Raw genomic sequence first — 137,806 nt, forward strand, 5'->3', positions numbered from 1 at the left:
GACACAGAACCGGGGCTCCAGCATGCCAGAAACGTGATCTATTGTGTAAGCGGATATTTCCTGCTCCTTTTCTGCCCACAGCAGGTGTTTGGTGGGGTGCGTTCACAGTGTTTTCTCTGCTTTCTCCAGGGTTGCTCAGAGGCAGAGCCGAGAAGGGGCTCGGAATGCTACTGGCCTCAACATCCCCTCGGTACACCGGCATCTGCCATCGTGTCCCCTCTGCCGTCCGTCCTGTCCTTTCTTCCCGCTCTATACCATCTACCCACACAGTCGTGCTCTTGCTGTGTTCTGGGCCACTTCCCACAGCCCCTGGGTCACAGCCAGCTGCGGGGTTATGTCTGGGGCCTGTTCACCGCTGGAAAAGGGGGCACTTCCCCTCCCTTCCTCAGATCGCTCTCTCCACACTATTCAGAGCAAACATGGCCTGGACTCCGTTCTAACTTCGCCTTGTTTCCTTTTCAAAGCGCTCTCTTCCTTCCTTGACTTGGGGAGTGCTTTGAAGTCTTCCCCACGCCACCCACCCTGTTCTCACCATCCTCCCCACAATTCTCCCGTGCCTTTCAGTCTCCTACCACTGCCGAACTAAAAACGAAACGGCATCGACATCCCTCCACCGTAGAAATGACAGCCACGAGGCCCTCGCTGATTTAGCAGGAATGGGATGAGCGTAAAAGGGAATATGGGGAAACTCCGCCCGGGTTTGAATATGAAAACTGGGAACGGATGGTAACCAGGCTTCCGGCGGTGATGGCTTTGCAGGGCATACCAGCGTCGAATGATAACATGACCCTCGAAGCTTACATGGTATATACCAATCTGACTTCACATAAAACAAAGTGTGAAAATATTATTCAGCCTCAGCAATTATTATGATTATCACACTGAATATTTGCCAGAGCTCCCTGTGGGAGGGCAAAGGGCTGGGCCACGGGTTCACTGCCGGTCATAGGCTGAGCGGGGAGTGGACCAGCTGTGCAGACAGCCACGTCTGTTCATAGGGTTCTAGAGAGCTCTGTGGCCTTCAGGAAGCCGGGGGTGGGGGTGGGAGGGGCAGGGAGAAAGCAAAGAAGGGAGAACAACCCATTTGCATTGTTCCTGTGTGAGCAGCCGGCCCCAGACAGAGGACACCTCTTCCCTGGGGCTGGATAGAGCACGGCAGGTCTCTGTTAACTAGAAACCTTCCTTTTCTCTGTAAAACAAGGTGTTCTTTGCTTTTCTGATTACAAAAGCAGTTAATGCCGGGGAATCAGAAGATAACCACCTACCTCTGGGTTCAGGCCTCTGGACTGACTGATCACATCCTCCTTCCAACTTCTTTTTGCTTACCCCCGACTTTCCCCCGCCCCCCCTCCTTTCAGCTTTCATCTTACATCAGCTCTGTGCAACCTTATCCTGTTCTCTCTTTTCTGGAGAACTGGTTTGGAGAGTTGTTGTTGTTGTTTTTAAAGATTTTATTTATTTGACAGAGAGAGACACAGTGAGAGAGGGAAAGAACAGAAGCAGGGGGAGTGGGAGAGGGAGAAGCAGGCTTCCTGCTGAGCAGAGTTCCTGATGCGGGGGCTCCATCCCAGGACCCTGGGATCATGACCTGAGCCGAAAGCAGGCGCTTAACCAACTGAGCCACCCAGGCACCGCTGTTGTTTTAACTGTTTGAGGACTAATCATTTATTCGTGTGACAGATATTTATTGAGCTGGGGAATATTCTAGAAGCTATGAATACAGCAGAGCTTACATGCTAGTGGGGACAGGTAAACGATGATAAATGAGCGACCAAACGCAGGAATTTCAGCAGGGCTTGTGCAGTTTAAAATGCTTTGGTTAGGGACGCCTGGGTGGCTCAGTTAGTTAAGCAGCTGCCTTCGGCTCAGGTCATGATCCCAGCATCCTGGGATCGAGTCCCACATCGGGCTCCTTGCTCGACAGGGAGCCTGCTTCTCCCTCTGCCTCCGTCTGTCAGTGCTCACTCACTCTCTCTCTCTCTGACAAATAAATAAATAAAATCTTAAAAAAAAATAAAATGCCTTGGTTAGGGAAAGCTTCAGTGAGAAGGCAGGGACTTTAAAAAGTAAAGGCCAGAAGGAAGTTAGGGAGTGCTTTGTGCTGAAATTCCTCTTTATTTCCTTAAGAGCACATAGTACAGTACCATCTAATATACTATGTATTTTACTTATTAAGTAAAGTCTGGGGTTCGGGGAGGTGACCGCTGGCAGCCAAGACAACACGGGCAAGAAAGGCTGGAGGCTCAGTGACCAGAGGCCGAGAGCAGGGGCCGGGGAGGGCGGCCGAAGAGTCTTCTCCTCCACTTACGAGGATCCCTCCGTCCCTCTCCCCCTCCCTCAGGTGCTGCAGTACCTCCCCCCTGACCCGCTCATGTGCTTGCACGCACTCTCTCTCTCTCAAAAACGTTCATGAATGAGTGAGTGTGTCAGAACTGGTCTGGCTTCATACCGCCCCTTTTGCTGCACACATTTCTCCTCTTATCCCTACCTGTCAGAACCCTATTAATTCCCAATAACCCTTTACACCTTGCCTCCACTTTTCAGAGGTTCCCCTTCGCGGTCATCCAACAGATCTGACCCTCCCAACATCATCAGGCAAGGTTGGTCCTCACCCCTATTATGCAGATAAGAAACTTGAGGCTGAAAAGAAACCTGACTTGCTGGGTCTGGATCAGAGACTCTCTCTGGCAGGAAGCTTCCTCCCCTCACCCTGAACCCGGAGCCCTCCCCATGTCTTTTGGCAGTCTGTCTGTATTGATGGCTGACCCCCCCACAAGTAAGAAACGAAGCTGGAGGCGGGGAGGGGCTAGGGGCTATCCAGGGTGTCAGTGTAACTTTGCTGCTTCTATGTGAGTGGTCTGGGCCCACTCTGCTTTCCTCCTCTGGTACCAGGTGGACGGATGGACCCAGTGGCTCAAACCGGAAAGGATAGCGGTGAGGACAAGCTGGGCAAGAGGGTCCTATGAGCGGGGCCAGTTTACCCACAAGACCTATCACCTGTGGAGGAAAGCGTGCGCCAGGGTGGGGGTCAAGGAGGTGGAGAGAGGGAGATCTGACCGAGCTCTGACCTCTGAGCTCTACCCCAGCTTCCTCTCTGGCTGCAAGGGCCCTGTCTTTGCACTTTTGCTCCTGAGGACTTTCTGGGATTTACAGAACGCTTAGAATGCATATTCCTACTCCTGGACAGGCCAGCAGGTCTGGACTCTGGGAGATCCCTGGTGGAGGAATGGGAGGTACCCCCAGGGGCCGGGAGCCTCCCCAGGTCCCACACTCATTTGCCCTTCTCCTCTGCCCTCACCAGGTGTCTCTGCTCCCTTCAATCTGACTCGGGCTGCTCGTCTGCTCATCGCAGTCTCCCTGGCAAGATCCCCAGTTCCAAGGAACATGGAGAGGACCCCAGGTCGGGGCCGGCCAGGTAGGGTCCTCCCACTCTCTGCGAAGGCAGGAGGGATCATCCTGTACCAACACTGTTTGGACCCGAGGCCTCCATGTTAGGCCTCCAGCTGTCTTTCGTTTCTGGGTAGAGTTTCTGTTTCCCCGACCTTCTTCCTTCCCTTTTCATTCAGGAGTGGCGGTTAGCGCTGGAATGTGGAGTACCCATGGTCAAGGCTATAGTTGATTACACCATCCTATGTAATTGACATTTGCTAAGACAGTACCCTTTCAATATTCTCACAAAAAAAAAAAAGTATATGAGATGATGGAATGTATCCATTAACCCAAGGTGGGTGGGGGGTAACTTTCACAGTGTACACACGTATCAGACCATCACCTTTTCATTTTATTTGTCAATTACACCTCCATAAACATGGGGGAGAAAACAGTGTGGCCTCTCACTTGAAGTTCTGGTTCAAATTTCAGTCCTGCTACCACTGTGTTATTAAGCTCAGTTTCCTGGTCTGTAGAATGGATCGTTTTGAGGAACACATGCGTGTGTGTGTGTGTGTGTGTGTGTGTGCGCGCGCAAACACATTTGAGCCATGTCTGGCATAGAGAGAGGCTTATAAACGCTACGCTATACCAGCCGGTATAGTATAAGTGGTTAAGAAAACCAGAGGTCCTGGGTTCAAATCCCAGAGCTGTCACTTACTAGCTAGGTAACCTCGGACACAAAGCCTTGATGGTCCTCAGTTTCCTTTTCATATAAGGAACGTGAATAATAATACCTACCAGACAGGGTTAGCGTGAAGATTACATGTGCCAGTAGTTAAAAAATGCCTGGTACAGGGGCACCTGGGTAGATCAGTGGGTTAAGCCTCTGCCTTCGGCTCAGGTCATGATCTCAAGGTCCTGGGATCGAGCCCCACCTCAGGCTCTCTGCTCCGCAGGGAGCCTGCTTCCCCCTCTCTCTGCGCCTGCCTCTCTGCCTACTTGTGATCTCTCTCTCTGTGTGTCAAATAAATAAATAAAATCTTTTTTTAAAAATGCCTGGTACATATAAGCATTTGGTAAAATGATATTATAATTTTATAATTATAATATAATCTTATAAAATTATAATGTAATTTTAACTTTTCCATTCTGTGTAAGCTCCATGAAGGCGAGCTTTCTGCCGGCCCCATTCACTGCTGAACTCCAGCACCTAGAGCAATGCCTGGGACATACTGGGTTCGCACTTGGGAAATATTGACCAAGCTTCTGCTTTGTTTTCACATTATCCTTTCTACCTGAAATGCTCTCTCCAGTGGCTTCTGATAGAGTGCTCTTTCTACTACATGATATATTCACCTTTATCATCTAAAGAAAAAATCTGGTCTGTGATTTTTTTTTTTTCTGACATTGGAAATCTATCATGAAGGCAGATCAAAGAGAGGGAGGGGACCCATGCTACAAATGGCAGAAACACAGCTCCAAGTGGCTTCAGCAAAAAAGAAGATTGGCTCATGAAACTAAACACTTCAGGATGGCTGCTTCAGGAATAGTTGGATCCAGGAGCCCCAAGTCGATCACAAGATTCTTGTCTTCTGCTCCAGCTCTCAGCTCTACTTTCCCATGTGTTGGCTCCAGCCTGAGGCAGGGTCTTCCCTCACAGCGGCTAACAGCAGATCCTACCTCTTTAGAGTCATATCTGCAGAGAGAAAGTTTCTTTCCTGAGGGCAAGTACAGGGACTGACTCTCAGTGTGTCTCATACCCCACCTTGAACTGTCCACTCTAGCGACTGGCTGGGTCTGTCAGATGCTCATCATGAAGGGCAGGGGGACGCAAGGAAAGTCAGCCTCTGTAAGAGGATGGACAAATTTCCCAAAGGAAAATCCAGATGCTTTTTTTTTTTTTTAAAGGAAGAACGGGCAGGCAGGTAGAAATGACAGATGGCAATGACATCCCGAGGGATACTCTTCTCTTCCTCATCCTCTTACTTGCAGGCCAGTTGGCAAGCTTTGCTTTTATGTGCTCTCAAGAGTATTAACACTTGCCCGTTTCCAGAGCACACGTTCACTTCCTTTCTCTGTGAGGAAAGCCCTGCTCTGTCCATGCTCCCGGTGAAGTCAGTTACAAACCGCCCTGATGTGATGTGTTCCCTCTGGTTTCACATGTTTGTCCAGTCTTCTTGGCTAGGTGGCCACCTCTGTGGGCAAGGACCGTGGTTGCCACACCTTGGTACTTGACCCCTGCTTCTCTCTTCCCCTCTCCTACCCAGGGGCACCACTTCAATTCTGAATCATGAAAAGAGTAGAAGAGGTTCATATCAATCTTGCCCATAGGACTCAGAAGTCTGAGGAGGTGGGTGGACACTCGAGGTCTGGAGAAGACCCTAGGGCTCTGGGAAGGGCCCAGAACGTGTAGAAAAATTGACAAGCTAAGAGATGAACATTTGGATCTTAGGGCTACACACAGGGTCTTAGTGTAGTTGGGAATGGGGTGGGACGGACCTGAGAGCCAAAGAGGGAAGAAGGCATTTATGGAAAGGTGAGACCTGCTGGAGGGACAAGGAGCTAATTATCTGAAGAGCTGAGGGGCGCCTGGATGGCTCAGTTGTTAAGCATCGGCCTTCGGCTCGGGTCATGATCCATCCCAGGGTCCTGGGATCAAGCCCCACATCGGGCTCCCTGCTCGGCAGGAAGCCTGCTTTCTCCCTTTCCCACTCCCCCTCCTTGTGTTCCCTCTCTCGCTATGTCTCTGTCAAATAAATAAATAAATGAAATTTTAAAAAATTATTTGAAGAGCTGAAGAAAGAGTGTTCTAGGCAGAAGGAAGAGTAGGTACAAAGGCCCTGAGGTAGAAGTGCGGCTGGTGTGTTTGTGGGGCAGCCAGAAGGTGTGAGAGGGAATAAAGGAGGCCTGTGGGAAAGATCATGAGGGCTTTATCAGCCACTGGGAGGGTTTTTGCTTTTGCTCAGAGTGACGCGAGGAGCCATGGGAATCAGCGAACCCAGGACCAAAACCGAGGCAAGAGCAGGGAAATGCAGGTGGGCAGAAACATATATGCTATATATATTCTTTTGCATGAATCCGATATTGTGGATTCAACCGGGTGGCTCAGTTGGTTAAGCAACTGACTCTTGATATCAGGTCAGGTCATGATCTCAAGGTCGTGAGATCAAGCCCTGGGTTAGGTTCCGTGCTGGGATTGGAGCCTGCTTAAGATTCTCTCTCCTCCCTCTGTAACCCCTGCCCATGCACTCCCTCTCTAAAAAAAAAATAAATATAAATATAAGCAGTGAGTGTGTTCCTTTCCTGGGGAGTGAGCTGTCCGCTCAGCTTGGGGTGTCACATGCAGTGGGCCAGACAAGTGAGGAACATGGCGGCAAGGGGTGGCCAAGACCCCGTGGAGGCCACAAGGGGAGGGGCTGGGGAATGGCGTGGGGCCCGGTATCAGCCTCAGCACTCAGGGCCTGCCCGCCTCCCTCAGACACCTGTCAGGGCCTGTCCTGGGGCTCAGCCCAGGGTCTGTCTGCACTCTAATTGTTCTTCATAGAGAGTTTTGATGAAGCCGCAGCTGGTCCCTGGGGGGTGGGGTACGGGCAGGTGAGCAGGGGTGAGTCCCATCACTGGTTCTCAGATTTGAGGCTATCCTCATCCTGGCCTGGAGGTTTCTGCTTCTGGCCTGAATTTTGTTCTTTTTTTTTTTTTTAATTTATTTATTTGTCAGAGAGAGAGCGAGAGAGAGCACATAGGCAGGCAGAGTGGCAGGCAGAGGCAGAGGGAGCCTGGTGCGGGACTCGATCCCAGGACGCTGGGATCATGACCTGAGTCGAAGGTAGCTGCTTAACCAACTAAGCCACCCAGGTGTCCCTTGAATTCTGTTCTGATGCGTGTTTCTGGGTCAGTCACTAGGCCCCCTGTGCCTGTGCCCCCCCCACCTGCTCCCCCAACCATCCCTACTTCCTGAGGTAGCCTCTTCTGTTTCTTACTTTCCTCCTCCCACTCTCCTTCAGCCTTTGTCCATTGATGAGAACCGTCCCTCATCTTTATTAACAACAACTAACATTTCTTTCCTCGTGAGTCTTACACTACTACCAATAGCTAAAACCTATAGTTTTACCATATGCCAGGCCCTGTTTCAATCGCTTTATAAATAATAGCTCGTTGAATCTTCTAAACTATCTTTCGAGTTTGTATTATTTTCCCCACGTTATTGATGACAGAGTAGGCACAGAGAGGTTAAGTAACTCGCCCAGGATCACACAGCTACTCAGCGGCAGCCATTTTCGTGCGTCATCATCACGGCATCCTATCCACCTGGTGGAAGCAGCCACCCCACTCCGGAGATGAGCCAAGAACGGGGAGATTTCAGGCCTCGACCAAAGCAAGTGTTGGCGCCGTGAAAGCGAAGGTCTGTCTCCCTTCCCAGTAGGGCCCTGACCCATTCCAAGTTCACCTTCATGTCTGAGCTGAGAGCTGGGCAGGGTTGGGATAATAAGCCTCATCTTGTAGACGAGGAAACTGAAGCACAGAATGTCTGGGCCTCTCTCTCAAGAGGGCACATACACTTGGGGAAGGGCCAGTAGGGCCGGGACTCGAACCGGGACTTTCTATCTCCAGGCTGGTATTTTTCCTCTGCAGCCCTGCTTCCTGGGCTTCAAATTCTTCCTTCCCTGACAAAGCAGGCAGCCCACCCTCTCCTCTCTTAACACAGAACACCCAGTGATAAACATCTCATCAGTAGTTAGCCTGCCACCCCCCCCAGCCCTTTCTCTCAGACCCTCCCAAGGTAATCCCAAAAGAGACTCCCCATTTAGAGGCAGCACCCCAGGTCTGGGGGAGGGGGCGTGGTGAATGCATGAGGCAGAATGAATCCTGTAGACCCCCGGGGTGTGGGTGAGGTGGGGTGCCCAGGATGGGGGTCGGGTGCTGTGACTCAGAGCTTGGGGGGGCTCTCACCATCCGTGATTGGGAGGCTCAGAGGTGGCCCCAGATCCAGCCTGGCCTCACCTACCCCCAGCCTTCCTGCCTGCACCTTGGTTTCATGGAGGGGTTAGTTCCAAGCCTTGGAGCTGACATCAGAGGACCCAGGGATTCCCCTCACCAGCCCAAGCTGAAAGCAGGGGACTTGAATTCCAGTCTTCATTCTGTCACTGATCTGTTGCGTGGCCCCGAGGAAGACTTCCCCTCCCTAATTCCATCCTGATGTCACATCTGAAGCTTCTAACTTCTACTTCCCGGGCTCAGGATTCCCATGCAACCCCGTGGAGTGCCCCACGGGGTCCAAGCCATAACGGGGTACTCGGAAAATGATCATAAAATTGGTGGATGGTTCTTTTCCCTCTTTTTAAAATCATCTAGGTTTTAATTTCCCCACGTAATAGCACCATTTGAAAACTGTTACTACTTTTAAATGAGGAACCTGAGGTCCAGGACTGGCCAGTGACTCACCTGAGGTCACCAGAAGTATTAGCTACATACTAGAGTCCAGAGCTCGGCGCCCTTGGCTTCCTTCCCAGCCCTTCCCAGCCTTCACCACATCCCTTCCATTTCCTGCTGGGAGCCCAGCCCAAGCTTCAGCTCACCAGCCAAGATCCACATCTGGAAACAGAGGCCCAGGTAGACAGAAAGGGGCCCAGTCCCATCCTCCAGGGATGGGGACAGAAGCTGGAGCCGCCCCCCTTGGCTCTCTGGTTTCTTGGTGAAGATCTGCTAAGATTGTCGGCTGAGGACCGTACCCAGCTGCCCAGCTTCCCACTTGATATCATCAGTACCACTTGCCAGTTATTGAGGATATCCGTGCATATAACTGGCATAAATGCCCACCCTTGTGGGTCTCAGACTCTAGCACATGGAGACAGACCAAAAAAGGGGAGAGAGAAAGTGTTAGATGTTTTTAAATGTTATGTAGAAAAATAATGCAGGGAAAGGGATAGAAAGTGGGAAGGGAGGGATGCCTGGGTGGTTCAGTCGGTTAAGCATCTGCCTTCGTCTCAGGTCATGATCTCAGGGGCCTGGGATGGAGGCCCAAGAAGCAGGCTCCCTGCTTCTCCCTCTCACTCTGCCTGCCACTCCCCCTGCTTGTGCTTGCTGTCTCTCTCTCTGTCAAATAGGTAAACAAAATATATATTTTTTTTAAAGTGCTGGGGGGGGGGACTTAATAGATACAGGCAAATAATTTCAATGAAGTGAACATTTATTAAAGATAATGTCCACAAACTACGATTACATGGGATTTCTGGAATCTAATGAAGGGAATCTATAAAAAGCTAAGAAAAAAATACTTAATACAGTTTAAAGCTTACTTGCTGAAATGAAGAAAAAAATACAGATATTCCCTATCACATCTAATTAACATGCTGAAGTACAGGGCTAGAAGAACAAAGCAAACAATGTGCATTTTTTTAAAAGATTTTTATTTATTTTTTGACAGAGAGACAGTGAGAGAGGGAACACAAGCAAGGGGAGTGGGAGAGAGAGAAGCAGGCTTCCCACTGAGCAGGGAGCCCAATGCTTGGCTGGATCCCAGGACCCTGGGATCATGACCTGAGCCGAAGGCAAATGCTTAACAACTGAGCCACCCAGGCGCCCACTCCGCAATGTGCATTTTTTAAAGGTACAAAATCTATAAAATCTCTTTAAAGGTGTAAAGCCTACCTTTTACAACCAGAAACGAAGAAGGACAAAGTACAAATTAATAATCTTTCTTGAACTCATCAAGGAACTGAGGTGACAAAGCATGAAACTGACCTCACCTTCAGAACAGGACAGATATCTTCAGTTAGAAAATAGAATATTTATTTACTTACAGCAGACACTGATAAATACCTCTAAACTGACAAAAATATTAATCTGGAATTTTGTTTTAACAAAACTCACTGCAAATGAAAAACATAGGTTAAAAATGAAAGTATGTTAAAAAAAAAAAAGATAAACCATGTAACCGCTAATCAAAAAGAGCAGGACTTGCCGAGTTAATTTCAGACAGAGTAAACTTCAGGGGGAAAAAAGCGCAATATTATCATGGGTAAAGAGAGAGAGACATCACACTCTGATAAAAGGACAGTTCTTCGAAAAGACGTAACAATCTTAATTGTGTCTCTACCTATGAGACACAAAACACATCAAAACACATGAGAGAAATTGATAGATCTAAAAGGAAAAAAAATATATATCCACAGTTATGGTTGGAAATTGCAACATTTCTTTCTAGAAAATAGAAAAGAGAAAGTGGCAAGGGCAGGGTTGAGTCTTTTAATCAGGTCAGTGAGGACTCTGAGAAGGTGACATTGGAGCAGGGATCATAAGAAGAGAGTGGGCTTTGCAGATAACCAAAAGAAGAGTGTTCCAGGCAGAAGGGACAGCAGGTGCAAAGGCCCTGAGGCAGCAGCATGCCTGGCATGTTCTAGGAGCAATGAGGGAGTCAGTATGGCCGGAGTGGTATGAGTGAAGATAGAGTAAGCAAGATAAACGAATATACAATGTCCATTGCAGACAGGACTTATGGCAGGAAGGAATGAGCTATTCAGGGGAGGAAGTCTGTGACAAGGGGTAGGCTGAGAAGGGGGGACTACCGAGAAGACAGTGAGGGCTTTCTAGGCAAAGAGAAGAGCTTGTGGAAAGGCAAGCTGGTATGAGATGGTGGATCGTATTCAAGCACAAATCTCCAGTTGCTGGAACAGAACAGGGCATCGGGCAGGGATGAGGCTGCAGGGATCAGCCTCAGCCAGATAGGGAGGCGCAGAGAATCAACAAGAGACAGAAGGCCTTGGGGAACCCTCAGGGAAGGTCGGGAGGATTGGGCGGTTGTGGTGATAGAGCGGGAGATGGAATTCAAGGTTTGAGAGGCACAGCAGTTCTGAGCAGTTCTGGGTAAAGGATGGGGAGTGGTTGTGGTTAGAGGGTAAGTGGGCTGGCTTGCCTCCAGGATGTATGGCAGGACTTGGGGGTGAGAAAGACAACCAGACCTGGGTCTGTCCTAACCATCAGTCTCGGGAAGTTTGGGGACCCCCCCAAGTGGGGAGCCTCAAGGGCATGGGGTGGGGGGATGAGCTGTCACCACTAGGGGACACTGCAAGGGAAACTATTTCGGGCTAGGGAGGTGCCAGCTGCTCGCTCTTCCTTTTCCTTCTCCTCCAGGCAACCCTCTGGGATTGCTCCCCCAAATGTACTGGTACTTCCCAAGCAGTTGGTTCCAGGCGGCCCTACTGGGCAGGGCCAATATAGGGCTGAGGAGGCAGAGTATAGAAAGGGAAAGCCCCCTTGGTTTCTGTCTCACTGCAGGGACCCAACAGGGAAACCCCACATGATCCCAAAAGGAAAGTGGGCCTTGGGGAAGACCGAGAAACCCCCATCTTGTCCCTGAAGATGGAAAATCCAGGGTGGGGCTAAGGGTGGAGCCGTGCTGGAAGGGAGACTGGTGGTTGGTACAGCCCAGCCCTGACAGCCATCCGCAGAGCAGAAACACACAGAGCTGGATTATTCTGGGACCTGACTGAGCCCCATCCTGACCTCACACAACCCCAGCCTGGCAAGCCCTGACCCTAGACATCAACAGAGCTCTTATCCCAGCCCAAGCCTGGGCACTGACCTGAGTCACGGGCTCTGTCAGAACCACAGCCCAAGCTCTGCACCCAATCTGGACAAGAGCTCGAAGCCCATCCCCAAATGGTCCCAAGCAGACCCTCCAGGTCATTGATAGCTCTGACCCCAAGTGCCGACAGAGGCGGGATGTTGACCCCAGACAAAGCTCTAGACCAAGTCCAGCTCTAGACCATGTCCTGATCCTGGTTATAGACTGAGCGCTAATCTTAGATCTTACTCTGGTCAAAGACTGAGCTGTTGGCTCTGAAGGGAGACATTCTCATCCTCCCTGACCTTGGCCGTAGACTGAGCCTTGATCTTGCGCAGCTTGGGACCCCACTGCTCCACATCAAGTCCTATCCCAGCTCCACAAGGAGCTCCCCACTTCCTTCACAGTCCCTCCCTCAGCCATCTGGTAAACCAGAAAAGAGTGGGATGACTCAAACCCCCAAGTCCTCTCTGGTGGGCAATCCCCTTACCTGGCCATCTGTCTTCTACAGGACAGCGAGCTGGTGATGGAAATAGGATGACAATGACAGAGCAGTGAAATAGAACGGTTTGAGTCTCCGGACCCACTGGTCCCTAGAACTCACCCAGGAGAGGGGACATGAGTGTAGAGGCAGTCCTGGAAGCTCAGCAGGGGGTCTGGAGCTTAGCTTGACCGAAACCCCAGCTTCCCACCACCCCCCTCTGCACATCCCGCCCCCTCTGGGAAGGGAAATGACATTTCCCCATTTCAGCAAGGGGTGGTGAGGAGAGAAGACTGAGCGCAAAGCCGAAAGTACAAGCAGGACGGAAAGTGAAACCGGCGCAGCCCCCAGTATAAGACCCCTGCCCGGGAGATGGCTGGCCACACAGGCTGGGCCCCGCTATGGGCCAGATGGCAGGCGACCTTGGCTGGCGTGAGTCTGAGGCCAGGGCTGGGGGTGGAGGGTGGGCAAGCTTGGCTGACGCTGGGCAGGGAATGGGAGGGCTTGATGGGTGTGGATGGGGGCAGCTGCTTGGCCAAGACTAAGAATACAGGATACGGTCGACCGGAGAATGGGAATGAGTCTGGCAGGAATGCGGGGTGGAGCAGAGACAGAGGGGTGATCGGTCGGCCAGGGCTGGCCAGAGGACAGGATGAGAAAGAGGTGGGCAGGCAGTTTGGCCAGGTCCAGGACCAAGCAGGCAAATGAAGAGTTTGGTTTGAGTGAATGAGCAGGGACAAGACAGTCTGGCTGACAGCTGGGGCTGATAGAGAAAGAACAGCAGGAGGAGTTGGCTGGAGTGTGGGGCTGGGGCCAAGGAGTCAGCAGCCTAAGTGGGTCAAGGGTCTGTAGCTTGGAAGGAGATCTGATCCTCTGTGGGTGACTCAAGGAGTCAGAGCCTAAACCAGAGCCACAGGAAGAGGAGCAGATGGTAGGGCCACGGTAAGGACCAAGGGCTCGAGGATGGAAATAGAGCCAAGGCCAAGGACCCAGGATTGGGAACAGAGGGTAGGGAGAAGCCATGGGAAAGGTCTGGAGCTCCAGAGCTCAGACAGGATGCAGAGGGTCAGTAGGAAATGGCACAGCTCAGGGCTGGGTGGGCAATAGCCACCAGAGCCTGGGGGCACGCACTTTCCCTCAAAATAGAGCTAAGAGGACCCCCACGCCATCGGAAGTCTCTGGGATGACAGAGGGGTTCTTAAGCCAGGGGATCCTGAACACGGGGGTCGCAGGCACTGCCCCCCACCTCTGGAAGTACATTGGTGAATGGAAGTACCCAGAAACTCCCCTTGGTCTTTATTTATAGGACAATTCGGGGAGCGGAGCCCAGGGGTTAGAGATCAAGATCGGACAGGGGAGAGGCATGGAGAGGAGGGTGATCAGGAACAGACTTAGACTTACAGCCTAGTTTTGGTTTGTGTTTCGAGAATTGTGTAACTCCAGTGATTGCTAGATTTCCTCTCCCTGATGGAGAAACCGCCAAACACTGCCTTCTTCCCATGGCTCCCACCCTAGGGCCGCCCCCCACTCTTCTTTCCAGGAAACATAGAGCAGGAAGTACTTTCAGAAATCAGCTGGTCTCACTCCCCCATTTTATAGATGGGAACCTGAGGCACAGAAATAGATGACTTGCTCAAGGGAAGAACGTGGATGAGAAATCGAGGTCTGCCTCCCATTCTGGGCTCTCCTCCTCTTCCTGGCACCCCTGTTCTTCCAACACTGCAGAGTGACCCACCTGCCTTGGCAGCGGCTGGACCAAGCCGTCCTTCTGACTCCCTGGGATAGAGCCTCCGGCACTGCCCGCCCACCCCTGGGGCTCTAGTTCAGGCCATCAGAGCTGCCTGGCTAAGCTCAAGGAATCCTCCGGCAGAACACAGCATGCCCATTGCAGGGGAGGTGGCTGCCTCCTCTAAGTTCCCTGGGGGAAGCACCCAGGCTCTGCATTTGGGCAGATCTGGAATCTGGTCCTGGTTCCCTCACCCTCTAGCTATTTGAACTTGGGCTGGTCAACTTCACTGAGCCTCATTTTCCTCATCTGCAAAATATAGTAATATGATAGCCCCAGGGTACCACATACAGTTGAGCAGGTTGTTCACTGAAAAAGACATTTAGCCGAGGGAGTTAGTGGGGATCAAGATCCAGCCTGACATCTGCTTGCAAAGGTGAGTACTCTGTGCAAGGTTGTGTCTGTCTTGGAGAAGGGGTAACTTCTTTCCATTCACACAGAGATGCCATATGGTATCCTCAAAAGCTTCCATCTTATTGATGGCTGTGCGGGGTCAGCGAGATGGTGCACAGGACTTGCCTAGAGCGCAGGCTAGAAAGGGCACGTGAGTTCTCAAGCTTTGCCCTCATCTGGCCCACCATCTCCCCCTCTCTCCAGGGCTCGGCCTTTTGCTGCTCTCCTTGCTCCTGGCTCGAGCTGGTGTCTGGGGATTCCCGAGACTGCCAGGGAGGTCCCCCCTGAGCCTTCAGGAGTTGCGGAAGGAGTTCAAGGTCAGCCTGCAGCTCGCCAGGAAGCTGCTCTCTGAGGTTCGGACCCAGGCCCACCACTTTGTGAGTCTCCCTAATGCAACCGGTTTCAAGGGTGGGCAAATCCCCACTCCCTCTGGCCCTCACTAACAGACCTTGCCCCACAGGCTGAATCCCACCTGCCAGGAGTGAGCCTGGACCTCCTGCCCCTGGGGGATCAGCTCCCCAACGTCTCCCTGACCTTCCAGGCCTGGCACAGCCTCTCTGTGAGTTGGTGGATGGTGGATTGGGGCAGGAAAGCTGGCAGTAAGGCTGGGCTGGGTGGATGGAGATGGAGGTCGGGGATCGAACAGAAAATGGATTTGGGGAGGAATCAGATCTGGGCGAAGCTGCGTATATGTCATTGGATATAAAGATTCAGCTGGGGGACGCCTGGGTGGCTCAGTTGGTTAAGCGGCTGCCTTCGGCTCAGGTCATGATCCCAGCGTCCTGGGATCGAGTCCCACATCGGGCTCCTTGCTCAGTGGGGAGCCTGCTTCTCCCTCTGCCTCCGTCTGCCAGTGCACGCTCTCTCTCTCTCTCTCTCTCTCTCTCTCTCTCTCTGACAAATAAATAAATAAAATCTTAAAAAAAAAAGATTCAGCTGGAATAAAGGATGGTGTGAGAATGAGGTTGTACATTCAGAGGAGAGATAGGTTTGGGACGAGGAGTGGGGCTAGGGTTGGAAGGAGGATAGAGACAAGATAAAAACACAAGTGAGGGGGTGGATGGGGAAAGGGGATGGCAAAGAAGGGGTCAGAGTGGGGCTGCGGACAGAGAGTGACAGGATGGTGGAGATGGGGTTGGGTTTGATCCTCAGCCTGTGAGCCTTGTCCGACCCCTTCCCTTCCTTCCCACAGGACCCAGACCGGCTCTGCTTTCTCTCCATGATGCTTCGCCCCTTCCATGCCCTCTTGGGAGGCCTGGGGAGCCAGGGGGGCTGGACCAGCTCCGAGAAGATGCAGCTGTGGACCATGAGGCTGGATCTCCGGGATCTGCAGCGGCATCTACGCTTCCAGGTAGCATGTCTGTCCCACCACCCCGCCTCCTCAACACCCAGAGACCAACACAAAAAATTGAAGGTCTTTGGCTCCCCTTTAAAAACACGGGTTTGGGTAAGTGTGGAGGGAGATGCTCTAGACCCTCTTTTGGCGGGGGCTTGCTCTGTCCCCTGAATCTCTGCCCTCTCTTGGGGTCTTGGTCTGCACAGCCTTGAAGCTCCCAGAATAGCTGTTGGCATCAGCGGGCTGTGCAACCAACCTGGCTCCCTTCTCCCTCAGCCTCTCACATCACCAGGCTTTCCTGAACATTCCCAAGGGAAACTGGCATTTTACTCGTAACAAAAGGAAAATAGGGTCTCCTGGGTGGCTCAGTCAGTGAAGCCTCTGCCTTCGGCTCAGGTCATGGTCCCAGGGTCCTGCGATCGAGCCCCGCATCGAGCTGTCTGCTCAGCGGGGAGCCCGCAGCTCCCCCTGCTTGTGCTCTCTCTCTCTCCCTCTGAGAAATAAATAAAATCTTAAAAAAAAAAAGGAAAATAGAAAATGCAAGCAGCCTAAAAGCTAGCTATCCCACCTCTCTGCCCATTTCCAATCCTAAGATGACCCTTAAGAGAAGAACTTCTGGAATCCCAAGTGCCCAGGGCAATCCCGGATGAATGTGGCAGCTCCATGAGCAGCAGCAGCAACTCACTCTATGACTTCCGTTTTTTTTTAAGATTTTATTTATTTATTTGACAGACAGAGATCACAAGTAGGCAGAGAGGCAGGCAGAGAGAGAGGAGGAAGCAGGCTCCCCGCTGAGCAGAGAGACGGATGCGGGGCTCGATCCCAGGATCCTGGGATCATGACCTGAGCCAAAGGCAGAGGCTTTAACCCACTGAGCCACCCAGGCACCCCTGACTTCCGTTTTCTTGAACCAAAAAAATCAGGCAGGACGCGGGAGATGGTGACATAATGGGAGCTCTAAAGGAGGGGCTGTCCGGGGATATCATGCCCCTTGTGGTCTCTGATGTCATTCTGTACCAGCGGGCACATAAAGGAACAGGGATGCGCTCCGGGGCGCAGCTGGGCCGCTGTCTGACCCGTGGGCGTCTCCTCGCAGGTGCTGGCAGCAGGACTCAAGCTCCCCGAGGAGGAGGAAAGTGAGGAGCAGAAGGGGAAGCTCGAACGGGCTCCGGGGAGTCCCTCGCAGGTGTCAGCACAGCCCTCATGGGCCCGGCTCCTCTACACTTACCAGCTGCTGCACTCCTTGGAGCTCGTCTTGGCTCGGGCCGTGAGGGACTTGGTCTTGCTCTCCCAAGCCGGACACACAGCCCCAGCCTTGGGATGCTCGGCGTCCGACTCCCGGCCCTGATGGGGTGACTTCTTAGCCCCTTCCCTTCACCCTTCAGGACCTGAGGACTGGAGTCTGGGCAACGGGACAGCTTCCGGCTCATGGGCCTTAAATGAGGCAGGACTCCACCGGCTTCCCGCCCCAACCCCTCCCCAATAACTTAAGGCCCCTCCGGTCCCTGGCAGATATTTATTTGTTGGATATTTATTTATTGTTTAGGGAAATGATGGTTTATTTATTGTTTCAGAGCCTGCTTGCTGTCCTTGGGTCAGGCCACCATGTGGGGTGCCGAATAAAGCACTCTCATCCTCCCTTGGCCTCTTCTTTTCAAAGAATGGGTACCTGACCCCCAAAGGACAGGAGTCAGTAGCCTCTGGCCACCCTGGGCCTCTTTCTGCTCCTAAATTCTGGGGGCTCCCTCCCCTATTCTGGCTTGCTAGACTGGTGGTTTCCATGGTAACTAGCAGAGTTGCGAGATTTTTGAAAGCTAGAGGTCTCTGGTGCCCCTCTGTTTCCCATTGCAAATGGAGCTCATAGGCGCCACTGACCTCCTTCTTCTGGGCCAGTTCCCACCCCTGAGGTTGGCGTGACTGTTCCACAGCTCCCCCAAAGGCCCCCGGTGGGGACTGGGAGCAATCGGAGAGGGAAGGCTGCGGGGAGAGTTGTCCCGCCCCCTCGGTCCTCCAGACAGCCAAGACAGATGGGAGAGGTGGTCCTGGCGGGCCAGGAAGTCTGTGGGCCTCATCACCGAGTCGCGCTCCTCAAGTTCATGGTTCTCACAGGCTGCTCCATGAATAACACACGGAAAAACTGAGGCCCAGAGGCAGAAAAGGTGTGTCCAGAGTGGCAGATGGAGAGAGGAGATGCAGGGTTTGGCGGTCCTTCTGACCCTCACTCGGGGCCAGGTTCCTGGGGGGCTCAGGGGCCCCTCACTGCGGCTTTGGCTGGCCCAGGCGGGCTTGCAATTCCTGCATCATACCCATGTGTGCAAGGCCAAACCTGCGGACGGAGACAGGTGATGGGAGCTGGCCTCCAGGTGGCCACAGCCTCCTCCGCACCCCAGCCCAGCCACCTCACCCCCTGGGCTTACCCACGTCCCAGGGGCCTTCTCCTGGCTGGCAGTGGGGTCCCTTCAGGCTTTGGGGGGCTGGGTTCTGGGGGCTCCTCTACTTGGAGAAGTCTCTGCTCCGGGGCTGACAGCTGTTCCTCTGGTGGGGGGCTGGGAGGCACCTCTTGTCGCTCAGGCGCGCAGGTGCGTCGAGAAGAGGGCCGGGAGCGGCGCAGCGAGGAGTTGCGAGACAGGAGGACCCGGCTCCGGGGGGCAGAGACGTCCAGGAGAGCCCCAGGGAGCAGGGCCTGTGGGGAAAGGGGCACAGGGTACCACGGGGCCAGATTCGAGATTCTGCTCTATCCAGCCCCAGACCCCAGCTGGAGCTCTCACCTCACTCCAGAGGCCGCGAGCACCCCCTCCAGCACTTCCTGCCGTCTCCCCCGTCTCCCTGTGGGGCCCACGCTCGGCCTCTGCAGGCTCCTGGCTTGTTGACTGGTCCTCCTGGCCCTGGACGTCCTCCAGGCCTTCTGGAACAATCTCCTCGGCCTCTGCTCTCCGGTCTTCAGTCTCCTCAGCATCCTCCACATCAAGGGGTCTTCCTGCCTCTTCCTCGGGTCGGTGGTCCCCACATCCCCCCTCACCGTCTTGCCCCTGCTCCTTCATTTGCCATCCCACAGCCTCTTCTTTCAACAGCATCTGTCCTCCCGGGAGCCCCTCGGCTTCCCTTGTGGCCACGGTCCCCTCTGCCCTCACCACCTGGGAGCCCGAGGTAAAGCCATCCATGCCACAGCTTCCTTCCTCCACTGCAGGCTCCCTGACCTCCACCCACTCTCCCCTGGGCTCGCCCTCTCTGGCCTCCAAAGCCTCTGCCTGGGCCCCTCTGCCAGCCACCTCCTCGTCTGCTGAGCCCTCTGGGCCAAATCCCGGCCGGCCTCGGTTTTCTCCCCGTGTAACCTCCATCAGCTCCACGCCTCCCCGAAGCTCCTGCCTCCCTTCTGAGTCCCGAGCTTCCCCAGCGTCTCTTGCGGGCCCTCCCTCAGCCCCACCTGCCCTTCCGCCCAGAGCTACATCATCCCTCGCTATCCCAGCCCCCGAAGAACTGGCCCCTGGGTCCTCGCTGTCCTGGAGGCTCAGAGTGGCCTCCTCTAGCCTCCCATCTCCGCTGGGTGTTGGGTCTGCCCCGCAGGGCACCGTGGCCTCCACCTCCTCATCCTTGGTTTCTCCGGCATCTGACTTTCCAAGGGACTGACCTGTCCCTGCGTCTGCCCCATGTCTTCCACCCAGTTCCTGGGTCTCTGCTCCAAGGGTCTCTCCCTCCTCTGCTCCTATTTCTTGGGCTTTCTTCCACTCCCCGCCTGCCTCCGGGACATCTGGGAGCACAGACTCTCGGCCTCCCTCGGCCTCCTCCGGTGCCCGGCCTCCTGCAACCTCCCCCTCTTCCGCATCTGCTTTTTCTTCCCGGGTATCCCCTCTTTCTACATCCCTTCTCTGGTTCTCCCAGGCCTCTGCCCCAACCAGGTCTCCCATGTTCCTGGGGTATTCCTCCGGGCTCCCTCCCGTCTCCTCTTTGCTCAGGGCTGAAGCGCCCCAGAGCTCTTCCTCGGGCTGCTCCGTCGGGGGCTGGGGGCCTGCCCCCGGCTCAGGTTCCTGGCCTTCCGTGACTTCATGTTCAAGGTCACCCCACCCCACCCCACTCCACCCCTGTGCTTCTCCACCTGTCTGAGCCTCCCTATCACTCCTCTCCCGGCTGGACTCCTTCTCAGGACTGCTGGCCTCTGGGCTCACTTCGAGGTCAGCATCCTCTTCGGGCTCATTTGCCAAGTGGTCCTTGGGCAACTCAGCCTCCGAGGCCCGGCACCCCTCTTCCACCTCTTTGGCCTTCTCTGCCGCCACCACCTCCTCCAGACGGGCTGGAACAGTCCTGATCGCTGAGGTTTGCGTCCCCTCAGCCTCTTTCCCTCCCTGATCTTCCTGGACCTCAAAGCCCTCCCTTACCTCCCCCTCTGACCCCTGGCCTTCTTCAGCCTCCGCCCCTGCTCTCTGCTCCTTAGCTGGTTCTTCCGCACTCTCAGTTCCCAGCACCCGGGTCTGTTTGGGGGAAAAGCTCATCTCAGCCTCTCTATTCTCATCCACCTCCTCCTCCTGCTCTCCCCTGGAGGCCTCCTCAAATGCCCAGGTCTTCCCAGTGCCCTCTGAGGTCTTTTCTCCTGAGACTTCCTCATAGTCTGTTGTCCTGGCTCCTGAGAGGTCACCCTCCTTTCCAGCTGAGGTTGTCCTGGCCTCTACCCTGCCTAAAGTTATCCCAGCCTCCTCCCTGCCTGAGGCTGTTCTATTCTCCTCCTCCCTACCTGAGGTTGTCCCGTCCTCCTCCCTGCCTGTGGTTGTCCTGGTTTCCTCCCTTTCTAAGGTTGTGCTTTCTTCTTCCCTGCCTGAAGCTGTTCTGTCCTCCCCACTGTCTGAGGCTGGGCCATCCTCCTCCCTGCCTGAGGCTGTCCAGTCCTCCTCTCTGCCTGAGGCTGTCCCGTCCTCCTCCCTGCCTGAGATTGTTCCGTCCTCCTCCCTGCCTGAGTTTGTCCCGTCCTCCTCCCTGCCTAAAGCTGTTCTGTCCTCCCCACTGTCTGAGGCTGGGCCATCCTCCTCCCTGCTTGAGGCTGTCCAGTCCTCCTCCCTGTCTGTGGCTGTCCCAGCTTCCTCCCTGCCTGAGGTTGTCCCATCCTCCTCCCTTTCTAAGACTGTGCTGTCCTCCTCCCTGCCTGAAGCTGTTCTGTCCTCCCCACTGCCTGACATTGTCCCATCCTCCTCCCTGCCTGAGGCTGTCCAGTCTTCCTCCCTTCCTAAGACTGTGCTGTCCTCCTCCCTGCCTGAGGTTGTCCTGTCCTCCTCCCTTTCTAAGACTGTGCTGTCCTCTTCCTTGCCTGAAGCTGTTCCGTCCTCTCCACGGTCTGAGGCTGGGCCATCCTCCTCCCTGCTTGAGGCTGTCCAGTCCTCCTCCCTGTCTGTGGCTGTCCCAGCTTCCTCCCTGCCTGAGGTTGTCCCATCCTCCTCCCTGTCTGTGGCTGTCCCAGCTTCCTCCCTGCCTGAGGTTGTCCCGTCCTCCTCCCTGCCTGAGGTTGTCCCGTCCTCCGCCCTGCCTGAGGTTGTCCCATCCTCCTCCCTGCCTGAGGTTGTCCCATCCTCCTCCCTTCCTAAGACTGTGCTGTCCTCCTCCCTGCCTGAGGTTGTCCCGTCCTCCTCCCTGCCTGAGGTTGTCCCATCCTCCTCCCTTTCTAAGACTGTGCTGTCCTCCTCCCTGCCTGAAGCTGTTCTGTCCTCCCCACTGTCTGAGGCTGGGCCATCCTCCTCCCTGCCTGATGCTGTCCCATCCTCCTCCCTGCCTGAGTCTGTCCAGTCCTCCTCTCTGCCTGAAGTTGTCCAGTCCTCCTCCCCGACTGAGGTTGTCCTGTCCTCACATTCTGTTCCCAACTCCTGTGCTTCCTGTGCCCCTGTGCCTTCACTACCCCTTAGGACCACCATCAGCTCTTCTTCCTGCCCGTCCTGTTTGGCTGCAGACCCGTGGATCTCCTCTGCAATTGCCTCCTTGACTGGCTCTAGTGACTCCCTACTGTCCCCTGCTTCCTTTTGCCCATCGGCACCTACCACCCCCTCAGGCTCCCTGTGCCAGGTCCACTCTGACTCCGCCTTCCTGGCCACCTCTGGTTTTCTTTCCCTGACCTCTTCCGCCTCCTCCTCCTGTTCCCAGGTTCTTAGTGTCTCCTCTCTCTTCACTTCCTGCTCACTGGGCCCTTGACTCTCCTGGGCTTGGCTGCTGTTCTCTCGACCAGACTCAGACCCTGCTTCGGACTCCTTTCTGGCCTCTAAGTGGGCCCTTGGCTCCTGGCACCTGGCGGCCTTGGCTGCCTCCTGGACCCCAGTGTCTTGCCTCTCTGCCTGAGACCTGTGGGAGCTGCCTTCTTCCCAAGCCCAGGTCTGTTCTGTAGCTGAACTTCCCTCCTGGCATCTTCCAGCTTCTCTGGGCCCTCTCAGCCCTCCATCCTCCTGGCTTTGGCTGCCTCCAAGGCCCTCCAGGGCCTCCTGGACTTCCTTCTCTTCAGGTTTCCCTTGCCTTCCCACAGCCACCTCCCCCAGTTCCTCGGCTGCCCTCTCCTCTTTCTTGTCTGCAGTAGGGACTTCATCTCCCATAAGGTAGGAGACAAAGGAGCTGAGGGAATCCTAGAAGGGAAGGGGGAGGGGACAAGGCGTTAAGGGGAGGCCCAGCTCTCTCCCTTGGGACCCTGGCCCAGAGGAACTCAGGCCACAGAAGAGGGGGTCTGAGCTCTAGGAGGGGAAAGAGAACTGGATTTGCAGAAGGAAGAGGAAAGGGTTTAGATTTGGGGTAGGTGGATGTGTCTATAGAGGTGGGGGGATTGAAATCCAGAAACGATCAGGCTAGGAGGCTACCTGGTCCTGGGAAAGGGATCATGAGTCTGAGGAGAGTCTCGAAGAGAGGAGGGAAGGCGAGGCCCCAGGGAGCAGGGTGAAACTCTCTGGCATCTCTTTGCCCCTCTCACCAGCGCTCCCCGCAAGGCCTGATGCAGCCCAGGGAGATGTAGCCGGAGGAAATCCATCCTGTCTGTCTCCGTCTGTGTGTCCAGAAAGCTGACAAATGACCGCCCCCACCTACTGAGACAAGGCAGTCTTCCCCAGGACCCAAGACACTTCCTCTTCCCCTGTGTCTCCCTGACGCACCCCCTATCCAGGCCCTGCCCACCCTCTGCAATGCCCACGGCAGCTCCCAGCCTGGGCTGGGCAATGGGTGTGCATCGCACGGGGGACTCAGGTGCATATTTGGAGCTGAAGAGCAAGGGGGGAGGCCATAAAGAAAAACCTGGGAGCAGCAGACCTCAAATTTGGGGAGGGGAGGGGGGGAGGGGGCGTGTGGCAAGAGCAGCTCAAGTGACTCAGGTCTTGTATTCACACCTCAGCCATTTCCTGCTCCCCGCCAAGCCACAGCCACTCTGTGAGAGGAAGCTGGGGTTTGTGGTTCCTGTTTTGCCTAGGGACAAGGAGTGGGAGTGAAGAGGGGCTGGTAAGAGCTTTGGCTTCTCATTTTAGGGTCATTAATGCTTCCTTAAGGGGAAGAAGGGGCTGGATTGGTGGCTCCAGTGCCCATTCCCTCATCTGTAGTCATTCTTGTGAAACAAAACTTGGCTAAGCTTTGTATTGTGGTTATTTGTGTCTACCTTCCACCCTCCTGTGAGTTCCTTGAAGGCAGAGGCCCTGTATGACATGTTGCTGAGTTTGTAGGGTCCCGCATGCGTAGTAGGACCGCATTTTTCACTGGTTGAGTAACCTGGGAAGCAGACCAAAGGGGGCACATTTCAAACAGCAGTCTGAGGACTTGGTGGTGAGAAAGAGCTGGTAGAGGTGAGCACCAGCTGGTGGAAGCCCATAGAAGAGATTAGCAGGGGAAGGACTCAATGAAGAAAATTCAGGATGCTGCTTTACCACCTAGAGGAAGGTAAGAGAATAATCACTTCTTATTTTGGACTATGTGAAGCGACTTTGATCTACACCTCTTCCCGCAATCCCCTGCCTGATCCCCACTTTCCAAATTTCCAATTAGACAAACTAGATGAGATCACAGAATCAGAATCTTGGGCCTTAGAATCCTCTGGTCTATGCATTCTTGATGCAGGCAGGAATTCCACTGCAGCCTGCTGAGCCAAGCACGTCTGCCTCTGGTACTCTATTTCCTATTGTTAAAAGAGTCTGTACGGTCAGCTTTAGGTCTAACCTTGTATCGTCACCAGCAACTTTCCTTTTTTGGTTTTCTCATGTGTAAAACCAAGGGGGGGGGGGTAATATTTCTGTGATATTCTTTGGTTCTGGGATAATTTGGGGAAAGGGATCTCTTTAATGTTTTGGATATTGCCAATAGACAGAAATTCTCTTGAGAGTTATCTTGATTTTCAGTTCTTGAAGCAGTCTAAGGGCAACAGAGAGAAATAATCCCCTGAAGCTGGCTGTCTTTGTTACCCGCCAGAAACCGAGACTAGAGCAGCCCGGTGGCCATATTTATTTCTGGCACTTGAGGGCCGGAAAAGGAGCTGAAGCCGCTCACTGCCATGACTAGTGCTGGCACGGAAGGCCAAGACCTTGCGCCCCGCTAGTCTAACGTCACGGCTCTTTTTGCTGATCCTACCCGCTCCAGTTTTAAACCAGCGGTTCCAGAGTTCTCCCGGCCTCTCTCTGGCCCCCGCCCGGAGGCTGGGAAAGCCTGAAGCCGAGACAGAGAGAGGACCCGGAAGTTGGGGGGGGGTGACCTCCAAGCACGTGATGAGGGGGCCCGCGGGCGCTGTCACGTGACCCGCCAACCTGCGGTACCTCGAAGCCGAACTTGCAGCTGCTCTTAAAGGTACAGACCGCGGAGGCCCCTGCTTTAAAGGGGGCTGGGGGAGAGTCCCATGGGTGGGGCATAGTGAGTGTGCGAGGGCGCGAGATGGACCCCCGGGGTAACGTGGTGGGTCGCCCCGCGCGAGTGCAGCGGAGAAGCCGGAGCTGGGACCTTCAGTGGGGCGTTGATCCTTCTCATCTGTCGCAGACCCTCACCCGCCTGGTTGGAGCCAATCCTAGACTCTCGCTGACTTTGAACCCTTCGCGGGACCTGAACTTGATGCCATGGGAGGCTGTGCCGGCTCGCGGCGGCGCCTTTTGGATTCCGAGGGTGCGTATTCTCACCCACCCTCCTGAGAGTGACAGCCTCTGCCCCGCGACCCACCTGACTTGGGGGTTGGGCGCTGGCTCGGCCCCAGGGAGGACACCCGTGGGGCCTTCGTGCACCTGCGAGTGGGGTGGGGGTCATGCTGTCGTCTTCTCGCCCTCACAGGGGAGGAGACCGCCCCGGAACCTCGTCCCCCTCTACTGGACCGTCAGGGCGCCCTTTGGAGGAACGTGATGGGTTTCTGGTGAGTGGCCCAAGGAGTTCAGCAGAAGTAAAAATGGGGTGGGAAGAGTTGGGAAGCAATAGGAGGAAAGGGGGAAGAAAGAGTTGAGCTGCGAAAAAGGAGCTGAATTCACAAATATTTACTGAAGCCATTGGTTTGCCCTGAGGCAGCGTGTAAACTTCCAAGACTTGACTCAATTTACTTCCCACCTTCAGGCTTGGACCAGGTCCTCCTATCAGCTGTAGGACTACTTACTTCATGTTTTTGCTCCAAGGAATTCAGACTTTAAATTTGTAAATACGTGTATTTTTCAGAAGAAAACTTTAAATCACTACTCTGGACAGGAAGCCAGTGTTTTTCCTAATGCACGTTTTAATAAACACATCTACACTTTTTGAAAGGCCATCCATCTACCTCCTGAAATCATTCCAATTTTGAGCCTTGGGAAATCCTTCTAGTGCTAACCTGAACCTTGAGGGCTTAAGTGGTGCACTGGGTTGGAAGTTGGACTTCACGTGTGATTCCGAAAGAGTCCCATCACCTCTCTGAGCCTCTCTTCTTGACAGCAGCAAAATGGGAAGAACGGTGGGACCACTTCGTGGGCTTGTGAAAAGAGCCCATGAAATCTCTGGCACTGGGCCCAGTTCCTTTCCCATCACTGAGTGCAGCTCTGGAAAATGAGAGTAAGCAAGAAAAGATCCTTTATGGGTCATGAAGGGCTTTGGTAGGACCATCTTTTAATCCCCACAGCACCCTGTGAGGTAGTGAGAAGGAAAACCTGTGTCCGCATTTACACGTGGGTAGCCCAGGGCCACTCAGGTAGGAAGCAGCAGGTGTGGAACCTAAACACAGTCCTTTGGGCTTCAAGCCCCAGGATTTTTCTACTGTTCCACAACACATCAGAGAGAGTGGATCAGTGCGTGAGAAACGCCCCAGGAACTGAACCATGATGGGAGCTTGGAGGGAGAGTCATCAAGGATGACTCTCTTCTCTTCCTGGGAGAGATAAGATGTGAACCCAAGTCTGTCATCCCAAAGCCTGTATTTCTAGCCCTAACACCGAAATGGAAATGGGGTCTGGTGAGAGAGAAGAACAGGGGAGCTGATGGAAGTTTGGTGGTAGGACTGTGAGTAGATTGTTAAGCCTGGAAGGAGGGTAAGATCTGTTCTTATATGTCAGTTATATCTCAATAAAATTGATGGGGGAAAAAAAAAGTCTATCCTGCTCACTCCAGGCTCCTGGGCCTTTGTAACAACTTCTCTTACGTGGTGATGCTCAGCGCTGCCCATGACATCCTTAGCCACCAGAGGGCATCTGGGAACCAGAGCCATGTAAGTGACCCTCTCTAATGCCACCATCATGTTTAGTCCTTATGGGAAGATGGCGGACACCCCCTAGAGCAGGAACCCCCTCTGAAAAACTAATGGAATGGGGGTGGCCCAAGGGGACTAAAGTTCCCAGCTTCCCAGACCACAGAGCAAGGAAGGGTTTTTAAGCATCAATTGGTGCCACGTATATAAACTCAAAGGTTGGCTGGGTGGGGCCATGGTCTATGAAAGCGTTCCTTAACTGCAGCGCTGTTAATTTTAGGCTGGAGAATTCTTTGTTGTGGGGCTTTCCTGGGCATTGTACAGTGCTTAACAGCACCCCTGTCCTCTACCAGTAACATACCCCCTGTTCAGTAGTTGAGACAAGAATGTCTCCAGGCATTGCCAGATGTTCCCTGGGGGGTATAATCACCTCCAGTTAAGAACCTCTTGTCTATGATGAGCTGGAGGCGGGGTGGGGGGATGGCGGGAGTGTAAGTGCCAAAGGAGTACAGCCCACCACCTTGCAAGTCCAAGTCCAACAGGGAATTTGGTCCAAGATCAGCTTTTCTGGAAAGCCATTTTTCCCCTTGGCTGAGTAGCTACAAAGACTTCATAGAATTATTTAAAACGTTGGCATTTACGTATTTGCATGTCTACCTAAAATAGTTACTTGAAATCCTCAAGTTGGGGTGCTCAGGTGGTCTACAACATGAGCCCAGCAGGGAAACACATGAGACCAGGCTTAGAGCCCCAGGGCTTTAAAAAAACTGGACATCCTCCTAGGGGCCTAAGGGAAGTAGGGCAAAGAGGAAAGGGTCACCACGGGGATGTGGTTTAAGCCCACCCTCATGGATCTCTAAGTGAATCTCCTTTCTCATTCTCAGGAGAGAGGGACGCATTTCCAGACTGGGCATAGAGAGGCTCACTCCCTGAAACCGATGTGGCAACCACACCCAGGCCTCCATCGGAAGAGGTCCTTATAAATATATTTAGATCAGAGGAAATAAGGTGCTTAGGGAGGATTATGGCCACTCTCCTACCTGTGCCTTGTTCTAGAACGACAGTAAAAATATGGAAGCCTCAATTTTTGAAAAACGAAAGCTTCTGAGTGTGTTACCCAACTAGAGCCCACGTACGGGGCCATCTTAGGCCTTTGGGTCCTTAGTTTGAGCTTTGTGCGGTAAGCTTCCCCGCCCCCATTGTGCACATAGAGAAACTGAGGTCCCAAGAGGCCAGTGTTGACCCAAGGCCATCCCTCAAGTCAGGGCTGAGCTGGGACTGGAGCCAGTCCCCTCTTTTTGTGTCACCTCTTGCCTCCCTGGGTGAAAGGCCTTCCTCTGTCGCCAGGTGGACCCAGACCCACCCCTCACCCCCCACAATAGCTCCTCTCGATTTGACTGCAACGCCGTCTCCACGGCCGTGAGTACCCATCTGGTCCTCCCCTGACCCCCGCCCCCTCCCTCAGCACCCAACTGCGGCCATCATGATTATCATAATTAAGACATTTCCTGAGCCTTTTCTGTGTGTGGAACGTCCATTGGCTCATGTAATCCCCCAGTGGTCCTACGAGCCAAGCGCTGTAACCAGCCTCCATTTTCCAGACGAGGGAACTGAGGCTCTTGATGCAAAGCTAAGGAGCCGCAGAGCTGGGACTTGAACCCAGACCTGTCTGACCTCAGAGCCTGTGTCTGTAGCAGGTGTCTGTCTTCCCTTGGTCACTTGGTTGGGAGGCTTGTCCCTGGGACCATCGGGGGTCTCATTCCATTCTTCTGTTCCAGGCAGTGCTCCTGGCAGATATCCTCCCCACCCTCGTCATCAAATTGCTGGCTCCCCTTGGTCTGCACCTGCTGCCCTACAGGTCTGAGAGGGGGTGGCGGGCAAACGACGGGCAGGCAGGACCCGAAGAGCGGGGCGGCCGTGAGGGGTCAGGAAGGGGTGGGAGGGTTAGGGGGTTGCAGGCAGAGACTGACCTCCCTCTTCCCTCCCTGCCTCTCGCCCTCAGCCCCCGGGTTCTCGTCAGTGGGATTTGTGCTGCCGGAAGCTTCCTCCTGGTTGCCTTTTCTCATTCAGTGGGGACCAGCCTGTGCGGTGAGTGTGAGGTTTCGTGTCAGGTGGGGAACCCAGAGGAGCTGAAACAGCATTGTGGGGTAGTCTCCCCAACTTCTGAGAGGAAAGGGATTGTTTTTGTAACCCTCAGAAGCCTGCTGGAACTGTTATGAGGAGGAGATGGGAGACGAGGTCATTTTGGAGGGGGGGGTTGGGGTCGGGGGTTGGGGGGGCAGAGATAGGAGGAAAGGGGTGGAGTACACGGAGCTCGGGATGAGCAGAGTCACCAGGCCTCCGTGACGGGGAGAGGGGGGTGGCGGCTGAGGCGTCGAGGATGAGTTCTTGCTCCAGTGTCCATAACTGGGTAGATAGGGGGTCCCATTCCCTGTGAGAGGCGTGTGGAGGGGGCGGGTAAGTTCTCCTTCAGATCTGAAGCCGCCCTGTCCAGGGGATCTGAGCTGATGCAGAGGAGGCCATGGCCAGACCCCTCAGGGGATTGGGGGTATGGCGGAGGCCAGGTGTGGCCATTGCCATGCTTGTCCTCCCCCCCAGGTGTGGTCTTGGCTAGCATCTCGTCCGGTCTGGGGGAGGTCACCTTCCTCTCGCTCACCGCCTTCTACCCCAGGTAAGCAGGCGGGGCTGGGAGTTGCGGAGGGGACCCCCTGGTGCTGGCTTGGGTCCTTCCTCATCTCTCGTTTTCTTCTCAGGGCTGTGATCTCCTGGTGGTCCTCAGGCACTGGGGGAGCAGGGCTGCTGGGAGCACTGTCCTATCTGGGCCTCACCCAGGCCGGCCTCTCCCCACAGCACACCCTGCTGTCCATGCTGGGTGTCCCTGCTTTGCTGCTGGCCAGGTAGGCTGCCTGGGCTGGGCGGACGAGGGATCCGAGGGGAGAACTAGATCTCCAGATCCCAGAAGCCTTGTGAAGAGGGCATGTGGGTTCCAGACTGGGAGAGGACTGGTTTGAGTTCTGGAGCTGCTGCGTGTTGGCTGTATAGCGTGGGATAGGGTGCCTCACCTCTCCAGCCCTCCTTGCTTCCCCGTGGGGAGACGTGCGCACGGCATCCAGTATGGAGTGGATCCTGAGATGATTGGGCAGGGCGGGGGGGATGGGGTGGACTTTCTTTTACTGATTTTGAGGCTATTGGGAAAAAATGTTAACTAGCCGGTCAAACCTGTGATTTCACTGATGATTGCTTGGGACGAGGCTGTGTAGAAAAAGTGAATCGATTTCAAAGAAAGTCATAAGCAAAAAAAAAAAAAAAGGTATATTGGAGGAGTCTAGACAGGGCCCAGTGTAGACACGGTCTCTATTGGAAGAGACTGAAATTGGAGAAGTTCGGGCCCAGCACAGAATGAACACGGAGTGATCATTAGAATGATCGTTAGAATAACAATGACAAGAAAACAGAGTGGACCTGCTCCGTGTGAGCCGGCAGGCTGAGTGGGTAGCCTTTGGCCCACGGGTAGCAACAGCAAGGAGACAAATTTCAGCTCTAAGGAAGGAAGCACCTTTCCGCAGTCGGAGCTTTTTGGCACAGGATGGGGGTGGGGCTCACAAGGAGTGAGGAAATGAGGGGGGGCTCCCCTGGCAGGGAGCGGCCCCTCCAGCCCGACAGAGGACCTTCGTTCTCATCTTCCTCCCACCCATTCTAGCTATTTCTGTTTGCTCACACCTCCTGAGCCCCAGGACCCTGGAGGGGAAGAGGAGGCAGAGACCTCCGCACGGCAGCCTCTGATAGGCAGCGAGGCTCCAGAGTCAAAGCCAGGTAGGAGACCCAGGAGTCCCTCGGAGCCATCACTCTCTCCCCGGAGGGGCATTAGCCTTTCCTCTCTGGTGGATGGCAGGGAGGGCAGGTGGACAGCAGTGCTGGTTGTGGTAAGAGCCAGTCGCATTCATCTATTAAAGAGCTACACACTGGGGCACCTGAGTGGCTCAGTCGGTTAAGCGTCTGGTCCTAGATTGCATCTCAGGCCATCCTCTCAGGTTTGTGGGATCGAGCCCCGCCTTGGGCTCCACACTGAGTGTGGAGTCTGCTTGAGATTCTCTCTCTCCTTTTGCCCCTCCCCCCATTCACATTTTCTCTCTCTCTCTCTCTCTCTCTCAAAAATAAATAAGTCTTGGGGCGCTTGGGTGGCTCAGTGGATTAAAGCCTCTGCCTTCGGCTCAGGTCATGATCCCAGAGTCCTGGGATCGAGCCCCGCATAGGGCTCTCTGCTCCGTGGAGAGCCTGCTTTCTCCTCTCTCTCTGCCTGCCTCTCTGCCTACTTGTGATCTCTGTCTGTCAAATAAATAAAATCTTTAAAAAAAAAAAAAGTCTTAAAAAAAGAAAAAAAACTGCTCAGTGAGTACTTACCATGTGCTGATTTTTTTTTTAAAGATTTTATTTATTTATTTGACAGAGATCACAAGTAGACAGAGAGGCAGGCAGAGAGAGAGGGGGAAACAGGCTCCCTGCCGAGCAGAGAGCACGATGCAGGGCTCGATCCCAGGACCCTGGGATCATGACCTGAGCCGAAGGCAGAGGCTTTAACCCACTGAGCCACCCAGGCGCCCCACCATGTGCTGATTGATGAGCCCTGCCGGTACCGGGTGACTGAGATGAGGAAAGGGGGCCCATTCATAAACAAGTAGATGAATCAGAAAGATGTTATTTTTTAAGCTTTGGTAAGTGCTGGCCGGACAGAAAGCAGGGATTGCTGCTAGGAACGTGGGCGTGGGGGATAGAGAAGGGTCCCACCTAGAGGCCATGGTCTGTGAAGGCCTTTTTGAGGAGGGGTCATTGGGCTGAATTTTGAATGACAAGGAGTCAGGTCGCAGGCCAGGGGAACAGCATGTGCTAAGATCCTGAGGTGGGGAGGAGCTTGAATGTTCAAGAAGCAGAAGGAAGGGGCCAATGTGGCTGGGTTGGAGATGTATGGCTATCAGACAGTACAAGAGCCATGGAGAGGTCCCACCTGTTAATTCCTCCTCTTTTTTTAAATCGTCGTAAAGTTTTACCAATTTAACCATTTTGGGGGGCAGAGGGAGAAAAAAAAATTTTAAGCGCAGAGCCCGACGGGGGCTTGATCTCAAGACCCTGAGAGCATGATCTGAGTTGAAATCAAGAGTAGGACGCTCAAGGGACTGAACCACCCAGGCGCCCCTTAACTATTTTTGGTTGTACAGTCCATTGGCATTTAAATGCATTCACACTGAGAGTGTGAATGTGGTTGGTCCTTGCCCACCAGCACCCCTCTGCCGAGTCCGTGTGCCAGCCTCACCTGTCCTTCCCTCCCTCCCTGCAGACTCCAAGTCAACCCTCTCCCTTCTGGAAAGGTGGACCGTGTTCAAGGTATGGCTGGGTGGCTCTGGCGCCCCCCTGTGGCCGGTGCCTGCCTGCCCGCCTTCCACTTAAAATGTCTTCTGACTCTTCCAGGGCCTGCTGCCATACATCGTCCCCTTGGTGGTGGTTTACTTCGCGGAGTATTTCATCAATCAGGGGCTGGTGAGTGAGGGCTGCTGGGGGTGGGGGTGGAAGTAACCGTCGAGGCGGGGCCCCGCATGTCTCCGACCACCTGCCCTGTCCGCTCTTTGCTGCAGTTTGAGCTCCTGTTCTTCCGGAACACGTCCCTGAGTCACGCTCAGCAGTATCGCTGGTAAGAAGGGTGGGGGGGGGTGGTGGGACGGGCAGGGGCCTGAAGGGGAGCCCTTGATGCTAGGGCCTGGGGGTGGCCACGGCCACCCTGCTGAGGGGCTTCTTCCTCCTCCCTGCCCGCATCGAAGGTACCAGATGCTCTACCAGGCCGGCGTCTTTGTTTCCCGCTCTTCTCTCCGCTGCTGTCGCATCCGTTTCACATGGGTCCTGGCCCTGCTGCAGGTACTGAGCCCAGCCCTCCCTCCGTTCCCACCTTGGCTCCCAGCTTCCCAGACCCCAGGCTTCCTTCCCACTTCTCCAGGAAGTGTGTTGCTCGCCGTCAGGTTCTGAGCGCAGGGAACAGAAGGCCGGCAGGGCTCTGGCTCTGTGTAAAATGTGTGGCCTTGGGAGCCCGGCAAAACCCGGGCGCAAATCCCAGCTTCTGTTCTCTGTAGCTTTGTGACGTCAGGCAGGTCCCTGAACCTGCCTGAGCTGAGATGGCCTCGTCTGTGAACCGGGCCGTGGCCAACATCTGCTTCTCAGGGTGGTTGTGACACACAGAGACGGGAAGTGTTTTAATCCACTGGAAGCACGCACTTAATCCTTATTTCCACGAGCCTCGTGCAGAGGCACAGGCTTTCAAATAATGTTTCCGTGGGTTAAAAACAAACAAACAAAAAGTACCGTTCTTTTATTCTGGGTAGTTCGTTACAACAAAATCAACGATGTCACAGCCAACAGGTCATTTACCACAAGGCTGGTGAGCAAATTTAACTCCCTGTGGTGGAAGTAGTACAGTGTTAAGCGAACACACACCTTTCTTGGCCATGGTCCAACCAAAGTAGCTTCACGGAACCAGCCTTCAAGGTCACAAGTCTATAGCCCCTGGAAGTTACGATCAAAATTAACCTCCCTTTAGTCCAGGAAAGCCCTTTTCAATAAACTGAGCCCAATTCTAGGATAAAAAGGTAGAAACCAAAAAAAAAAAATTAAAAAAAAAAAAAAGGTAGAAACCAAGTATAGTTTGCCCTTGACTATTATGGCAGGACCCTGTGACTGTCCTTCGGCTTTCTCCCTTCTTGATCTGAGTAGGGATGCCAGCCCAGGGCCTTGTACCCCGAAGGCCCCGAATCATGTCAACAATTCTGAACTCGGGGGCTCTTCGTTAGACGCCACTGAAATGCATAGCTTAGGATTTTCCGTAGAATTAGAGGCTTATAATCATTGAATTCCATTACAGAAAGTGCCTGGCCACGTACTACAGACAGACGCATTAGCGGCGTGTCGCCAGTCACATTAGCATCGCCGGGATGTGTTCTTTTTTCTTTTTTTATTTTAAGATTTTTTTTTATTTATCTGACGCAGAGAGAGACCACAAGTAAGCAGAGCAGCAGGCAGAGATAGAGGGGGAAGCAAGCTCCCCGCCGAGCAGAGAGCCCGACGCGGGGCTCGATCCCAGGACCCCGAGACCACCACCCGAGCTGAAGGCAGAGGCCCAACCCACTGAGCCCCCCAGGCGCCCTGGGGATGTGTTCTTTTAAAGGCAGATCTCTGAGCTCACCTCAGACTTAATGAATTAGAACCTTCGAGGGCAAGGCCTATGTGGGTCACGTGATTCCCAGTGATCTGTCTGTGCAGTCAAGTATGTGCGCCGCCACGGCTCAGGCCTGGGACACTGGGGTCCTCTGGAGGACTAGGGCACAGAGGGGAGACCTACTCCCTTGGGTGGGGTCAGAGAGTCCTCCTTAAAGACGTGAGAACGTCGTAGCCAGAGTTTCTCAACCTCAGGGCTGTTGACCTTTGGGGTTGGATCGTTCTTTGTTGTGGGGCTGTCCCATGCACTGCAGAACTGAGCAGCATCCGTGGCCTCTACCCATTCCCTCCCTACTCACGACAGCCCAGGAACATCTTTAACCATTGCCAAGTGTCCCCTGAGTGGCAAAAATCACACCCAGTTGAGAACTGCTCGTCCGACACCCATAGTCTCAGTCTGGTAAAATGGCGGGGGAGGGGCGGGCCTCTCTCTTAGGGAACCCTTGGGAGGAGGCATGAGAGCCCAGGAGTGGGAGGGGTCCTGCTCCAAGCGAGCCGTGAACAGTGGTAACCAGGAGATCCCAAGTGAGGGAAGGAGATTAGTGTTCCCAGGAATGACATGAACCAAGGCGCGGTTGGGAGAGTGACCTATGACATCTAGGGTGCCAGGACAGGATCGGGAGAAGGCCTGCCCCAGATCCCAGGGTCTGGTAGGCCAGTGGGGTGCTGGGATTTGATCTGGGTCTGTCAGCCCTCTCCTCAGCATCTCCCAGAACCAGGGGCCACTGGATGGGACCGCAGCCTCTGGTCCCAGACTCAGCCCTCCCCTCCACCTGCCTCCCCAGTGCCTCAACCTGGCCTTCCTGCTGGTGGACGTGTGGTTGAGCTTCCTGCCCAGCATCTACCTCGTCTTCCTGGTTGTTCTGTATGAGGGGCTTCTCGGAGGTGCCGCCTACGTGAACACCTTCCACCAGATTGCCCTGGAGGTCAGCACGGGCTGGGTGAGGGCTGCGGGGGCTGCTTGAGGGGGACCTCTCTGGGGAAGGCCTGGGCCAGGGCAGCTAGGACCAAAGCCTTACCCCTGCTTCCTGCCCTCCGCAGACGAGTGATGAGCACCGGGAATTTGCCATGGCAGCTGCCTGTATCTCTGACACTTTTGGAATCTCCCTGTCGGGGCTCCTGGCCCTGCCCCTGCACGACTTCCTTTGTCACCTGTCTTGACACTCCGGCTTCTCAGGACATGGGACACACTAATCTGGGCCTGCACCGACAGGCGGGCAAGTCAGACCGCAGGCGCACAGCCCAGAACTCACCCATGAGCCCTGCCCCAGGCTTGCCTGAGCGGCTGGAGTGGAGAGACACGCGGAGGTCCCATTCTCCTTTGAGCAAGCCGGCAGTGTTCGCCCTCTCCCAGGCTGGCCTTGGGGACTTTCTTCGTGGTGTTACATCCTCAGAATAAATGCCTATTTTATTAATTGACTCCTGTGCCATTTTTCTGATTGGAAACAAAATATTCTTTCGTTATATGAGTAATACAAACCCACTTTGAAATACATGCAGGAGAGTATAAAGAAAGCATTTCAGCAGATTTCTACCTGGTCTTTGAGGCTTTACTTATTCATTCATTCACTCATTCATTCATTCACTGTATGATGCAATCTTCATATATTTTCCCCCAACATGTAAGTTTGCAAACAAAGAGGTTGAAAGAATTCCTACAATAAGCACAGGTGTATACACCTCCTGGGTTCTGCAGGGAACATTTTGCTACAGTTACTTTATGACATGTAACACTCTGTCCAAATGAGTCTCTGATTTTCATAGTGTATTTCAAAGTAGGAAGTGGAGTTTAATACACTTCCCTCTTTTTTTAAGATTTTTTAAAAAAGATTTTATTTATTTATTTGACAGACAGAGATCACAAGTAGGCAGAGAGACAGGCAGAGAGAGGCGGGGGGGGGGGGGGAAGCAGGCTCCCTGCAGAGCAGAGAGCCCGAGGCCAGGCTTGATTCCAGGACCCGGGATCGGGTTAGGCAGATGCCTAGCAGACCGAGCCACCCAGGTGCCTCTTATTGAATAACTTTGAATATAAATCTTTTAAGGGACCCTTGGAATCATGGTTTTGAAATGCTAGTTACATATGTTTTTCCTAAGAAACATTAAAATAAATGCAGACGGTCCCTGGCTTACGATGGTCTGACTTAGATTTTTCAACTTTACCGTGGTGTGAAAGCAACGGCCTATTGAGCAGAAGCTGTACTTCGAGTTTTAAATTTTGATCTTTTCCCGGTTGGCGATATGTGCTATCCTCACTTGTGATGCTAGGCAGGGGCAGCCGACCACAGCTCCCAGCAAGCCTTGCCATCGTGAGAGTCAACAATGGACACACAACCCTTCCCTAGGCATGCAATCATTGGTTTGCCACTTTCGGTTCAGTATTCAATCAATTACACGAGATACTCCACACTCTTGTAAAATAGACTCTATTGTAAAATTTATTTGTTGTAAAATAAATCTCTGACTTTGCCCAAGTGCAGGTGAATGTTAAGTGTTCTGAGCACACTGAAGGTAAGCCAGGCTAAGCAACGATGTTCAGTAGGTTAGATGTATTACATGCATTTTCGACTTAAGATAGTTTCAACTTTCGATGGATTTATCAGGACATAACCCTTTCGTAAGTTGGGGGAGATCAGTACCTAACCTTTGGAGCTCAAAGTGAGCATCCATGTACGCTCTGAGACTATCCTATTCCGTCCCATCCCTACCAGTGATGTTTGTAGCCCACGCTCAGGGAAATGCTGACATGGTGGTTAATAGCGTGCGTGGGCTTTGCAGGCAGAGAAGCCTGGCCTTCAGGTCCCAGCTCTGCCATTCATGAATTCAGGATCTTCACTTCTTTGCACCTCAGTTTGCTGGTTGGTCAAATGGAGTAACAGTAGTACCAACAAGTCACAAGGTGGTTGTGAAAATTCCATGAGCTCTTGGGTAGGCATGGTCAGCCCCCAGTAGATGCTAACTTTGTCCATGCTATGGCTGGAATCCTGCCTTTCTTTTTATACTGCATTATGCCAATAATGCACTCTCAAACTTGAGTGTGCTCCAGAGGGCTTGTGAAACTACAGATTTCTGGGCCCAAGACCAGGGCTCTGATTGAGGAAGTGTGGGGTGGGGACCAAGGATATGCTTTCCTATGGTACACCCAGGTGATGCTGCTGCTGTTACTCTAGGGACCACACTTTGAGAACCACAGAATTATGTTTTTCCTTTTTAGAACATTCTTTATAGGGACTTATATCTAGAATACATAAAGAACTCATAAACTAAAAAAAAAAAAAAAAAAAGAATCTTGGGGACCCCCAACAGTGGGCCCAATTTCAATCTTTTGTGTGTGGATATCCACTTGTCCCAGCACCATCTGTTGAAAAGACTCCCTCTAGATACGTTTTAGAAAATCAGCTGTTAAGGGGTGCCTGGATGTCTCGGTGGGTTAAGCCTCTGCCTTTGGCTCAGGTCATGATCAGGGTCCTGGGATCGATCTCACGGTCCTGAGATTGATCTCAGGGACCTGGGATTGATCTCTGGTCCTGAGATTGAGCCCCACATTGGGCTCTCTGCTCAGCAGGGGGCCTGCTTCCTCCTCCCCCTCTGCCTGCCTCTCTGTCTACTTGTGATCTCTTTCTGTCAAAACAAAACAACAAAATCAATTAATTTAAAAGTTTTAAAAAAAGAACCAGCTGTTGAAAATCACTTGACTACAAATGTGTGGATTTATTTCTGGACTCTTAATTCAGCTCCATTGATCTACATGTTAATTCTTCTTTTTTTAAGATTTTTTTTTTTTTTAATTTGACAGACAGAGATCACAAGTGGGCAGAGAGGCAGGTAGAGACAGAGAGTGGGGGAAGCAGGCTCCCCGTCGAGCAGAGAGCCTGGCTCAATCCCAGGACGGAGCCGAAGGCAGAGGCTTTAACCCACTGAGCCACCCAGGCGCCCCCTATATGTTAATTCTTATGCTAGTACAACACCATCTTAATTACTGTGGTTTTGTAGTGACTTTTCGAAATTGAGAAGTGTGAATCCTCTTTGTTCTTCTTCAAGAATGTTTTATGAATTTTAGGGTGAACTTGTCAATTTTTCTACAGAGACCAGTTGTAATTTTGATAGAGATTGCATTGAACCTATAGATCAGTTTTGGAAGTATTGCCAACTTAACAACATTATCTCTTTTGATCCATGAACATGGGATGACTTTCCTCTTATTTCAATCTTTATTTTCTTCCAAGAATGTTTCCTAGTTTCATAGTATACATTTTGTACTTCTTGTGTTAAATTTATTTCTAAGCATTTTGTTCTTTTTTGGTGCTTTCGTAAGTGGAATTGTTTTCTTTTGTTTTTTAGAGGGGGGTAGGGGCAGAGGGAGAAGGAGAAAGAGAATCTTAAGCTGGCTCCATGTCCAACATGGAGTCTGATGTGAGGCTTGATCTCATGACCGTGAGATCATGACTTGAGCCAAAATCAAGAGTCTTACGAACTGACTAAGCAGTCCAGGCACCCCAGTGGAATTGTTTTCTTAATTTCCTTTTTGGATTGGTCTTTATAATGTATAAAAATACAATTGCTTTTCATCTATTGATCTTTTACCCTACAACCTTGCCAAACTCATTCTTATTTCTGATAGGTTCTTCATAAATTCCACAGGATTTTCTATACACAAGGTCTGTCCTCTGCAGGACTAGATGTCTTTTATTTAACTTTTGCTGAAATTGCCTGGCTAGAAACTCTAGTACAACCCTGAATAGAAGTTGTGAGAGTAAACTTCCTTGTCTTGTTCCTGATTTTAGGGGAAAAGCTTTCAATCTTTCATCATTAAGTATGATGTTAGCTGTGGATTTTTTGTAGATGTCCTATATATCATATTGAGGAAGTTCCCTTCTGTTCCTAGTTTGTAGTGTGTTTTTATCGTCAAGATGTTTTGCATGTTGCCAAATCCTTTTTTTTTTTTTTTTGCATCTATTGAGATGATCATGTGGTTTTGTCTTTTACTTTATTGGCATGGTGTCTTACATTAATTCATTTTCATATGTTAACCCAACTTTGCATTCCTCATAAATCTCACTTGGTCATGGTTTGTGTATCATATTTTCTAGTATTTTGTTGAGGATCTTTTTGTCTTTATTCATTAGAGATACTGGTCTGAAGTTTTCTCATGTAACTTTTTGTCTGGTTTTGGTATCAGAGTAATGCTGACCTCATAGAATGAGTCGGGAAGTAGTCCCTCTTCTCTTTTTTGGAAGAATTTGTGGAAAACTGGTATTAATTCTTTAAGTAGTTGCAGTATTATTAACCAGTGGAACGAACTGGAACTGGGCTTTTCTCTGTGGGTAGTTTTTGGTTCATGTGGTTTTTAAGCATTTGAAATGGGGTTAGTATGACTGAGAAACTGGACTTTTAATTTCATTTAATATATGACAAGTTACAGATGACTATTGTTGACCGTATTGGACAGAACAGGTCTTGGACAGTGGTTCTTAACGGGGAGGCACTGCCCCCTCTGGTCATTTTGGAAGTTTGTGGGAGTTTTGAATCTCACTATGAATGGAGGCATCACCCTTACAGGCTAGGGCCAATTTCCTACGCCCGAATGGTTTCTCAGCGTCCCCACGAGACATCTAACAATACGTGCCAAGAATCGAACTTCATTTTACACGTGAACTCGAAATGTATCTTGATTTCTTTTACTTTTTAAGATTTTATTTATTTGTCAGAGAGAGAGAACACAAGGAGGGGGAGCAGCAGGCAGAGGGAGAAGCAGGCTCCCTGTTGAGCAAGGAGCCTGATGCAGGGCTCCATCCCAGGACACTGGGTTCGTGACCTGAGCCGAAGGCAGACACTTAATCGACTGAGCCACGCAGGCATCCCTCTCACTTGCTTTTAATATACATTGAATTTTCCAGGAATTCAACTATTATGTACATTGAAAGAAGATTGTGTTTTATTTTGTTTGGATCTTAACCAAGAGCTGTTCACTATGTTTGGAAAATCCCTTCACTGAAGGCAACACTCATAGTAAAACCCATTGTTTTTTGGCTGCCATTGTAGCTGACTCGTTTACTGTGATTCTGAATACATGTAAAAAGTCTCAGTATATATACACATATCTCTTTCAAAATATCAAATATAGGGGTGCCTGGGTGGCTCAGTGGGTTAAAGCCTCTGCCTTCGGCTCAGGTCATGATCCCAGGGTCCTGGGATGGAGCCCCACATTGGGCTCTCTGCTCAGCAGGGAGCCTGCTTCCCCCCCATCCACCTCTCTGCTACTTGTGATATCTGTCTGCCAAAGAAATAAATAAACTCTTTTTAAAAGTATCAAATGTAAAGAAAAAAGTTCAACATCTGTTCATATGACGATTGTCTTCTCATAAATCCAAACTATGTCATTGCAAGTAGGTGCAAATCTCTGACTACTTCTTTATACCTTCTAGGGAAATCACACATTAACATTTATGTATTTAAGTATATGGGGGTTTTTTTAAAGATTTTATTTATTTGAGAGAGAGAAAGAGAGAGAACATGATCGGGGAGAGGGGCAGAAGGAGAGGGAGAAGTGGACTCCCCACTAACCAGGGCACCCAATGTGGGACTTGAACCCAGGACCCTGGGATCATGACCTGAGCTGAAGGCAGACGCTTAACCAACTGAGCCACCCAGGTGCCCAGTACATTTATTTTATTTTTTTAAAGATTTTATTTATTTATTTGACAGACAGAGATCACAAGCAGGCAGAGAGGTAGGCAGAGAGAGAGAGGGAAGTAGGCTCCTTGCCTAGCAGAGAGCCCGATGCGGGGCTTGATCGGGACCATGACCCGAGCCAAAGGCAGAGGCCCCAACCCACTGAGCCACCCAGGCACCCCTTAAACAAAGAATATTTTCCTTTCTCTCCTTTTCAAATACAGTTAGAATATAGCAGTATTTACTGAAGCTGAATGTACGCTTACTCTATGGTCTAGCTACGGGTCTATCTCACCCAAGAAGGTAAGTATTAGGGGCACCTGGGTGGCTCAGTGGGTTAAGCCTCTGCCTTCTGCTCAGGTCATGGTCTCAGGGTCCTGGGATCGAGCCCCGCATTGGACTCTCTGCTCAGTGGGGAGCCTGCTTCCCTGTCTCTCTCTGCCTACTGCTCTGCCTACTTGTGATCTCTCTCTCTGTCAAATAAATAAATAAAATCTTAAAAAAAAAAAAGAAGAAGGTAAGTATTTATGCCCACAAAAAGACTGGTATAAAAATGTCGATAAAAGCTTTACTCATGGGCGCCTGGGTGGCTCAGTGTGTTGAGCCTCTGCCGTGGGCTCAGATCATGATCTCAGGGTCCTGGATCGAGTCCCACATTGGGCTCTCTGCTCAGCAGGGAGCATGCTTCCTTTTCTCTCTCTCTGCCACCTCTCTGCCTACTTGTGACCTCTGTCAAGTAAATAAATAAAGCCTTTAAAAAAAAAAAAAAAAAAAGCTTTACTCACAATAGCCCCGGGCTGGGCACCACTCAAATCAACAGGAGAATTAATACACTGTGGCACAGTTACAGGATTGGAGTGCTCGGAAACCGTAATTCGTAACAATGTGGATGAATCTCACAGGCTTCTGAAAGAGGTTGCAGAAAAAAACAAAAAAAGACATACATTATAACTCCAGGTATGCATCCGAATCTCAAAAACAGGCAAAACTGGGTGCCTGGCTGGCTCAGTGGGTTAAGCGTCTGCCTTCAGCTCAGGTCATAATCCCAGGGTCCTGGGATCCAGCCCCGAGTGGGGCTCCTTGCTCAGCGGGAACCCTGCTTCTCATTCTCCCTCTGCCACTTCACCAGCTCATCCTCTTTTTCTCTTTCTCTCTGTCACGTAAATAAATAAAATCTTCAAAAAAAAAAAAAAGAATAGGCAAAACTAACAGACGATGTTCCAAGTGAGATCGGTTGGTATACTTTGCCATCTGTATGCTGCCTCTCCTTTCAATAGCAATCAAAACCCAACAACACGTGATTGAACCCATACTTCCTGAAATGCACTGAGGGAGATATTAAGATGTGTAAAGATACTATCCCTTTCTTCAAGGAGCTCAGGGGCTATTTGAGAAAATAAAACACACACAATGTTAAAAAAAAATGTGCGTGTCAGGTTATATTATCTACGAATTTTGTAATGCATCTCAAGGTATTTGTTTTAAAAAATGGGGCACTGCCTCAACAAGAGCTGAGGCCCCCACAACTGGAGTGGAGTGAGGAAGGGAGAACATGGTACCTAGGATCTAGTCCCGGAGAGGAGTCCTAATTCCGCCCTTCTCCTCCCTACCTCCCCATCCCCCACCCTGTGTTCGGTCCTCTGCTTCCTCCCAGTCCCCTCCCCTCTAACGATTATAATGTATCACCCTTTGTCCATCTTTAGGAAGTAAAATAGTATCTCCAGAAGAGTCTTCTGTGGTCTTTGAATTGGAGGATCTGGTGTGGGGACCTCACTGTCACTAGCTGAGCCACTGCATGCTCATTCAGAGTTGTGGTTTTCTCCTCTGTAGAAGGAGATGAGTAGTAGCTGCTTTGCCTGCCTACCTACAAGTTTGTCCTGACCTTCAAATGCCTTTACGCATTTGGAGTTGCTGTTGAATGCCAGGAATGACTAACACCTTTTGGCTGGCTGGTTGTTCATCATCACAGGCATTCAGAGAGAAGCGATTTGCCAAGGGAGTTGTGACTCCCACGTGCACCAAAGGCACCAGACTGATCAAAAGCTCCGCCAGGGTGTGCTTCCTGTTCTGGGACCATTAAGGATCCCATCGTAACCTAGGCATTAACAAAATTCACCTATTAAAAACACCCATGTTACGCTTGGCTCCAGTTAAAAAGCCTCGTTATCCTTATAAAGGAAGAAATTCTCAGGTTCCCTTTACTCCACCGCCCTCATTCCCATCCATCCTCATCACAAGACTAAGTTGGGTTTTTTTTTTTTTAAAGATTTTATTTATTTATTTGTCAGAGAGAGAGAGGGAGAGAGAGTGAGCGAGCATAGGCAGAGGCAGAGGGAGAAGCAGGCTCCCTGCCAAGCAAGGAGCCCGATGTGGGACTCGATCCCAGGACGCTGGGATCATGACCTGAGCCGAAGGCAGCTGCTTAACCAACTGAGCCACCCAGGCGTCCCAAGACTAAGTTGTTTTAACTCAAAAAATTGTCAGGGTCTAGCTCTGAAACAGCAAAGCTCTGAACAGCTCTGATGGCTATGAAATAACGTTTAGGTTGGAATACAGGCTAGCCGTGTGATCTTGGGCAAGTCACTTCGCCCTGTAGGTGTCAACACCCTCTTCTCTAACAGGTTGTTGTGAAGATTTTAAAGAGGCATTCATTGAGAGAAGTCTGAAGAAATGCATTTTATTGTTCATGATATAATGGTACAATAGTCTGCCATTAAAAAGAATGAAACAGGTCCATATGCCTTATAGAAAGAGCTATAAGATATGTGAATAATGAAATAAGATACAGAAGGACAAAAAGAATGCTATGATTTGTGTAACAAAAAAGGTGGGGAGGGGCACCTGATTGGCTCAGGCAGTTAAGCATCTGCCTTTGGCTCAGGTCATGATGCCAGGGTCATGGGATAGAGCCCTGCATCAGGCTCCCTGCTCAGCGGGGAGCCTGCTTCATCTCCTGCTCCCCCTGCTTGGGTTCCTTTTCTCACTCATTCAATCTCTGTCTCTGTCAAATGAATAAATAAAATCTTTTTTCTAAAAAGGTGGGGATATACATATATTCCATCTCTCTATTGATACATCTCTCTGTATATAGATACATAAAAAATATAGGGGGGCGCCTGTGTGGTTCAGTGGGTTAAAGCCTCTGCCTTCGGCTCAGGTCATGATCCCAGGGTTCTGGGATCGAGTCCCACATCGGGATCTCTGCTCAGCGGTGAGCCTGCTTCCTCCTCTCTCTGCCTGCCTCTCTGCCTGCTTATGATCTCTCTCTCTCTCTGTCAAATAAATAAATAAAATCTTTAAAAAAATATATAGGTATAAGTATATATGTATGTTATAAGGATTATAATAATAAGGATCTATGGATCTATAGATACCTAGCTATCTATAGATCCTTATTGATATAACCCATATACACACACTTACACATGTATCTCTATCCTTTTTTGTATCTTAGCTATATATACAGAGAAACGTGTGGAAGATTAACACTGTAACCTGATAATTATGGTTGCCTCTGGGGAAAGAAGCTGAGGACCGGGGGAGTCAAGGGTGGGAAAGAGATTTCTTTATTCTTGTACCTTCTTCTGTATCATTTACATTTTGTAATGTACATTTAATTAATGTAATTACATTCTGTAATCGTGTACATGTTTTAAGAGAAAGATCGTCCACGTGAAAGGGCTTGGCACACGCTAATAGTCATCTGAATCTATGTTACACATCAATAAAAAATTCACTTAAAAAGCCGCCTCCCTGTTAAATTGAAATTTTTCACAATGACTTAGTAAGGGATGGGTAAAAAATAGAATTCAATATTTTTTTTGCAACTTATCAGGGTCTTGGGAGTAACAGGAAACTGCTCTAAAATCAGTAGCTTTCCTTTCATGTGACTTCATCTCCAGTGACATTGATTTTTATCTCACTCAGCCTCCTTTCCCTCTTACCTCGGGCTCCCTTGGCAATTTCTGTGCATTCCCTTTCTATTTGGGGAGGTGAAGAGGTTGGTGTCAGAATCAACTGGGTCTGGGGCGGGGTGGGTGGTGGGGAGAGGGAAGAAGGGAGGAAGGTAGAGAGAGAAAGGGAGACAGAGAGAAGGGGAAGAGAAGAAAAACAGGGGTGACAGGTCAAGACATAGAGAGCCCCTCCACATTCAAACCGCAACGTACCAGACACTGACTGTACCCTGATCTTCCCCATCTCCAGGACTTTCCCGCTGTTTTCTCTACCCAAAGTGGCCTCCTTCTTTCCCTTCAGTCTGCGAAATCCTACTTTTCTTTCAGGGGACCACTGTGCCTCCTATGTAAACCGAGGCCCAGACATGCAGCAAATACTGAATGACTAGAACTACCTTTAAAAAGGTAAAACAGGGGGCGCCTGGGTGGCTCAGTGGGTGAAGCCTCTGCCTTCGGCTCGGGTCATGGTCTCGGGGTCCTGGGATCCAGCCCCGCATCGGGCTCTCTGCTCAGCTCTCTGCTCTGCTTCCCTTTCTCTCTGCCTGCTGCTCTGCCTACTTGTGATCTCTCTCTCTCTCTCTCTCTCTCTCTCTCTCTGTTAAATAAATAAATAAATAAAACCTTTAAAAAAAAAAAAGGTAAAACAGTCTCTGTGCCATTAAAACGCCCACTGATGGTTTCTTCAACCCGCCTGGATTTAAATCCACAGGCCTATGAGGACCTGCATGGTCTAATATTATCTACTTCTATACTATTAATGCCTGCTCAATAACACACTGGCATTCTCCTTATTCCCAGAACATGGCCGAGTTCATTCCTCCCTCAGAGCCTTTACACTTGCTGTTTCCCTTCCCTAGAAGAAGAGCTGGGAATGCTCTTTGCCTAGAAGACCATCTGCATGGCGCTCCTCTTTCTGTCATTTGGATCTCAACTCAAATGTCACCTCTTCAGAGGCTCTGCCCTTCTTATTCAAAATAATCTTCCTGGCTAACCCGTTACTTTCTGAAATTATCTGTTTACCTGATAATTTATGCCACTCCAATAGATTACGAGTTCCTTGTGAAGTCAGGGACCACTTCTGTCTTATTCACGGATGTATTCGGTGCCTAGAATCCCGCTGGTTCGTAATAAATGCTTGGTAAATCAGTATTTGTGGCACAATGAGTGAATACTAGCTAACTGTTTATTGCATGTTTATTTTGTACATGGCACTGCCCTAAATGCTTCACACATACGAAGTCATTTAATTCTCATACATCCTATGACGTAGGTGCTAGGATTTTCATTTTATAGTCAGGGAGAAAGCACAGAGAGGTTAGGAAATTTGCCCAAATTCACACAAAGTGGTAGAGGCAGGATTTGAATCCGAAGTCTGATTTGAAGTTTGCTCTAAGCCTAGCTCCAAAATCTAGCAGCTCATCAGCGTTACGTGGGCGTTTTTTAAAAAAAGTAGACTCCTCGCCCTGAAATTCTGATTCCGCAGGTCGTGGGTGAGGCTGGTATCTTCGAGTAGCAAAACATCGACAGACTCTCCAAGCTCCGCCCTGCCTGCCAAGGTTACGCCACACCTGTCCCCGCCCCTGCCGTGACGCGAAGACCACAGGAAATTGTAGTCGCAGATATAGTTCGTCAGCGTCTCCCGGAAGTGACGTAAGGAGCCGTCCTCCCTCTTCTCGCGTTTCCGTCGTTCCGGCTACACGGTGTGACTCTCGAGCTCCGCCGGTGTGTATTTCTTGGGCCTTGTCCTTTGAGGAGGGGACGCAGATCGGGGTACTTGTGGGGACAATGGGAGGTGGGGGTCGGGAAGTGGCGACCTTGGCCCATTCTTGTTGTGACTCCGGCTCTCCCGCAGGTCCGGCTGCGCCCGCCGCAGCCCCTCAGCGCCGTCGCCATGTCGCGGTTTTTCACCACCGGTTCGGACAGTGAGTCCGAGTCGTCTCTGTCGGGGGAGGAGCTCGTGACCAAACCCGTCGGGGGTAACTACGGCAAACAGTGAGTGGGGGGCCTGTGCCGTGGTGACCACTCGGGGAGTGCGCGGTTCGCCAGCCTCGGGAAGGCCGCGAAGTGATAGGGAATGGAGGTGGGGGCGACGACGAGGTTCGCAAGGACGCGGCGAGACCGAGTTCCGAGGATTTCGAGAGTTTAAGGGACCATAGTATTGTCGAAGGGACAACCTTCACGCTTCAGGGTGCTGTGAATGTGGGAGTACACCCTTCGGGTGCAAGGGGCTAGAATCGGAAGAGATTTCCCACTGGCGGGGTCTGTTGCATCAGCTTCCTAATTGGCCTGCATGTACCACCCCTCCTCCGCTCCGCATCGGACTCTGAAAGCCCTACTTACTCTTGGCACCAAAAAATCCTGCTCACAAAAAAATCCAAAGTGCTCACTTGGTATTTGAGAGCTGCTGGATGTGGCTCTGAAGCCCAGCCACCTGGTACTCCCAGCTGGCTCATCATCATCTGTTACTAACTTCTTTTTGATACTCCCCTAAATACCCGTCCTCTGGGGCGCCTGGGTAGCTCAGTTGGTTAAACGTCTGCGTTTGGCTCGGGTCATGATCCCAGGGTGCTGAGATCCAGCTCCATATGGGGCTCCCTGTTCGTTGAGGACTCTGCTAATCCTTTTCCCTCCCCTGCTTGTGCATGTGCTCTGTCAAATAAATAGATAAAAATCTTAAAAATAAATAAATACCCTTCTCCTATCTCTGTAAATTGAAATGCTTTCACTTTTTGAAACAGTGGAATGTTCCAGGAACTTCTTGCCACTTGCACTTTTTCTGTATCCTGTGCCACTGTTTAATAATACATATAAATACACACATGTGCTCACCCAAATAGAATTTTATATTATTGCCACAATCAGAAAACCAACATCGCTTTTTCTAAAATACAAAATAATTGGAAAATGAATAAAATGAAAAGAATGGAGATATGGTGCTATCTGAATGTTGTCTCTGGTCTAGTCTCTCCTCTTTATTTATTTATTTTTAAATATTTTGTTTATTTATTTGACAGACAGAGATCCTGTGTAGACAGAGGCAGGCAGAGAGAGAGGGGAAGCAGGCTCCCTGCTGAGCAGAGCCTGATGTGGGGCTCGATCCCGGGACCCTGAGATCATGACCTGAGCCGAACGCAGAGGCTTAACCCACTGAGCCACCCAGCTGCCCCTAGTCTCTCCTTTTTAAAGAAAAATGCCAATAATAGAAGTTCTAAAGCCTTTAGGACTTTCTCTTTACCCTTGGCTTTTCACACACTCTGGGAAACATTGGTTTCCCATTTTTTCTTGACTTCTTTTAGTACTTAGTTGCTCGTGTTTTCATGTAATTAGTTTTCTGACCTAGTAAGTAAATACCTGTGTTTATTTTTGTGAAGGTGGAGATGGTCATCTTTGTATATGCAACAGTGTTTGATAAAACGGCAAACGTGAAGTAGGCTTAGATGATTGAGTTGTGTATGACGAGGTTTTGAAGAGGAAGCATCAAGGTTGAGCATCAAGTAGGATGGCCTGAGTAATTCGTCTTTCTGCCCCATCTGAGAAGGGAACTAGAGATCACTTGAAAAGACTGGAGCAAGGAAGGGCAGTTAATGGTCTCTGTTTTTTCAAATAGGCCGTTGTTGCTGAGTGAGGATGAAGAAGATACCAAGAGAGTTGTCCGAAGTGCCAAGGACAAGAGGTGAGGCCATGGGGAGGCCAGATGGTGGGGAATCTCTGTAGCAGTGGGGGTTTTCTGGTGTTGGTGGGCATGTCCAATGTGGTTTTGGGCTCCCAACCCAGGTTTGAGGAGCTGACCAACCTCATCCGGACCATCCGTAATGCCATGAAGATTCGGGATGTCACAAAGTGCCTGGAAGAGTTTGAACTCCTGGGAAAAGCATATGGGAAGGCCAAGAGCATTGTGGACAAGGAAGGTGTCCCCCGGTTCTATATCCGCATCCTGGCTGATCTGGAGGACTATCTTAATGAGGTGTGATTTCTGTGGGTGAGGGAGGATCCAGAGGGGATTGTGGACCTGGGGCCTGCTCCTAACCCACTTCTGGGGGTCCTGTCTCCTCTTGCTGTACATACGGTACTTCCTGGGGCCTGAGAAAAAGAGGGGTGAAACAAAGAGAGGGACGTTTTTTGGCCAAGAATTTTAATCATACTTATTTTCATATTCTTACTTGTGTTGCTTTTTTTTCTTTTGGTCACGATACGCAAAGGATCTTTTTTTTTTTTTTTTAAAGATTTTTATTTACTTATTTGACAGACAGAGATCACAAGTAAGGAGAGAGGCAGGCAGAGAGAGAGGAAGGGAAGCAGGCTGTGGGTCTCGATCCCAGGACCCTGGGATCATGACCTGAGCCAAAGGCAGAGGCTTTAACCCACTGAGCTACCTAGGTGCCCCCCAAAGAAGCTTTTAAAAAATAAGTTAAATACAGTTGGTAAACAGTACAAATGGTATACAGATAGCAAAACTCATGGTTGTGGTGAGGCCTGACGTCTCACATTCCCTGTTCTTTCTTTCTTCCGTCTGCTGTCCTTTAGCTATGGGAAGATAAGGAAGGGAAGAAGAAAATGAACAAGAACAATGCCAAGGCCCTGAGCACCCTGCGCCAGAAGATCCGAAAATACAACCGAGATTTCGAGTCCCACATTACAAATTACAAGCAGGTGGGGATGATAGAGGCAGACTTTCTGAACTATGGGGACAGTGACCACCCCCCTCAGCACCCCCCACCCCGCCCCAAGAAAGACAGAAGGGCATTTGCAAATGGAAGGCGTGCCTGAGGAAGGAATTAGGACATGTCTCCAGGGTGGAGGGGGAGGACGGTGTGATTGGAGCGGTGTTTGGCAGGCATCGTTAATTATTCTCACGTCTCCCTTGATTAAGAACCCTGAGCAGTCTGCAGACGAAGACGCCGAGAAGAATGAGGAGGATTCAGAAGGTGAGGGGTGGGGGCCCTCCCTGAGAAGGGATCCAAGTGCAGTCGATTCTCTTGGCATGCTTTTTGGTTGCCCTCCGCCTCGCTCTTCACGACTCTGACTCTCTTCTCTGTCCTTCCCGCCCCCAGGCTCTTCGGATGAGGAGGAGGATGAGGATGGAGTCAGCGCTGCAGCTTTCCTGAAGAAGAAATCAGAAGCTCCTTCTGGAGAGAGTCGCAAATTCCTCAAAAAGATGGAGGTAAGAGCCAGGGAGAGACTATGAAGGGCGATTTGCCTGCCGTGGACCATTCTCGGGTTCCTGGGGAGAAGACGACTCACAGAGTCCTAGGCTTGGGAGGGGTGGGGTTTAGTGAAGTCTGGTTTGAGACCAGGCTTCGTCTTGGGTTAGAGCACCAAGCAACCCGGAACCTGGAGCACTGGATTCGGGGCCAGGGTCTGCCCTCAAGGAGCTCTCTGTCCCTAGAGCAAGTCCTCACTTCTCTGTGGGGCTTGGTGGTCCACTCTGGCTCTTCATATGCTGATTCATGAATATCCACTCTTGTTTTGCTCCTGAAAATCCCTGGAACTTGGGTCAGCAGGGAGACCAGACAGTCTCCCCATCTTTTTCCTGCTGATTTTCTCTCTTCCTTCTCTAAGGATGATGACGAGGATTCAGAAGATTCAGAAGATGATGAGGACTGGGACACGGGTTCCACGTCTTCTGATTCTGACTCAGAGGAGGAAGAAGGGAAGCAGACCGTGCTGGCATCACGATTCCTGAAAAAGTGAGAAATCAGTGGTGCCTTGGGCCACAGTGGGAAGCAGTCACCTGGAGGGTGATTGCTTCTTCCTTGCAGTGTTTTTGGGTTGTCCGGGCCAAAGGAGGGGTCTCGGGCAAGTATGTGGGGTGGCTGTGGTCACAAAGCTGGTGTGTCCTGAGGATGGGATTCGAAGGTCCCAAAGTCCTTTAACCGTGAGATGACTCACCGCACATGTGGTGTAAGTGTCTTTCTGGCACTAGCTAGCTGTGCGCGGTGTCAGACAGTCTGCTTTCCTTCTCGTCTTCTGTTTTCTCATCTGTAGAATGAGGGTTACCTGCCCCTGGCTTCGCGGAGAGCTGAGAGTGGTGTGTAGGGTGGCAGCTCAGCCCAGGACCGGCCGGCAGCATGGCTGCTCTTCTCAGCTTTCCGGGAACACTCTGGGAGCTGGGCAGGAGTCTGATTCGGACTCTGGTTCCAGCCCTTAGTCCTTCAGTAGCTGGTCAGCTTTGCTAAGTTACTTAACCCTCATCATCGTCTTCCGTGTCTTCCTTTGGAGTCGAGGTGATGCCTGCCCCTGTGTGCCTCACAGTGGTCCAGTATCAAGCCCATTGATAACGGTGCTGCTGCTTATGGGCACTGTTGCTGTTGTGGGGGTTGCTGTCCTGCTTTCAAAAGTTGGGGTTATGTTGCTTCAGAAGGTCGTGAGTTCCCTGGCCCTAGAAAGAACTAGGCAAAGGCATTTTGTTGAAAAGCCTTTTTTATTTTGTGCTTCACTTGACTGTAAAGCCCGGGAAGCATATGTATTTGATGTATGTGTGTTTATAACGCCTCTGATGCCACGTGTGTGGGGTTTTTTCCTCACACCTACTGGTTCTCCAACTCTCCAGACACCAACGTGGTGTTCAACAGGCAGTTCAGTTCTGCAACAACCCAGAGTTAACCACAGACCCCACAGGTTAAGGGCACAGTCGTAACGAGACCGCCGCCACCTCAGAAGCCAGTGGCAGGTCCCAAGTTTGGCTCCTGTACTTCTGACCAACCAGCTATAAATTCAGAGTTTCCACAACCCCCTCCTCGGTTTCAGTAGTTCGCTAGAACAACCTATAGAACTCGGGAAAGTTCTTTACTTGTAATTACCCGCTTATTTTATTTTATTTTATTTATTTTTTTTTTTTAAAGATTTTATTTATTTATTTGACAGACAGATCACAAGTAGGCATAGAGGCAGGCAGAGAGAGAAGGGAGGAAGCAGGCTCCCTGCTGAGCAGAGAGCCCGATGCGGGGCTCAATCCCAGGACGCTGGGATCACGACCTGAGCTGAAGGCAGCGGCTTTAACCCACTGAGCCACCCAGGCGCCCCTACCCGCTTATTTTAAAGGGCTGTGAGGGGTACAACTCAGGAACAGCCAAACGGAAGAGGTGCGCAGGACAGGGTATGGGAGAACAGGCCCAGAGTTTCCATTCCCTTTCTGGGTACACCACACTCCCAGCACCTCAGTGTGTTTTTACCAACTGGGAAGCTTTCCAAACTTCATCGTTTAGGGATGTGTATGGAATTTTATTACATAGGCATGAGTGAGTGAGTCATTGCTCCTTGGTGATTAGCTCAGTCTCCAGCCCTTACTTCCCGCCTAGTGGTCGTGGTGAGGCTGAAAGTTACAAACCTCTATAATCATGCCAGTGGTCTTTCTGGCAATCCACCCCCTCCCTTTCCCTGGGCAACCACTGATTCGCTGTCTGTCTCTAGATAAGTTTTCTTTTTCTAGAATTTCATGTAAATGCAACCACACAGTTACTTGTTTGGGAGGGATTTGGCTTTTTTCACTCAGAGTAATTAAGGTTAATCCTATCTTCTATTTTCTTTCTCACTCACTTTTTTCTACTTTTTTTTTTAAATTAACATATAATGTATTATATGACCAGGGGTACAGTTCTGTGAATCGTCAGGTTTACACATTTCACAGCATTCACCATAGCACATACCCTCCCCAATGTCCATAACCCAGCCACCCTCTCCCTACCGCCCTCCCCCCTGGCCACCCTCAGTTTGTTTTGTGAGATTAAGAATCTCTTACGGTTTGTCTCCCTCCTGATCCCATCTTGTTTCATTTTTTCCTTCCCTATCCCCCACAACACCCTGCCCTGCCTCTCAGATTACTTTTTTCTAGTTTTTAAGCCATTTTAGATTGTATGCTTTTTTCCCCTCTTAGTGTGTTTCCCTCCACTGGTTTGGTAGTTATATTTTATCCTTTTAGAGATTACCCTTGATTTACATTTTTAGCCTGTGAAATTTTATTTTGTATACCTAGTCAAAAAAATCTAAAATTAGGAAGAGTTAAAATTCCAGTTGATAGAAGTTGGGTTAACCTTGGGATCCTCAAAGGTCTTTGACATTGCGTTTGAGTTTATGTCAACGAATAATTCAGAGACGCTATTTTTACTTGAGTCACAAGACCAGTTTTTAAGGTTGATTTCCAGCCAAGATGAAAGCAAGATTTATATAAGAGGAAAAAGAACAAGGAGAGAGAAGCCACAGATGCTATGGGAACAGTGATTTTGATTGCACGTTTTTTTTTCCTCATTAGCTATCTAAGCCAGCCAGGGTTGGTGTTAGTTGTTAATGGGTTTTCTAGAAGCATGACCGTCTGTTTCCGTAATGTCTGCCAGGATCCTTTTCAGCGTCTCCATAGTAAATCAGTCTCTACCCTTTTCCTTATCAGATTTTCTCAGCTTTCGTTTTTTGGTTAAAACAAGCACATAAAGGAATGAGTTTAAATCAAGAGCGTCTTATCTCTTTTTGGTGTACAGTAAGGCTGTCTAGCAACATTAAGGCACCTGGACATTAGGTAGTAGGTTTGGCAGAAGATATGAGGCCAATCACAGGTATTATCAGAAACATTATAGTCTATGTTCTATTTAGTTTTTGAATCAGGATAAGCCTATCTATGGGAATGCCTTAGAGAATCAGTGAACTTTTAAATGAAGTAGATTTTTTTCCTTTTTTCAAGTGGCTTTTTTTTTTAGCGCCCAAGCCTGGGGGAGGGGCAAAGGGAGAGCAAGAAGCTTACTCCCTGCCAAGCTTGGTCCCAGGATTCCAGGATCATGACCTGAGCCAAAGGCAGTTGCTTAACCAACTGAGCCACCCAGGAGCCCCTCAAGTAGCTTTTTTCTTAATTGACATACTTTTCCAAAGTATCCAAATACAGTCAGATGTTCTTCATTGTACATCTTTATTATTGTCTTGGCTGGCTTTATTATAGTTTTTATTTAGGGTTAACTTATTTTTAGCTAAGGAAGTGATTAATGTGAGTTTGGGGCTAAAATGTTGATTTAACTTGCTATATGGACATTAGAGGTAAATTCAGATCGGACATTAATGTTTCCAAACCTGTAGTTGGGGTAGGAAGTCTTTTTTTTTTTTTTTTTTAAGATTTTATTTATTTATTTGACTGAGAGATCACAAGTAGGCAGAGAGGCAGGCAGAGAGAGAGGGGGAAGCAGGCTCGCTGCTGAGCAGAGAGCCGGATGCGGGGCTCCATCCCAGGACCCTGAAATCATGACCTGAGCCGAAGGCAGAGGCTTAACCCACTGAGCCACCCAGGTGCCCCTGGGGTAGGAAGTCTTAAGTACAATCTGAAGAAATCTAGTGTCTTGGATCCCTTCTGATAAATTATCACGTTATTCTCTTAATCGAATCTGAGTGTTGGGTCACCACCTTGGGTGTTCTGAGGGTGAAATCTGAAGCCAGCCCCTGTACGTGAAGGGCAGGGAGAGACCAAAGAAAGAGTCAGACGTCTCCATGTGGGCAGTGCCAGGTTGTGTAAGCAAGGGAACTAACAGGTGAGACTTGTCTTGGAAGGTGCCAAGGCTAGTCCATCTCTGTACCCGCAACGGGAATCGTACAAGTTATATGGAGCTCTTAATGGGGTAGTGTCATATATGCAGTCCAGAAGTCCGGTCTTAACACGTTACTCACAGGACTGTGTTCTTGTACCGGCCCCCAGAGTGGGAATGGTGGGCAGAACGTACATTGCAAGGACAGGGAGAAAGTAAGGGGTCTCCCGTTACCCAGGGTCAGCTCAAGGGTCACCCGGCAGTTATGTCCTCTCGATGCCCTTCACCAGTGAACAATCAAGATTTTTTTGAGACTGAGAATATTTAACTGTTGATACAGTGAGCAAGATTCTTTTGAAACTTCGATAATATTTAACCATTGATAATGTCAACAGTGGAGAAAAAAGGCAAAAAAGATTACTACAAAAGGAGTGAAAGAGAAGGAAGACACATAATTTTAAAATGTAAGTCTGTTGTTTTGGTTATGAACCTTGATTTGAAGGCGTGTTGGGGGAAGTCATATACCCCCAGTTGCATGACTGGGGGATTTCACAGACATGCTGCCCACTTTTTTTTTTTTTTTTAAGATATTTACTTATTTATTTGACAGAGAGAAATCACAAGTAGCCAGAGAGAGAGAGGAGGAAGCAGGCTCCCGGCCAAGCAGAGAGCCCAATGCGGGACTTGATCCCAGGACCCTGAGATCATGACCTGGGCCGAAGGCAGAGGCTTAACCCACTGAGCCACCCAGGCGCCCTGCTGCCCACTTCTAAGACTTACTGGCTTCTGAAGGCGTGTGCGCGCGTGTGAACCTCAGAATGAATCTGGTGGGACTGGATGTCCAAACTGTTAGGATCCTAAGCAAGAGTGCATAGGGACTCTAGATCAGTAGTTGTTAAGAGGGTGTGGAATGATCCTTTCCAGCATAGTTTTAGGGCTGACTTATGTTGGTGTCTCTTAATACCTTTTGACTCTTGGCTTCGTATTTAAAAAGAAGTGTATTTGGTGATACCCCGTTGGTGAAGTAGCTTGCATCAGTTGGATTTATAACAGAGAGCATAAACAGTTTTCTAATTTCTAAACAAGATGTGAATATAGGAAGGTACAATCTTTCATAGCAGAGAGGTCAAGCCAAATTTGTCTTCCAACTAGAATTTCATAGGGTGAGAGGGGCACCTGGCTGTCTCGGTGGATGGAGCATGCAACTCTTGATCTTGGGGTTATGAGTTCGAGCCCCATGTTGGGTGTAGAGATTACTTAAAAATGAAATCTTCAAAAAAAAAAGGGGGGGGAGGATTTCATAGGTTGAGAGTTCATTGTGTTTTTGAAGTGTTAATCCTGATATCCTTAGGGCTAGGAGTAAAATTTTGGACCTGGAAAGATTAAGTTCTTTTGAAATTTAAGCAGCATTGATTTTAAAATAGCATTATGTTTTTAGGGTGTTTTTTTTTTTTAAGATTTTATTTATTTATTTGTCAGAGAGAGAGAGCACAAACAGGCAAAGTGGCAGGCAGAGGCTGAGAGAGAAGCAGGCTCCCCACTGAGCAAGGAGCCAGATGTGGGACTCGATCCCAGGACTCTGGGATCATGACCTGAGTGGAAGGCAGCGGCTTAACCAACTGAGCCACGCAGGCGTCCCATAAAATAGCATTATGTTTTTTGATCTTAGAGGTTTAGGGATATGACCAAGAGGTTTCAGTTTAATGAACATACTTTGTACGTTTGCAAAGGATTTTACCTATAAAGGGAGCTTTTGTCATTAAAAAGAGAGCGTTGCTATAGTATAGGGAGAAAACCCGCAAGCTGTCAAGTTCTGGCATCCTTTGGCAAGCAGGAAAGTGATCCATCTGGCAAATTTATAAATTATTACTAAAACAGATCTTTTAAGCAGTTAAAATGAAAGGTATTTGTAGATATTTAAATGGCAGTTGAAGAGAAATATAATTTGAGTATCTGTTAAGTTTGTCTGGAAAGATTCGTTCATCAGTATCTATGAAAGTTTGAGATAATTTGTTTCTGTTGATGGGCTTATATTTCATTACATAGTATTAAACTGTGGAGATGGTTTCAGACACCAAGTGGCCTGAGACCGCTTTGGGATAGCCAGTGGTCTTTTTTGCTTTTGTGGGGGAATTTTGTTGTTTTTTAAATTCAGAATTTAGTTTAATTCTCATAAGTGGGGAGCATTCAGTCTGGGAACAACAAATATTTTTACGCTAATTTCAAACTGGTTAGTTGTTGGCTAGCGACAAGATTAGATAGAGCAACTAGTATTAAAGAACAACAGTGTCTCATGAATATAGTTTCCTCCGGGAGACCTGGGAGGTTAGCTGTGGGACAACATGGCAGGCTGTCCACAGTGACCGGGCGGGCCCCTCTACCTTATTAGACCAGGAAGATTTTCTTAGTGAGTATGATGTGGTCACAGGCCTTGGTTAGTTCTCAGCTGAGTTCACATGCTTGATAGTCCTTGCTTTGGCTGTGGTTCTGGTTAACTTTCGTTCACTCTCATCGAATATAACTTGAACCCAGGGCTTGATGGAGAAAAAAAGAGAAGTTCATGGCAAGAAGCAGCCTCAGAGGTAGAGTGGGACTGGTCTTTCATCTTCTCCCGTGCTGGCAGGGCTCCCACCACAGAAGAGGACAAGAAGGCGGCTGAGAAGAAACGGGAGGACAAAGCCAAGAAGAAGCACGATAGGAAATCTAAGCGCCTGGATGAGGAGGAGGAAGACAATGAAGGCGGGGAGTGGGAAAGGGTCCGCGGTGGAGTGCCCCTCGTTAAGGTAAAGGCTTTAGTGTTTCGTGTTTTTTTGTGTTTGCCTTTTTTTTTTTAAAGGATTTATTTGAGAGGGCATGCGCATGTGCTTGAGTGGGGAAAGGGGCACAGGAGAGACTCTTCAAGCAGACTCCTCATTGAGTGCGGAGCCCAGTGCAGGGTCGAGTCCCTGACCCAAGCTGAAACTAAGAGCCAGACACTTAACTGACTGAGCCACCCAGTTTAATACTAAACTGGGCTTTAGTATTAAAATGAATTGGGAAACCATTTGGAGGAGCACAGAGGGGCCCCCCCTGGTTGGTTTGGGAGAAAAGTGAGGGCAAGAATGGGTTTATATCAGCTTGCACATGATAGGACATGTGTTACCCAGGAGAAGCCAAAAATGTTTGCCAAGGGAACCGAGATCACCCACGCTGTTGTCATCAAGAAATTGAATGAGATCCTACAGGCACGAGGCAAGAAGGGAACGGATCGGTAAGATTCGTGGGCCTGGACTGTGGATTACAGAGTGAATGCTCTTTTTCTCTAAAACATGGATGGAGGTTGATGGGGAAATAGCACTGTTTGGGAAGATCTGTGTGTGGCTGCCATTGAAGGACTGGTGTATTTGGAGCATACCAGTCTGCTGGTCTGCTCTTCACTCTCCCTTTGATCTTAAAGCAGTCACTTAAACTTTGGGGATTATTTTCCCATCTGCAGAATGGGAATACTCACTTTCCTTAATTATTTGGTAACTAGAGGGGATAGCAGATGGTTAGCATTATTGCTGCTTCTGTTTGGAATTTATAAAGGAGAAGCAAGTAGGCAGGTGGTGAGCATAGTGGGGTAGTGCGAATGACCGCTGCCTTGCTTGTCTAAAGAGGGCCTGCTGTGTGACAGGATGAGGTTTTTTGATTTGTCTCTGATGTCTCACCCCTTTCTCCCCCACTCCAGGGCAGCCCAGATTGAACTGCTGCAGCTGCTGGTACAGATTGCGTCTGAAAACAATCTGGGAGAGGGTGTCATAGTCAAGATCAAGTTCAATATCATCGCCTCTCTCTATGACTACAACCCAAACCTGGCCACATACATGAAGGTGAGGGCGATGAAGAGGAGCGTCCCAGAGCTGAGCTAGTTGGGGTGGGGGTGGGGGGGTCCTGCCTGGTGTCTTAAAACTCAAGGGCTGTGGAAGCAGTCTTGGTAATTGAAGGCCCCATGGATTCCTGGTGAAGGGTCTCTGCTTCTCCCACCTTCACACCTCTGACTGCCATCTGCTCTCTTGACAGCCTGAGATGTGGCAGAAGTGCCTGGACTGCATCAATGAGCTGATGGACATCCTGTTTGCAAACCCCAACATCTTTGTTGGAGAGAACATTCTGGAGGAGAGTGAGAACCTGCACAATGTTGACCAGGTAAAGACATAAATTGGCGGGGGGTCAGGGGGTAGTACCTGGGTGGCTAAAATGGTTAAGCATCTGCCTTTAGCTCAGGTCATGATCTCTGGGTCCTGGAATCAAGCCCCACATTGGGTTCCCAGCTCAGCATGGTCTGCTTCTCCCTCTGCCTCTGCCTTTCCCTCTGCCTATGTTCTGTCTCTCTCAAATGAATAAGTAAAACCTTTAAAAAAAAAAAAAGAAAGAAATTGGAGGTGTCCGTTGTCTGCTGATGAAGGCTAAGTGGAGACAGAAGGGTCACAGTCTGGCACTGATTCTGGGCTAATTTATTTGCTCATCCTTGCCTTCTTGTTCAGCCACTGCGTGTCCGTGGCTGTATCCTAACCCTCGTGGAACGAATGGATGAAGAATTTACCAAAATAATGCAAAATACTGATCCTCACTCCCAAGGTAAGCTTGGGCAAGCGTGGGCATCAGTGAGAGGGAAAGTACAGGGAATAAAACTAAGGGTTTCACTGACAGTGTCTGGGGGGCCAGCCCTTCCCTTGCCCCAGCATTCACACGAAGGGCCTGGGAAGATGCTAGGCCCCATTCCCATAGCTTCTGATTCAGTAGGTCGGGGGTAGGAGTCCCCTAAATTTTGCATTTCTTACACATTCCTTCGTGATGCTGCTGTTTGTGGACTATACTTTGAGGATTGTTGGGGTCTGGCCTGAGTCCACTTTGCTTGTTTGGCTTGGATCAGAGGCATTCGGGTTGGGGGGTATGAATGCCCGCTCATGCCCACTGTGTCAGGGGCATAGTGATGAATAAGGCTGGAGCTTACATTTCGGTTCTGGAGAAAGACGCTTAAACAAGTAGATAAAACGAGGCAATTACAGATAATGTGTAGCGTGCATTAGGAATTTAAATAAGGACCTGTGTTAGAGACGGAATGGCTGCTGTGGATAATGCTTGAAGGAAGCATCTTAAGGTGGGGCCATTTGAAGTAAGATCTGAATGAGGAAGAGGAGTTAATCAGGGCAGGAAGCAGCAGAAGAACTTACCGGACAGGAACAGAAAGTGGGTGTCCGGGGAGGGGATGGTGTTTTCAGGGCACGGTGAGGAGACTGCTGGTGGGTACAGAAAGCACATGGAGGTAGCTGGCTTGATGGGGACGGACGATGGGGGCAGCCAGGTGCCCGCTGAGCGGAGGGGGGCTCTCCTGCCAGAGTACGTGGAGCACCTAAAGGACGAGGCACAGGTGTGCGCCATCATCGAGCGGGTGCAGCGCTACCTGGAGGAGAAGGGCACCACTGAGGAGATCTGTCGCGTCTACTTGAGGCGCATCCTCCACACCTACTACAAGTTTGATTACAAGGCTCATCAGCGGCAGCTCACCCCCCCTGAGGGCTCCTCAAAGGTGAGTGTTGCGGACCCGTCCCAGAGGAGAGGGAGGTGTCTGCGCCGATGTAACAGCGGATCTGATTCCTGGGAATTCTTGGAGGCAGAGCGGGGAGGGACGCAGGGAGGGACGGAAACAAGGCTGGACAGAGCTGAAGCCTGAGCCGCGGTCTCTGCCGAGTCTCCCAACGGCACCCTGCCCTGCCCCCCAGTCTGAGCAAGACCAGGCGGAGAACGAGGGTGAGGACTCGGCTGTGCTGATGGAGAGGCTGTGCAAGTACATCTACGCCAAGGACCGCACGGACCGTATCCGCACGTGCGCCATCCTCTGCCACATCTACCACCATGCCCTGCACTCGCGCTGGTACCAGGCCCGGGACCTCATGCTCATGAGCCACCTGCAGGACAACATCCAGCATGCTGACCCGCCGGTGCAGGTAGGATGGGAACAGGCCGCTCTGGCCCTGGTGGTGAAGGGAAGACCGGCCGGGCCCCTGTCCTTGGGGCATACTGGCTCAACCAGGTTAGCTACCAATCTGGCTGGTGGAGAAATGAGTGGACACCCAGATGCCCAACATCTCTGATCCTCCTGCCCGTTCGCATGTGGGGGCCTGTTCTGACGCCACTGGAGGCCTCTGGGGTGGAGGTTAGGGTTTGGCTCACGTTTATGATCCCTACTGTGTGTCTAGTTGAGAGACATAAGAGAGATCTTATTTTAGAAGGTGAGAGAAACCTTAACAAGTTGTTAAACTGAGGAAGGACAGGGCCTAGGTGCAGTGCGGTGTGTTGGGACAGGACCGTGGGACCGCTGACTGTGTTGTGGCAGTGCGGTGGGGACGTTGTCATATGGGAGCGTTGCAGCCGCGCCAAATGGCAGGTCCTATAAATGCATTTGGAACAATGAAACAATCTTGGTGTGTAGAATAGTACATGTTAACCTGCAAATCTGAGGGGGACCTACGTGATGGCAGTTTTTAAACAGCATTCGAATTTGTCCTGTCTTAGTCCAGTGCATGGATTTATCTCAACTTCTTGATCTCTCTTCCTCTTGATAGGTTCCTGGTCTGTTTCCAGTGTGGGGCTGTCATAAACGGCTGTACATTTTCTCTTGGGTGAATGATTAAGAGTAGGATCAAAGTGTAGGTGTATGTTCGGTTTCATAAGAAACCCAAGAATGGTTACATCACTTTACACTCCTCCCGGAATGTGTGCATATTATACTCCTTGTTGATATCTGGCGTTGTCGATCTTTCTAATTTAAGCCACGTTGGTTGTTTAATGGTATCTCCTTGTGGTGTTGGTTTGTAGTTCCCTGATAACCCCTGAAACTGACCACTTTTTATTATAATCTGACATTTGTCAGACAAACGTTTTTCAAATAATTTTTTCTTGTGTGTGTTCTGCCTGTTCATTTTTAACACCATGTCTTGTGGTATAGTCTAATATAACAGTTTTTTCTTTCATGCTTATTATTTTTGGGGTCTTAGCTAAAGAAACCTTCAGCAATTCATGAAAATACTTTTTTTTTCTTAACCTTTTCTTATTTTTTTGAAAGTTCTTAAAGGCTTTAGCTTTCACGTTTAGACCTATGGTTTTGATACATGGTATGAAGTCAGGGTCAAAGACGTTCTTTCTCCATCTATTGTTTTGGTGGAAAACCAAATTTGTTTTTGTGGAAAACCACATGAAAAAAACCATATGGCCTCATAACTGTAAGTGTATTTTTGTTCTGTTCTGTTCCATTCATTCATCTCTGTGTCTTTGTGCCAGTCCCACACTGGCTTGATTACTCTGACTGTAAGTCTTGAAGTCAGGTAGTATGAGTCCTGGTTCCACCTTGTTCTTTTCTAAGAGTTCTCACATAAATTTTAGAATTTTCTTGTCATTCTCTACAAAAATGCCTGCTGGAGTTCTGTGGACTCTATAAATCAATTTTGAGAGAATTAACATCTTAATAACAATCCAGTCTTCCAATCTTATACCTTATTTCATTTTGAATTTCTCTCTGCAGTATTCTGTGGTTTTCATTGTTGAGGTATTACGCATTTTTTCAGAAATTGTTCCTCAAGGGTTGCCTTGTCAGTTAAGCACCTGACTCTTGATTTTGGCTCCTGTCATGATCTCAGGGTCATGAGATCGAGCCCTGCATTGGGCTTCGCGCTGGGTGTGAAGCCTGCTTAAGATTCTCTCTCTCCGGAGCGCCTCGGTGGTTCAGTGGGTTAAGCCTCTACCTTTGGCTCAGGTCATGATCTTGGGGTCCTGGGATCAAGCCCTGCATTGGCCTCTCTGCTCAGCAGGGAGCCTGCTTCCCCGCCCTGTGCCGCACCCCCCCCCCCCGGCCTGCTTTCTGCCTACTTGTGATCGCTCTTCTTTTCTCTGTCAAATAAATAAATAAAATCTTTTAAAAATTTTTAAATTAAATTAGGGGCACCTGGGTGGCTCAGTTGGTTAAGCAACTGCCTTCCGCTCAGGTCATGATCCTGGAGTCCCAGGATCAAGTCCCATATCAGGCCCTCTGCTCATCAGGGAGCCAGCTTCTCCCTTTGCCCCTCGCCCCTTACATGCTCTCTTTCTCTCTCTCTCTCAAATAAATAAAATCTTTTAAAAAATTTTAATTTAATTTAAAAATTTAAAAAAAATTTTTTTTAAATTCTCTCTCCCTCTTCCACTGTCCCCCTTCCCCCACCCCCACTTTCTCTCTGTTTCTCTAAAAAATAAATAAATAAATAAAAAATAATTATTCCTGAATATTATGAGTTTTATTGCTATTATAAATGTTACTGTTTTTTATCTCATTTTCCAATTATTAATTACTGATGTATAAAAATACAATTCATTTTTGTATTTTGGCCTTGAATGCGTCTGTTTTGCTAAATTCACTTGTTCAGTTTAGCTTTTCTGCTGAAATTACCACGTCATTTGCATACAGACAGTTTTATTACTATACTAGTCTTTATGATTTCCCTTTTTTAAAAAAAATTTTTAAAGTTTTTATTTATTTATTTGAGAGAGAGCGCACGTGCGCACAGGCAGGAGAGAGGGGCAGGAGAGGGAGAAGCAGGCTCCCTGCTGAGCCGGGAGCCCTGTGCAGGGTTCGATCCCGGGACCCTGAGATCATGACCTGAGCCAAAGGCAGAGGCTTAATGACTGAGCCACCCAAGCACCCTTCCGTTTTTCTTTCTTTCTTGCCACATTGCCGTCACTCAAATCTCCAGTATGTAGTGCTTCACAGAAGTAGCGAGAGCAAGCACCTTGCCATGTCCCCAGTCTTAGGGAAGTGGTCAGCATTTTGCCCTGGAGTATAATGTTAGCTCTAGTACTTTCGTAGATGCACTTTCTCAGATTGATGAAGTTCTCTTCTGATCCTAGTTAATGGAGAATTTTTGTCCTAAAATAGATACTGAATTTTACTTAGAGCTTTTTCTGCATCAACTGAAATGATGCAGTTTTTTCTCCTCTATTGTGTTCATACAGTGAGTAACCATGATTTTGGATTTTTGTATCTGCTTTTCATTCCAGAGATATGGCCTATTTGATCATGATCTGTCATCTCTGTTCTATACAGCTAGATTTTGTGTGCTAATGTTTTTTCAGGCTCTTTGCATCTGGGTTCAGGACTGGTACTGACCTATATACTTTTATTGTCATCAATAAAGACTTTATCCCCCCCCCCCAATTTATACTACTTAAAATCTTCCCCTATCTTCATTAGTGGCAGGTCCATATTTTCAGTTGCTTTGGCCAGAAACCTCAGTCAAACTCGATTCTTGTTTTTCTCTGACGTCCCTTGTCTGAGTCCCACCCCCACCACCTGTGCTCAGAGTCCGTACCTAACCACTTACCAGTTCCACTGTTGCCCTCTGGTCAGAGCCACCGTCATCTTCCTGGTCTCTGCTTCTCTCTTCCTTCAGGCTGTTCCTAATGCAGCAGCCAGGCTTAACCCTGTTAAGTCAGATGATACTTATTTTCTCAAAACCTTCCCATGGGTTCCCATCGTAGAGACATCACCGTGGCTTACGGGGCCGCGTGCTTGCCTGTCCAGTTCATGCTCACATCTTTACAGTTCCAGCAGGATGGCTCTCCTGGTCCTTTGAGTACACCTGGCATGGTTTTCCACAGGAGCCTTTTCTCATTGACTTTTTCTTTTTTCTAGAATACTTTTTCCAGATACCTGCATGACTTGGTCCCTTTTTTTCTGTCAGGTTTTTTTTTTTTTTTTTTTAAGATTTTATTTATTTATTTGACAGACAGAGACCACAAGTAGGCAGAGAGGCAGGCAGACAGAGAGGAGGAAGCAGGCTCCCCGCTGAGCAGAGAGCCCGATGCGGGGCTCGATCCCAGGACCCTGAGATCATGACCCGAGCCGAAGGCAGAGGCTTTAACCCACTGAGCCACTCAGGCGCCCTCTGTCAGGTTTTTATTTAAACTTACTCCCCTCAGAATGAGGCCTTCCCTAGTTACCCTGAATAAAATTGAGTTCCTGCTATCACCACACAGCTCCCTTCTTAACTCCCTCCTCTGTTTTCTTTTTCTCCTTGGCATGAGTCCCCTTCTGCATACTGTGGTTATTTTGTCCTCCATCCCCTTATCCCTAGCATGTCAGCTCCATAGAAGGACGGGGACTTGTCGGTTTTGTTCTCTGTCCCAGCCCCTAGCCTAGCGCTCAGGATCCCGGAGGTGCTCAGCGTACATTTGCAGACCGGGTGGACGGCTTGCCTTGCGGCGGCCCCTTCTGAACGCCTTGCCCTTTGTTCCCAGATCCTGTACAACCGCACCATGGTGCAGCTGGGCATCTGTGCTTTCCGCCAAGGCCTGACCAAGGACGCGCACAATGCCCTGCTGGACATTCAGTCGAGCGGCCGGGCCAAGGAGCTGCTGGGCCAGGGGCTGCTGCTGCGCAGCCTGCAGGAGCGCAACCAGGAGCAGGAGAAGGTGGAGCGGCGCCGGCAGGTGCCCTTCCACCTGCATATCAACCTGGAGCTGCTGGAGTGTGTCTACCTGGTGTCTGCCATGCTCCTGGAGATCCCTTACATGGCTGCGCACGAGAGCGACGCCCGCCGCCGCATGATCAGCAAGCAGTTCCATCACCAGCTGCGGGTGGGCGAGCGACAGCCGCTGCTGGGTGAGTGTGGGCCCTGCAGTGCGGCGGACTTGCTCACTCATCCCTTAATGCCTTTTCTTAATTTTTTTTTAAAGATTTTATTTATTTATTTGAGAGAGAACATATGTGCACAAGCAGAGGGGGAAGGGGAGAGGGAGGGGGGAAAAGCAGGCTCCCTGCCAAGCCTGGAGCCCGATGCGGCACCCGATCCCAGGATCCTGGGACCGTGATCTGAGCCAAAGGCAGGCATTTAACCAACGGAGCCACCCAGGTGCCCAGAGGCTTTGTTTTATGCTAATTGGAAAATTGAGAAAGTCTGTATCTCCAGTATCGCTTAGGGCCCTCTGTCTCACTGCCGTCCCTGCCTCTTTATGACTGCCAGGGATCAAGAAGTAGTTTCTAGTTCTGGTCTGTGCTACTGTTGATTTTGTAGGGAAATAATCTTTGAGCCTCTAACTTTGTCTCTTTTAAAAGTGACAGAGTAGAAGCTGATCAGAAGGGTTGTGTTCTCTTCCTTACACTTACCCTCATTCATACGTTATTCTCTGGGGCTGATCTGTTACACCTTTGAGCTTGCTCCCTGTGCTAGGGCCTGCCGTGTTCATGTTTCTTTATGCCTGCCATCCATTCCAGTCGTAAAGTTTTTTGCACTTCTGTTGTCTACTCTGAATTCCAGTTACTCTTGCTTGCCATGTTTTCTTTTCCTGGGTTGTCTTTAAAGAAAAACAAATTGAAGCAGTGAGACACAGGTATGGTTAAGTCATGAAGAGGTGGGTATAAGAAGGAATGAAGTTTGGTAGAGACAGTTCCAGCTGAGATACTAGAAAATTTTTTTAGGTTGGGGCACCTGGGTGTCTCAGTTGGTCAAAGGTGTCCCAACTCTTGATCTTAGCTCAGGTCTCAATCTCAGAGTCCTGACTTCAGCCCCCACGTTAGGCACCACACTGGGTGTGGAGCCTACTTTAAAAACAAGAAGGAAAGAAACATTTTTTAGGTCTAGGGAAATGAACCTCTGAGGATAGACGCAATAATTGCTATTGTTTTCAAGGGGCTCACCAATCTCCTGAAACATGCCATAGACCGATTTAGTCTAAATAAGTGTATTTTGATATTAAGTGATTTATACAATCACGTGGCTATTTAATGGAGAGCTGGGAGAGTCCCAGTCTGGTTGGTTGCTCTCCTGTCCCATGTTCCTCCTTGAGTGGTGCCTGAGGCAGGAGCCATCGTCCCACGCTTACCCCGGGCCCTGCCGTATTCCCAACCTTTCAGGTCCTCCTGAGTCAATGAGGGAACACGTGGTTGCTGCTTCCAAGGCTATGAAGATGGGCGACTGGAAGACCTGCCACAGCTTTATCATCAACGAAAAGATGAATGGCAAAGTGTGGGACCTTTTCCCCGAGGCTGACAAAGTCCGAACCATGCTGGTTAGGTGAGCAGAGAGGAGGGCCGTGGTGGGTGGGGAAGAAAAGGTCTCCTTCCCTGAAGATCTCCCCTCTTTACTCTCTTCTCCCCCGCAGGAAGATTCAGGAAGAGTCACTGCGGACCTACCTCTTCACCTACAGCAGCGTCTATGACTCCATCAGGTAGGATGGGCCCTGAGATGGCAGAGGGGCCCCAGCCTCGTGGTCCAGGCTCCTGATTGCTCCCTGCTCTCTGCCTTCTTTCTCCCCAGCATGGAGACTCTGTCTGACATGTTTGAACTGGACCTGCCCACTGTGCACTCCATCATCAGCAAGATGATCATTAACGAGGAGTTGATGGTAAGGGCCAGGGCGGAAGATGGGCAGGTGGAGTCGTGGGGGATTGGGAGTGGCGATCTGTGTCATGGCTGTCCTCTGCCTCGCTTCCGCCAGGCCTCCCTGGACCAGCCGACGCAGACGGTGGTGATGCACCGCACCGAGCCCACCGCCCAGCAGAACCTGGCCCTGCAGCTGGCGGAGAAGCTGGGCAGCCTGGTGGAGAATAACGAGCGGGTGTTCGACCACAAGCAGGGGACCTACGGTGGCTACTTCCGAGGTCAGTGGTTCTGTCCCTCTGTTCTCCCAAGGTCCTGGCCCCCTTCTCGCCTCTTTGTGGTCATTCACGGCCTCCTCCTCTTCCCTCTCCCCTGCAGACCAGAAGGACGGCTACCGCAAGAACGAGGGCTACATGCGCCGGGGTGGCTACCGCCAGCAGCAGTCTCAGACAGCCTACTGATGGCCTCTCTTCTGTGCCTCCGGCCTCTCGGTCGTAGTCCACGCCCCGAGTTATTAAAGTTCTGTTTAGAGTTGTTACAGTGCGTGCTCATCTGCATGTCGCCACAGAGGTGGGTGGGACACAGGTGTTTGCTGATTCTGTTTCTGAGCTTCTACCACATGGAGGCACAGGGCTCAGGATGCGGAGATGACTTGTGCGTATCCCTGACTTCAGCGAGCCTGTTGCTCTCTGACTGTGACAGAAAACTGTAATAGCACGTGAGAAGTTCTGCCAGGGGCTTGGACGGCAGTGGGTGCATCGAAGTGAACTGCATAGAATATGGAGGAACGGGCAGTGGCTGTGTAGACTAGGACGTGACTCTGGAGGGTAAATATCAGGAACACGTAATGGCGGTGGCGGCGGTGGGTGGCCCTTGCTGGGGCCTGGCTGGCGGTTCTCCAGGCGGGGGAAAGGGAGAGTCAGTGTCGGCCTCTGGGGGTGTGGTCCTTGGACTAGTGTGTGTGATCTGCTCTTAGCCTGGACCCGATGAAGACAGGCAGCGTAGTGAGGAGTCAGCGCTGAGAAACACGCCGCGCCTGTGACATGGAAATGTGCGAGCGTATTTCTGATTTGTAACGTGTTTCCAAAAGTAGTGATTCCCAGGAAACTGGAGAATTTTTGTACATGGTCCTCCACCACATTTGAGAAGCAGGGACGTGGGCAGAGGAGAAGGAGCAAGTGCAAAGGATGGAAAGGGTGACGGGATAGCGCGCTTGCTGTGGAGTGTGTGCGGAGGGCGTGCCGGCAGCGGGATGGGCCCACCTCTCAGAGAGAGTGCTTTGGGCTTCTGGAAACAAAATACACGAATGGATCCAGTTTTAAGAAGAGTCTTGGAGCAGCATTGTAGACTATGGGATTGGAGGCCTGAGAGCTGACCAGAAAGTAAAAAACATCTGAAGCCAAGGTGGTTAAGATCTGAGCTGAGGGAGGGGTCAAAGAGGGATGTGTGGAACCAGCTGCGGTGTCTGCGACCAGTTGAATGTGGGGGTGTAGAAGTCAAGAGCGAAAGGCTCTCCTGGCTGGGAATAAAGAGCTATGATAAGGCTGTTAACAAGAAGTACTTGGGATAGTCTCTGTGTTCAGGAACATACAAACAGCAGGGTTTGTAAGGCAGACCAAGAATGTGGTTAGATGTTAAAAATGTTGAGTTTGAGACCAGTTTGGGACATAAGCGAGGCAGCTGGAGATTAAGAGGTTGGATTGCGTTTAGGCTAAGTACACAAGGGGATTCCAGAACAATGATTTAAACAAAGTAGTTTACTTCTCATGTGACAGTACAGAGGTAGGGGAGCAGTCCAGGCTTGGGTTTAAGCCAGTTGTGTTCCACAAGGTCCTCTAGGGACCCAAGGGTCTCACTCCCTTACTGGTCCACCATCCCCTGGGTGATGGTTCTCATCTACATGGTGAAAGCTGGTGCCCCAGCCCCACATCCTTGTGCAAGCAGATAGGGGGGAGAGAAAGTGGGAGGCCTGGAAACTGCGCTGATCCCATTGGCTAGTACTTAAGTGTCATATTCTTCCCATCCTGTGGGGAAATCTGAAATACCTACAGCTGGATGGCTGTGTGTGTTCATTCAGACCCGGGGAGTCCTCGTACTAAAAGAAAGAAGTGGCGAGTGGGCATTGGGAGACCATTGTTAGTCTATCATGGAAAAGAACAGGAGATTTCGAAGTGAGTGTTTTATAAATGATTGTCAGAAACAGAGCAGTGGGTAACATTTGTCAGAACCAACATTATCGACCGCTTGTGTGCTGGCGTTTTACATGCCTCACTTCATTGAATTCTCTTGAGAAAATTTCTGTTATTTCTATTTCATAAATGGGAAAACTGAGGGCCAAAACAGGTAAAGTGATTTGCCAGAGATCCCAGAACTGGGAAGTGAGGGAAATAGACGCGCAACAGGGTAGCCTGATTCGGTGAGCCTGGCTTTTAACCATCAGTGCTGATTTTGCTTCTGGAAAGAGCGGCATAGAGGAGAGGGCTAAGGACTGAACTCTGGACACGTGAGTCGGGGGGTTACAGAGAGGTAGAACCAGGGAGGAGAGGCGACAGAAAGGCTGAAGAGGCTTCGCATCTCTGTGCTGTGCTGACGTGTACTAATGTGGCCCGTTGAGCGTTCCGCAGCGGAAGGCCGGGCCCTTCGTTGCATTGCCCACTGCCCTGGCTCCTTTTCCCCTTCAGGTCCATGCGTGCTAACCGCCCGACGGTTAGAGCCAGGGCTAGATAATATTTTAAGCTTTGTGGGCCACATATGACCTGTCACATACAAGTTTACTGCCTTTTCTTTTTTTCTTTTTCCTTCTTTTTTTGAGAGAGAGAAAGAAAGCAACAGGGGTGTAGGTGGAGGATAGGGGCAGAGGGGGAGAGAGAGAGAATATTATGCAGGCTCCGTGCCCAGCTGGAGCCTGACACGGCTTGATCGCATGGCCCTGAGATCATGACCTGAGCCAAAATCAAGAGTCAGATGTTTAACTGACTGAGCCGCCCAGGATTCCCAACTTTGCTTTTGAACAGCTCTTTAGAATTAAAATCTATGCTTGGTTGATTGTGCAAAAACCGTCCACAGACCAGATTTGCCCCAGTCCCTGCCCTAGATACAAAGTGATCGGTGCCCCCCAGAATTGCTCAAGAGGGCATTACCGACCAAGGCCTACAGTATGTTGGGTGTTGTTTCACCTCTGCTCTGGCATTTTGTAGGGAAGAAAAAGAGATGACCTGTCCCGATGCACACCCTTCAGTTTTTGTAAAAAAACAAATTCACACGTTTTTCCCAAAAGAAAATTTTCAAAGTGTTTCTTTAAAATACCCGAAACAGTAGTTTTTATAAGCAAAACAAAAAATTTCAGATTTACAAATAATTTTCAAAAGAAACTTAATGTGAATTTGAGCACTTCAGATGAAATGTAGCAGTTTTTATTAAAAAAAAAACTCAGATGCACAAAATCTTAAAAGTATCTTCCCAACAGATGCTTACACAGCAAATTTAGATGAAAAAATGTTTTAAAAACAGACTCTGAAGTAACTTCCCAACATGAGTTTGAGCTTATCTGGCTAAAATGAGCTCAGATTCAGAAGTTCACAAAATGAATCTCTCAAGGTCAGTTAATTGTACAAATCTAGCTGAAACAGTAGTCTTCTATGAAAACAAGATTAAATTCAGGAGTTTTCAAAACTAACTTCCCAGAAGGAGTTTGAACAAATTTAGAGGATCAGAAAATTTTTTGTTAAACTCCAGAAGATCATCTCAGAAATACATTCAGGCAAATCTGGGTGAAATAAGAACAAAGCAACTTTGAAATTTAATCTCAGATTCATAAACTATCAGAACTAACTTTCTATCATGAATTTGAGAAGTGGAGCTAGAGACAGCTGTTTTTGTGAAAGTGAGCTCAAATTCACTAACTCTGAAGTGTAACATCCCAGCATCAGTTTGAGCAAAGTTAGATAGGAAACAACAGTAGTGGCCCTTGTGAAACTGTGTGAAAACACAGGTTCATGAGTTCTCAAAAGTTGCTTCCCATCTTCTGATACTGCTCGAAAGTTAAGCCCAGTAGACCCTACCTCCCACTGCTTACCACTAAAAATGGGGGGGGGTACAAAAAGTTACTTAAGGACTCTGAAAAATAAAAGCAGACATATCAGGGAGGGGAGTTAAAACTAAGCCCCTGTATACAAGAGTGAGATTCCGTTGTTCATGGCTTTTACCTCTGAGGTCAGGCCTCAGAAACCCCAGAGGGACCCATCTTAGCTGTGGTCACAGGACGAGGGTAAGACAACCTGTGATCAGAAAACATAATCAGAAATTCCATTTCTTTTTTCTTTTTTCCCCCTCTCTGGCCTTCCCACAGGGACAGGCGAAAGTTACAAGGCTGCAGTAGAGAGGCTTTGGGAAGCTAAAACTCTTGTCATCTAGAAACCAGGGAGAGGGGACAGGAGTCTGAAGAAGGGAGTCACCATTTTCTTTTTCTCCCCCCGTTTGGACCCAGGGATGCCCCTTTCGTAGAGCTCTCTCTCTCCTAGTGGTACAGGCAGTTAAAACTTCCACAGAGCCCTGTTTTCCTGCCCAGAGCTAAAAGTGCCTGCTGAAACAAAACTGTTCATGAGGGGACTTTAACAGAATCCAGAGTCTCCCAACATAATAAAAATGGCTCAGGATACAGTCTGGAACTATTCTCCACATGACCAGTCCTCAAGGGAGACGTTGATTGACAGATGCCAAAACCAAAACATGTAAAGCACCTATCATAACCGTATTATATGAAATGTAAATACTGTAAGTGAATGAAAAGATAGTTCTTCACATAGCCTCCACAAAACACAAGCTGATGATATCTGACAACGTATATCCTGCACTATGGCCAAATGGATTTATTGCAGAAATGCAAGGGTGGTTCAATGTCAGGAAAATCCATGTAATATACCGCATTAGTAGAACAAAGGAAAAACTCATAGGGTCAGCTCAGTTGATGCAGAAAAGGCATTTGACAAATCCAATGTCCTACTAGAAAACTAGGAACAGAAGGAAGTTCCTTAATGTGACAAAGGGCATTTGTGAAAAACTGACAGCCAACATACTTCCTGGTGAAAACCAAAGCTTTTCTCCCAAGATGAGTAGGAACAAGATAAAGTTCTCTTTCAACATTGTACTAAAAGTTTGAGCCCAAGGTGCATGGGTGACGCAGTAGGTTAAGCGTCTGCCTTCAGCTCAGGTCATGATCCCCCAGTCCTGGGATCCCAGCCCTGCACAGGGCTCCCTGCACAGCTGGGAGCCTGCTTTTCCCTCTCCTTCTGCCTGCAGCTCCTCCTGCTTATGTGTGTGTGCACGCTCCCTCTACTAAATAAATAAGATTTCAAAAAATAAAAGTTTGAGCCAAAGAAATTAGACAAAAAAAGAAATGCATCCAAATTTGAAAGGAAGAAGTAAAACCTTTATTCACAGACATGATCCTGAATATAGAATATCCCAAAGGATCCACAGGAGAGCTACTGGAACAAACATGTTCAGCAAAGTTATAGGGTAAAAAAATCAGTTGTTTGGGCATCAAAGGATATCAGCAGAATGAAAAGGCAATCTACAGGTAGGGAGAAAATTCTTGTAAGTCCTACCTGATAAAGAGTTAACATCTAGAATATATGAAGAACTCCTCCCATCCAAGTACTAGCCAGGCCTGACGCTGCTTAGCTTCCGAGATCAGACAAGATCAGGTGCATTCAGCGTGGTATGGCCGTAGACTAAGAACTCCTACAACCCAACAACAAAACTGGATTTTAAAACGGTCAGAGGACTTGAAGACATTTTTCCAAAGATAACAAAGTGACCAGTAGGCACATGAAACATGGCTAATTAAGGAAATGCAGATCACAACGATGAGATACCACTTCACACCCATCAGGATGGCAACTGGGAAACAGTATTGATGGGGATGTGGTGAAATTCACACCCTGGTGCCTTACTGGTAGGCATGTAAAATGGTGTGGCTGCTGTGGGTAGCTTGGTGGTTCCTCCAAAAGCTAAACAGAATGAGCATGTCAACCAGCAATTCCTCTTCTAGTTCTATACCCCAAAGAACTGAGAACAGGAACTTAACACAGGACAACAGGTACCCCATAGAAAATGTAGTCATTGGTATTGTAATAGTGTTGTATGGGGACATGGTGGCTGCCCACGTGAGCCCAGTATGTAGGGCTATGACATCACTGTGTTGTACACCGGAAACTAGTCGACTATGCTTCAGTAACAAAAGGAAAATGGACTGAAGTTGCTAGCTGTATACCAGCATTCATGGCAGCCTGTCCACAAGAGCCAAAAGTTGGAAACAAGCTAAGTATCCATCAGTAGAGAGATGGAGAGACAAAATGTGATGTACACATGGAATATTGGTCAGCCCTGAAAAGGGATCAAGTTCTGATACGTGCTACATGCAACACGGATGAAAACATGCTAAAGTAAGCCAGACCAAGGGCATCTACATTGTATGATTCCATGTAGAAGTAGTATCTAGAATGGGCAAGTTCATAGAGACAGGAAATAGAATGGAGGTTACCAGAGGCTGGGGCACAGGCAAATGGAAAGTGCTCGCTTATGGTTTACACGGTTTCGGTTTTAGGTGGTGAAAGATTTTGGAAATAGATTGTGGTGACGGTTATACAACAGTATGAGTGTATTTAAATGCCACTGAGCTGTGCACTTAAAAATGGTTAAAAATTACCACTATGCACGTATTTAAATGACCAAAATCCAGAACACTGAAAACACCAAGTGCTGGCTAAGGTGTGAGGCAGAAGGAAATCTTACTCATTGCTGATGTGAATGGAAAATAGTACAACCGCTTTGAGAGACATCTGGGCAGTTTCTCACAAAACTAAACATACTCTTACCATATCATCCAGCAATCATACTCCTTGGTATTTAGCCAAAGGAGTTAAAAGTTTACATCCGCACAAAAACTTGCACGTGGGTGTTTATTGTAGTTTTACTTGTCATTGCCAAAACTTGGAAACAACCAAGATACCCTTTGTTAGGTGAATGGTTACATAGACTGGTAAACCCAGACAGTGGAGTAGTACTCAGTGCTAGCATGATCAAGCCATGAAAAGACATGGAGAGGGGCACTGGGTGGCTCAGGCACTTAAGCCTTTGCCTTTGGCTCAGGTCATGATCCCAGGGTCCTGCAATCAAGTCCTGCATTGGGCTCCCTGCTCAGTGAGGAGTCTGCTTCTCCCTCTCCTGCTCCCCCTGCTTGTGCGCTACCTCTCCAACAAATAAATAAATAAAATCTTTTTTTAAAAATCTGAATGGACGTAATACTAGTGAAGAGATTGAATCAGCAATCAAAATCTTTCAACACAGAAAAGTCCTAGGACCTGAGAGCCTCACTGAACATTTACAGAAAAACTCACACTAATCCTTCTCAAACTTTCCCCAAAAACTGAAGAGGAGAGAGCACCTTTAACTCATTCAATGAGGCCAGCATTGCCCTGATACCAAAGCCAGATGAAAACACTCCAAAAAAACTAAAGTCCAATATCCTGTATGAACACTGATGCAGAAATCCTCAACAAAATACTAGCAAAACAAATTCAGCAGTGTAGTAAAAGGATTATATCCTATGACTAAGTGGAACTTGTTCCTGAAATGCCAGGGTGGTTCAACATTTAAAACTCAATCAGTGTGATACACCACATTACCAAAACCAAGGGAAAAATCCACAAGATCATCTCAACTGATACAGAGAAAGTATCTGATAATATTCAACACTCATGATAAAAACATTTTCACAAACTGGGAATAAAAGGAAACTACTTGGGGCGCCTGGGTGGCTCAGTGGGTTAAAGCGCCTGCCTTCAGCTCAGGTCATGATCCCAGGGTCCTGGGATCAAGCCCTGCATCCGGGCTCTCCACAGAGCAGGGAGCCTGCTTCCCTTCCTCTCTCTCTGCCTGCTTCTCTGCCTACTTGTGATCTCTGTCAAATAAATAAATAAAATGTTAAAAAAAAAAAAAAAGGAAACTACTTAAACATAATAAAGCCATATATGAAAAACCCACAAAGAACAACATGGTCAATGGTGAAAGATGGAAATCTGTTCATCTAAGATCAGCATCAAGGCAAGGATGCCTGCTTATGCCACTTGTAATTAACATAGTATTGAAAATTCTAGCCAGAGCCGTTAGTTAAGAAAAATAAAACATCTCCAAACTAGAGAAGTAAAATTATCTCCGTTTGCAGATAACGTGATCTTATATGTGGAAAAACCTAAGGATCACACACACAGTATAAGCTAATAAACACAGCTTAATAAACCAGTTCAGCAAAGTTGAAGGATACAAACTCAACACATAAAAATCAAATTGTGTTTCTACATACTAACAGCAATTCAAAAAAGAAATTAAGAAAACAATTCCATTTGTAATAGCCTCAAAAAGAATTAAATATTTAGGAATAAACTTAAGTAAGGAGGTGAAAAATTTTGTACACTGAAAATTCAGTACAAAATATTGCTGAAGTTAGTAAGACATGGATAAATGGAAATACATCTCATTTTCATGGATTGGAAGAGGTAATATTAAGATGTCAATACTACCTAAAGCAAATGACAGATTCAATGCAACTCCTACCAAAATTTCAACAACTTTTAATTTGCCAAAATAGAAAAATCCACATAAAACTCGTAGAATTCCAAGGGACTCCAAATATCCAAAAAATTTTTGAAAAAGAACAAAGGTACGTCATTGGTCTTGGGTACTCCACGTACATCGTTATGCCACAAATGGACACATTTTGGGCCAATTTCTGGAGAAGGAGGAGAACAGCTCTAATGAGGCCTCCCCTTCAGGTTCTATTATCAAGGCAATGTCTCCCTGTTGAAACCCGGGATGCTGTAAGCCTTTAGGTCTTCCTCTTCACTGCCCTGAACTTCCAAGAAGCCTATCTCTCCCCAGGTTGTCTGCATCTGAGATGAAGGGTTCCAGACAAATGGATGGAAATGTTCATAACAATAGCCCATCTTCCTCTTTCCCTTTCACACTCCTCTAGCTGCCCCCCCATCCTCAATTCCCCACCCCCCACCATCTCCTTGCTCCCCATCCAGGTATCTACAAGGAAGAATACCACTCTTTTCTGCCACTTCGAAGGTTTCTCTGCAGTAGGGAACCTTCAGGCCTGGTGGCTGTGGGGTGGGAAGGAACACCCAGGAGTGATCAGTGCTGGATTCCCCACGCAGACCTGGGAAGCACCTTTGACCTGGGAGCTGCCCTATGCCTGACTCTACAACCCTAAGATCAAGGGACTGAGTTGACTGTCACATGGTCCACCCAGCCAAGTGGCATCCCCTGCAGGGCATAACTCTGGTTAAAGTTCAGAGAAAGTGCACAGCCGTTCACTGAGATTGCAAGAGGAGGTCAAAGAAGATACGGAAAGGTCAGCAAAGAGTTCACAGAAGGTACAGAGCATGGAAAAGTGGGAGACACAAGATGGTCTGGATTGGGTGTTTGCAAAATAACTTCTCTACTTGCAATTTCTCCTTCTCCAGGGCCTGGAAACATGAGCAGTCAAGATTGTAAACTCTCAAAAGTATCCTCTCAACTCTGATGCCAGCTCTAACTTTTATCATCTCTCCTTCCTTTGCTTTGTCGCCAAATGTATAGAGAATACACAACTTTTGAACACTTAGTGTGCACCAGACACTTTCCTCATAGCAGTGGTTCTCAAAATTTCGGTGTCGGGACATCGTACTCTTCATTAAGGGACCCCAACAAGCTTTAGGTTATCTGGGTTATCTCTATGATGTTCATCCCCCTGGAGATAAAAATGAAGAAATTATTTATTTATTTATTTATTTATTTTTCTAAAGATTTTATTTATTTATTTGACAGACAGAGATCACAAGTAGGCAAAGAGACAGGCAGAGAGAGAGGAGGAGGCAGGCTCCCCGCTGAGCAGAGAGCCCAATATGGGGCTCAATCCCAGGACCCCGAGATCATGACCTGAGCCAAGGCAGAGGCTTAACACACTGAGCCACCCAGGTGCCCCAAAATGAGGAAATTATTTAAATGTTAGTTTCTCATTTAAAAATATCAGTAACAAACTATGTTAACAGAAATGACATGGAGTTAAGTGAAAAAACAATATTAAAAAAAATTACCGAGGAGAGCAACGTGTTCCACATATTTGTAAATCTCTTTAATGTACGATCTAATAGAAAAAAGCCAACTTCTCATATCTGCTTGCATTCCACATGGCTTGATGGGTTGTTTTGGTTGAAATATAGAAAAAAAAAACCCAAACTTATACAGATATATAGTTGGAAAAAGGAAGAGTATTTTTCAGATAATTTTTTGTATACTTTTTGATACCACGCCAAAATGTGACAGAATTTTTTCAAGATTAGTTAAAAATGTGGAATGTCAAATCGTATCAATGAACGTATCATACTCAGTTATGGTCTATCTGCCACCAATATCATTGGAAGAAATCTTAGTGTATTGAGAAGCTGTCAGGGTCTTGACAACAGATATGTTTTCAAAAATTATAATTTTCACTTAAAAGTTAGAATTTTATCATTGGCAAGAAACATCAGTTTTTTCCCTTGGTGTGACAAGCTTACTTAATTCATTTTTGTAAAAATGTCTGCTAGAGACAACATAACACTATATATAGAAAACACTAAAGTCTCCACCAAAAAACTACTAAAACTGATAAATGAAGTCAGTAAAATCACAGGGTACAAAATCAATATATAGAAATCTGTTGCATTTCTATACACTAATAATGAAAGAGCAGAGAAATTAAGAAAACAGTCCCATTTACAATTGCACCAAAAATTATAAAATACCTAGGAATAAATGTAAAGTGGTGAAAAATTTATACTCTGGAAACTATAAAACAGTGATGAACAAAATTGAAGATGATGCAAGGAAAGATATTATTCCATACTCATGGATTGGGATAACAAATATTGTTAAAAATGTCCCTACTACCCAAATCAATCTACAGATTTAATGCAATCCCTACCAAAATCCCAAGAGCATTTTTCACAGAACTAGAACCAACATTCTAAAATGTGTGTGGAATCACAAAAGATCCTGAATAACAAAAGCAATCTTGAAATGAACAAATCTGAGGGTGTCACAATCCCAGATTTCAAGACATACTAGTAATCAAAACAATATGGTACTGGCACAAAAACAGACACACAGATCAATGAAACAGAATAGCCCAGGAATAAACCCATGATTATATGATCAATTAATCTATGACAAAGGTGGCAAGAATGTGCAATGGGCCGATCTCTTCGACAAGTGGCATTGGGAAAACTAGACAGCTACATGAAAAAGAATGAAACCGGACCTCTTTCGCCACATGCACAAACTCAAAATGGACTAAATACCTATATGTCAGACAATAAAAATCCTAGAAAAGAGCACAGGCAGTAATTTCTCTGACGTCAGCCATAGCAACATTTCTCTAGGTATGTCTCCTCAGGCAAGGAAAACAGAAGCAAAAATTAACTATCGCGACTACATCTTCTGCACAGTAAAGGAGACAATCAAGAAAACAAATAGACAAGCTACTCAATGGGAGAAGATATCTGCAAATGACATCTCTGATAAGGGGTTAGCATCCAAAATATGTAAACAGCGGGTAGAACTCAACACCTAAAGAACAACCCAATTTAAAAACGGGCAGAAGACACGAACAGACATTTCTCCTAGGAAGACATACAGATGGCCAACAAACATGAAAAGATGCTCATCATCATCAGGGAAATGCAAATCAAAACCACAGTGAGATACCACCTCAGACCCGTCAGAATGGCTAATATAAAAAAAACCACAAGAAACAACAGGTGTTGGCGAAGATGTGGAGAAAAAGGGACCCCTCACGCGCTGTTGGTGGGAATGCACCTTGGTTCAGCCACTGTGGAAAACCTTATGGAGTTTCCTCCAAAAGTTAAAAGTAGAACTACCCAACAATCCAGTAATCATACCACTAGGGTATTTACCCGAGGAATACAAAAACCCTAGTTCAAAAAAATATATGCACCCGTGTGTTCATTGCAGCATTGTTTACAATAGCCAAGCTATGGAACCAATCCAGACATACGTCAGTAGATGAATGGATAAAGAAGATGTGGGATATATTACTCAGCCATTAAAAAAAGAATGAAGTATTGTCATTTGCAAGAACACCGGTGGACCTAGAGGGTAGAATGCTAAGTGAAATAAGTCAGCTGGAAAAAGAGAAATACTATATTATTTCACTCATATGTGGAAAGAAAGAAATGAACAAAGAAAAAAAGAGACAACTCAAAAGCAGACTCTTAAATACAGAGAACAAATGGATGGTTACCAGAGAGGAGGTGGGTGAGGGTGAGTGAAATAAATAAAGGGAATCAAGAGTACACCTATAGTGGGTGCCTGGGTGGCTAGTCGGTTAAGCGTCTGCTTTCAGCTCAGGTCATGTTCCCAGGGTTCTGGGATCGAGTCGCACATCAGGCTCCCTGCTCAGCAGAGAACCTGCTTCTCCCTCTCCCTCTGCCTGCTGCTCTACTTGTGCTCTCTCTGTATCTCTCTGTCAAATAAAATCTTAAAAAAAAAAAGTTCAACTATTGCAATGAAGTAATATGTAGAATTGTTGAGGGGCACCTGAGTGGCTCAGTGGGTTAAGCCTCTGCCTGCTGCTCAGGTCATGGTCTCAGGGTCCTGGGATCAAGCCCCGCATCAGGCTCTCTGCTCAGCGGGGAGCCTGCTTCCCCCCCTCTCTCTGCCTGCCTCTCTGCCTACTTGTGATCTCTCTCTGTCAAATAAATAAATAAAATCTTTAAAAAATTGTTGAATCACTATGTTGCACACCTGAAACTAATATGACACTGTATGTTAACTACACTGGGATTAAAATAAAGTCTGCCAGATAGATACCCAATTCTAGATAAAATAATTTGTTCTTCATTCTTTTTTTTTTTTTAAGATTTTATTTATTTATTTGACAGACAGAGATCACAAGCAGGCAGAGAGGCAGGCAGAGAGAAAGGAGGAAGCAGGCCCTCTGCTGAGCAGAGAGCCCGATGCGGGGCTCGATCCCAGGACCCTGAGATCATGACCCGAGCCGAAGGCAGAGGCCCTAACCCACTGAGCCACCCAGGTGCCCCTTGTTCTTCATTCTTATGAGTAAAAATGGTGCTCCATAAAAGAAAGGTTAGTGCAACTCACAACTCCATCTCATACGTGTCTTTCCTTGAGATAACCATTCTTCATTATGGAACATGAGAGCTTCATCTGTACTCCCCATTTTGACATGCAGAATATTAAAAAGATATGTATTCAAGGGTTGAGATTTAATAAGTCGGATAATTTTGATTGTTTCAACAAGAACATCCTTAAGGGAAACTGTCCTTTTTTTTTTTTTTTTTTTTTTTTACTCTAAGTCCATGCTGGTGAAAAAGTAGATGACTAACAGTACAGTGTGCCAGTTACCAATGTATTGCCTCTTGACTCCACATCTATTCATTGCTTTGCTTGCTACTGGGGTTGGAACTGGTAAACATTTTTTCTTGCCAGTAGAGGGCGTTAGAGGAATACCGTAGGAAGTAGGGGCTTTTCTTGTTTCCTCTATGTGTGTGGTGGGTTTGTTGTTTGTCATTGTTGTTGTTGTTGTTGTTGTTGTTCTGCTGGTTGGGGTAGGCAGCAGGGCACGGGACACCCAGTGCCATTGAACTGCCAGCTTGCCAGTCCCAGTTGGTGGTTCCCTGCCTGACAGCCTTAGCAACCAGCACTTCGGTAGATGGGTTTCCCCGCTTACCCCACCAGCCCCCGCACCCTCCCCCCTCAATCAGCCTCCACCCCCTGGCTCTGGGCCGCTCCGCCCTGGGGCAACCCAGCAAACTTCTCTCGACCATCCACGGTGCTGCGGTCACATCTCTCCAATGAAGTCTGAATCCCAGCTGGGAGGAGGGCACCCACTTTTTAATTTTGTTACTTTCTTGGGTACTCTCCTCAGCCTTTGGTATGTTTTGAGTTCTCTCTCTCTGTCTTTTTTAAATATTTTATTTATTTATTTGACAGAGAGAGAGAGATCACAAGTAGGCAGAGAGGCAGGCAGAGAGAAAGAGGGGAAAGCAGGCTCCGCGCTGAGCAGAGAGCCGGATGCGGGGCTCGATCCTAGGACCCTGGAATCGTGACCTGAGCCGAAGGCAGAGGCTTCAACCCACTGACTGAGCCACCCGGCGCCCCTTGAGTTCTCTTTTATTCATACGCAGTAATAATCGCTTCTCGGCCTTTTGGCTAAGATCAAGTGTAGTATTCATACGCAGTAATAATCCCATGTAAATAGTTCATCATTCGTATGTCAAAACTTCCCTGTTTAAATGACTCTTTCTGCCTCATGACTGAATCCTGACTGATACAGAATTCGTACCAACAGAGGCGCCGGGAGATAACCTACAAGTGTGGAATTTTGGGATTTGTTTGGTCACGCCATTGGGTTGGAGCTCCTTGAAAATGCGAAATGGGGGTGAGGGGTATCCCTCGGTGCTCAGTGGGTTGAGGCTCTGGCTCTTGGTCTCCAGTTAGGTCATGATCTCAGGGTCATGAGACTTGAGTAGGGCTCTACACTCAGTGGGGTGTCTGCTTCAGACTCTCCCTCTCCCTCTGCCCCTCTCCTGCTCCTGCTCCCTCTCTCTTTCTCTCAAATAAATAAATAAAATCTTTTTAAAAAATGGGAAATAGGATATTAATAATCCATGATGTACAGTGGTGTCACAGTTAATCAAAATGTCACCTATGGCTTATTTGATGAGTACGTGTTAATTAAAGCATGTGTTTTTGGGGAGCCCACGTGTCTGTTCCACTTGACTGTTGTATCAGTAATGATAACTATGAGAACTGTACTGTGGGACGAGCCCTGCCAAGTGCACTGGTTGCTTACAGAGGGAAAATGACAAACTCGGGTCCTTGAACTCCCAGGTCCTCGTCTTGGCCTCAGGACCAGAGAGCTTCCATGACAACTCTAAAATTATCTATTATTTCCTGTAGCCACGGTGTTGATTTTGCTTAAAATCAGAAATAAAAACTGTGTGGAGGATTTCTGCTTTCAGCCAAGACGGAGCAACAAGGACCAGAATTACCATCCCCAGAAGAAAGAAAATTCTTTTTTTTCCCCACAGACTACACAAATCGTCTAAGTAAAAAGTCCAATGAAGTCTACAAAAGTGCTAGTAGAACCAATAAGTGCATTTAGCAAGGTTATAAAACACAATATCAACATTAAAAAATCAATTGCACTTCTGTGTTCTAGCAACAAATAATTAAAAATTAAAATGTTTAAAAAACATTTACAAAAACACCAAACAATGAAGTGCTTGGCGATAAACCTAACAAAAGATATGAAAGACATGTGTACTGAAAACCACAAAGAATGAAAAATGAGAAATCTCAACAAACTGAGGGCTATACTTTCCTCATTGATTAGAAGACTCAATATTGTTAAGATAGCAATTCTTTTTGGTCTATGTGATCCAAACTCAATCCCAACAGACTTTTTTGTAGAAATTAACAAGCTGTGTATGGAAATGCAAAGGACCTATAATAGTCAAAACACTTTGAAAAAGAAGAACAGAGTAGAGGGCTACCACTGCAGTGATCTCAAGTCTTGTTATAAAAGAGTAATTGGGGCACCTGGGTGGCTCAGTCGTTAAGCGTCTGCCTTCGGCTCAGGTCATGATCCCAGGGTCCTGGGATTGAGCCTACACCGGGAAGCAGGGGAAGCCTGCTTCTCCCTCTCCCACTCCCCCTGCCTGTGTTCCCTCTCTCGCTGTTTCTCTGTCAATATCTTTAAAAAAATAAAAGAGTAATCAAAAACAATGCAATCTTGGGACACCTGGGTGGCTCAGTTGGTTAAGCGTCTACCTTTGGTTTGGGTCGTGATCCTAGGGTTCTGAGATTGAGTCCCACATTGGGTTCCTTGTTCAGCAGGGGGCCTGCTTTTCCCTCTGCCTACCACTCCCCCTGTTTGTGCCCTCTCTCTGATAATAAATAAAATCTTTAAAAAAACACAATAATTTAATCATGTAAAGACAGGCAAACTGATCAGTTAAATAGCATAGGAAATGCAGAAATAAACATACACACACATATATGGACGACTGACTTTTTTTTAAAGATTTTATTTATTTGACAGAGAGAAACACAGTGAGAGAGGGAACACAAGAAGGGGGAGTGGGAGAAGAAAAAGCAGGCTTCCCGCTGAGCAGGGAGTCTGATTCAGGGCTTGATCCCAGGGTCCTGGGACCTGACCTGACCTGAGCCAAAGGCAGACACCTAACGACTGAGCCACCCAGGCACCCCTGGACAACTGACTTTTGTACAAAGTCACTAAAGTAGTTCAATGGAGCAAGGGTACCCTTTCAACAAATTATGCTGGAATAATTTATCCATATCCCCCACCAAAATACTTTGATCCATATCTCATTCCATATACAAAAAATAACTCCAAATGCATCCTAGACCTTAATATAAACTCTAAAACTGTAAATCTTCCAGAAGAAAACAGAGGAGAAAACCTTTGTGACGTTCAGTTAGGGCAAAGACTTCTTAGATTCAACACCAAAAGGACAATCCATGAAAGAAAAAAAAATGTTTAAGTTAGACCTCACCAAAATAAAAAATTATACTTTTCAAAAGGCAGTTTAAAAAAAAATTACTCATTTAAGAGGGAGAGACAGAGGGAGCACAAGCAGGGGAGGAGGCAGAAGGAGAGGGAGAAGCAGGCTCCCCGCTGAGCAAGGAGCCTGACATGGGGCTCAGTCCCAGGACCTCGAGATCACAACCCCAGCTGCCTCCAGCTGGAGGCAGACCCTTAACCAACTGAGCCACCCAGGCGCCCCAAAAGGCACTCAAGATAAGCAATCAACTGGGAGAAAATCCTTGCAAAGTCTTTGTCTGATTTAAGATGAAGAACGCTGAAGACTCAACAGGAAAAGCAAACAATCCAATTAAAAGATGGGCAAAAGATTTGAACAGACTCTTCACCAAAGAAGGTATATGGATGGAAAATAAGAACATGAAAATATGGTTTAATTGCAAATAAACCACAATCAGATAGCACTCTATACCTATCAGAATAACTATAATGCAAAGACTGATCATATCAAGCAGCAACAAGAATGTGGAGCAAACTGAAACTGTCAGGAGAAACAGTTCAGTGGTTTCTTAAAAAGTTAACATACACTTACCCTATGATCCAGCTATTCCAATTTTAGGTATTTATCCAGAGAAAAGAAATCTATGTCCACGCAAAAACTTACACATGACTGTTCATAGAATCTTTATTTATAAAGCCAAAAAACTGGAAACAACCCAAAGATCCAGCAACAGGTGAATGGGTAAGCAAATTGTGATAGTAACATAAAATGGAATACTACCCCACAATAAAAAGGGAGAAACTATTGATAATAACAACATGGATGAATCTTAAAATAATTATGCTGAGTGAAAGAAGCCAGATCAAAAACAGTGAAAAATGCATGATTCCACTTGCATAGAACTCTAAAACGTATGTGAGGGGCGCCTGGGTGGCTCAGTGGGTTAAAGCCTCTGCCTTCGGCTCAGGTCATGATCCCAGGGCCCTGGGATGGAGCCCCACATCGGGGTCTCTGCTCCGCAGGGAGCCTGCTTCCCTCCCCCCTCTGCCTGCCTCTCTGCCTACTTGTGATCTCTGTCTGTCAAATAAAAATAAATAAATAAATAAAACATATGTGACTTGTACCTATCTTGACAGGAAAAAAAAAAGACTGTAAAACAACCATTGAACTCTACCTAGTAATATACATGCAGACATATTTAGGGTGAGGTGTATTGATTTTGTTCAGTTAACTTTGAAATGCATTGAAAAATTATATTACAAAAAAACTATGATTGATTACTACATCAATAGAAGGATGGATAGATGGGCACATATGTGGATAACACAAGTCTTATAAAATGTTAACAATAGAATCTTGTTTGTGGGTATTCAGACGTTCATTAATTCCTTTCAGTGATTTCATATTTTTGGAATCTTTCAAGATACAATTTTGGGGGAAAATGACTAGGACTCTGGGTTTGTATGGCTTATTTTTGAGATACACATAGGATCCAAATAGAAATGTGAAGTAGGCACTTGAATATGTAAGCATGAAATTCAGGGTATAGGCTATGGCTTGAGATATACGTTTGTGATTCATCAGTGTGTAGATCAGAGGTTAGCAAACTACAGACTGCAGGCCAGATCTAGCTTCCCACCTGTTTTTGTATGGCTGTGAACTAAGAATGATTTGTACAATTTTAGTTGGCTGCAAAAAAGCAAAAGAAGAATGACATGTGAAAATGATATGAAATCCAAACTTCAGTGTCTATCAAGTTATATAAGAATATACACACATTGGGACCCCTGGGGGGCTCAGTACGCTGACCATCTGCCTTTGGTTCAGGTCATAATCCCAGGGTCCTGGGATCGAGTCCCAGATCAGGCTCCTTGCTCAGTGGGGAGCCTACTTCTCCCTCTGACTGCTGCCCCTTCTGCTTGCACTCTCTCTCTGACAAATAAATAAACAAAATATTTTTTAAAAAATACATACTTTATTTTATTTATTGTCTCTTGCTGCTGTCGAGTTACAATAGTTTAAGTATTTGGGAAAGAGACTATACTGTTCTGGCACCCTTGTCTCTTTCTTTCTTTTTAAAGATTCTATTTATAGGGGCGCCTGGGTGGCTCAGTGGGTTGCGCTTCTGCCTTCGGCTCAGGTCGCTCAGGTCATGATCTCAGGATCCTGGGATCAAGCCCTGCATCGGGCTCTCTGCTCAGCGGGGAGCCTGCTTCCCCCTCTCTCTCTCTGCCTGCCTCTCTGCCTACTTGTGATCGCTCTCTGTCAAATAAATAAATAAAATCTTTAAAAAAAAGATTCTAGTTATAGGGTCACCTAGGTAGCTCAGTGGGTTAAGCCTCTGCCTTCAACTCAGGTCATGATCTCAGGGTCTTGGGATCAAGCCCTGCATCAGGCTCTCTCTGGTTGGCAGGGTGCCTGTTTCCCACTCTCTCTCTGCTTGCCTGTCTGCCTATTTGTGATCTCTCTCTCCCTGTCGAATAAATAAATAAAATCTTTAAAAAGAAAGATTCTATTTATTTATTCGACAGAGAGAGAGAGAGCACAAGCGGGGGCGGGGGGGGGGGGGCGGTGCAGCAGAGGGAGTGGGAGGAGGAAAGAATTCCAAGCAGACTCCTTGCTAAGTGCAGAGCCCGGTGTGGGGCTGGATCTCAGGACCCTAAGATCATGACCCTAGCCAAAACCAAGTCAGGTGTTAAACTGACTGAGCCACCCAGACATCCCTCAAGAATTAACTTCTATGAATAATCTGGGTGGAAGGATGATAGGAAAAAAATTTTTTAAAGAAATTGAGGAAACACCTATTCATTACAAACTGAAGTGGAATCTGCTAAGATGTGTTAACACCGATGTTGGTAAAAATCTATGTGGAGTAGAAAAAGTCTTAGTTGGACAAATGTACAAAGCTTGTGACAAATGTAAGGTGTTTAAAGCCTGGAATTATTAATTGTATTTCATCTGCAGGTACTTTGCAGAAATGATTTGAATGTGTTACATGAACTTCATTTGCTCTTGTGGACTTTACCATTATAAACTTTTACTAGGCATAGAAGCTGAATATTCTGACTTATCCTACCACATAGCAATTTGATGTCTTAGCAATATTAACCTTCTGGTGGGGTTTTTTTGAACTCAGGTTTTAGACTGAAATTTTTCTGAATGAGAAGAACCATACTTAGTTACTACTTTCAAGCACTGAATGGTTTTGGTAACTAGCTTTTGTTGCAGACTTCACAATGTTTCTTAATGAACTCAACCTAAAATTATAAGGCAAAATATTACTTATATACATACCTCACACTGCCGTAAAGCAATTTTGACAACACTGTTGGAATTAAAACTGATGGCAAGCTGCTTTATACACAGGATGTAAAAAGTTAAAACAAAAAGATCTCCATTCCCCAATAAATTTGAAATAGCTGTCTATATTTTCCAAACTCAAACTACAATTCCAGCAGCAATTTTAGGACTTCAATACAAGTATAAAGGAAGTTTCATATTTCAAAATCCGTTTGTGTGATTAAAGCAATTCCATTTAACCTTCAGTTGGAAATGATCAAACTGCAATGTGGCAACATGCTAAAAAGCAGCTATCGAATGAGAAATCTAATAGAATTCTAGAAGTGTTTTTCAAATGATGAATATGATTAAGTAAAATCATACACTCATGGATTAACATCTGTATTTGGCAGCAGCTATCTGTGTGAAAGATATTTTTAAACATCATGTTACAAATCAGAATTAACAGATAAAGTTTTGTGATAATTTTTTGTTTATTTTTGTTTATTTGTTTATCTTGTTTGTTTGTTGTATATATAACAAATACATAAATTTGTTCTTTATATATTTGTTTATTTATTTAAAGATTTTGTTTATTTATTTGATAAAGAGAGATCACAAGTAGGTAGAGAGGCATGGAGAAAGAGAGGAGGAAGCAGGCTCCCTGCTGAGCAGAGAGCCTGATGTGGGGCTTGAGCCCAGGACCCTGAGATCATGACCTGAGCCTAAGGCAGAGGCTTAACCCACTGAGCCACCCAGGCACCCTGGTTTGTGATAAATTTTGATGAGAGGGAACACTAGCTTTGAACATCAGGTAGATAAAATGTTATAGAAACTTCATTAGTAAACTTATATCATAAAAATTGTGCTCAATTGTTATTCTATTCCTAATCTCACCAATAAGAAATTGCTTTCTCTCTTGTTATACAAATACCTATATAATATCTTCATTTTTGCCTATTGTCCACACCTAAAATATTTACTATTTGGCTCTTTATAGAAAATACGTGCTGGCTCCCGCTGTAGATAATGCAAATAATCCAAAGTGACAGAAAGCAGACCAATGGTTGCTTGGGGATAAAGGAGTTCAGAGAGGGAGAGTTTACAAATGGTGACAAGGAAACTTTTTGGCATGAAAAATATGCTCACTATCTCTACTGTGGTGATGGTTTCACAGGTATACGAATATGTCAAAATATATCAAATTTTGCCCTTTAAGTATGTTCAACTTCTGTATTTTAATTGTACCCTAGTTAAACTGATTTTAGAAATGAATTGTGTGAGGCAGTGCCTTACAATAACAGTCTCACAAGTTTCTTATGTGCAGTTCTAGGCACTGATTGAGAAAGAATGGGATCCCGAAACTTGGAATAAGAATTCCCTATTGAACCATGATGAAACTGAAAATCGTGAATACCTGTTTTCTGAGTGCTTGCCAGTAGGAAGAGCTTGCCTTCCAGTGTCTGGGGAGACGAGTGTTCCTTGCTTGAAAACTGCAATAACCTCCCCTGGGACAGATTCCTTGGAAGAGGAACAATCACAATCACAACCACTTCTTGTCGCCATTAGGCCCATAATAAGATCAAATCTCGCTGAACCCAAAGGATTTAGGGGCACACTATTACCCAGGAGGAAATAAGTTATGTAGCAAAAGGGCTGCAAGACTTTGCTAATATATATCAGCAAAATACCTGGAGAATATGTATGGAAGGGGATCCTAAGGGTATTAGGCCAAGTGAGAAAGTATAGCCTAGGTTGGGTCAAATTCTTTGATGTAGGTGCCCTTACTAGATGGTCTGGGTTTATTTAATTTTTTAAAAGATTTTGTTTATTTATCTGACACAGAGAGAGAGATTACAAGGAGGCAGAGAGGCAAGCAGGCTCCCTGCTGAGCAGAGAGCCCGATGCAATGTGGGGCTCAATCCCAGGACCCTGAGATCACGACCTGAGCTGAATGAAGGCGGAGGCGTAACCAACTGAGCCACCCTGGCGCCCCGACAGTCTGGGTTTAACGTGTTGGTTCATTGCGGTTGGATGTGGCTCTAACAGTTTACTTAGTGCGCTGACTGAAACTCAAACTCAACACTGGCCTACCATGATGAAGGTGAGATGCCCGACCTCCCTCCCTGTTGTGGAACAAAGACTCCGAGGGCTTAGACTGATAGGAATATTGGATCAGGCTTATCACGTGTGATCAACATACTTACCTCCTAACTGCATTCCACGAGAAATCCTAGAAGACATTTCCTCCACTAAGGCGTTGAGAAATACATTGGTGAGGAAAGCACCAGCATTACTGGAAAGCTCTGTCATTGCTCCGATTAACCATGCCATAGGTTCATCACATGGGAGGCCTGATTGCAGTGAGGATAATGGGAACCTGAAGTAGCAGAGGCTAAATGACTGTGTATTATCACCAAAGATAGGATCGGTACCTCCGCTGGAAAGGGCAGCAGGGACATACCAGTAATCAGAATACGTCGGCCCACAGCCGACTTTGGCAGTGGCTCATTGGTCACCATGTTCCTAAGAGCAAATAGATGAGCGGCCCTACTAAAAAGTTGCTTGATCTGTATAATGGGGGTGGGGGGAGTCTTGCTTTGATAGCCAGAATATCTAACTTGAGTCCCTACAGTGGAAAGCCACAGACTCTCTCCCAGTTTCTAGACCTAAGTCAGCATAAATTCAGAGCACCTTGATTAAAAGGGATATTGAGGGGTGGGGAGCTGGGTGGTGCAGTCAGCTGGGGGCCGACTCTTGGTTTGGGCTCTGGTTGTGATCGCATTGTGGTAGGGTCATGGGAATGAGCCCTGCCTCAGGTTCTGTGCTCCATGTGGAGTCTGCTTGGGATTCTCTCTCCCCTCTCCCTCTGCCCTATCCCACCACATTCTCTCCCCCAACCCTTCAGATAAAGGTTTTTTTAAAAGGGGATTGCAGGGTCACCTCGGTGGCTCAGCCGGGTAAGCGTCTGATCTCGATTTCAGCTCAGGTCATGATCTCAAGGTCCCGGGAATGAGCCCTACACTGGGCTCAGCAGGGAGTCTGCTTCTCTCCCTCTGCCCCTCGCCCTGCTCTTGGGCACACATTCTCTAGTAAATAAATAAATCTTTATTTAAATAAGAAGAAGATTGAGGGGCTCCTGGGTGGCTCAGTGGGTTAAAGCCTCTGCCTTCGGCTCAGGTCATGATCCCAGGGTCCTGGGATGGAGCCCCACATCGGGCTCTCTGCTCAGCAGGGAGCCTGCTTTCTCTCTCTCTGCCTGCCTCTCTGCCTACTGGTGAGCTCTGTCTGTCAAATAAATAATAAATAAAATCTTTAAAAAGACGGAGATTGAGTCTCCTTGAAGAAAGAACTGTGGACTGCTTACTAGAATGTGCGTTAGAGAAAAGAAAATACCCAGACCTTTGAGAATTACTAGATACTGAATCGATATCAGTTCCTGGGGGATCCAATTGCACTATGGCCCACGAGTCAAGGTGGGGGTTTATGGTGGTCAGGTAATAGATGGATTTTTAGCTCAAGTCCAACTCACAGGGGGCTCAGCTGATCCACAGTCCCAACCTGTGGTTATTTCCAATTAGGAAATTAATAATTAGGATAGACATCTATGGCAACTGGCAGGATCTCCACATTGGCTCTTGGACCCTTAGAGTGAGGACATTATGGCAGGAAGGGCTAAGTGAAAGCCCCTGGAACCCCTACATCCTATTAAGATAGTTGACCAGGGGCGCCTGCATAGCTCAGTCGTTAAGCATCTGCCTTCAGCTCAGGTCATGATCTCGGGGTCCTGGGATCAAGCCCCGCATCGGGCTCCCCGCTCAGTGGGAAACCTGTTTCTCTCTCTGCCCCTCCCCCTGGCTTGTGCTCTCTCTCCCTCTCTCTCTCTCTCTCTCAAAATAAATAAAATCTTCAAAAAAAAATAGTTAACCAGAAGTGCAGAGACTAACACCATCCTTGAAGACTTGAATGGGCAGAAGTTTGACCTGTGCTGGTATCAGGTGGATCTTCAAATTCTTTCATCAGTGTTTTATAGTTTTCAGAGTACAGGTCTTTCACCTCTTTGGTTGAGGTTTTTTTTGTTTGTTCGTTTGTTTGTTTTTTAAAAGATTTTATTTATTTATTTGACAGAGATCACAAGTAGGCAGAGAGGCAGGCAGAGAGGGAGAGAGGAGGAAGCAGGCTCCCCGCTGAGCAGAGAGCCCGATGCGGGGCTCGATCCCAGGACCCTGAGATCATGACCTGAGCTAAAGGCAGAGGCTTTAACCCACTGAACCGCCCAGGCGCCCCTCTTTGGTTGAGTTTAATCGTAGGCATTTTATTATTTTTGGTGCAATTGTAAATGAGGTTGTTTTCTTAATTTCTCCTTCTGCCGTTTCATTAATAGTATATAGAAATGCAGCAGATTCCTCTGCATGGATTTTGTAACCTGTGACTTTACTGAATGCATGTATCAGTTCTAGTAATTTTTTTGGTGACGTCTTCAGGGTTTCCTGCATATAGTATCATGGCGTCTGCAAATAATGAACGTGTTAGGGCGCCTGGGTGGCTCAGTCAGTTAAGCATCTGCCTTTGGCTGGGATCATGATCCCAGATCGGGTCCCACAGCGGGCTTTCTGCTCAGTGGGGAGCCTGCTTCTCCCTCTCCATCTGCCTGCCTCTCTGCCTGCTTGTGCTCTCTCTCTGTCTGTCAAATAAATAAATAAAATCTTTTTTAAAAAGTTTGATAGAATTCACCTGTGAAGCCATCTATTCCTGGACTTTTGTTTGTTGGGAATGTTTTGATTGCTGATTCAATTTCATCATTGGTAATTGGCCTGTTCAAATTTTCCATTTCTTCCTGCTTCAGTTTTGGTAGTTTATATGTTTCTTTTTTTTTTTAAGATTTCATTTATTTTTTATTATTGTTTTTTAAGATTTTATTTATTTATTTGACAGAGAGAGCGAGAGACAGCAAGACAGGAAACACAAGCAGGGGGGAGCGGGAGAGGGAGAAGCAGGCTTCCTGCTGAGCAGGGAGCCCGATGCGGGCTCGATCCCAGGACCCTGAGATCATAACCTGAGCTGAAGGAGACGCTTAACTGAGTCACCCAGGAGCCCCAAGAGTTCATTTATTCATTTGAGAGAGAGAGAGGGAGAGAGCACAAGCAGGGGGAAGGACAGAGGGAGATGGAGAAGCAGGCTCCCTGCTGGGTGGGGAGCCTGATATGTCACTTGATCCCAGGACCCTTGGTAGTTTATATGTTTCTAGGAATTTATCCATTTCTTCTAGGTTGTCCAATTTGTTGACATATATTTTTTCATAATATTTTCTTATAATTGTATTTCTGTGGTGTGTAGGTTGTTACTTCTCTTTCACTTGTGATTTTGTTTATTTGAGTCCCCTCTCTTTCTCTCTCTCTCTCTTTCTCTTTTATGAGTTTGGCTAGAGGTTTATCTTTTCAAAGATCTGAACAGATCATTGATCGTTCTATTGTGGTTTTTTTTTTTTTTTAGTTTTTATATCATTTATTTCTGCTCTAATTCTTATGAGTTTCTTCCTTCTGCTGATTTTGGGTTTTGTTGTTGTTCTTCTTCTAGCTCCTTTAGGTGTAAGGTCAGGTTGTTTACTGGAGATTTTTCTTGCTTCTGGAGGTAGGCCTGTATCACCATAAACTTTCCTCTTAAAATCGCTCTTACTGCAGCCCAAAGATTTTGGACCATTGTGTTTTCATTTTCATTTGTTTCCATGTAACTTTTTTTTCATTTCTTCTTTGATTTCTTGTTTGACCCATTCACTGTTTAGTAGCGTGTTATTTAACCTCCGTGTATTTGTGCTCTTTCCAGACTTTTTCTTGTGGTTGATTTCTAGTTTCATAGTGTTGTGGTCAGAAAATATGCATGGTATGACTTTGATCTTTTTGAATTTGTTGAGACTTGTTTTGCTGCCTAATAGTGTGATCTGTTCTGGAGAATGTTCCATGTCAAGATCTCTGGCCATCCTGGCAGAAGCTGATTGGACCTGAGAAGCGGGTCCCCCATTTAGACAGGTGCACGCTCTCCAATTTGTCACGGGTGCCTCCTTGCTCCCCTCCTCTTATTACCAGGTTTGCCATGTACACATTTGAGCTTGGGACCCCTCCTCTGTCTATTCCAGCCTCCCCTTTTACATTGAGACTAGGGTCGCAGAGGTCCAATTGTTTGCTCGAGTTGGAAGAACTAGTAAGAGAAAAAGGCAGAGCTAGAATTTTTGTCTCCTGGGACATATCCTGTGTTCTTTCTGCTACCAGATGCTGCCTCTTCTTGAAAAATGTTTTGAGGCACCTGGGTGGCTCAGATGGTTAAGCATCAATGAGGTCATGATCTCCAGATCCTGGGATCAAGTCCTGTGTCAGGCTCCCAGCTCAATGGGGAGTCTGCTTCTCCCCCTCTCTCCGCTTCTCCCCCTGCTTGTGCTCTCTTGCTTTCTCAAATGAATAAGTAAAATTTAAAAAGGAAAAGAAAAATGTTTTGGCATTTATGAAGGAAAATTGTCCTTGTAGGATGTTGGGGAGATGTAGTCGAGTTGATCTTTATAGGGAATGTCCCATCTTGTTGTCCCAGACACTCTCTGACATGTCTTAAGTAAGGAATATGGCCTTATTGTTTTACGTGAATGGGGTCCTGGTATCATTTGAGCCTCAAACTGGAATGACTCAGATACACTTGGATAAAATGCAGTGAACACTAGGGTGCTGCCTCAGGGAACTCTGGGGAGCTGAAAACTACTCACCTAATTTATCAATTTATCAATGAGTTTGTGGGTGTTCAGTATCTCTAATTAGGTGGTTTACTCTTACTCCTTTCCCTTACTTTAGGGGTATCAAATATTTTTTACTTATTTATATGTAAATTCCTTATTTTGAAAATAACTTCAAACTTACAGGGACAATTAAAGATCACCACAGGGGCGTCTGGGTGGCTCAGCGGGTTAAAGCCTCTGCCTTCAGCTCGGGTCATGATCCCAGGGTCCTGGGATTGAGTCCCACATCCGGCTCTCTGCTCTGCAGGTAGCCTGCTTCCTCCTCTCTGCCTACTTGTGATTGCTGTCTGTCAAATAAATAAGATCTTAAAAAAAAAAAGGAGCAGGTTGGATGTATCATATTCCTTTGCCTCATAATACTTCAGTGTATATTTACTAAGAATATACTTTTACTAAAAAACAAAAGTAGTTATCACACTCAGGAAATTATCATGAATGTTTTATAGTCTATATTACAAATTCGTCAATTTCCCCCATAATGTCTTTTTTTAAAAGATTTGTTTATCTGGACGCCTGGGTGGCTCAGTTGGTTGGACGGCTGCCTTCAGCTCAGGTCGTGATCCCGGCGTCCTGGGATCGAGTCCCGCATCAGGCTTCTTGCTCTGCGGGGAGCCTGCTTCTCCCTCTGCCACTCTGTCTGCCTATGCTCGTTCTCTCTCTTTCTCTCTCTCTCTGACAAATAAATAAATAAAATCTTAAAAAAAAAAAGATTTGTTTATCTATTTTAGACAGAGTGCATGCGTTGGGGGAGGAGAAGCCGACTTCTCACTGAGCATGGAGCTCCACGGGGACCCTGAAATCATGACCTGAGCCGAAACCGGGAGTCGGACGCTCAGCCCACAGAGCCACCCAGGCACACCCCCCATCAATGTCTTTTATAGCAGTTCATTTCTGGATCTAGGCCAGGATCAAGTTCATTTACTGTTAGTGACTTTAGCCTTCTTCAACCTAGAGCAGTTCCTCAACCTTTCATCCTTCATGCCCTGGAGCAGTTTTGAAGAATACAGTCCTGTTATTTTTCCTGTATGTTTCTACTTTTTATGTGTGTGTGCATGCATATTTATACCTATTAAGAGTTTGGATGCATGGATTCTTCTTTTGTTCAATGGATTATAATCTTTTTTTTTTTTTTTAAGATTTTATTTATTTGACAGAGATCACAAGTAGGCGGAGAGGCAGGCAGAGAGAGAGAGAGAGGAGGAAGCAGGCTCCCTGCTGAGCAGAGAGCCCGATGTGGGGCTCGATCCCAGGACCCTGGGATCATGACCCGAGCCAAAGGCAGAGGCCTTAACCCACTGAGCCACCCAGGCGCCCCTATAATCTATTATTATACTTCCATATTGTGATACACGATTATGTCAGAGTTGGCCTCTTTAAGCTGGCTCCCATGTCTCTTTAATGCCCTAATACTTTTTTTAGCATCTATTTTCTGGCACAACAAAATATTCCAAACTCTCCTGGTAGCTTCCTTGCTCCCGCCCAAGCTGGAATCAGGGAGCAGCCCTCAAGGGGCCCTGGACCCTGGAATTTTTCTGTGAAATATTTAGAAACCAAGATCTGAGAACTAGGTATGTGTAGATCAATCAATCTGTCATCTTCCGGCCCCCATAACTTTCCCATAACACTGATATGTCCTGTTCTAGTCCAGCCCCACGAAGTTCTTGCTCACTTCTTTCATTCCATATTTGTTCTTCCCTGCTTCCCAGCAACATCTGTATGTTTACTGGCACGTTCAATCCCCACACACTCAGAATAACTTCAGAATTGCCACGCCACTACCACTATTGCAAACTTACTAAGAACTCAAGATTTGCAGTTCTTTTCTTTAGAACAGAGGGTACCCAAAAGTGACTTGAATTGGTTCTATTTTTCCCCCTTCCAGGGGGTTAGTTTATTCATCTAAAATAGAGTTGGGTTCATTTATTTATGTCTGTGTGCCATGGTTTACTTCTACAAGAATGTGAACAACAAGAGCAACAACTAAGGAAACTTCATTTACCCCTAACCCTCATAGGTAATCAATTTTATTAGTGTGAGTTTTCTTATGTTTTTATGTTTTTCTTTCCTTTTTTTCCTTATGTTTTTCTTTCCTTTTTTTTTTTAAGATTTTTATTTACTTACTTGTTTATTTATTTATTTATTAGAGAGCAAGCGGGAGAGCAGGAGCAGTGGGGCTGGGAGGAAACGGGGTAAATGGAGAGAGAGAAGCAGGTTTCCCACCAGCAGGGAGTCTGATGCAGGGCTCCACCTCAGGACCCTGGGATCACAACCTGAGCCGCAGGTGAGACTGCTAGGTTCACAGCCTGAGCCACAGGCAGAAGCTTGAACCAACTGAGCCACCCAGGCACCCATTCTTGTGTTTTTCTTTGCAAAAATTTGCAGATACGTTTGTTTTCTTATTTTCCCTTCTTCCTTGAACAAGAGGTAGCATAGTTTAGACTATAAACTTTGCTTTCTTCACTTAAAAATATATCCTGGAAATCAGTCCATATCAAATCATGGTGATATATATCATTTCTGAATTGCATGTAAGACAACATTCTGTTCATTTACCAAACAATTTGAGTGACGGCATGCCAGCCACTGAGCTAGACATGAAGGACAGGAAAATGGGTAAATATAATCCCTGCCCTTTATAACGGCAGACTTCATATGAGCAAAACCATCCCAGTGTTCTGGGAGCCTGGAGGAGCGAGTCAGTAATAGGATGTTCCAAAGCACTGACCCCTGACCTTGAAGAATGAGAAGGTAAGTGAAGAAATAGCACCTGTAAAAGAATAGTTGAAAATGAGCAAAGTGTGTCATGGAAGTGGGAGTTTCATGAGGCTAAAACTTAGAATTTGAGGGTTGGAGCAGAATGTGAGTGGGGGAGAAAGACGTACCCAGAATGAGGTGGCAGGGCACTTGGGAGCTGGGAGCCTCAGGAGAACGCTGAATTGTGTAACTTAAGCATCCAGGAGACATGGTCTTTAAGACACCACTCAAATCCATTCTCTTCACAACGATTTATTTTTTATTTTTAAATTTTAGATTATTTATTTGACACAGAGAGTGATCACAAGTAGGCAGAGAAGCAAGCGGGGGGTGGGGGGAGCAGGCTCCCCACCGAGCAGAGATCCGTTGCGGGGCTTGATCCCAAGACCCTGAGACCATGACCTGACCCTAAGGCAGAGGCCCAAACCACTGAGCCACCCAGGCGCCCCCGTCACAAGGATTTAATTGACTACCCGCATTGTGCTAGATACTGCTGGAACAGTAACAGTGAGATCCCAACCCACAGGGAGCTGACAGAAGCAAGAATTAAATGAGCTCTTAGAAGCGGAGTAAATTTTTGGGCCAAGCCTAAAAGGAGCATAGAAGCCTGGAGTGAGATAGGATTGAAGGAATACTTCCTATAAAGACCAAGTTTTAGCTACGTATGTACGGGTTTGTGGTAGAGGTTTGGGAAGAGTTCCAACGCTAATGCCTGGAGCCAAGGGAGATTGAGATATTGGAAGTTTCACTGTGATTAAGAACACAGACTCATCGCTACTCTACTCCGTTCTTCTCACTGCAAAGAGTAATCTCTAAAAATGCAAATCTGACCTCTTTGTTTTCTGTGAAAGGCTCCCCAGTACTTTGAGGACAATGTCCAAGTCTCAGGGGGCGCCTGGGTGGCTCAGTGGGTTAAGCCTCTGCCTTCGCTCAGGTCATGATCCCAGGGTCCTGGGATGGAGACTCGAATTGGGCTCTCTGCTCAGCGGGGAGCCTGCTTCCTCCCTCTCTCTCTGCCTGCCTCTCTGCCTACTTGTGATCTCTGTCTGTCAAATAAATAAATAAAATCTTAAAAAAAAAATCAAGTCCCAGGTTCCTTACCTTTCCAGTCTCATTCTTCTCAACCACTTTTATACTTCTGGCACGCTGACGTTTTCCTAATTTGTCACATCCCCCGCCTAGAAATTCATCACCCAGCGCTGGATTCGGTATTTCTCCTATCCGCTCTCATGGTGCCCTATGGTGACCTAATAGATCTCATCTAATCGTCTGAGTCTACCACTAGCTGGAACTTGGGGAGGGCAGGAAGAGGTTGAATTACGGTTGTGTCCATTGCATCTAGCTTAATGTCCTAATGCCCAACTAATTTTGAATGAATGAAGGCTGGCTTCATTGCAGAGTTGAATGAAGAATTTTCAGTTAGACCTTAGGTACTTTGGCTTTCAGTCTCTTTGTTACTACAGTTTAAGGGTTCATTCTAGGGCATGGAGAAACCAATTAGGTATTAAGCCATTGAAGCTTACAAAGATTTCGTATTTAGCATAGATTTATCTGCAACAGGCTGAGTTTCAAACCGGTAACTTTAATGTCCATCAGTCTTCTATTTGAAGCAGACAAGGTCAACAGGAGCTCCTCCTGAAACCTACCATCCGACTAACAAGGGCAGTCGCGTGTTTAGACCCGGGATTTCTTTGCACTTAGACTCCGCCCACGGGCCCCTAAATGGCGGAAGAACTGCACGCTACGTCGTGACATCTCACACAACTGCGGAGGTATCCCGACGCTACGCCACCGGTGTAGGCGGGGCGGCCGGTTCTTCCTTCCCCACGGCTACTTCGGCTCCTCCCCCAGCGCTTCACACGCTCATTGTGAAGCGACAGCGGCAGCCAACCTCCAGGGCTGTTTGAGACCTGGAGACTCTAAATCTTCGGCGCGCGTGAGCGCCCGCGCTGCTCCTTCTCCCTTCCAAGGGCTAGGGGCGCGAGATTCGCCTCTTTTTATTCTCTCCTCTCCTGCCCGGAGCCAACCGCCCCGGTGCGCGCGGACATCTCGCGCCGCCGCTCCCTCCTCCCTGCCCCTCCCCCTTCGGGAGCTCCCGCCCGCGCGCTCCTCCTCCTCCCCTTTCCCCGGCGACGCGCACGCGCGCCAGGCCGGCTCGCGCCCTCTCGCTTTCCTCCGGCCCGCGAGACCCCCTCCCCTTCCGCCTCGCGGCGCTTCCTCGCGCCGCGGTCTTCTCTATCCACCCCCGACATCGCGGGGCTCCCCCCGCCCGCCAACGGCGGGTCCCCGGCTTCCCAAGCCCCCTCGCTTCCCGCGCTCTCCAGCGGGGGCCTAGCCCCGGCCCTCTCTCTCCCTCCCTTCCCCCTAATTCCCCTTCCGGACGCTGCCATCATGTTGAAGCCTCAGCCGCCACAACAGACCTCCCAGCCCCAGCAGCCGCCCCCCACGCAACAGGCCGTGGCCCGCCGGCCTCCCGGGGGCACTAGCCCTCCCAACGGCGGCCTCCCGGGGCCCCTGGCCTCCACCTCGGCTCCCGCAGGGCCTCCGGCGGCCGCTTCTCCCTGCCTGGGGCCTGCAGCCGCCGCCGGGAGTGGGCTCCGCCGGGGAGCCGAGGGCATCTTGGTGCCGCAGCCCCCGCCGCAGCAACAGCATCAGGAGAGGCCGGGGGCAACGGCTATCGGCAGCGCCAGGTGAGGAGGGGTGGGTTTCCGGGCGCTGGAACCGAGGCTCCGGGGCGGCTCGGCTCCGGCCCAGCGGCCGGGACCTGAGGACACCGCGCGAGGCGGGAACTTAGCCCGGCCACCTTTGCGGGGCGCCGGGAGGAGTGGGGAACTCCCGTGAGGCTGGGGCTGGGTCCCCTCAGGTCCTAACAGGTCAGAGGGAAAGGGTCCCCGGGCTGCCACCGGGACTTTTGGGGGCCGTGCTCAGCTCTCAGAGCCTAGTTGGGCCTTGGGGCTCCGGCCTTAAGGGCAGGCGGGGCGCATCCCGCCAGGGCCGTCAGAACGAGGAGTTGGGGGGGCGAAGAGGATCGGGGTCCCCGGCTCCATTACCACGAAGGGTCTCGCGGTCCCCGGTTTCAGCCAATGGGGAGTCAGCTGCGGGAAGGGGTCCCCGGCCGTAGCCAATGGAGGGGGGCGCGCGGCCCACAGTTTGGCCAATGGGGAGGGAGGGACTTGGGAGCGGGTTGCTACCTCCTCCTTCCCGGTCTGGCCAGTAGGAGGGGAGCGGGGTGGGCGGGGGGGGGGGACGGAAGGAGGGACAACTGGGAGGACTGCGGGCAGGGAACCTCCAGCGCGCGCGCTCTTCCTGTACGTGCGCGCGGATGCTCTGTCTTATGACCCGGGCATTCGTGAGCCGCGGGTAACCTATAGGGCAGGGTTTGGGAATGTGCGTGGAGGGGCTCGCCTGGTGTTTGTGGATGAGTGGTGGACACCCTGCTCGGTTTCTTCTGTGTGTGGCTTTATGGAATTGAGAGTGGCGGTACACGCAGGCGCAGTGGGTTCTGGTCGCGGGAGGGGGCATTTGGAGGCCCGTGGGCTTTAATGCGCAGGCGCAGACCGGGCGAGGCCTCCCGGTGGATGGCTTTTGCGGCTGCGCTGTCCCCCAGCCCCGCCAACGGCCCCCTCATCGCCCTCCTCAACCGACGGTTACATCAGCCAGCGAGGAGCTGGGTACCGGGCGATCGGTGACCCCTCCAGGAGTGGGTAGCATTGAATGATTAAAAAAGGGCGAGAGGGTGGGTTGTAAAGGGAGTACCCTCCTCCCAGAGTTTGGGGCGTAAGGCTGGTGAAAATGATTGTCTTTTCTGTTTGAGAGGTAATGTGCCTGAGCTACGTGGTTCCGAATCTGTGTTCCTTGAGCTTTCGCCTTTATGCCTGGGGTGGATTGTTGGTTAACGACTACTGTAGCGTTGCTTTCTTGGAAGCATGGGGCCCTGGCCCCTTGGAGAAAGTGAGAAGGTTGTGTCGAGTTGACAACCATTGTTGATTGAGGTCTGTTTTGGTAGTTTGGTGGAAATGTGTTCATTGGCTTTTACGGTCTATACCTCTTTCCTTCTGTAAGGTGAGAGTTTGGAAATCTTGTCGATAATTGGTTTTTAGTCTAAATCAGCCATTTTCACAGGGTATGTGGTTCTAGAATACCAAGTTCTTTGAAATGAACTGTGTTTAAGAGGGATAGAATGTGTTTAACTGGGGCGCTTGGGTGGCTCATTGGGTTAAAGCTTCTGCCTTCGGCTCAGGTCATGGCCCCAGGGTCCTGGGATCGAGCCCTACATCGGGCTCTCTGCTTGGCGGTGAGCCTGCCCCCTCTGCCTGCCTCTCTGCCTGCTTGTGATCTCTCTCTGTCAAATAAATAAACACATTTTTTAAAAAAGATTTTATTTAACTAGTTTCTTGTTTTCTTCCTCATAGGGGACAGAGCACAGGAAAGGGACCCCCACAGTCACCGGTGAGTGCCACTCCCCACCCTCAAAGCACAGAGGTCCATGTGGGCATATAGGACAGATCATGTGCACAAATAGTCAGTTGGGCTTAGAAGAGTAGGGACCCAGCACGTGCAAAGTGGGTGAGTGGAGTGTGGGTATTCAGAAGGAGGGCGAGCTGTTGACCGGCTATTTAATTCTGTGTTGTTGGTAGGTGTTCGAGGGTGTCTACAACAATTCCAGAATGCTGCATTTTCTTACAGCTGTTGTGGTAAGTGGGCATCTAACCCTTAGTTTGTTTGAGGAATGTAATGCACCAGTTTGCTGGAGACTCTTCTTTTTCCCCACTCTTTCAGGGTTCCACCTGTGATGTAAAGGTGAAGAATGGTACCACCTATGAAGGTATCTTCAAGACCCTGAGCTCAAAGGTTAGTGTACTCAAATTAGCTGATGTTTGGAATTTCATGAAAGGAGGAGGAGAATGAAATAGGCTAATTGGAGATGTGCGTTGAATGGTGTTGGACAACATTGTGTTACTCATTTCTCTAGGTCTGTCTCAGAATAGTGCTAGAAGCAATAAGAAATGTGGGTTGGAATTGGAGGGCTGAATACTTTAAGATTAAAATACTTAGTCCTGGGCTGATACTGAGAAGACTGTGTGACAGTGTGGTGTTGGGATGAGGTTAGAAAGGGTAAAAGAAAAATAGTCCTATTTTTACCATCACATTTCTTGATACTGACCCTTTACTGTTTGGAAATGGGACTTTTATAGTTTGAATTAGCAGTAGACGCTGTACACCGGAAAGCATCTGAGCCAGCAGGTGGCCCTCGTCGGGAAGACATTGTGGACACCATGGTGTTTAAGCCAAGCGATGTCATGCTTGTCCACTTCCGAAATGTTGACTTCAATTATGCTACTAAAGGTATCGTATTGGGTCTTTATGTCAGACTAGAGGGCAGAGAGCAGTTACATAATGACTTGAATTTTTTTCTCCCCCCTTTACCATCTTTTTTTTCTGAGGAGGAAGGCTACGTTTTTCTTTCTTTTCTTTTTTTTTATTTTTTTATTTGAGAGAGCAAGAGCATTAGGTCATACAAGCAAGGGGAGGGGTAGAGGGAGAACCAGACTCCCTGCTGAGCAGGGAGCCTGATTTGGGACTCAGTACCAGGACCCTGATAACATGACCTGAGCTGAAGGCAGACACTTTACCGACTGAGCCACCCATACCCCTAGGTTTTTCTTCTTGAGACTATGTCTTGATGTCTAAGATACAGTGGGATGAATTCCGGCTTGTGTTGTGGTCCTTTGTGTTTCCGTTGCTTTGCTTTCAACTCCTTGGTCCTCTTGAACTCTTTTTTTTTTTTTTTTTTTTTTAAGATTTTATTTATTTACCTGAGAGAGAGCATGAGAGGGTAGAAGGTTCAGAGGGAGAAGCAGACTCCCCATGGAGCAGGGAGCCCGATGCCTTGTGCTCCCTGTCCGAGCCTGGGACTTGATCCCAGGACTCTGGGATCGTGACCCGAGCTGAAAGCAGTCGCTTAACCAGCTGAGCCACCCAGGCGCCCTGGTCCTCTTGCACTGTTAAGATGAGGCTTCTTATACTGTACCACCCACACCCTACCTCTCCCCCAACCCTGACACACATTTTCCTTTGCTTCCCAACTACTTACTGGGGGTGGTGGTGTTGGAAGAGGCTGTGGAATAATCCCCTGACTCCTGATCTTCAACTCCACCCCCACAGATAAGTTTACTGATTCAGCCATTGCCATGAACTCAAAGGTGAATGGAGAGCACAAAGAGAAGGTGCTTCAGCGCTGGGAAGGGGGCGACAGCAACAGCGATGACTACGACCTGGAGTCTGACATGGTACGGTCCCTCTTCTCTGAGAGCCGGGCATGCTGCTGCCCAGGTGCAGGTTGTTGACTGTGATGTCACTCTTGGAACCAAGAGTTGCTTCTGGGGAGCGGGGAGAAGGGTTTTTTTACTATGGCCTGTTGATGGCTGTCAGATTCTAAATGAAAAGCTACAGAAAATAACAAAAATACCTATTCTCCCACTGTCTGCAATTGACAGCTATTAACATTTGCTTCAAGATTTTTTTCCCCTTCAGTTTAACAAAGCATAGACAAGATTGTGGATTGTGTAGTAGACCCATGTCCTTCCAAAAACAAGGACTTGGAAACATTTTAAGATTTCTCATAAGTTAATGCATTATTGTGGTATATTTAACTTGCACAAGAATTTACCTTCCCCCCCAAAAAAGAATTTGCCTTCCCTGATTCTTGCTTTTAATTTTTTTTTTCATATTGGTATATAGATCCAGTCATTGCTTTCACCTGTTTTGTCTAGTTCTATTTGTGTATATATGTATATGGGTGTATAAATATACAGTAAAACATATTTATCTTTTTTTTTATTGATACATATTTGTTACCATTATTTTGCTATTAAAAATAGTGCCTTACTGAACTTGAGACTATGTCCCCATGTAATATATACCAATATTTTCTAGGACATAAACCTGGAAGTGGACTCATTAGGTCTTAAGACTTTGGTTTTACTAGTGGTTGCCAGTCTGTACTACAGTTGGAAGTACTAGTTTATATTTCTTCCACCCTTGTTCTTATTTTTCCACTCTGGGTTTGGTCAGATTTGTGTGTTTTTCAACCTTGTGGAGGAGAATGACAGGTCATTGCTGCTTTCCTTACTGCGTTTTAAAACATTCTCCTTCCTCCCTCCTTAGTCCAATGGATGGGACCCCAATGAAATGTTCAAGTTCAACGAGGAGAACTATGGTGTGAAGACCACCTATGACAGCAGTCTTTCTTCTTACACGTGAGTCTCTTGGTACTTCCCAGATGGTGTAACTTGAGGCATGGGGTTGTGGCATGTGTTCATGCTTTTCTGGGTGTCCAGGTTGCCCTCTCCGCAATTCTGGTCTGCCTTTGTCGTTGTCCCCCAGGCCATCTCATGGGTAGAATTAGCTGCTTTCTTGTGCATTCACCCATTCTTTTCCTCTAGAACTTAAAATATACTTATATATGAGTATAAGTACCCTGGTTCAGAGATTGGCCTTGTTGCCCCACATGAGACCTCGTAGATTGCCTGTTAAATGCGCGCTGAGTTAGTTGAAGAGGCTAAACATCTGCACACCTGCGCTGCTGATGGGACTCAAAGATGTTTCTTCTTTTTCTTCTCTTGTCCCCTGGCACTGGGGTGGTGGTCTATGGTGGTCCTTTCAGGGTGCCCTTGGAGAAGGACAACTCAGAAGAGTTTCGTCAGCGGGAGCTGCGTGCAGCCCAGTTGGCTCGAGAGATTGAATCGAGCCCCCAGTACCGCCTGCGGATCGCCATGGAGAACGATGATGGGCGGACAGAGGAGGAGAAGCACAGTGCAGTCCAGCGGCAGGGTTCAGGACGGGAGAGCCCCAGCTTGGCATCTAGGTGATTGTTCGGGGTGGCCTGCTCTGTCTGGGGCTCTGTATAGGCCAGGGCTTGGACCAAGAGCCTTGTACACTCCTGTTTAACCTTCACGGCCATGTAAATGTGGTTTGGCACGGAGTTACTCCCAATTTTCATGTTCAAGAACTGAGGCTTAGAGCAGATAAGTAGTTTGTCCAAGGTAACAAAGCTAAAGCTTATGGTAGAAAAAATTTTTTTGAGTTTTGGTAGTCTTTTTTTCTTCTGTATATTCATCCATAATAACGCCTTCATTTCTCCCTTTATAAAAACAAAATTTGGGGCCCCTGGGTGGCTCAGTGGGTTAAAGCCTCTGCCTTCGGCTTAGGTCATGATCCCGGGGTCCTGGGATCGAGCCCCGCATTGGGCTCTTTGCTCGGTGGGAAGCCTGCTTCCCCCTCTCTCTCTGCCTGTCTCTCTGCCTACTTGTGATCTCTGTCAAATAAATAAAATCTTTTTTAAAAAAATAAGAAAAACAAAAAGCATACCCACTATTTAGTGACTTGTAAAAGCTATACCTTGAACTACAATGTGATACTCCTCCTCTCATAGGTCAGGAGTGGTAGAATTGTAAAACTTTGACCAGGTTGGTCAGGTCAGGGTTGACACAAAAGGTAAGAAGCCTCTAACTACAGAACATTTAACCAGAATAATTCTTGATGTGGGGATAGTGCAGAGAGCTGGAGCGTGTGTGTGTGCCTGTGTGTGCATGTACATGCACTTTAGAAGGAAAGGCTTCATTTTTCCAAAATGTGTGGGTTTTATGACTAATTGACCTTACTTGAACTCTCCCCCTAGGGAGGGAAAGTACATCCCTCTACCCCAGCGAGTTCGGGAAGGTCCCCGGGGAGGAGTTCGATGCAGTAGTTCCCGGGGTGGCCGGCCTGGCCTTAGCTCTTTGCCACCTCGTGGCCCTCACCACCTTGACAGTAGCAGCCCTGGCCCAGGTTCTGAGACACGTGGTATCAATGGAGGTGAGTTCTGAAGCGGGCTTTTGTTGGGGGGGTAGGGATGAGGATAGGAAGGAAGCAGGAAGGATAATTAAAAGGATGGGTGGTCTGGATGGGTGATGCGTTGGTGATAATGTAATAGCAGATGCTCTGCCTCTTTTTTCCCATCTTTAAAAAAAAAAAATTAGGCCCTTCCCGCATGTCCCCTAAGGCACAGCGGCCCCTGAGAGGTGGTGCCAAGACTCTGTCTTCACCCAGCAGTAGGCCTTCTGGAGAAGCTTCTGTTGCACCTCCTCCTGCAGGTAAAATTCCAGCAGTGTTATATGAAGAAATAGAAATTTGTGGGGAACCGTAAATGTCAGTTGTTGGAATGCTGGGATGGGAGATGGTTTTAAAATTAAAAAAGATGTTTTGGGGGGGTGGTTGGATTTATGCTTTTTAGGGAAGAATTTGTTTCCCTCAACTTAGCAATGCCAGCGCAGCAGTCCATGGGTTGTGTTTGGCTGGCGCATGTCTTTTGTTTATTAGTAATCAGGGCGCCTGGTAGGCTCAGTCAGTGGCACAGGCGACTCTAGATCTTAGCGTCATGAATTCAAGGCCCCATTGGGCGCAGAGCTTACTTCAAAAAAAAAGAGCAACTTTTTAGTTGTCAACATTTTGAAACAGGAGGCATAGAAAATTCCCAGTTTGTTTGGAAATAGAGGAAGTTCTGCAAACACTGAATGTGTCTTGCAGCATAACGCTAGTTTGCTGGACTATGTTGTGAGTGCCTCTGTAAACAGTCCAGTCTTTTATGCTGCCTGTGAATGTATCTTACCCGCTTATGTTATCTGTCTTGCTCTTTGGGGCACGTAGGTTTGTGACTTTGCATATAAGAAAGGGGATAAACTTTCCTTGGTCTTTCTAGTGGGTTCCCTATGCCTCTTACTGAACAGCAGTAACCATCGTACAGCTTTCCCTTTTCTTCCAGTGGGCCGGATGTACCCCCCGCGCTCTCCCAAGTCGGCTACTCCTGCCCCAATCTCAGCTTCCTGTCCTGATGCCCCCATGGGCTCGGCAGTACCGACCTCTTCGGCTTCCATCCCTGTGACGTCATCGGTTGTGGATCCTGGAGTAGGCTCCGTTTCCCCTGCTTCTCCAAAGATCTCATTGGCCCCCGCAGATGGTAAGAGCCAGGTAGTTGAGGGCTTGTGGACAATATGAAGTGTGGTTCTGGACAGAAGGACCTTCAGGCATATGTCTCTTCTTGCTCAGTAAAAGAACTTCCAGCCAAGGAACCTGGGAGAACTCTGGAGTCCCAGGAGCTGTCCCGGATAGCTGGGAAAGGTGAGAATTGGTTGGGGCAGGGTGGGTGGTGTTGGTTTTTTGTTGTTTTATTTAAGATTTTATTTATTTGGCAGAGTGGGTACAAATGGGGAGCAGCAGGGGAAAAGGGAAAAGCAGGTTCCCTGCTAGCTAAGCAGGGAGCCCAATGGGCACTTGATCCCAGGACCCCGAAATCATGACCTGAGCCAAAAGCAGATGGTTAACTGACTGAACCACCCAGGCACCCCCTTTCTTTTGTTTTTCTGAGGTGTGATGTCCTTTTGATGAGGGGAGCACTTTACTTAGTAATAAGAATTGTGGGGGTTCAGAAATAGTGCCTTGTCAGTTGTGTGACTTTAGTTCTATAGGATTCTTAAGAGCTTCCCCTCCCCCTTTGTCATTTGGGGTACTGGCATTGTAGCCACGTTTAAGAAAAGTGTGTTTCTTCCTTTTTTCCCTGTTTCTTACAGTTCCTGGCCTTCAGAATGAACAGAAACGCTTTCAACTGGAAGAACTGAGGAAATTTGGGGCCCAGTTTAAGGTGAGAGGAGTGTGGGAGTGAGCTAGGGTGTTAGGATGAAGAGAGGTGAGGGGGCTTAGAGAAGCAGCGCAGGACTGGGACCAGGTGGGTTTGAAGAGATGAGCGAGCAGGGATGCAAGAAGGGAGGCCAAGCCTGGGGTCCGGACTGTTTGGGGACTGTATGTGTGCCGCTCTCCTTCCAGCTGCAGTCCAGTAGCTCCCCTGAGACCAGCCTGGATCCTTTTCCTCCCCGGATCTTAAAGGAGGAGGCCAAAGGAAAAGAGAAGGAGGTTGATGGTCTGTTGACTTCAGAGCCAATGGGGTCCCCAGTCTCCTCGAAGACAGAGTCCATATCAGATAAGGAGGACAAGCCACCACTGCCACCGACGGGAGGCACGGAGGGCTCAGAGCAGCCCCCGCCACCTTGCCCAAGCCAAACTGGCAGCCCCCCGGTGGGCCTCATCAAGGGAGACGACAAGGATGAGGGCCCGGTCGCTGAGTAAGTAGGATGGGGAGCTGGGTGGGTGTCAGGTGGGGAGAGGAGCAAGCCACGAGGACTGACTTTCTTTTTCTTTCTTAGACAAGTGAAGAAGTCAACACTGAACCCCAATGCCAAGGAGTTCAATCCCACAAAGCCTCTGCTGTCTGTGGTGAGACGGGATGGGCAGATGAGGATTGGTTTCCCCGAGGGAGGCTTGGAAGTGGGGTGACAGAGCACAGGGGAGGCGCTCTGGCTTTTGGGCTACTCTGGGGAGAACAGGTGTCACTTGGGGGCGAGGGGTCATGATGTGTCTGGTAAGTGTTACCTGTTTCTCCCTGAGGTTTAGCGTTCAGCTTGGGGAACATATGTTGGGGTAGTTGCGAGCATGGGATTCATCCAGACCCCTGATTTGGCTTGAACTCCTGTACTTAAAAAAAGCTTGCTGATCACGGTCAAGCCATTTAACTTTTCTGTCTTGGTTTCCTTACCTAAAATTTGAGAGTACCTGTCCCAGGGGCTCCAATGGAAGGCTTAACCAAGATGCCGGGTAGAACGTGACTGGCAGGCAGCACTCTGCTATGTTGCTTTCACAGGCACAGGAGAGGCATACGGAAACCAAACTTGCGTGTCCCCACCTTGTCTCTTACAGAATAAATCCACCAGTACCCCCACTTCTCCGGGGCCCCGGACTCATTCAACTCCCTCCATCCCGGTGCTGACAGCAGGCCAGAGCGGGCTCTACAGCCCCCAGTACATTTCCTACATACCTCAGATCCATATGGGACCAGCTGTTCAGGTGAGAGGAGGGGCTGAGCAGCTCCAGGCTAAGAAGCTGGGCTGAGCAGCTGAGGACCAGGTCAGGCCTGTTCAGGGCCTTTGTGAGCTAGCTGTTCAGCTTCGTCTGTGTTCTCATCCCTAGGCACCTCAGATGTATCCGTACCCTGTATCCAATTCTGTGCCTGGACAGCAGGGCAAATACCGGGGAGCAAAAGGTGAGCAGAGTTGGCAGGGCTGGTCAGCAGAGCTGCCTGGTTGTATCCTGGCAGATGGAGCTTGAGCTCGGTCCTTTTTCCCCTTACATGCCAGGCTCCCTGCCCCCCCAGCGCTCGGACCAACACCAGCCCGCCTCAGCCCCTCCGATGATGCAGGCCGCTGCCGCCGCTGGCCCACCTCTGGTGGCTGCCACGCCGTACTCTTCCTACATCCCTTACACCCCGCAGCAGTTCCCAGGCCAGCCCGCCATGATGCAGCCCATGGCCCACTACCCCTCGCAGGTAACTGAGGCGGAGGATGGTGTGGGGGTGGGAGGACAGAGTGGAGGGTCAGCTGTGTTCATCACTCAGACTCAGGCTTCCGCCCTGGCTCTGGTAGGACCCATAGCAAGGCACCGCTATCTTCTGAAGTATAGATCACACAGCATCTCCTGGCTGGGGTCGTCATGAACGGGAGACAGGGTGGTTGTGACAAGGACAGAGTGGTGCTGTGCATGGGTTCTCAGGCAGCAGGATGTCCGACCACCTCTCTCCTCTCTCCTTGCCCCTCCAGCCGGTGTTTGCCCCCATGCTTCAGAGCAACCCACGCATGCTGACGTCGGGGAGCCATCCCCAGGCCATCGTGTCGTCCTCCACCCCTCAGTACCCTTCTGCAGAGCAGCCCACCCCCCAAGCCCTCTATGGTGAGTTCTGTGTCCTTCTCCTCGGACCTTGCTCCTTAGCCCCGTCTGGTGTGCTTAGCACTGATTGTCCCTCTTTCCTGCTGTAGCCACTGTTCACCAGTCCTACCCACACCATGCCACGCAGCTCCATGCCCACCAGCCGCAGCCGGCCACCACGCCTACTGGGAGCCAGCCGCAGTCCCAGCATGCGGCCCCCAGTCCCGTCCAGGTGCCTGCCATGGGAGATCTGAGTAGTTGGGGCAGGAACGGGTGGCTGGAAGAGGGGGATAGAGTTGGAGGGGTCATTCCCCAGTGGGAGAGGATCAGGGGTCAGTGGGTGGTAGTCCTGGTACCTGAGGACTGGGGTGGCACTCACCCTTCCCCTCCCCCTGACAGCACCAGGCGGGGCAGGCCCCACACCTGGGCAGTGGACAGCCACAGCAGAATCTGTACCACCCAGGGGCCCTGACAGGCACGCCGCCTTCTCTGCCACCGGGACCTTCTGCCCAGTCCCCTCAGAGCAGCTTCCCCCAGCCAGCCGCTGTGTATGCCATCCATGCCCACCAGCAGCTGCCCCACGGCTTCACCAACATGGCCCATGTTACCCAGGTAAGAACCCAAGGGACCTGCTTCCTGGGGCTGTCCTGTTTCTGAATCCTTGGTGCTCCTTCCTGAGTGCTGTTAACACCAGGATTCTCAGAGCTCACATCTAGCTTCTAGGGTGCTCATCGTTGTCTTTTGTTCTTTGCAGGCCCATGTCCAAACTGGAATCACAGCAGCCCCGCCCCCTCACCCTGGGGCTCCCCACCCGCCCCAGGTGATGCTGCTGCACCCACCCCAGAGCCATGGGGGCCCCCCCCAAGGCGCGGTGCCCCAGAGTGGGGTGCCTGCACTCTCAGCTTCCACACCCTCACCCTACCCCTACATCGGACACCCCCAAGGTGAGCAGCCTGGCCAGGCGCCTGGATTTCCAGGAGGAGCCGATGACAGGATTCGTGAGTTCTCGTTAGCTGGGGGAATTTGGCATGGAAGAGCTGATGGGCTGCAGGTGGGGCAGGATGCACGGGTTCTGGGAGGGGAGTGAGGGGTCTTGGAGGCAGGGCTGTCCCACAGGGCGCCCGCCGACCTGCACCTGTCTGTGAAGTATGTAGGGTGGGCAGAAGCCACAGTCGCCGCCGCCAGGGGCTTGCTCCTGGCTCTGTCCTTTGCTTCCCTCCGTCCTCGCTCAGTTGTGATCCAGCAGCCCCCCTCCCCACTGCCTCCCCAGCTCTCAGTGACCCCGACTGTCTCCTGACTTAGCCGAGGTAAGGTCAGCGCAGCAGACAGGGCCAGGCTGGGGTGTGGGGGGCTGAGCTGGGCACACGAGTAAGGGCTCTGGCTCACTGGGAAACAGCGATTGATCTGTGCTTCTGACAGCCCCATGAGACACCTTGAGGAGGCCGCTCCTACCCAAACACTCCCCCCACACCCCACACTGGACGGCATTGGATGAAGGGACAGCTGCTTGGGTTCTAATGCTCCTGCTCTCTTCTCTTTCCCCTCCAACCAGTTCAATCTCATCCCTCCCAGCAGCTCCCCTTCCACCCCCCGGGGAACTGAAGATTGTCCTGGCCGCGACCTGAGACCTCCATGAGTGGAGGGAAGAGTGATCTATGTCTCTTCCCCCAGCAGCTCGGACCAGTCCCAGCCCCCCAATCCCCCCTTTCCCCCGGGGGAGCTGGGGAATTCCTGCCAAGCACCTTGAAGGGGGGAGGGGCCTCAGAGTGGGCAGGGCCAGGGTCCAGCGGGGGTGGGGGGTTCCTGCTCTGCCCCTGCCCATCCCCACCCCATCTTGCCCTCCCATCCTCTCATCTATCCCCCGCTGGAGATGGAAGATCTTTTATTTTCTATTATTTATAACCTCAGACTTGGGCCCCCTGTTTCTTCCCCATTAACTTGAGTGATCTGCGTGAGAGACAGACAGACAGACCTGCCCCACAAGGATGGTTGGACAAGGACTTTTACTTTTTATTACATAAAAATATTAAAAAAAAAAGTTAAAAAAAATAAAATTTTAAACTAACTTAACCTGACTCTGGCTTCCTCTGGAGAACCGAGTAAGATGGTAGCTGTCAGGTGTTGGGAGGCCTGGGGTGGCTCCTGGCGGCAGGGGAGCACAGCGGTCAACCTGAGGGTGCTTGCCCTGTCACTGCTGCACGCCTCCAGCTTCCCAGGAACTTTGTTCTCACCTTGCTGTTGGTCTCGTCTTCAGGTCAGTTTCAGGTTTTTATTGCTAGTATCAGTACTTCATGAATTTCTTCTACCTCCCTGCACCAAGAAGCTCGTTAGTGGTTTTGGCCCCTGGAAACAAAGGCCTGCACAGAGCACAGCTGAGGTGTTGTGTGCAGGTGGGCGCTGCAGACTAAGCCTCTGGCAGAGGGGAGACCTCTGGGCTGAGCCTGGTTTAGGGGAGCAAGAGCTAAACCAGGGGCTAAATGGCACAGAATTGCCAGGTGTGGGATGTAGAAACGACACATTGCAGAAGTGTTTGGTTATTTCCAAGGAAACCGGTTGTAATTCTTATTGCATGTCCTAAGTGAAGGTCATTTACCCCTTAGGGCATCGAGGGGATGGGGCTGGTACTCGTGGGAAGGTGGGGATGTTTCAGCTGGGACCAAAGCCAGAGAAAATGGGTGGACAGCAGGGCAGGAAAAGTGAAGGTTACCCGGACTTGGGAAGAGATCCAAGGGGTGAGGGTTTAAGACCTGGTAATGGGTGGGTATGCTGGGGTGGTGGGGGCAGCTTATGCACTGGTAATCGAGAACAGGCGTGCGGGGTTGTGGAGCTCTCCTAGAGGATGGCAGTTGGATCCAGGGGGCAGTGATGGAGAAAGCAACAGCGGGGAAGCCAGCTGGGCTCAGGATGTGTCAGGTGCAGGTGGAGACCGGTCTCCTGAGGCCTGGTCCTGAGGTTCAGGGGAGGGTCTTAGGAATCTCTCAAAACCTGGCCTTGCCTCAGACGCTAAGGAGAGTAAAGCAAACCTGCCATATTGCTGGACAGTTCTTGGGAAGCTCTTTTGTCCTTTTCTTGAGCCCACTTAGCTGCCTCTGCTGTGAAGCCAGATTCGACTGACTCAGAACAGCTCTTGGGTCGGGCGTGAGAGCTTCCCCGCTCTGGGTGGCTGGTCAGTGCTGAATGCGCTCATTTATTAGGAAGCAAGGTTGAGAGGGGTGCTTGTTAATCCCTGCTGAAAGTTCACCCTTTTTTGTTTGGGGTCAGCATCCTGGCCAGTCAAGTTCAAGTTTTTAAAACACCTATTCAGCATTTTACTCCCTACACATTTGATACAGTCCTTATCTTAATTTTAAATCTCAGTATGTGTTCAAAATGCATACTTCAGTTTGTAACTTCTCGCTCTTGTGTTTGGAATCACCATGGAGGCCAGAGACTGAATTATTAAAACCAGGGTCCTCACAAAGTGTTGGCTCTTGGTTCTAGAGGTGAGACACAGTTCCCAGTATCCTAGAGCCTAAGACAAGGGGAGGTGGGCATTAACAGGCTTCCAAACCACTGAGGACAGGAGGTGGGTTTGGCATTGCAGCCGAACCCCTGCTTGCTCTGAGGGAGAAGTCCCCAGTTTCTCCCCCAGGACAGCCAACGGTCCAACCAGTGTCTCGTGAGGCAGCCACACCAACTTCACTAGACCAGCTTTCAAGTTGTCATAGCAGTTCTGACCGCTTTGACAGGAGCTTTTCCAAACGGTATCACAGAGAAACAGAGGAATGTGTCCTATGCTCCATGTTCCTACCCCCATCCTCTCCAGCTTAGACAAAGGACACAAGACACAACGTCCTCACTATTCACAGAACAGTTTATTGACCTACCTCACCCAGCAGGCCCCGGGGCCCCTCCTGACCAGGGGAAGGGTCAGTCTAGTGCTCGGCTGGGCTGCAGCCCGTGCCCTGGGGAGGGGGCAGCAGCAGGCGACAATGCCGGCCAGTGCAGCCTTCAACAGCAGGATCTGAGCAGAGTCCAGACTCAACTCCACTTCAGGTTCTTGTCTTCCTCAGTCATAGCCGGCGTCTCAGTGACAAGGCCAGTGCCAATGGTCCGGTTGCCATCTCGCAGGGTGAAACGCTGGCCTTTTTCTAAGATCATGGGCTGCCGCAAGATAAGGCTGACCTTCAGGTCCTCCCCGGGCATGGCAAGCTCCTGGTGGGGGCAAAGAGAGGGTTCATGCACGGCCCTCAGGGCACCTTCTTTCCAACTGTTCGCTGCCTACCAAGGTTCAAAGTTAGGGAATGAATGTTAACTAAATTGAATCTGAATTAAAAAAAAATTTTTTTTAAGTTACGGGAAATGCAACAGGGAGATGCTTTCTGGAGATCCCAGCTGCCAGGCAGATGCAAACAGTCTATGTGAAGACAGGAAAGAACTTGTGACCGGCATTCCTAACGCTCACTCTTGAAAACAAAGTCAAGGAAACTATGGCTCATGCAGTTTTTTCTTAGTCACAAAACCTCCCTGAGCCATCATGTTCAGTGGAACTCTCAACGGGGAGAATGCTTTTCTGGGAGATCTTTCTGTGGGTAAACACTAACATGGGTTAAGTTTTTTACCTACTTCACCCCGGGAATACTAGGTGGAGACTCATTCCCCCAAACCCACCCAGCCAGACCTTTCCGTCACTGCTTCACGTACACCAGTCAATGAAAAGTCACCCGCGTTGTCACATCTTTGTAATTAGGAGTGAAGGAGAGGTGATAGAAAAAGGGTCTCCTCTACTCCTTCACGTTCCCTGTACCCACCATACCTTCCCTGGTGGCAAGATGACACGACAGGCCATGTCCCAAGTCAGGGAGAACATGACAGGCATGAAGTGGGACACAAAAGGCTTGTGGCGGCCACCTTCCTCCTTGCTGAGGATATAAACCTGGAAGAGAGCAACAAGGGTGAAGCTGTGCCTGGCTGGGAACGCTGCCTCTGCACGGGGCGGTCTGGCTCAGCGCCGCCCATCACCTGGAGCCCTCACCTGTGCCTCCACCTTCTGGTGGGGCTGGATGGACCCCGGCTTAGCCATGACCAGGCCACGCCTTAGGTCCTCTCGCTTCAAGCCTCGGACCAGGGCTCCAAGGTTGTCGCCCGCCTCTGCCCTCTCCAGACTCTTGTGGAACATCTCAATGCCTAGGAGGAAAGAGGAGAGACAAGGGAGGAGGGTGTAGGGCAGAGGGAAGGCGCAAAGATCTGCAAAGGGAAATCCTCAAGCCAGCCCCTGGGTCCCAAAGCGACTTTTCTATACCTGTCACCACAGACCGAATGTTCTTGCTATGTCCCAGGAACTCACACTCATCTCCCTTCTTCAAAATGCCACGCTCTAGCGTACCTGTCACCACCGTGCCTCGGCCTGGAAAGAAAGGACAGGAAGGACATGAGGAATACTGGGTCAGGCTATATAGCTAGAGAGGGGTGCAAGTGAACACGGTCCTCACCAGGAATTGAGTAAATGGACTCTACAGGCAGCAGGAAAGGCTTCTCCAGGTCTCGGGTGGGTACTGGGATATAAGTGTCCACGGCATCCAACAGCTTCTGCACAGACTTCACGCCTAGCTCAGGGTCACGTTGCTATGGGGGGGGGGGGGGAGGTGACAGGACTCTGAAATTTTCATTCTGCTCCTCTTACTAAGAGACACTCCCCAGGCTCGGAGCCTAATTCTGGATGCCCATCCAGCCCCATCCTCTGCCAGTAACAGCCCCTGCGTGACCCCGCGTTCACCTCAAGGGCACAGAGGGCAGAGCCTACGATGACCGGCGTCTCCTCCCCTTTGTAGCCAAACTCAGTGAGCAGTTCCCGGATCTCCAGCTCAACCAGCTCCACCATCTCAGAGTCCTGGACAGCATCTGCTTTGTTCACGTACACCACAACATGCTCTACTCCAATCTGTGGATGGCAAGGAGGAAAAAGTGGTGTCCTCAATGGACCAATTCCCCACTCTTCCTCTTTCCACCCCTCCCTGGGCTCTGAGTACCTGTTTGGCCAGTAATAGATGCTCTCGGGTCTGGGGCATAGGGCCATCATTGGCCGCCACCACCAGGATGCAGCCATCGAGCGGGGCGGTGCCTGTGATCATATTCTGGGGAGAAGGACAGAAAACAGACTAGTTTAAGGACCTCCTCAGCTCCACATCCATCTAGCCAAGCACAGCAGCTGAGGCCCATCCTTCTCAGCCATCTCCTTACCACCCACTTGGAGTGATAAGAAATCCATGACCAGAAATCCATGACCTCAACGCATGCACCTTGAATATCCTAACTTTTCCACAAGTCCAACATTTCCCCGGCCCTGTACCCAGCAATTCTCTCACCTTAACGTAATCTGCATGACCTGGGCAGTCTGTGTGGGCATAGTGGCGGGCTGCAGTGCTATACTCCACGTGGGCTGCATTAATCGTGATTCCACGGGCTCGCTCTTCAGGGGCGTTGTCAATCTCTTCATATTTCTTAAATTTGGCTCCACCTCCCTCTGCTAAAACTAAGGGGAAGAAGAATAAACCTCTCAGGTAAAGTTCCAGAGGTAGGCAGGCCACACCCCGGCCCCTCCCACCTACTACGCAAACAACGGTCTGAGAGAACACCGCGTCCATGACCCCCTCCCTCGGTTCCTGCAGCGGGTGTAAGTCGGGTCAGAAGAAAATATTAAAGGGCCTCAAGGTCCAGCCGTGCGACTTCTCTAGGATAAAGCCTCTGCTTACAGGACACTGGCCAAGGCTAGAAAGAGGCCATTCGGGCTCCCCAGCTCATGCATCACAAAGTCTTTCACGTCCGGGGGAATGTGTTTCCTGCATCTTCCAACCCACCGCCGGGGGCCACAACACCTCCAGCAGCACGTCCCGGGCTCCAGGTCCCGCCAGCAGAGAGGGCGCTTCCGGACGCCCCCGACCCATCCCCGCTTACTCTTCGTGATGGCCGCGGTCAGTGTGGTCTTGCCGTGGTCCACATGGCCGATGGTGCCCACGTTCACATGCGGCTTGTCGCGCACATAGGTCTTCTTGGCCTCCACGGCCAGCCCACGGCACAAGCTGGGCAGCACCGGGGCCCTCAGCGGCCGCAAGAGGCCCTGCAGCAGTGGGGTCGGGCCGTTCCCAAGACCTGCCGGGGCAGAGGCCTGGAATCAGGGCGCCGGTCCGAGCCCGGCCGCTCGCGACGACCCCCACGTGGCCCCGCGCCGCCACTGCCTTCCCCGCCCTCTCACCGCTCAAGAGGGGCGTCGCGCGCAGCAGGGTGGTGGCCGCCATTGTGATCGTACTCGCCCCCCGAGTACCCGGTCCCGGGCGCCCGCGCGTGCGAAAAGAAAAGGGCACGGGCGACTGGAGGTCATTTCCGGCGGAAGTGACGGTCTGGAGGGCAAGTCTGGGTCCCTCTAGCCTCCACTTTTTATGGCCATTTTACGACTTCCGGGCGTGGAACCGAAGGCGACGACGGAAGGGGCTGGCGTCTCGCGGGGCGGGGAGGGAGGGAGACGATTTCCACCGCGCGCTCGGGCTTTGCGGACTGACGGGGGCAAAGCTGCTGTCTCCGGCGGCGCGGGGGAGCGACGTGGAGCGTCCCGTCGCGCAGCAGCGCCCCGCAGGCTCATGGGCGTTGTAGTTCCCAGGGCGGCGAGTGGTGGTTGCGCTTGGCATGGGAGGCCAGTAGGGCTAAGCCGGGTCCCGAGTGAGGGTGCCGGCCTCCGGGAGGCCGAGGCTGCGGCCCCGGCGCGGCCTGCGGGGGAGCTTCCGTGGAGTCCGACCCTCTGCGCGGGTCTGGCGAGAGATCTGGCGGCCGTTGAGCCGCCGCTGGAGGTATGACGAGATCCTACGGCCAGGCTGAGAGAGATGGGCTTGGGAGCCTCTCGCGAGTGGGGCGCCAGGGTGACCCATCTCTCCGCGGAGCCTTTGTTTCCTTGTCTGTAAAATGGGAACAGTAGTATATACCTTATGGGGGCAGATTCTGACGTCTGGCTCTGGGACGACATGAGCTGGATAGGAGGCAGGAATGGAGGCCAGGGGCCTCCAGGTCCCACATTCCGTGACCCCGAAATACCCACCCTCCTGGCTCACAGCCTGCGGGGACAGACAGCTTTGCCGTCCACCCCCTGGAGCCTCTCTGCCGGGGGACTAAGCACTAATTCCCTTGCTCGGCACCCCACCCGCCCACCCAGTAATACAGATGATACAGAGGGTCCGAGGGTGCGGGACCGACTTCAGGTGCCTGCACGGGGGCAGCCTGAGTCTTTCTTGTCCCTGCGGTGGCCCCAGCACCGAACACAGGGCAGAGCACCCAGTGAGTGCTCAGGGCATTTGTGTTGACTGAATGAGTGAGTGCAAGGCTAGCAATTGACCTTTAACTCTGACATCCATCATCTCATCACCCAGGGATGAGAACAGCAGCTGCTTAACCGTGATTGATATTTCCCAAACTCATCAGATCCTAAGATTCCTTGGTCGGTATTTGGTTTCAGATAGATTCCCTAATTCCTCCCTTGAAGATTATGATTCAGGAGGGTCTAGGCACAGACGGGGAAGTTGTATTTATTTATAATACACACGGTTTCCCAAGCTTGGAGGAGTTTGGGAAACAGCTAGAGCTTTGTATGGATTGGGCTTTGTGCAAACGCTTCGTATTGGTTCACATTCAACGCGCCCAGTGTTACCCTGCGTGGTTGGAGCTGTGATTTCCCCCATTTCACAGGTGAGAAAACAGCATCAGGGTGATTTAGGAACCCAGTACAACTGAACTCGGAAAAAAGTGTTCACTTAACCACCACCTGGTACTGTCATTCAGCAGCCAATTTACTGCTCAGAGAAAATGAAGAACTTGCTAAGACTTGTGTCCTCCTGGCCTTCCGGCGCATCATCTCTGCTTAGGAAGGGCTGTGCCGTAACTAAAGGTTTTCTTTGTCTTGATCCTGTACCTCAGGCACTCCACTCCTAGGAATTTCTTCTGAGACACTATTGGCCACTATGAGAATGTAAGATTTTTGGGGGGTGGTACTTGAACGAATGCTTTCTATTTTAGCGGTGCTGTATTTATTGGAATGTGTATTAGTTTGAAACAGAAAACTGGGGTGGCAAATACTGAGATTAAACAATGAGTCAACTTAGGGACACCTGGGTGGCTCAGTTGGTTAAGCAGCAGCCTTCTGCTCAGGTCATGATCTCAGGGTCCTGAGATGGAGCCCCACATCAGGCTTCGTGCTCAGTGGGGAGTCTGCTTCTCCCTCTCCCTCTGTTGCTCCTCCTGCCTCCGCTGTCTCGCTCGTGCGCACTCTCTCTCAAGTAAATAAATAAAATCTTCTTAAAAATATTAATAAATACGGGCACCTGGGTGGCTCAGTGAGTTAAAGCCTCTGGGATCCTGCCTGTCCTGGGATCGAGTCCCACATCGGGCTCTCTGCTTGGCAGGGAGTCTGCTTCCTCCTCTCTCTCTGCCTACTTGTGATCTCCATTTGTGAAATAAATAAATAAAATCTTTAAAAAATATATTAATAAATAAAAAATAAGTCCATTTAAGAGGCAGTATGTGGTAGATACTATTATGGGAAGTATAAACATATGGCAGATTTGGGGGCAGGTGGTACACAAATGACTGAAGTTTGAGAAACAGCACTCAGAAGAGTCTGAAGGGAGAAGATTTTTTGTAGAGCTGTTGACTGTGTCTTGTAGAGCTGTTGCTGTTGACTGTAGTATCGCCTGTAATCAAAGTTTTTTTTTTAAGATTTTATTTATTTGACAGAGAGATCATAAGTGTGCAGAGAAGCAGGTGGGCGGTGGGGGTGGGGAGCAGGCTCCCTGCTGAGCAGAGAGCCCAATGTGGGGCTCGATCCCAGGACCCTGAGATCATGACCTGAGCTGAAGGCAGAGGCTTAGCCCACTGAGCCACCCAGGCACCCCAATAGTTGGAAGTCTTGATTTACAGACAACAGAGTTTACATTGGCTAGTTTACACAGAAGAAGGATTTGTTTAAGGGTTTGAGTTAGCTTATAGAACTGTGGAATGGGCCGGAGAAACAGCTCCCAAGCCATGGAACTGATCTGATGTGGGAAGAAAAGTGGGGTTCCTGCCACTGCCACCACCACCAAACACTGAAGGCCAGGCCTTAGACTCATCCGCGACACCTACGGCTCATGGTGCTGAAGCTGCTTCTGCCTCCAGAAGGTGGCCCTCCGGCCCCCAAAGCCAGGCAGATTCAAGGCCTCCCTTGAATGCGTCTGATTGGAGATGCCTAGATCGTCCTGTGTCCATATCGGTATCAGAGGAGCCTAAGAGAGGCCTCGTAACTTTAACTTTGGGAGAGCAGACGTGCTAGCGGGGATTCTCCCTGGAGGTCCAGCCACAGGGAATACAGACATCCAGCATGTGGCTGTGGGAGCATCAGTTTGGCACGGCCACTAGCGAGGTAATAATAGGGTGGACTCAGAGTTGCTGAGACTTGTGGGCAGTGCCAGATGAAAAAGGAAGGCTGGCTGCCAGAGAAACATAGCAGGTGGGGTGGCAGGGCTGGTGGGCGGACGACAAAGGAAGTGGAAAACAATCAGGACTTTCGGAGGCTGTGAATTTGCTTGGAGAAAGGTTTTTCTCTTTCAGACATGTATTTTGAGTGACTGTAGTTAAAGACATGTTCTTGGTGCAGAATCTGGAACTCTTTAAAAAGATGCTCTTGAAATCAAATGGGTCTGTGAGCAGTCTGTGAGCTCCCGCTTAACACCCATGTTTCCATCTTAAGGACAGGGCCCTGATTTTGTTCAAGGTGGTCCTTTTCCCAGTTCCGGGAATAAATCCTGACAGGCCTCGTCTACTTCTGGTGGGCCTCTTCTCCTTGCCAGGGGCTTTGTTTAGGGTTGAGTGTGTGACTTCTTTGGGGCACGTGATGGGTCAGTGGTGATCTACTTTGGGGGCTTCCAGGAAGGGGTCTCTCACCCTCCAGGAGACACCGAAGAGATGGACCGCCTTCTGACTCTGGGTGTGGCTGGGTCTGGATGCAAAGCCTGGAGCTTCTCTGCCTGTCATATCTGATCAGTGATGAAGCCAAAATCCAGAAGAGGGCAAAACAGAGGAGTTTAGAAGACCGGACACCTTACGCCAGACTGTCACAGTTGTCTGTTTGCATCCAGATACCTCCTAAAAGAGAACCTGTCTCATAGCGCTTAATACCCTAAGACATATTTCTTGGTTTCACTTGTCTGAGACCGAGTGGCCTGAGTGGGACCAGGACTGGACTTCCTTTATGTCTGTATCCTCTGCCTGGGCCACTGTTGGGTTCTGTATGATTGCGCCTGAACTACTAATGAGCCTTCCAAATCAAAGGGTGCCGCCAAGTGGTGTTACAGACCTAACAAATCCAAAACAGGACCCTCGTTCTCTTCCAGGCTCCACTTCCGCCTCTGAATAAGCAATGCTGCCTTTCTCCCTTCCCCTCAACCCTGGTGTCTAATCCACTTACCCAGTCCTGGTGGTTTTCTGTCCAAAATATGTCTTGGATGTCATCATTTGTCTGTCTCTACTGCTGACCCTGTGGTTCAGTCTGGGATCTTCTATCACCTAGGCTAGCTCACAACCTCTACAATGGCTCTCCCAGCTCCTGTTCCTCTCAATACCTGGCAAACCCATGCCCACACAGTAGTCAAGATCAGCCCTGAAAATGTGGATCAGAGGGGCACCTGACCGGCTCAGTCCATAGAGCATGCAACTCTTTTTTTTTTTTTTAAGATTTTTAATTTTTATTTATTTGAGAGCGAGAGAGCATGAGCCAGGGAATTGGAGGGAGGAAGGAGCAGAAGGAGAGGGAGAAGCAGGCTCCTCACTCGATCCCGGGACTCTGGGATCATGACCTGAGCCAAAGGTAGACACTTAACCAACAGAGCCACCCAAGCACCCCAAGCATGTGACTCTTGATCTTAGGGTTGTGAAATTGAGGTTCTCATTGGGTGTAGAGATTAATGAAATAAATAGATAAATAAAAATAAAGATTCCCTTTCAATTTTTAATTAATCAGTTAGTTAAGCTTGGATCAGAAATTCACACACACACCCCTCCCGTGACTCCTTACTACACTTAGAATAAAATCCCAACTCCTACTTTAAATGGGCAAACTGTATGGCCGGGGAATTATACCTTGTAAAGCTGTTACATAAAAACCCAAACTCCTCCCTGTGGCCCACCTCTTTGACCCCATCTAGTATGATTCCCCTATTACTCGCTGCCAACCACACTGGCCATTGTGGTCTGCAAACATCCCCCAGTTGTTTCTACCCCAGGATCTTTGTAGATGCTCTTCCTTGGCATGTTCTTCCTTGTAGCTTTTCCCAGGGCTGTTTGTCCCATCATTCAGCCCCACCTCCGATATTGATGTCACCTCTTCTATCTAAAGTAGCCCCCCGTCACCCTCTCCTCACTGGTCCTCTTTGGTTTTCTTCATAGCACCTGAAAAAAATTTTTTTAAGATTTTATTTATTTATTTGACAGAGGCAGGCAGAGAGAGAGAGAGAGAGAGAGAGAGAGGAGGAAGCAGGCTCCCTGCTGAGCAGAGAGCTCGACACGGGGCTCTATTCTGAGACCCTGAGATCATGAACTGAGCCAAAGGCAGAGGCTTAACCCAGTGAGCCACCCAGGTGCCCCGATAGCACCTAAATTTCTAAAATTATCTTATTTGTTTGCTTGTTGGCTTGTTTGTGGGGTTGTTGCTCTACCCTGTCTCACCAGGTCATGACAGTAAGAATTTATTTTTGTAACTCTGAACAGTGCCTAACCAACACTCAGGTGAAGAAGTATTTGTTGAAGGAATTATGTGTTGAATTATCTCAGTTGAGCATATATGTCGGGCTTGTTAAGTATCCTGATGTTATCAGTGGAAAGCAAATTTTGTATTCACAATCACGTTGAAAATAAAGGTGAACCACAGTAACTTTTGAAGTCTCTGCTTTATTGTCTATAAAATGGGGATGGAGTGAGGAAGTTAAACTTTATTTTTTCTAAGATTTCTTGCCACTCTTTAGAGGATGGGATCTGGTGTCATTGAAATGAGTACTAGGCTGGTCAGCAACTTAGTAGATGGGGCGCTAGGGCTCAGAACTTTGTCCTCAATGCCCCTCAACAGACGTACTGGGAGCTCAAGGGCATTCTTCACTCTTCCCCCACCAGCCAGCCTTGGCAGTGTCTCCTCAGAAATCTCACCAGCTATTGTCTTTGCAGTACCCCCACCGTACTGCCCGGGCCAGGTCAGCATCAGCCCCTCCTGGACCACAACCCCAGTCTCCTCTCTGCTTCCCGTCCCCACCCGCCCCCATACCAGCCCTGGATTTGGGGCAGGGGATCCTGACCAAAGCACCAAAGCTGGATTTGACATCCCAGAAGACAAAAGGGGAGAAATCCCCATCTCTTGGGGATGGAGTAGGGTGAGCCTCCAGTAGAATCCCACAAGCAACCACTTCCCCTTCTGTCAGAGACCCTGATTATCCTCTGAAGAGCTGCCTCTGCTCTGCTCCGCCCATCCCGGTCTCAGATGACGGGTCTCTGAGCCAGTGTTTACCAGTCAGCAAAATCTATCCCTTGTGATCACACTTGTTGAGTACTAGTGTACTCAAGTTCAGTTCCAGCACTAAGTGCCCGAAGTCAACTCAGACCCCACAGATTAAGGGCTCAGTCCTCCCCAGACTGCCCCCATTTCAGATGAGAGATGCAAGTGGGGTCCCCCAGTCATCTTCACTTCTGACCAACCTGTTCCAGATCAGGGAGTTTCCCATGACCCCCCAAACCCCTCAGGTGTGATAATTTGCTAGAACAACTCACAGAATGCAGGATAACACTATACTTATGATTACAGTTAGAGTAGAGAATACAAGTCAGGAACAGCTAGCTAAATGAAGAGAGACACAGAGTGAGGTTCGGGAGACCTGGTTTCATGTTTTAGGCATGATTGATTAAGTCATTGCCATGTGACTGAACTCAATCTCTGGATCCCCCTCCCCTCCCTGGATATCCAGCTGCCTCAAAATCCCAACCCTCGGGGGTGCCTGGCTGGTTCAGTCAGAAGAACATGTGACTTTTGATCTCAGGGGTTGTGAGTTCAAGCCCCGTGATAGGTGTAGAGATTAACATACATACATACATAAATCTTTTTAAAAATCCCAACCCTCTGTATTATGCTGAGCGTCATAAGTCAATCAGAGAAAGACAATTATCATATGATCTCCCTGATATGAAGAATTTGAGAGGCAACGTGAAGGGTTTAGGGGGTAGGGAAGGAAAAAATGAAACAAGATGGGATCGGGAGGGAGACAAACCATAAGAGACTCTTAATCTCACAAAACAAACTGAGGGTTGCTGGAGGGGGGAGGGATAGGGTGGCTGGGTGATGGACATTGGGGAGGGTATGTGCTATGGTGAGTGCTGGGAAATGTATAGACCTGGCGATTCACTGACCTGTACCCCTCGGGCTAATAATACATTATATGTCAATAAACAAATAAAATAAAAATCCCAACCCTCTAGTCACCAGGATAGTCTTTCTGGTGACCAGCCCTTATCCTGAAGCTATCTACGGGCTTGCGATTAGTAACCTCATTAGCTAAAACTTGGGTGTGATCTAAAGGGCACTTCTATTACTTGGTAAATTCCAAGTACTTTTAAAGTTCTGTGCCAGGAAGCTGGGACAAAAACCAAATTCTTCATTATATCTGGTGACCCAGGCAGAGCTGATGAGACTCAATCCTGTTGCGTTTGCCAGAGCCATTGGTAAAGCTATGATCTTTTCCCACTATGACTGTGAAGCAAGTAGGATGTATGCTGGGAGCTGCTGGGAGCCATCTTGCCACCTGTGAGGGGACAATCTGGAAAGCAGAGGAAAGCAGAGCTGAGAGACTGAGACCAAGTTCAAATGCCCAAAGTCATTCTACCTCTGATTTTTCAATTCTGTGAGCCAGGAAGCGCCCCCTCTTTTCATGTTGAAGCTCCCTTACATTGGGAGTGGTTGGAGGGTTTCATTACTGATAGCTAAAAGCATCCTGACTGTCACATACCCTGTTCCTGAGAAGCAAGTATTTCTCCCTTTTACGTTAATACCTTGGCTTAATGTGGATCCTACCATTCCCACCTTCCCCAAACCTCACTCCTTCAAATACTATCCTCTCTACTGGCTCCTTTCCCTTTAGACTTTCCTCATGGTCAGGTCTCCCTCAGGCCAGCTCTCCATACTCCTCCTCCCGTTTCTTCACCTTCCATTCATTCCTCAGCCCACTACCATTTGGCTTCTGCTTCTACCACTTCCTTCTATTTTTTTTTAAAGATTTTATTTATTTATTTGACAGACAGAGATCACAAGTAGGCAGAGAGGCAGGCAGAGAGAGAGGAAGGGAAGCAGGCTCCCTGCTGGGCAGAGAGCCCGATGCGGGGCTCGATCCCAGGACCCTGGGACTATGACCTGAGCTGAAGGCAGAGACTTTAACCCACTGAGTCACCCAGGCACCCCTTCTACCACTTCTTTAAAATCACTCTCACCATGGGGCGCCTGGGTGGCTCAGTTGGTTAAGCATCTGCTTTCGGCTCAGGTCATGGTCCCAGGGTCCTGGGATCAAGCCCCGCATCGGGCTCCCTCCTCAGCAGGGAGCCTGCTTCTCCCTCTCCCACTCCCCTTGCTTGTGTTCCCTCTCTTGCTGTGTCTCTGTCAAATAAACAAAATCTTTAAACAGCTACTCTCACTGAAGTCCCCAAACAGTGTTAGTTGATAGGGATAGAAGCAGAAAAATATTCACCTTTAGCCCAGAAAGCTGACCTAAAGCCTGCATAACTCTGATAAAGATCAAATACGTGCTGGCTGCTACATTGTAAAGGGTCTCATGACTGTCTGTACGTGTCACCAATAGTTAACATCCAACTGAATGATAAGCACCAGAGAAATCTTGCGAAAGTAGTTTTACAGGCAAGAAATTCGAAGAAAACATTTATGATCTAATATTCCCCGCACATCCCCTCCCCTTTGAACACGATGCACATAATCACCAGCTTCATACAGCAAAGGTAAGGCTCTTTCTGCCCATGAGTCTTGTTGCCATGCAACAATAAATGCACTTCTTGGCACCAAAAACATCTCAAGAATTTTTTTTTGAATGTCCACTCGTGGCCCCACAGCATCAGTCACCGATGTTTTAAACAGGAGACAATGGCAATGCCATGGATCCCTTTTTAATCACTTGCTCGTGAGGTGTCTGACCACGCGCATGCTCTATACTCCCATACCCCCTGGTCTTTGTTGTGTGGTTCCTCTTCCAACGCAGTGTCCAGATTTTTTTCTGGTTTGGAGGGATGCCCTCAGGCTGCATCAAGGCTTTACCTTGATGAACTGACATCTCCAGGAATGTCGCTTGGTGAACAGCTAAGGCTTGTAGGTATAGGGAAGGCCCCACTCCCTTGTTTCTGGGCAAATCTGACACATATCTTTCATCCAGAGCTCCCCTGCAGGATCAAGTTGAACTTCTCTCTGCCTGAGGTCAGTCATTTGTTTGGTTTTCTCTCCTTACCTCTCCTGCTTCTCCCACTCTCTTACCGATTTCTTCTTTTTTTAAAATTTTTTAATAAAGATTTTATTTATTTATTTGACAGGGAAAGATCACAAGTAGGCAGAGAGAGAGGGGAAAGCAGTCTCCCCGATGAGCAGAGAGGCTGATGCGGGGCTTGATCCCAGGACCCCAAGATCATGACCTGAGCCGAAGGCAGAGGCTTAACCCACTGAGCCACCCAGGCACCCCCCGATTTCTTCTGGTAGCACTGTTTGACGAAGTCACTTGCACACACATCATCTCAAGGTCTACTTCTGGGAAACCTGACCCAAGACATTATCTCAGCACTTTCTACTCCTCTTTTGCTGCCTATCTGATAAGGGTGGATTGTTTTCCAGAATTAGGTGCTGGGCCCTCTACAGAAAATTGCCTGGACAATCTCGTTCATGTCCATGGTTTCAACCAATAGCTTCAATTCTCACTTCTGATCATCCCCAAACTGTTTTATGCAGCTCAGACTGCTGCTCTCTCTGCTGGACAGCTCCAGGTAGCTGTCCACAGACAACCCCAGCTAGCTATCCACAGACAACCTCTGCACTAACGCAATAGTCACTAGCCACATGTGGCTATTTTAATTAATTAAAATTTAAATCCCTAGTCCCACCAGCACATTTCAAGTGCCCAGGAGCTACCTATGGCTAGTGGCTACCACCCTAGATAGTGTCAATATAGAACATCTGTCATGGCAGAAAGTTTTATTGGACAGCTTAGAAACATTTCCAAACCTAACTCATCATCCCCAGACCGTTGCTTTAGTCCTCACTGTGTCTCTCTTAGAAACAGTGGGCAGAAATTACAGAAACTAGAAACTACAGAGAAAGGGTGTGTAAGGGCTTCAGGGAGGAGGGAGGGGACCACAGAACTAGAGTCTTTTCCATGTATATCTTCCCCCGAACTGGGAAGACGGGTGGACAAAGATGTTGACGAAGACCTTAACAAAGGCCATCTGTGAGCGATCTTGGATTGGTTAGAACAGGGGGAGAGCTGGGGAGGAGGGCTGGCTGGGCCAGAACTTGCCCTCCTCAATGAAGTTTTCAAACTCCACCTGGCAGCCTCAGCCTTGAATAAACGTTCTTGTGTGAGTCAGGATATTTATCCATCTCCAGTCTACAGTGTTCCAGGATGAGTATTTGATCGAAGCCAACCAGCCGGGGTTAGTTCTGGAAATTTTACTGCAAATCTCAGAAAAGAAGCAGGTTCCTTCTCCTTGAATTCTAAGCTGTTAGGACTTCAGTTTGGCGCCATGGAAAGCCATTTTGCCACTGAGATGGGCCTACCTGCAAGTGAAGCCAAGTGCATGGGGAAAAAAGAGGCTAGAGAAGGTGAACCAGAGGTTCCTCACAGGTTTTGGCTTTTTATTCAGCTGTTCCTGAAAAAGCTCGATCCGTTTTTACCAACTGCTTCAGCCCAAGATTCCCCTATTCCTTAGGGCGGTTGGAGCTGGGTCACTGAAGACCTTACTGATCTCATCGTGCTAATGATTTCAACGACTCTCTATACCTTAACGATTCCCATTGTCTGTATCTGGCCTTGATGCCTTTACTGAGCTCCACCCGTGTGTCCACCTGCCCCCTGACGTCCCACAGGCACGTCCAAAGTGATCTCCTTATTTCTGCCCTCTTGTCTTTATTATTTCCCGTCTCAGACGAAACCTCCTAGACCTCCAGTCCCTTTGCTCAGAGACGCCAAGGTCGTAAGTTCAGGCTCCGCCTCTTCGCGGAGCCTCAACCAAGGTCATCCGCGTCTTCCCTCGCGCGGCTCGTTGGGGGCGGTGTCCCGCGAACCCCTCGGCCGCAGGGCCAGGCGCTCTAGGCGGCGGCGGGCCCCGCAAAGGGCCTCCTCATCTCGCTGGTTTCCGGTACTCGGTGGCTACTCTAGCCTACAACGGGGGGCCTCGGAACTCTATCCCCTAAGCGAGCTTCTCTTCGCCAGGTTTTCTCCGGGAGGACACCTGGGGGAACCCCTTGCCACGGCGGCTTCTGCGGTCCCTTTTAGGTGCAACCGGAGAAACCCCTGAGCCCCCCGAGACTCCCCGCCTCTGGGCGCTCCAAGGGTTTGCGCGGACTAGGAGGATGGCGGAAGTGAGTGTGTAGGCACCCTTTCCTCTCGCCGCTCGTCTCTATGGTCGCTTCCTTCGGTGACGGGAAAAGGGGTCCCGGCGCCTGCGCAGAGACGGCCTGGGAGCTAGTCGCGGAGTGCGGGGGGAGGGGCAGGGAGCGGGAGCTGCCGCCGCCGCCGGAGCAAACCGCGGGGACCGAGATGCAGGTGGGACCGGAACCGGAACCCCCCTCTTCAAGTACCTCTTCCCTCTTCGCGACCCGGCCCCGGCGCCTGAGAGGAGCCCTGGGTGGGGGCGGGCGTAGGGGGCGCAGAGGCAGGAGGGGTGCTCGGCCCCGCAGAGTGCAGCCGACGGGGCTGGTCCCGAGGCGGTTGCGGCCCCGGGGAATGGGCGGGTCGAGGGTGTCCAGGGAGTAGGGTCGGGTCGGAGTGCATTGACCACCGGGCCCAGAGGGTCCGAGCCGGGAGCGGAGCCTGCACCCTCCACCACCCGCCCTTCGGAAAATTTCAGAACTGAGCCAAGAGGCAGGTGCACCGGGAAAATGTGTCTGAGTCCTGCTTGGCAGAAGAGAAACTGAGTCACCAGCTCAGGAGCCGCAGGGTCAGCGGGCCAGAAGGGGGCTGGGTCTGCCTGTGGTGCAGAGGGTTGGGTGGGCCTGTGTGAGCCGAGGTGGCCTCTGCCTGGAGATTGGTCTCTCTGCTGTGTCTGCACCTCTTGGCTCGGTTCCCCTGTGTTCCATGACTCTTGCATCTCTTGGCTTCTTCTCGTTGGTTTGGAATTGTCCCTGCAGTGGGAGCCATCTGAATGTGTAGGGTCTAGGCCAGGGAGGAAGGGGAGGGGTCGCTGATTGTCGGTCTGAGCAGGAGTCTGAGGTTTGGGGAGACTTCCCTGAGCTGCCCTCTCCCCCTTCCCCCCCCAGTCCTGGTGCCAGTCATCTTCCAGTATATTATGGGGGAGGAACACTAACAAAAGAGCCATGGGTTGTAAATGTCATGCCCAGCTCTGCCACTTGCTAGTTGTAAGATCTTGGGAAGCCTCCTCTTTTTTCATTGCTCTCTCAGAAGAATCGGAACCCATAAAGATAGTATTAATGGCGGTGGTTTATTGTGTGCTTACTTTGTGTCGAGCCCTGACATGTTCCATTTAATTCTCCCAGTGATTCTATGGGTTAGGGATCATTAGCTCCGCTTTATAGCTACAAATCTGCACTTCAGAGAGGACATATAGTCTGTTCCAGATCAGCCAGCTAATAGGTGGCAGAGCAGGGATTTCATCCCAAGTCCGACTCCAGATCCCATAGCCTTAACCATCAGGGTAACCAGCCTTTAGGGCACACTCCCCAGTGAAAGAAGAGGAAGTGAAAAAGCTCCCTTTTATGTTTTATTTATTTTGTGGCCAACAGAGTCTTGCTCTAACCCAGCCCATAGCCTTTCCCCACCTGGTGCTGCTGCCTCTGGGCCCCAGGCTGAAGGGTTCCCAAAGAATCGGACTGTGGCCATTCCAAGCCTCCGTCACACCGCGTAGGGGTGCTGGGCCCTGGGGTCTGCCTTCAGGACAAGTGCGGTTTCAATCCATCACCCATCCATCCTCCTTCCTGAGCAGTCTCCCTCCTCAGAGCTGGACCTCAGGACCCATGAAACAGGGTCTGTAAGCACTACAGGCCTAGCTCCCCTGAGAGCTGGGGCAGTGAGGGGCTGTGCCTGAGGCTGGGGCAGCCAGGCCCTGGGGATGAGCGCTATGCAGTGGGCAAAACCGTAGGCTTGGAGTTCGGAAACTGTTCTGGGCTTCGGTTTCCTCATCTATTGTCAAGGTTATTAAAGCCTGTTGCAGGGAAAGGTAAGAACAGCACATGGGAAGCATGTGATAGATCTTGAAGGACCTGTTTTAGAGAAGGGAGGTGGCGTGAGTGATAAAGGTTCCTTTTTAGAGAAAAGTGCTCCACGGCTGGCCGTCTGTCACTCCTGGAACCAGAGCCAGGGGGAGTGGGGTTGGGAAGGCAGCAGGGTAGGTGCTGACCGGGGCGTGTGGGGTGTGAGGATCTGGGAAAGGGAAGGGGGGGGCGGTGTGGTGTTCCCCATGGCTCTCCAAGGAGTCCTGACTAGAGTGGGGATTCTGGCTGGGGGTGGGGCTCGGCCCCCGGTCCCACCTTAGCAGTGACTCGGTATATGTGCCTCTCTTCCTTCTGCAGCTGCTGCCGTTCACCCCGTGTCTTCTGGTCGCTTCCCTCTTTGCTGCCCCTCCCCACAGGCTCCCCCTCTCCACCTCCTGGGGACCATCATGAATGGTTCCCCTTCCCCGGAGGATGGGGCCTCCCCCTCTCCTCCCCCTTTGCCACCACCCCCTCCTCCTAGTTGGCGGGAGTTCTGCGAGTCCCATGCCCGGGCTGCTGCCCTGGATTTTGCCCGCCGTTTTCGCCTCTACCTGGCCTCCCACCCTCAGTATGCAGGGCCGGGGGCTGAGGCTGCCTTCTCCCGCCGTTTTGCTGAGCTCTTCCTGCAGCACTTTGAAGCTGAGGTGGCCCGGGCCTCCGGCTCCCTCTCGCCACCCATCCTGGCTCCCCTGAGTCCTGGTGTGGAGATCCCGCCACATGACCTGTCCCTTGAGAGCTGCAGGGTGGGTGGGCCCCTGGCTGTGTTGGGCCCTTCTCGATCATCTGAGGACCTGGCCGGCCCCCTCCCTTCCTCAGTCTCTTCCTCTTCTACGACCTCCTCGAAGCCGAAGCTCAAGAAGCGCTTCTCCCTCCGCTCAGTGGGTCGCTCCGTCCGCGGTTCAGTCCGTGGCATCCTGCAGTGGCGGGGGACCGTTGACCCTCCCTCCCCAGCGGGGCCCCTCGAGACCTCATCGGGCCCCCCAGTCCTGGGTGGAAACAGCAACTCCAACTCCTCTGGGGGGGCCGGGACCATTGGCAGGGGACTGGTTAGTGATGGAACATCCCCTGGGGACAGATGGACTCACCGATTTGAGCGGCTGAGACTCAGTCGGGGCGGGGGGGCCTTGAAGGATGGAGCAGGGATGGTGCAGAGGGAAGAGCTGCTGAGTTTCATGGGGGCTGAAGAGGCAGCCCCTGACCCAGCTGGAGTGGGCCGGGGAGGAGGGGCAGCTGGGCCGACCTCAGGGGGAGGAGGGCAGCCTCAGTGGCAGAAGTGTCGCTTACTGCTCCGAAGTGAAGGAGAAGGAGGAGGAGGAAGTCGTCTGGAGTTCTTTGTGCCGCCCAAGGTGAGGCCCCAAGGAGGGTGGGTGACTGGGAGCGGGCGACCGAGCCACCAGAGTGGAACAGCCTCCGGGCTTAGCTTTGCTCGTTTGGTGTGGTTGGGTTTAGTTCTGTGTCCGTGCTCACGTTGGTTTTTAGAGCTAGCTCCTGACTCTCGGGAGGGATTGAAAAAGTAGCGTTGTGACCCTTGGTCTGACTCCCTCAGGGCATAGAAGGAAAGATGCTGCGTCTCCGGAGGGAAATGACAGGTGGTCCCTGTGCACCAGCGGTTTGGATCTTGTTCTCTTTCCCCACCCAGGCGTCTCGGCCTCGACTCAGCATTCCCTGCTCTACCATCACGGACGTGCGGACAACCACGGCCCTGGAGATGCCTGACCGGGAGAACACGTTTGTGGTTAAGGTAGGGACTCTGGGCTCCTGCCCCCCTGGGAGCGCTCGTGCTGGGGAGGAAGCTCCTGGAGCACGTGGAAGCCAGGGACCTCACAGAAGGAGGCGCCTGTGGGTCCACTGCCTTGAAAGTATGTCCCTGGGGCTGTAGCTTCCCTGGGAGGAGGGAAGAGGGGGAGGATGTTCTTGTTCTCATCAGGGGTGGCTTCCGGCCTCTGGACCTGGACGTGGCCTGCGGGCTTCCTCTTGGCCTCGTAGGTGGAAGGCCCCTCGGAATATATCCTGGAGACAGCCGATGCTTTACATGTGAAGGCCTGGGTGTCTGACATCCAGGAATGCCTGAGTCCGGGGTGAGGAGCTTGTCTGCTGTCAAGGAGGGGACCAGGTGGGGCTGGGGAGCAGCCCTGGGCTGTTCACCTGCTGAGTTTCCTCACAGCACCCTTCCCCCGCCCCTCCGCAGACCCTGCCCTGCCACCAGTCCCCGCCCCATGACCCTCCCCCTGGCCCCTGGGACCTCATTCCTTACAAGGGAGAACACCGACAGCCTGGAGCTGCCCTGCCTGAATCACTCAGAGAGTCTGCCCAGCCAGGATCTGCTGCTGGGAGCCAGCGAGAGCAATGACCGCCTGTCACAGGGTAAGGATGGAACTTCGGAGGGCTGTGGACCTCAGAGCCCCCCACGCCAGGCTCAGGCCCTCTCTCCCGACTTCGACCGTGCACCTCATTCCTGCCCTTCAGCTGCCCACCCCTTCCCACTGAATGTCTCACTTTGGTCCCAGAACGTGCCACACCACAGTCAGCTGCTCAGAACCATCCCCGTCCCCACCTTGCACGAGCCCCACGCCAATGCCTGCCCAGCCTTCCGTGCCCGGCCTTTCCTCCTTTTCCATAAGCCTCGCGCAGACCTCCATTCTGGCTGGAGAGAACGGCTCTCTTCCCCAAGCTTCTGGAACACTTCGTTCACATCTTTGTTTTGCTTTTACTCTGTATCTCTGTACGTATGCCGATGCTATTAGATGTTTGTTTGTTTGTTTTTTAATTTTTTTGAAATTTTTTGGTCTTTTTTTTTTTTAAGATTTTTATTTATTTATTTGACAGACAGAGATCACAAGCAGGCAGAGAGGCAGGCAGAGAGAGAAGGAGGGGAAGCAGGCTCCCCGCTGAGCCGAGAGCCCAATATGGGGCTCGATCCCAGGACCCTGGGATCATGACCTGAGCCAAAGGCAGAGGCTTTAACCCACTGAGCCACCCAGGCGCCCGTTATTAGATGTTTTTGACTCTTTACTTCTTGGCCTGACTAACATATACGGGCCCAATCACACACAGCACGCCCAGAGACATGCGTCCACCTGGCCCAGTTCACCTTTCCAGACGCCAGTATCCCGTTTGTCTTGCTCCTCTGTTCTAGTTTCGATTTCTTGGTGTTTGGCACCCTGGCCGTACTCACCGAGTAAACAGATGGACTGAAGGATCTTGGAGCTAGGGTGGACCTCACAGGTCACGGGCTCCAGTCCCCTCATTTCCAGGCCCCTCAGGCAGCTAAGACCAGGGAGGGGCAATGGCTTTTCAGCAGTCCCTGACAAAGACCGGGACTGTGCCACTCTGCTCCCTACCCCCCCCTTTGCTCTCTGTACCCCACGTGTAGCTCTGCCATCCTTGTGGGCTCAGGCCTGCCACACAGCAGATATTCAGGAATGCCTGAGTGCATTCCCGACCCTGTGCTAGGTTCTGGGGCAGGATGGAGGAACCCAGAGTCACCCAAGATGCACTTCTTGCTCTCTCTGAGGGCTCCCAGTCTAGCTGAGTTGACAAGCTCTCACTCCCTCTGAAAAGCAGGACTCCGCAGTGGAGAGCCTGTGCCTGGGGTCCTCTGAGCAGCACAAGCAGAAAGCGCCTTGAGAGCTCAGAGTGGGAGGAGAATCGGGGAAGGTGGGATAGACAGGATCCACCCAGGGGAGGTGAGAGAGAAGAACAGAGCTTGGAGGAAGCAAATGGTGAGGTGGGGAGAGCCCCAGAGCTTTGGGAGAGCAGGACAGGATGATCAGGCCAGCGTGGAGGCTCCGGGAATACAGACTAATCGAGGTGGTCGGGGTGGTTGGATTGGGCCAGTTAATAGGAGGAGGGTCTTTGATGCCTTTGAGCATTGCGGGCTTTGTCCCATAGGCCCAAAAAGGATGCTTTTTAATGTAAGAATCCTTGAGGGATTGTCCACAGCCCCTGCAACAGTTGCTATCATTTCAGCTGATTCAGAAAGAATAGGGGCACATTCGGAGCCCAGGATGTCCTTGCAGTCACTCCATAGCCCCTCAGTGCCTGGAGCCTGTCAGGGGTCGTGGGTCGGACCGACGGGCCCCTGGCCGAGGAAGGGGGCAGGCGCCTCAGCTCGCTGACTGCCAGCATGCACAGGGTAGTCTCTCCAGTTCTCAACTCTGCCCTCCTCCCTTTTTTTTCCAGGGGCCTATGGGGGCCTTTCAGACCGCCCCTCAGCGTCCATCTCCCCCAGTTCCGCCTCCATTGCTGCCTCCCATTTTGACTCAATGGAACTGCTTCCCCCAGAGTTGCCCCCCCGCATCCCCATTGAAGAGGGGCCCCCAGCGGGCACCGTTCATCCCCTCTCAGCCCCCTACCCACCCCTGGACACTCCGGAAACGGCCACAGGTACCAGAGGTGAGAGCACGTGTCTGCCTCCAGGCCCGGTTGCCCGCCTTCCCGAAACTCTGGTCTCAGGATCCTGAGGGATCGGACCCAGGGGAAAGGAAGTGACAGGTGGAGGGAAAGCAAGGCTTCTTCTCTCCCAGGACGGGGGAGGCTTCCCTGACACCCCGGTTTCCCTCCCTCTCTCCTTCCTGAAGGATCATTCCTGTTCCAGGGGGAGTCAGAGGGAGGTGAAGGGGACCAGCCCCTCTCAGGGTACCCTTGGTTCCACGGGATGCTCTCTCGACTCAAGGCCGCGCAGCTAGTGCTGGCGGGAGGTGCTGGCTCCCATGGTGTTTTCCTGGTACGGCAGAGTGAGACGAGGAGGGGCGAGTACGTCCTCACTTTCAACTTCCAGGGCAAGGCCAAGGTGAGTGAGGGAAAGTCTGTCTTCCATGCCCGGAGCTTGCAAGTGGGGCGGGGGGAACAGGGCTGTCCAGGGGAGGAGGCTTCTGGAAGGGGCAGGGGCGCGGGCTCCTGCTTCACCTTGCTCGCCCTGCCCTCAGCACCTGCGCCTGTCGCTGAACGAGGAGGGTCAGTGCCGGGTCCAGCACTTGTGGTTCCAGTCCATTTTCGATATGCTCGAGCATTTCCGGGTGCACCCCATCCCTCTGGAGTCTGGAGGCTCCAGTGACGTTGTTCTTGTCAGCTATGTCGTGTCCTCCCAGCGACAGCAGGGTGAGCAGAGCAGGTCTGCAGGGGAGGAGGTGCCCGTGCACCCAAGAAGTGAGGAGGTGTGTGTGCCAGAAAGACGGGGCGGGGGGCTCTGAGGAGGAGAAGCCTCGTAAGGGAGAGTAGGGTAGTGAAGGCTCCTGGGGGTGGGGCTTTCCAAGGGGAAGCAGGACACTGAGCACGTAGGGAGGCAGAGGGCTCCGTGCTGGAGCCGGGAGGAAGTGGCAGTTGGGTTGGTGCATTGCCATTCCATCGGACCCCTGTGTTCCATCACTCGTGTGTCTCCTGGATTCATCTTCCTCGGCCTTGTCTTTGCCCTTTGTCGCAGTCTTGCCTTGGGCCTGTCCTTCTTGGGGATGCTTGGTTTGATCCCCCACCCCCTTCCTCCCTTGACGTCTGATGTCCCTGTCTGATCTCTCCCTTTTCCCCACCCCAACGTCCCATCTGTCCCCGCGTTGCCCCCCCCCCCAGGCCGGGAGCAGGCCGGGAGCCATGCAGGGGTGTGCGAGGGAGATCGATGCTACCCCGATGCCTCCTCCACCCTCATGCCCTTCGGAGCGAGTGACTGTGTGTAAGTGTGGTCCTCCTCTCACCGCCGCCCATGATCCATCTTCCATGGACTCGGGGGGTTGCTCAGGAGATGGGATGTGGGGGAGATAGCACATGGCTCCTGGGGGGACAAGTGCAGGGGAGGCCATCACAAGAGCTGGCCTCCCTCCACAGTCTGTCTTCTTACCATTCCTATCTCCAGAACCGAACACCTCCCATGACCCACCCCAGCCCCCTGAACCCCCTTCATGGACAGATCCCCCACATCCTGGGGCAGAAGAGGCGTCGGGGGCGCCAGAAGTGGCGGCAGCAGCAGCCGCAGCAGCCAAAGAGAGGCAAGAGAAAGAGAAAGCGGGCAGTGGAGGGGTCCAGGAAGAGCTGGTCCCCGTGGTTGAGCTGGTCCCCGTGGTTGAATTGGAAGAGGCCGTAGTACCAGGCACAGAGGCCCAGGGAGGCGCTGGATCTGGTGGGGACCCTGGGGCCACCCCGATGGTGCAACTCCAACAGTTACCACTAGGGGGCGACGGAGAAGAAGGGGGCCATCCCAGAGCCATTAATAACCAGTACTCCTTCGTGTGAGACACCCTACCCCGCTCTTTCTCCACTCTTCTTGCTCCCCAGCCCTTAGCTGGTGAGATCGGCGCTGGGTGGGGACGTAGAGGAGCGGTAGGAATCCCCTCCCCACGTGCTTCCTGACCCTTGATGGCCAAGGGCATCTGTGTTGGTACAAGAAGAGGTTCGAGAGCCCTGTTAACTCCCCAGTTCATACACTACAGGTGCCCCATCCCCTGGGCAGGGGATTTGGGCTCCATTACCTCCCTGAGGGGCTCTTATGGTCAGCCCCACCCCTGGGGGCCATTTCCCCACTAACCACCCCCCAGCCCGAAGAAGGGTGAGGGGGAAGGGCTGTCAGTTACTATAAGGTGGTTGTTGTTGTTGTTTTAAACAAAATGGAGAAGCATAAATAAATAAAAGGGTTTATCTCAGTTCCATCGTGATGGCTGTGCCCAGTGTCTGCAGTGGGGGCTGGGACAGGCGGGTCAGGAAGGCAGCCCACTCAGTGTTGCCCGCTCCAGAGCGGAGAGGCTGGAAGGCTGTGTCAGGTCAAGTCCCTGTTGCCCTCCAGCGCTGTGCTCTCAGCTTGAGGCTCTCCTGTGGGCTGTGCTGTTGGTTGAGCGGTAAGTGCAGAGCGGAACAAACAGTGCTTCCCAGGGTCTCCAGCCAAGTTCTGTTAATGGGACAGAGCAGTGAGCAGCAGGATGGACCACCTCTAAGGCCCCTTCCTGCTCGGAATTCTTCGGTGAAGGCTTCCTACTCTAGGGAGAAAGTAGGCAGAGAGAGACTGCGGGGCCAGGGCTGGGGTGCGGTGGCTGTGTTGGGAGAGATTGAATGCGGCAGCCACAGAGCCTGACTGCAGAGGGGCCCTAGGGCAGTCGGGCTGCCCCCCTTCTTGGGGCCAAGCAGGGAAGCTGGAGGGTAGATAACGGAGGATGCTGGCTTCCATGCCTGGCTTTTCCTCTGCTTTGCTCTTTGGCCTCAGCAAGGTGTTAGCCTCTCTAGGCCTCAGTTGTCCTCATCTGTCAAGTGGGAAGTTTTATCTGGGTTGGCGCTGCATACATGATTTGCTTGGCCTGGATAGTGTTTCCACGGGGATTTCACATAGAAGTTCAGATGACCGGCTTCTCCTGAAAATCCAAAGATCCAGCCTCACGTGCTCCGCCTTCCACATTCCACATCTGCTCCATCCCCACTGGCCCACTGCACTCACATGACCTTCCCAGCCCCGTGGGAATGAGTTTGCAACATCTCTCCCTCCTTGCAGCACCCCCGTTCAGCCGGCTCTACTCTCTGAACTGACCTGCAGCCGTGCCCTCTTCCAGTGGAGGGCACCCTTGGGTTTCCCAGCCCTACGGGTGGTGGGTGCCCACAAGGAGGGGCCGGGTTCTGAAGGATCCCTTTTCCCTTGACCCTCCCCCTTTCTAACCTCCACCCACTGCTGCCTCTCAGCCTTCTTCCCGTGCAGCATGGAGCCTATATTCTCGAGCCCCTCAGCCACTGTCCCCACCTCCAGGAGGCCCTAGCCACGCTTATGACCTTGCTATTCTGGGCCTTGCGTCCTGTTGGGAGATGGACAGGAGACAGCTGGGCTCACAGGCCACCCAGGCTGGGGGCTAGCTGGGGGAAGCCTGCTGGCTCTCCCGGTTTTGTCTAATCCCTGGGGCTCCCTCAAACCATGATCTCAGGAGACTGGGGATAGAATTGGCCTTGCAAAAGAGGGGATGGTTTGGGGAGCTGGGTGCTGTGTTCTGGAAAAGGAGGTGGTGAGTGAAGGCTGTGGCGCCCCAGGGTAAGCAGGACCTGATCCCCTCCTAATCTAGCAGCAACTGGTGCTGTGAGGCTCCCCTTCCCCCTAAACCCTACCAGCTTCAGGGACTTGCCTTCTGAAGGTAGGTGGGGAGGGGACCGAGGAGCACCCCCACCCCAAGATTTGCATGTCTTGGCCAGAGAAGCCTAAGAGACTGTTTCCTTCTAAGCTTCTCTTTAAGGATGGTTGAGCTGAAGTTTGGGACCCGTCAGGGTCCAGCCAGGCTCTGTGTTCCTGTCCTTCAGAACCAGGCTTCTATTCCTAGCTTCAGCCCTCCTAGGAGGGGAGGAACACCTTCCCACTGTGGGCTTGGAGACCCCTGGGGAGGGATCCGAGAGAACCAGCGCCGCCTTCCATCCCAGTCCACATCCTCAGCCTCCCTGGTGGCCGGCCTTCTGCAGCTCCTGTGGGGTGGCTGTCCCTCTCTGGCTTCAGCTTCCCCTCTGGGAAGTTGGGAGGGGTCACCTTAAAGGGCCCCGCTGGCAGCAGCGTCCTGTAAAGCCTGCCTCCTGTCCTCAGCCTCCTGCTCTCAGCTCCCCTGAAGCCTGGATCCCTCCAGTCTTCTCCCCCTTCTCCATGTTTGGGCATTCCTGCTCCTTTCAGTGCCCCTGTCAATCCTCCAGGTGGTGGCAGGGAGAAGGCAGAGAGCACCAAAAGGCTTGGCAGTTGCTGAGTCTGACTCTGACCTAAGAAGGTGCTGGGCCACATGGAGGTGCCTGTGGACGTGACCCCCATTGTCTGAGCCCCCCTCCTCAGGTCACAGCTCAAGGGAGGG

At 49.7% G+C, this 137,806-nt stretch overlaps 7 protein-coding genes across 26 annotated transcripts; 5 read left to right on the forward strand and 2 right to left on the reverse strand.

Moving 5' to 3' along the window:
• Positions 1-12,817: 12,817 nt before the first annotated feature.
• On the forward strand, positions 12,818-17,279 carry IL27 (interleukin 27; the record flags this gene model as incomplete). Its single annotated transcript, XM_080830439.1, has 5 exons — positions 12,818-12,848; positions 14,800-14,972; positions 15,056-15,154; positions 15,788-15,946; positions 17,028-17,279. The coding sequence occupies 5 exons, from the start codon at positions 12,818-12,820 to the stop codon at positions 17,277-17,279; spliced, it is 714 nt and encodes a 237-aa protein (XP_080686565.1).
• A 155-nt stretch (positions 17,280-17,434) lies between these two features.
• Positions 17,435-22,928, reverse strand: APOBR (apolipoprotein B receptor). Its single transcript, XM_080830440.1, has 4 exons — positions 22,857-22,928; positions 18,700-22,518; positions 18,349-18,614; positions 17,435-18,257 (listed from the first exon to the last, which is right to left on the reverse strand). Exons 1-4 carry the CDS (start codon positions 22,911-22,913, stop codon positions 18,188-18,190), a joined length of 4,212 nt encoding a protein of 1,403 aa, XP_080686566.1. The 5' UTR covers positions 22,914-22,928; the 3' UTR covers positions 17,435-18,187.
• Positions 22,929-23,332: 404 nt separating this feature from the next.
• On the forward strand, positions 23,333-35,215 carry CLN3 (CLN3 lysosomal/endosomal transmembrane protein, battenin). 3 transcript variants are annotated; one of them, XM_080830298.1, is made up of 17 exons: positions 23,333-23,806; positions 24,500-24,703; positions 24,890-25,012; positions 25,175-25,253; positions 26,467-26,563; positions 27,890-27,961; positions 28,321-28,400; positions 28,545-28,630; positions 29,141-29,213; positions 29,296-29,439; positions 30,243-30,355; positions 31,875-31,921; positions 32,006-32,074; positions 32,170-32,225; positions 32,353-32,446; positions 34,582-34,722; positions 34,838-35,215. In XM_080830298.1, the coding sequence occupies exons 3-17, from the start codon at positions 24,967-24,969 to the stop codon at positions 34,955-34,957; spliced, it is 1,317 nt and encodes a 438-aa protein (XP_080686424.1). In that variant the 5' UTR covers positions 23,333-23,806; positions 24,500-24,703; positions 24,890-24,966; the 3' UTR covers positions 34,958-35,215. The 3 variants fall into 3 exon arrangements, with proteins under 3 accessions (XP_080686424.1, XP_080686425.1, XP_080686426.1); XM_080830299.1 differs by lacking the exon at positions 23,333-23,806 and having other exon boundaries at positions 24,447-24,703; XM_080830300.1 differs by lacking the exons at positions 23,333-23,806; positions 24,500-24,703 and having other exon boundaries at positions 24,842-25,012.
• A 10,843-nt stretch (positions 35,216-46,058) lies between these two features.
• LOC308359804 (eukaryotic translation initiation factor 3 subunit C) lies at positions 46,059-66,824 on the forward strand. 2 transcript variants are annotated; one of them, XM_080831132.1, is made up of 21 exons: positions 46,059-46,140; positions 46,271-46,410; positions 48,026-48,091; positions 48,193-48,382; positions 48,943-49,068; positions 49,289-49,343; positions 49,470-49,579; positions 49,978-50,105; positions 56,539-56,698; positions 57,062-57,165; positions 57,625-57,766; positions 57,957-58,082; positions 58,421-58,514; positions 59,276-59,466; positions 59,660-59,884; positions 64,206-64,569; positions 65,821-65,980; positions 66,069-66,134; positions 66,224-66,311; positions 66,405-66,567; positions 66,665-66,824. In XM_080831132.1, the coding sequence occupies exons 2-21, from the start codon at positions 46,310-46,312 to the stop codon at positions 66,745-66,747; spliced, it is 2,742 nt and encodes a 913-aa protein (XP_080687258.1). In that variant the 5' UTR covers positions 46,059-46,140; positions 46,271-46,309; the 3' UTR covers positions 66,748-66,824. The 2 variants fall into 2 exon arrangements, with proteins under 2 accessions (XP_080687258.1, XP_080687259.1); XM_080831133.1 differs by having other exon boundaries at positions 46,119-46,188.
• Positions 66,825-97,732: 30,908 nt separating this feature from the next.
• On the forward strand, positions 97,733-110,579 carry ATXN2L (ataxin 2 like). Of its 15 annotated transcripts, none has more exons than XM_080830040.1 (23): positions 97,735-98,424; positions 100,147-100,183; positions 100,372-100,428; positions 100,514-100,585; positions 100,930-101,080; positions 101,900-102,024; positions 102,902-102,993; positions 103,401-103,601; positions 104,415-104,590; positions 104,755-104,868; positions 105,519-105,731; positions 105,821-105,892; positions 106,342-106,412; positions 106,595-106,890; positions 106,972-107,041; positions 107,522-107,668; positions 107,792-107,864; positions 107,959-108,146; positions 108,418-108,547; positions 108,634-108,755; positions 108,923-109,135; positions 109,278-109,521; positions 109,671-110,579. In XM_080830040.1, the coding sequence occupies exons 1-23, from the start codon at positions 98,126-98,128 to the stop codon at positions 109,823-109,825; spliced, it is 3,318 nt and encodes a 1,105-aa protein (XP_080686166.1). In that variant the 5' UTR covers positions 97,735-98,125; the 3' UTR covers positions 109,826-110,579. The 15 variants fall into 15 exon arrangements, with proteins under 15 accessions (XP_080686168.1, XP_080686166.1, XP_080686171.1 ...); XM_080830045.1 differs by having other exon boundaries at positions 110,076-110,579; XM_080830046.1 differs by having other exon boundaries at positions 110,099-110,579.
• A 1,777-nt stretch (positions 110,580-112,356) lies between these two features.
• Positions 112,357-116,082, reverse strand: TUFM (Tu translation elongation factor, mitochondrial). Its single transcript, XM_080830947.1, has 10 exons — positions 115,755-116,082; positions 115,457-115,651; positions 114,868-115,034; positions 114,532-114,636; positions 114,279-114,443; positions 113,995-114,127; positions 113,805-113,909; positions 113,538-113,689; positions 113,319-113,438; positions 112,357-112,717 (listed from the first exon to the last, which is right to left on the reverse strand). The coding sequence occupies exons 1-10, from the start codon at positions 115,795-115,797 to the stop codon at positions 112,544-112,546; spliced, it is 1,359 nt and encodes a 452-aa protein (XP_080687073.1). The 5' UTR covers positions 115,798-116,082; the 3' UTR covers positions 112,357-112,543.
• Positions 116,083-127,269: 11,187 nt separating this feature from the next.
• SH2B1 (SH2B adaptor protein 1) lies at positions 127,270-135,652 on the forward strand. 3 transcript variants are annotated; one of them, XM_080830818.1, is made up of 10 exons: positions 127,270-127,359; positions 129,342-130,369; positions 130,663-130,764; positions 131,010-131,101; positions 131,212-131,387; positions 133,206-133,418; positions 133,604-133,815; positions 133,952-134,123; positions 134,589-134,688; positions 134,869-135,652. In XM_080830818.1, the coding sequence occupies exons 2-10, from the start codon at positions 129,431-129,433 to the stop codon at positions 134,885-134,887; spliced, it is 2,025 nt and encodes a 674-aa protein (XP_080686944.1). In that variant the 5' UTR covers positions 127,270-127,359; positions 129,342-129,430; the 3' UTR covers positions 134,888-135,652. The 3 variants fall into 3 exon arrangements, with proteins under 3 accessions (XP_080686944.1, XP_080686945.1, XP_080686943.1); XM_080830819.1 differs by lacking the exons at positions 127,270-127,359; positions 134,589-134,688 and having other exon boundaries at positions 129,307-130,369; XM_080830817.1 differs by lacking the exons at positions 127,270-127,359; positions 133,952-134,123.
• The last annotated feature ends 2,154 nt before the right edge of the window (positions 135,653-137,806 follow it).

The sequence above is a fragment of the Martes martes genome, assembly GCF_963455335.1.
Source record: "Martes martes genome assembly, chromosome: 18".
In the NCBI taxonomy this organism is placed as follows: domain Eukaryota; kingdom Metazoa; phylum Chordata; class Mammalia; order Carnivora; family Mustelidae; genus Martes; species Martes martes.

Coding starts and splice junctions, on each gene's coding strand:
- TUFM (XM_080830947.1), bottom strand. CDS start 115,797: ATGGCGGCCACCACCCTGCTGCGCGCGACGCCCCTCTTGAGCG. Junction 115,652..115,754: donor CGCGACGCCCCTCTTGAGCG/GTGAGAGGGCGG, acceptor CTGCCCCGGCAG/GTCTTGGGAACGGCCCGACC. Junction 113,910..113,994: donor GTCCATTTACTCAATTCCTG/GTGAGGACCGTG, acceptor CTTTCTTTCCAG/GCCGAGGCACGGTGGTGACA.
- ATXN2L (XM_080830040.1), top strand. CDS start 98,126: ATGTTGAAGCCTCAGCCGCCACAACAGACCTCCCAGCCCCAGCAGCCG. Junction 103,602..104,414: donor AGCCCCAGCTTGGCATCTAG/GTGATTGTTCGG, acceptor CTCTCCCCCTAG/GGAGGGAAAGTACATCCCTC. Junction 109,522..109,670: donor AGGAGCCGATGACAGGATTC/GTGAGTTCTCGT, acceptor CTGTCTGTGAAG/TATGTAGGGTGGGCAGAAGC.
- LOC308359804 (XM_080831132.1), top strand. CDS start 46,310: ATGTCGCGGTTTTTCACCACCGGTTCGGACAGTGAGTCCGAGTCGTCT. Junction 48,383..48,942: donor TGGAGGACTATCTTAATGAG/GTGTGATTTCTG, acceptor GCTGTCCTTTAG/CTATGGGAAGATAAGGAAGG. Junction 59,467..59,659: donor CCCCTGAGGGCTCCTCAAAG/GTGAGTGTTGCG, acceptor CCTGCCCCCCAG/TCTGAGCAAGACCAGGCGGA.
- CLN3 (XM_080830298.1), top strand. CDS start 24,967: ATGGGAGGCTGTGCCGGCTCGCGGCGGCGCCTTTTGGATTCCGAGG. Junction 28,631..29,140: donor AGTGGGGACCAGCCTGTGCG/GTGAGTGTGAGG, acceptor CCTCCCCCCCAG/GTGTGGTCTTGGCTAGCATC. Junction 32,075..32,169: donor ATTTCATCAATCAGGGGCTG/GTGAGTGAGGGC, acceptor TCTTTGCTGCAG/TTTGAGCTCCTGTTCTTCCG.
- SH2B1 (XM_080830819.1), top strand. CDS start 129,431: ATGAATGGTTCCCCTTCCCCGGAGGATGGGGCCTCCCCCTCTCCTCCC. Junction 131,388..133,205: donor CAATGACCGCCTGTCACAGG/GTAAGGATGGAA, acceptor TTTTTTTTCCAG/GGGCCTATGGGGGCCTTTCA. Junction 133,816..133,951: donor ACTTCCAGGGCAAGGCCAAG/GTGAGTGAGGGA, acceptor CCCTGCCCTCAG/CACCTGCGCCTGTCGCTGAA.
- APOBR (XM_080830440.1), bottom strand. CDS start 22,913: ATGGATTTCCTCCGGCTACATCTCCCTGGGCTGCATCAGGCCTTGCGG. Junction 22,519..22,856: donor AGGCCTTGCGGGGAGCGCTG/GTGAGAGGGGCA, acceptor CTTCCCTTCTAG/GATTCCCTCAGCTCCTTTGT. Junction 18,615..18,699: donor CTCGCGGCCTCTGGAGTGAG/GTGAGAGCTCCA, acceptor CTTTCCCCACAG/GCCCTGCTCCCTGGGGCTCT.